Source organism: Oculina patagonica, unplaced genomic scaffold (genome assembly GCF_052425735.1).
Source record: "Oculina patagonica isolate OP01 unplaced genomic scaffold, crgOcupat unplaced6, whole genome shotgun sequence".
In the NCBI taxonomy this organism is placed as follows: Eukaryota; Metazoa; Cnidaria; class Anthozoa; order Scleractinia; family Oculinidae; genus Oculina; species Oculina patagonica.
The window spans coordinates 186,934-296,578 of NW_027558470.1; the positions used below are offsets into that span (position 1 = coordinate 186,934).

Below are 109,645 nucleotides of genomic sequence, written 5' to 3' on the forward strand. Positions count from 1 at the left end.
TAGCCAATCAAATCAACCACAGCAAAATCCCTTACAGCAAAGGAATTTTAAGAGGGCGTCCGTGTTACAGCGGATAAGGCACTTTTCGGACCTTCGCCGATTTCCCTGATTTTTTCAGTGAAAGTCGACAATTATATCCCAGTAACAAATATCACATTTATTTGGATCAATTCGATATTTTATATTTTTTGCGAGGCGATTTTCAAAGTCACCTCAAAACCATTGGAGACTCCGTAAACTTGCTGTAAATGACGGTCGCTGCCAAAACTTTATTACTCAATTCAACGAGCTGATTATTTTACATATTAAAGTTTCATCTTCCCTCGATAGTGTAGAGGTTTTATAATTGAAATCTATTTAAGTTTCGTTAAGTTATGATTTTTTTAATTTGACTCCCAACAAACTCCGGAATGTGCAAAGCGTGACATGCCTGTAGTTGAACGCCATTTTCTCGAATGTGGGACCTGATCTAGAATCGTGTCTATTGTAACTCAAAAGTACTCACACCATTATAGAAAAGTATGAAATAAAATTTGTGGGCACTCTTTACTGCGCGCCGTACAGAGCTCCACGAATTTCCCAAATATTCGCCATTTTGATCCAAAACAAAGAAAACGCTTGAGCGACCGATAAACCAATTCCAGAACCGTGAATGTTTGGAGATGTGTTAAATACTGCTAGAAGTCAGACTGTAAATGGAAAATATTTTTCTTTCGCAGTTCCAACCGTTTTAGCCGATTTCTCGGTATTTTCAACGCTCACAGCAATAAATATATCACTTCGATCAATATGCAAATTTCGGCATAAGCCCGTGTTGTCACGGAACATCTGTATACCGCAACAATTTGCCTAAAAACGTTTTCCAAAGCAATTATTTCCTTCTTACCTGATAAGATTCTTTAGGCTTCTATGTGGAAGCTTTTTTTTTGTTTGTGGCTGTAGAGAAGCTGTTTTCATTTCCCACGCTGCGATGAAACAGTGTTTGTTTTGCCGCAAGACTGACTTGTTCGTTTCAGTCTAATTCAATTAAAACCGGCCAGGCTGCCTAGTTTGTCAAAACCCGAGTTTTTGTTTTCGCTTGGCCTTTTCGAGGGGACTTTTTCAAGAAAATTCACGTTCCAAAAATGCCCTTCTTGTATTGAGTTGAAACTTGCTGATTTGCTGTCGAGGGTGTCGAATATGCTCCTTGTCTTGTCAAGACTCGCAAATTTCATACAGGTTCCTGATAGAGGGAGGCGAGGGGGGGGGGGGTGGGTGGGTGGGGGGAGCGATTAGGGTAAAGCCCTAGCCTATTGTTTTCCCGTATTTTCCAAATCCAAATCCCAGTTCTATCTATTGGTTTTTACTTGTGATTCCCAGTCCCAGTGACCCAAATTTCATTTTCCCAGCAACAATTTGCCCAATCCAATTTCTCATTTTACCCCCTTCTAGCCCTTTCTCATAAACAAACAGTAATAAACAGTTATTTGATGAACATCAAAAGTCTCTGAAGTATTCGAGACATAAAAGTAAAAACACCAACAGTCGGGGCTTTATAATTGGAAGTCATTGTATTAATTTGATTTTAATAAGATGGTGGCCATAAATTTATCTGTCATAATTTAGTGGGCGGGGCATTAAAGTGTCTCTAAAACAAGAAAATAAATATTTAACACAAATGTGCATTTCGTATTCTATTACTATCGGTAATTGAAGGGAGTCGCGAGCCCTGCTACGATATATGTTTTTTCGACAACATGAATATAACAAATATGAAAGAACCCGCATTTTTACATTTGTCCATTAACTCATCAAGTCTTGACTACTAATAGTTCTCACTATAAAGCTGCCCCGCCTTTTTATAATTTGTTTTACAGCAATAATCTAGGATTATAATCATTTCATCGGGCATTGTGGCGTATTTTGCGGGCTAAAATGAAGAATTCAGCGGGCTAAAATATATTTTAGCCCGCTGCCGTGGACCAATCAGAAACAAGAAAATAACGAAGCCAGCCAATCAGAACTGAAAACCATTCAACTGTTCGCGCCGTTTTCTTGCTGGCTGACACAAGCTGGCATCACTTCAAGCTTCGTTTAATTTGAGTCTGCAATTGCAAACTGTTTTTAATTTGAGCTTTAAAACAACAAAATGGTTGAAGGACTGAACGGGAAAGCAAATTCTCAGTTTTCTTAGCTAGATAAAGAGGAATTACAGAAACTCAAAGAAGAATCCAGGCGGCGAAGTGAATGTAAGTTTGTCTTCGTCGAGTGAAACTCGCTCAGTTGAATTTCAAGCATATTCCAAACTGCCAGTTCAGTTAACAGCACAATTAATTTTAACACTTCTAAATGACAACTATTTCTTCGCTGCCGATAGAATTTTGTAATTTCCTTTTCAAGCAAAGATTGTTTTAAGTCCTTTTGCGGTTTTCTGTCGAGTTTTGTAAACTTTACAATCAGAAATAAACGCCGACTCGCAACGGCAGTGTTCAAGATATCGCTTACTGTTTTTGATTCCTTAACTAAATGCCCTCTGAAATGATTATAATAGTAACAGAGTTAATGTTCTTGGGCGTAAATATGTTTTTGGCCCTTCTCAGAGCTCATTTTAGCCCTCGCCTGCGGCTCGGGCTAAAATGAGCCTGAGTCGGGCCAAAAACATATTTACGCCCAAGAACATTAACTCTATTGTTATAACACATTATTATCTCGGGCTTATAACATTCACAATTATTAAACTTACAATGATTTCCAGTTCAAAAATCCTAAAAAATCCACGAGTAACGAAATATGACACATTCAAAGATTCGCGAAAACAATTTTTGATCCTTATTCAGACCACTTTATGGATCAAATAATCTGACAGTTTGTTAGCTAAACGAATTACCCCCGAGAACAAACCTTAACGCTTGAACCAGCACTTGGAACACAAGTTGCCAAGAACACGAAACCGATTGCTCGAAATCTTTCGACCTATTACTCACAACTGCATCAAATATCACTTAACACAATCAAAGCAGAGAAACCGCTCGAACAGATCTGTGAACACGCGTAAGCCAAACATCGGAGTAATCAACGTGTGACAAATGCCAAAACGCGGGTCAGTCTTTTTAATACCGTTCTAACCCAAGATAGGGATTTTTATTTACCGCTACCCCCTGTTATCGTGACATCATAATACCCATAACTTCTTCGGGCATTTTCTGCCTTTACGTCATCATTACGCAGGAATCCCTTGCGGCAAAACATTATCATTACTCAGAGATTCCTTGCGGCCTTGTTCGAGCAAATCGAGGTTTTTTTCTGGTATACATACCGTATATTCGGACTGTAAGTACATTCTCTATATATACGCTCTAATGCCTCCTCGGGCTTTCGTCTCTGGGCGAAAGCCCTGCGGGGGCAATAACAGAAAACTGTTTTTCGTGAAAAGAGGATCGTAATATTAACGTTTAACCTTATGTGCTAATGAATGTTTCTTTGCAAGGTTAGTGACTTGTTTATCCCTTTATATTCATTCTTTTTCAATCTTAAACAACCTTAGTTGTTCAATCAGGTCTTTCTTTTTGTCTTTCGATTTGAATTGGACCTCAAAATGGCGCAAGATTTCTTTGAGCATTGGCGCGTTAAATTTGTCCAGGTTATGTTCTTTCAGCACACACGCACAGGTTGAATGCGTCGTACGACAGTGGGTGCTGCGGCCTCAGTTCGTTCACTACCTCTTCAACAAGTTGTTGTCTATCAACTTCCTCTTCCTCTAGCAATAGCTCCCTGGGACTCAGGTCGATTTTTTCTGGTTCCTCCTTTCTTCGTCTAGCCGCTGCACGGCGGGAAAAGAAGCCCTGCACTTGGCTCTTGGTCAGCCATATTTCTCTGCCAAATAAGCGATCGTTCTGCTCGTCTCTTGCCTTGTTGGTAGTTGCGTTCATAGTTTGATGCTGATGTCTTCAGCGCCATTAGGGTCAACCATGTTGGCATTGTTTGCCTTTTCGATGTCCGAGTCAAGCAAACAAAACAAAAAAGATTGCGTGATGTTACGCTGTGGAGTGTTTCCCTGGTTTATGAGGCGATTCATCTTTTTTTATTTTTTATTTTTTTTTCGGGGGGGGGCGTCTATTAGACACTGGGCGTCTATAGACTTTACACCTCAAGGGAGGTGTTTACTAGATACGAGGTTGTTCGTTTATTTGAGAGTGGACGTTTATTAGACCATATACAAGAAAACGTCGTGTCTTAAGTCTATACCATGTCTTTCAGGTATACGAAAGGGGAACCTTTTTTCAGTAAAAGTTATACAAAAAGGGAACGATTTCTGTCAAAATCGTTTATAAAAGGGCAGGGGTTAGAGCTCGGGCGAAGCCTTCCCGTACAAATTTTTTTAAAGTACTCCCCCCCCCCCACCCCCGGGGGATATATTTCACTCAAATTTAGCGGGATAGTGTTAACGCTTTTTTTGAAAAAAAAAAAAAAAAAAAAATAGCATCGACCACATCTTGTAATGGTCAAGCCCGCACTCAGTCTACTTCACAGCCGCTGGTAACGTCACGCTCTCGCCATGATTAGTTCGGCTTCCGTAACATCGCCGCATTTCGATAAGTGGCAGCTCGACAAATGAGCTGAAATATCCGAGTTTCACTCAGAGAGCAACACATGGCTTTCCTCATTCCTACTAGATCCACACGGAGTCTGTAATTTCTCGTGAAGAGAGCAACTGATTGGATGCAATAGCTGCCATTTCGTGCAGAAAGGACGCGCAAGGATTTTCTCGAAATTAGACAAAATCGCGGACATTAATTGGTCGGTTTAAATTGAATTAGATTGAAACAAACAAGTAAGTTTGCAAAAACAAACATTGAGTTATCCCAACTATTTGTATTTTATGTCTACAATGCTTCAAAGACTTTTAATGTTTATAAGATAATTGTAGAACTTGCTTTGCCTCATTGGAGTCCGATAGTTTTCACAAAACACTGTTCTAATATGCAAACAAAACTTGTGCGACGCAAATCAAGGATTTCCCTTAATTGTTTCCACAAAACCAGACTGGATTGTAATTTTTTCGAATAAATCCCTCCGAAAAAAAGCCAAGCAAATAAAAACCTTTTTGGGTATGAAAAAACATCCTCAGAAGCTTACAATGTTTTTTAAAAGGTTTTGCAAAGAGAAAAACAAAAAAAAGGGCCCGACAGGGGTTTGACAAATAAGGCTTTAATTGAATTAGACTGAAATGAACAAGTCAGTCTTGCGGCAAAACAAACACTGTTTCATCGCAGCGTGGGAAATGAAAACAGCTTCTCTACAGCCACAAACAAAAAGAAAGCTTCTACATAGAAGCCTAAAGAATCTTATCGCCCGGCCAGGTAAGTAGGAAATAATTGCTTTGGAAAACGTTTTTAGGCAAATTGTTGCGGTATACAGATGTTCCGTGACAACACGGGCTTATGCCGAAATTTGCATATTGATCGAAGTGATATATTTATTGCTGTGAGCGTTGAAAATACCGAGAAATCGACTAAAACGGTTGGAACTGCGAAAGAAAAATATTTTCCATTTACAGTCTGACTTCTAGCAGTATTTAACACATCTCCAAACATTCACGGCTCTGGAATTGGTTTATCGGTCGCTCAAGCGTTTTCTTTGTTTTGGATCAAAATGGCGAATATTTGGGAAATTCGTGGAGCTCTGTACGGCGCGCAGTAAAGAGTGCCCACAAATTTTATTTCATACTTTTCTATAATGGTGTTAGTACTTTTGAGTTACAATAGACACGGTTCTAGATCAGGTCCCACATTCGAGAAAATGGCGTTCAACTACAGGCATGTCACGCTTTGCACATTCCGGAGTTTGTTGGGAGTCAAATTAAAAAAATCATAACTTAACGAAACTTAAATAGATTTTAATTATTAAACATCTACACTATCGAGGGAAGATGAAACTTTAATGTGTAAAATAATCAGCTCGTGGAATTGAGTAATAAAGTTTTGGCAGCGACCGTCATTTATAGCAAGTTTACGGAGTCTCCAATGGCGAATTGCATGGTTTTGAGGTGACTTTGAAAATCGCCTCGCAAAAAATATAAAATATCGAATTGATCCAAATAAATGTGATATTTGTTACTGGGATATAATTGTCGACTTTCACTGAAAAAATCAGGGAAATCGGTGAAGGTCCGAAAAGTGCCTTATCCGCTGTAACACGGACGCCCTCTTAAAACCGTTGATTTGATTTACCAAATACAAATTTCCGTTGTTAAAATTCTGGCCAATCAAATCATGTGTCCCCAGAGCCGGCTAAGAGGGACAAGCGGCTCTGGGGACGAGAATAAGTTATCGACCACTAATCAGGCTCCAATGTGTGAAATGCTTGTATCGGACAGAATTAGTTGTCGATAACATTTAATGATCAAAACTAGCTGTTGACAACTACTACGATTTCCAGTTGAGTACGACGCGAACAAAGTTTGGTGACGAAGTTTCAACATAACAACGGCATTGTTGTCAAGGGCAAACTTCTCTGTTTCCATTGGTAACTTGTCGTTACAGGTACTGACCGCCAAAGTTCTTTTATACAAGGAGGACCTCTCGGGAAACAGGGCAATTTTTTGATTGGCTAATTTCGATCCAAGATGGCGTCAGTTTTAATTGAGCAATTTTTTGATTGGCTAATATTTTGAAATTTCGATCCGAAATAGTGTTAGCTTTTGTCAGCTTTACGAAACGCTAAATGTTCTTCATTTCAGTTCGCGAATTATTCATTTTGCACTTGAGAAAGATATATTATTAAAAGCTGAAGGAATTCTTAAAGCTGCTAGAAAATCCCTGGAGTTGGAAAACGATAAAATTTCAGTTGAACAGTAACTCTAACGAGGAAGGTAAAGTGACGCACGTTAAACATAACGTCAACTCTCAACACAGATCTGTTACCGTCGATATAAAACAGCTAAGGCATAATATATTTCGTTATTTGTTTCTTTTATCGTTGTCTCTGTGTATATATTTTTTATTTGAAAGCGTAATAAAGTGTTGCTGACGATATTTGTAGTGTTTTTATTTATTTAAGCATCGAGATTGTCGAGCAAGGCAGTTACAAAAACAAATTTGTTACCAATGGTAACAGAGAAGTTTGCCCTTGACAACAATGCCGTTGTTATGTTGAAACTTCGTCACCAAACTTTGTTCGCGTCGTACTCAACTGGAAATCGTAGTAAATGTTGTAGTGTTTGTTACTTAAGCCTTACCCTCCCTACCCCCCATGTATATATTACCCAGCATGACACTGGAGATGTGATGATTAAATGTACACGAGTGTAATGGCGTCGTTCCCCGGGGGGGGGGGACTCGCATATGAAAGTGACGGGGATGCTCGTCGTCTCGCTTAGGGGTGTAAATTTCGGACTTTTGGTCTCGCTTAGGGTGTTCCGGGAAAAAACGCCCAAAACGCCAATATTTTTAGCCATAATGGTCTCGTTTAGGGTTACACACGAAGAAATATACAAATATAAACTCCATTCTTAGTTTTTTGGTATCTTTTAGGGGTCAAGAAAGGCTTGAGCCACACCCAGATTGGTCTCTTTTAGGGGTTCTTTTCAAAATTTCCGACGAGCATCCCCGTCCGTTTCATATGGGAGTCCCCCCCCCGGGCGTCGTTCTCTTTTACTGTTGGTTAAATCCGGATCATCCACGGTTAAATCCGCACATCCACTACATTTTGGCGACGAGGACGGTCGTTGGTAAAGTTCCTCTGCGATGGCAAGTGTATATTTGAGCGATACACAAGGTTTAAAGCCATTTGACTGTACCGAAACTGCTGGTATTTCTGCACGCTGGGAAAGATGGCTGCGAGCTTTTGAATTGTATGCTGCGGGAAAAGGAGTCAAGAATGTCGATCAGAAGAAGGCTTTATTGCTGCATACTGCTGGTTTAAGTGTTCAAGATATTTATTTCACGTTGAACGAAGAAGGAGGAACAGATAGTTATCAGAAAGTAAAGGCGACCTTGAATAAATATTTCAAACCGCAAGCGAATGTTCCGTATGAAAGGCTTTGTTTTCGTGAGACGAGTCAACTGGCCAACGAAACCATCGAACAGTTTGTGACCAGATTGAGACAAAAAGCCCAAACCTGTGAATTTGGAGACGGCGCTGCTGTGGATGAACAAATTCGTGATCAAGTGATTAGCAAGTGTTTGTCACACGAACTCCGTCGAAAATTACTTCAGAAAGGTCGAGCCTTGACACTACCACAATTAAGAGAAATTGCCCGGTCTATGGAAGAATCTGAGAAACAGGCACGTTCAATCGAAGGAGCAAGTGGCGAGGTCAGTAGTGAGGTGAATAGTGTGAGTGGAAGGTCTGATTACAAAGGAGATACGAGCACAAGGAATGTCAAATGTTTTTGTTGTGGAAATGTGGGACATAAAGCAAATGATCACCGATGCCCAGCGAGAGGGAAACAGTGCAGATGGTGTAAGGGAACTGGACATTTTGAAGCTGTGTGTAAAACTAAGAAGAAGCAAAACACTGGTCGTGGAAGTGGAGGAGCTAGAGGACCACGAAGACCAGATGCAAGAAGAAAGGATGGTCCGCCTCACCATGTAAGGCAAGTAGAAGCTGAAGATAAGCAGAGTGATGACAGTGAATATGCCTTTGGCATTTCAGACGATTGTAATGTTTCAAGTGATGGCAAAATTTCTGTGAAAATAGGAGGTTTGCCAGTAACAATGATTATTGATTCGGGTGCTAGTTGCAATGTCATAGGTCGTAATGTGTGGGAGTATCTGAAAGCAAATAAGGTTGAATGTGTGTCGAGCAAGGTGTCCAAGAAGTTATTTGCATATGGTAGTAATCAGCCATTACAAGTTGCAGGCACATTTACTGCAGAAGTGTCTGTTGGAGAGAGAGTGTTAAGTGGGGTCGAATTTGTTGTTATTGAAAATGAGGGACACGCCCTCCTTGGGCGAGAAACTGCCATTGCCTTAGAAGTTTTGAAGCTGGGTCCTCAAGTTAACTCACTAAAGGTATCTACAGATGAAGCAGAAGGGGTACCAAGCATTTTTGAAAAATTTCCCAGATGTTGTGAAGGTATTGGCAAATTGAAGGATTTTCAGCTAAAAGTCCCAATTGATTCAGAGGTACAACCCATTGCACAACCAACTAGACGAGTTGCATACCACCTTCGCGATAAGCTGAGTGACAAACTGGATGAACTTGTTAAGCTAGACACAATTGAGAAAGTGAGTGGTCCAAGTTCGTGGGTATCACCAGTGGTAGTCGTACCCAAGCCCTCAGGTGACATCCGTTTGTGTGTCGATATGCGTCAAGCCAACATGGCAGTAAAGCGGGAACGTTACCCAATACCCACCATCGATGAAGTTTTACAAGATTTGAATCAGAGCAAGTTTTTCAGCAAATTGGATCTCAACTCTGCCTACCATCAGATAGAGCTGTCACCTGAATCAAGAGATATCACTACATTTTGCACACATAAGGGACTGTACCGATACAAGCGACTCATGTTCGGTATAAGTTGTGCGCCTGAGATGTACCAGAAGGTTCTCCAGCAAGTTCTGCAAGATTGTGATGGCGCCCATAACATCCTTGATGATGTGATCGTGCATGCAGCCACTGAGGAGGAGCATGACAGAAGATTTGAGAATGTGGTCCGAGTATTGAGCAGCAAGGGGTTGACATTGAACCGTGACAAGTGTCAATTAAAGATGTCACATTTGGAATTCATGGGCCATGTGTTGTCAACACGTGGAATTGGTCCAGCGGATGTTAAAGTAAAGGCAGTTGTTGACGCCCGGGAACCAACGAGTGCTGCGGAAGTGAGGAGCTTCCTGGGACTGGTCAATTTTACTGCACGTTTTATTCCTGACCTGGCAACGGTATCTGCACCTCTCCGCCAGCTAACAAAGAATGGTGAACCCTTCGTGTGGGGGCTGGAGCAACAGAAGTCTTTTGAAGAGTTGAAGAAGCGACTGTCCAGTGCAGAGACACTTGGATACTTTGATAAGAATGCCCCAACTAAGGTAATCGCTGACGCAAGCCCTGTAGGATTAGGAGCTGTACTAATCCAACAGCAAGGAGAAGAGCAACGAGTTATTAGCTATGCAAGCCGAAGCTTGTCCGATACAGAACGCCGGTATTCTCAAACGGAGAAAGAGGCTTTGGCAATAGTGTGGTCCTGCGAAAGATTTCATGCCTATTTGTATGGTGCTGAATTTGAACTAATGACTGACCACAAACCTCTGGAATGTATTTTCTCCCCTAAATCCAAGACCTGTGCTAGGATCGAGCGATGGCTTCTCAGAATGCAACCTTACAGATTTACCGTGAAATACGTCCCAGGTCCCCAGAATATTGCAGATTCTTTGTCACGCCTCCTACATCCAGTGACGCCGCCAAGAGACGAAGACCAAACAGAGGAGTATGTGAAGTGGGTAGCTCAAGAATCAACGCCTGTTGCCTTGACAACTCGTGAAATTGAGAGAGCATCAGAACATGATCCAGAGCTGAAAAGTGTACGAGAATGTCTCTTGAATGGAAAGTGGCATGCCATAGAATTCAAAGAGTACCTACCTGTGCGAGGCGAATTAAGTGCAATTGGAAAGCTAGTTCTTCGTGGAACTCGAATTGTGGTACCGAAGCAACTTCGTAGTCAAGTACTGAAGTTGGCACATGAAGGTCATCCTGGAATTGTATCAATGAAGCAACGTTTGCGAACCAAAGTGTGGTGGCCAGGCATCGACAAAGAAGCGGAGAAAGCTTGTAAGACCTGTCATGGCTGTCAGTTTGTTTCACAACCATCTAAACCTGAGCCGATGTCACGTACAGAGTTGCCTTCTGCACCGTGGCAACACCTAGCGGCTGACTTGTTGGGTCCACTGCCTTCCGGTGATTATGTCTTTGTCGTGGTGGACTACTACAGCCGATTCTTCGAGATGGAATTTACCAAATCGACTACCTCTGAGAAGATTGTATCAATGCTGTCCAAGATTTTCGTCACTCACGGTCTTCCTTTGTCCCTAAGGACTGACAATGGACCGCAGTTTGTCAGTGACTATTTCGAGAAATACTTGGAGGAGAACGGAATTGAACACAGGAAAACCACACCCTTATGGCCACAGGCCAACGGTGAAATCGAAAGACAAAACCGCAGTATCCTGAAGCGCCTGCGTATTGCTCAAGCAGAGGGTCGCAACTGGAAATCAGAGATGGACAACTTCTTAGTGATGTATCGTAGTACACCACATTCTACAACGGGGGTTAGCCCAGCAGAATTGTTGTTTGGAAGACGCATCAGAACCAAACTACCCCAACTCCAAGAGTTCAGTATTGAAGATGAAGTCAGAGATCGTGACAGTGAGCGGAAAGAGAAAGGGAAGATGTATGCAGACAGCAGAAGAAATGCATGTGAGAGCGAGATTCAAGAAGGTGATAAGGTGTTACTGAGACAGGAGAAAGAAAACAAACTGTCAACACCATTCAGACAGTCTCCCTTTACAGTTGTTCAGAAGAATGGCAATAGTGTTCTTGTCGAGGCTGATGGTGTACAGTACCGTCGGAATGTGACCCATGTGAAAAAGTATCTCGAGCGTGATAATGATGTATTACCAGCCACCAGTAAGTCATCAGATGTTTCGGAGGCTCAGAGAGCAACACAAACTTCACTAAGCCGAGAGTTTAGTGAACCTGTTCCTTCTGGAACAACAAGCGAAGACAAACCAGTGGAATACAAACATGTCATGGAACAAAGTGATGCTACTACCCTACGCCCGTCAAGAGTCAAGAGAGTACCCTCTAAATTTCAAGATTATGTTCTAGGCTGCGTTCAGTTGGTCCCAGGGTAGAATTTTTAGATCCAGATGTTAACTGGAACTTTGAACTGAACTGGAACTATTAGTTGTTGTGTTACATTTGTACTTATGCCAGTTTTAAAATGTTGAGCCTTTGTTAGTTCAGGAAAAGACATTCAGAGACATTTGCATGCCTATAAAGTTGGTTAGGTTTTATTCTGTTTTTGTTGCCTTCCAACACAACGAGTTATTCGAAGAAGGGAGGAATGTAGTGTTTGTTACTTAAGCCTTACCCTCCCCACCCCCCATGTATATATTACCCAGCATGACACTGGAGATGTGATGATTAAATGTACACGAGTGTAATGGCGTCGTTCTCTTTTACTGTTGGTTAAGTAATATATCAAACACGAGAGGCAGTGTTTCATCGAGATATCCAAACACCGAGAGGAGAGTTGAAAATACGACGCGCAGCGGAGTATTTTTGACGAAATTCGAGGTGTTTGGATAGCCGATGAAACACTGTCTCGAGGGTTTGATATATCTTCTCAATCGAAACAAAAACTACGGAGTAAACGGAGAAATAAAATCGTTAAAATCTATGCTAATTAAGATCGGGTTTCCAAACCACCGTCACGGTTATAATTTTCTTTGTTTTAACTTGATGAATTATTAATGAGTTTGAGAAATCCGGATCATCCACGGTTAAATCCGCACATCCACTACAAATGTGTAGCCTGTGGAGGCCCTTATTCAGCTATGGTACTATAGGCACTACTGACCATACGTTTTCTTTTGCTGCCAAGACTTCTATAGGCATATTTGCTATGAACATCGACAACAAACTGTGTTTCGATAATCATATATCTACCTGCAGCAAGATCAACATTTAGTTCAATGTTATGTTACGGCTCCATAAACTGATTTTAAGTGACAGTATGTTAAAACTGTACAGGGCCTTTATTTTCACTACTGCTCTTTGGCATCATTGTGGTGCACGTAATGCAGAAAAGTTAAGGCTGGTTCTCATATGATCGCCCCGATCGTTTCTATCGCCTCTGTCGCTTCAAAAAAAATTGCTTGCGATCGTGGCGATCATATGAGAACATAACAGAGACGATCGCTAACGTCTGCGACGATCGGAGCGATCGCGATCGCTTCGATCGCCCGTGTTCTATCCGATCGGTCGCAGACCACGGCGATCGCGAATGATTATATGAGAACTACTTTCGCAGAGAGAGACGATCGAAGCGATCCAAACAGTCCCATGGTGCATCAGTGTTACCCAGAACTACGTTTCCGTTTGGCCTCCCTTTTGCTTCTTCGCCGTAAAACGGCAATAATGAGAAGATAGGAGGCCACGTATTTTGTCTATTTTGCCTTTTCATCGAAGGCTGCCATAAGCGATATCGGAGTTTTGAAAAAACACATGTACGTCGATCGGAATAAAATCGAATATTCATATGCGGGAACAAAGAAAAGATCATGAATTATTATCTTGTTTGATTAACCCTATTTTGCATATACCAGACGATCGGGGCGATCATATGAGAACCCCTTGAACGCTTCCAATCGCTTCGATCGCCTACGATCGTCTCAGTATTTGCAAACGATCGATGCGATAGAAACGATCGGGGCGATCATATGAGAACCAGCCTTTAGAGGCTTTCAATAAACGCATACTTAGGTTTATTTTCAAAGATTACAGCTCATCCTACAAACAGTTACTTGGCAGGGTTAACCTTTGAAACCTTACTTCGTTAAGGTCGCGGGGGATACCTACAGCATGAATAAATTCATGAAGGGAAATTTTGCTTGACCTGCATCTTTTAAAACGCTTATTTCTCAGCTGTTATGGGTGCGATTTAGCTCAAATTTTACAGAGACATAAAGAATTGATAAAAGATTGTGAATGTCGTCTTTTATCTGGTAGATTGCATTTAACGTCGATGTTATAGCCTCGTGAGTGCCAAATTGGGAAAAACATGATTTTGTGGCAGAGTTTGCGGAACGAGTAGAAGACAGCACACTGGGATCTTGTCAAAAACTAATCAGTCAATACCTCTAGAGTGTCATAACAGAAGCGGATTTTTAAATTTAAAGTTTGCCAGCAAATTACGGCGGTTTAAGTGCGCAAATTTGAATTTAATGTCTTCTACCTCTTTCTAAAAGCGCTCTTTTAAAATTCTGCTTCTGTTATGACACACTACAGTATTCATAGTTTACCTATCTGCAGTGGCAAGTCATGAAGTTCTGTATCCGTGCTGTATTCTCTGCCACAAAATTGTCGGAAAAGTAGTAGTATAGGAGTTGGGGGTACGAGATCATAAAAATTTTTATGATCTCTTACATCCCCAACTCCTATACTACTCACAGCACTGGATTCAAAAATAGAATCAAAAATAGAATCAAAAAATAGAATCAAACATGGAATCAAAAATGAAATCAAAAATGAAATCAAAAATAGAATCAAAAATGAAACCAAACCTCGAAGCCAAACTGAAAACCAAAATGGAATCAAGTTTGAAAACCAAATTGAAAAAACCAAGCCTGAAAAACCAACCCTAACTCAACCCTAGGTTCAAAATAAAAAAAAACTTCTTATACTCTTTTTCAAAATTTTGGATACAGTGCTTTTAAACAAGCCGAGTTTTTATGCTGTTGTTATTATCATGGTAAATCTCTTGTACTGAATATCTGTTGTGAATTATCTTCTAAAACGATTATGATTTTTGTTATTTTTGAATTCATTTTTTCTTTTTCAAGGTCGGATAATACACTGTTTAAATCATTGTAAATGTTACATAGGTATTTACTTGTTTCATTTTCTTCATTTAATAATTTTGTTAATGGCTTGCAATGTCCATCTTGTTTTAGTTTTTTTTCTAAATATACTAAAGTGTCTAGATTTTCATATACCAAATCTCCGAGTTTTGATAATTCTTTTAATGTTACGATATACTTCAGTGTGTTTATTGCGTCATCAGACATATTTTTGAATGTATCTGCTTTGAAACATATTTTCTTTAAATTTTCCATGTTTATTTTCATGTTGGTCATTTATCTATATATATAGTGTATGTTTTTATTTTTATGCGTTTTTTCATGAATCTCTTATACTCTTTTTTAAAAATCTTGCATCTTAGTGCGTTTAAAACAAACCTCGTTGACATAATGAAAATCAAAAAAAAAATGGAAATCGAAAAATACCTTGGAACAAAACCTAGGATCATAACCTAGGATACAACTATACCCCGCGCTAGACCGTCATGGTACAATTATATCATTGGAAGATAACAGCGCTGATCCTAATACCTATGATCTATTGTCAGTATCCATGTTATGGATAATGCTATTGTTGATATGTTTTTGTGTCAAAAGATGTCTCCATTTACCTGCCAATCTGTAGTCATATCCATCACATATATCACATACCCATGATTTATACCGCATGTAACGAGTCTTGCTTCTTCTAATAGCATCCTGTCTATCTTTTTCACAAAAATATCTTTGAAATCTAACCATTTATACAAATACTTTATATATTTTTATTTTCTTATGTGATTTTATATAGTGCGTTTAAATTTGTTGTAAATCCTTGAATGGAATCCAACTGTTAAAGTCATTACTGTATCCCTTCCATTTGACAAGAGCCTGTTTCTTTTTGTAGTCTCTACGGATCACTTTATCAATTCTGAATACATCCTGTTTTGCTTTTAATAATTCAGGTTCATAAAAGCTACCTTGTATTTCTTCATCTCTGAGATCTTTCAATTTGTATGTAATGGGATTAGTATGTTGGATCTTAGTAATTACGAACATTTCTTCACTCCAATTCGGTGTATAACCCTTATCGAAAACAATTCGTTTATACTTAGATATTCGGACCTTGTCACCAACCTTAAATTTTGGTTTAGCTGATAATGGCTCCATATCACCGTATAGGTTAAAGTAAACAGTTCCTTCATTCTTTTTCTTTGAAGCTTCTGTGGGTGTCATTTTGATAGAGCTATGTTTTGTATTATTATATTCTTTTACTATTTTTGGAAGTATTTCAAGATACTGTGTATTACCTTGAATAGTAAACTGTTTGTAAATTTTATTTTTCAAAGTTCTATTAAATCTCTCAATAACAACAGCTTTACCTTCATTAAAAGTGGAATACATGTTAATATCATTTTGCTTTAGCCATTCCTTGAATGTTTTGTTATAAAATTCAGATCCCTTATCGACCCAGACATATTCAGGTTTACGCTTGTCATTAATGACAATATTGTTGAAAGCGTTAGTTATTGATGCACCTTTCTTATCTTTCAATTGTATAGCCCAAGCAAATTTACTGAATACGTCAATTATAGTCAATAGATATTTATAACCTTTATTCCATTTTGAAAGTTTATCCATAAAAACTAAATCAGCAGACCATATCTCGTCAATTCCATTTGATATTACTCTTCTAGTTTTAAATTTTCGTCTGATTGGTTTATGTAACTCATCGGCTAATTGTTGAGACCAATCATTTTTACTCAACGCCGTTTTCCGTTTTTTGGCTTCTTTTTTTTATACCCAATCCGATTTTTCTTTTACTAGCGATTAAAGCTTGTACCCCTGTTGTTCCCCACGGACGGTCTTTAAATGGTATTTTTGATATTCTCTTAAGCATAAGATCATCTGCCTTATGTTTATCAGCTAGTGATTTTGAATTACTGTAGTCAATATCATGCTGTTGACATATGCTATCAAGATTGTTTATTGGATTTTTACATTTAGGATCGTTAGAAGCTAATCTTTCTTCTAATTTAGTACCAGGTCCACAATAATTATACTTTTTGCCTGTAGGTGTTCTCATGTGTAGTTCTCCAAGTTTTGATAAGTGTTTTTGAATATCAAGACCCTTACCCTTTTTATAGTAATCAACATTGTCTTTTACACCTTTGAGAGCTTGCCCTGCTAAAAGTCTTGCCATTGAAGCAAAGCTAGGTGATGGAGTTATGAAATTAGATGCTACATAGGCTATTTTATCAACAGTAGAAGGGCCTTTTCGTCTTGCAAGAGCTCCACCACTATGACTTTTTATGAATTTACTCTTCTTTTTACCGCAAATATAACAATTTGATTTTTCCATAAGACGGCCATTCTTTGCTTTGACTTTTTTAGAATTCATAGACTCAGTATTCTTTTTACATGAAACACAGTATGACTTACACATATATATATACATTAGATATTTAATCGCAGTATGTGTTTCGCCATTTTTTAGATTTCTTATCCCAAATAGTAGCAGAGCATGACGGATCTTGATGCTCACTTGGGGATGTCCAGAACTTTTTTGAAAATAATCCATTTTTATTGTTAAAAGCCCCTTTAGCAATTTCACCACTCCAGTATTTATCAAACAATTTTTTATCACCTCCGGTAGCGCCCATGATGAAAGATGCTACGTCTTGAGCTTGTTGAAACCCCGGAATCTTATCGCCGATCTTTTTGTTGATGGTTTGACCAACTCCCCGACCTTGTGTCTTTTTTTTATTGCTTACAAAACGGGTTTTAACGCTTTTACATTCAGAGCAAATGCATCTCATCATAAGTCGCCCATTTTTGGTTTGAACATATTTTTCACTTTCTGGTACGCATTCTGTCTGTTTTTTCTGCTTTACGCAATACGATTTAACCATTATATATATAAGTTATATATTTCTGAAATAATGTTGAATGAATTTCTCATTCTTCATTGTGTCATATATGTCAAACACTTCCAACAAATTAGAATACGTATTCCCATGGTTCATCTCATTCAAAAAGTATAAACAGAAGTATCCGCATGTGGTTGTATTTATATTCTGTATCTGATTGTTTTGATGTAGCAATGTTAAATTCTTCTTTTTTGCGTGATCGACTATTTTTTGAAATGGAGGCATACCAAAACTATCAAAATAATTGATTACCTTATCTTTTACATAAGTTGCAACCCAATGACTACCACTCAGATATGACGGTTGGAGATTGTAAATGAATATTCCTAATTTGTGATTATGTGGCACAGTCTCGTCTCTCATTAGTACATTTTTTATCGGTATATTCAAATATAAACACCAGTTTATTAAATCAAAATTACTCATTGGTATATTCTTATGGAATGTTGGCTTTCTTACTTTCTTTTCGGTTTTAAGATCTTTTTTTTTGGAAGCACCAATCCACCTGTTCTAAGAAATTTATCATATTCATCCCAAGAACCAATGAATGGTGGCGGTGTGTAAGCTAATACATCTTTCTTACTTGGTAGTCTAATATTTCCACCATCCTTCTTTGAAGTGTTATCAGTTGTTGATTTGTTAGTTGTTGACCTTCTTGATCTTGTTTTCGTTTTCGGAGCACTAATTCCAATCATTGGAAAACCAATTCGCGGTGCCCCATGACCGATCCTAATGACCTTTCGAATTTGTGTCTTCGAGATGTTTAAATCAGATCCAACACCTAACTTCTTAGCCTTATTCAATTTATTGATTTGTCGTTGAGTTAGCATTAAACTGTCATTGCCAGTCATATCTGAATTGTTTAAGCGAATAGTGATCTCACTTTTATTTCTATAAGCAGTCAAAAGCTTCCTTCGCTGTCCTTCTGACAGATTCACTTTATAAGAGTGATAAGTTGTCATTACTTGTATATATATTATATGTTATATAATTTCTTGTTTATAAAACGTATACAAAATAGAATGGTTTATACATAATATTCAATTGATTGATTTATACAATAACCAGCTCATTCCCCACCTTGTCAATGACGATTGTCTCATCATAAAGAACGATGGCATGGACGTTGAAATGACTATCTCCCGCACTATTAGCGTTTAGTTTATATCTGAATATCAACTGCTTTGGGTCTCTAGTTACTCGCTCTGCTTGATATGATAAATCAAAAAAGATAATAGGATAGAGAGAGTTGTAATTTGCCAAGTTGAGTTGTGTACCGCTGTTGTAATCATTCTTTCTCATACCATAAGACATCAAATCATTGAAGATCCTAACTTTGGACTCACTATCATATTCGGTCTCAGGATAAAACACTCCGTTGCCGTATTCCAATCGGCATGTTGTCAAATAACTACCATTCCCACGGTCAAGATTGATATTGTAGGTATCAAATTCATAGGGATTTTCATCTGCATTGTTTGATTTAGCTCGTTGTAGATATACAAAGATAGCCTTAACATTATCAATACTGGATGATATCTGGAAGAATCCACTGCTATTCGTTGGTGCGGAAACCTCATACATTTCGCGCATATACGTCCAAGTGTTCTTTACCAAGAAGGAACTAACAAACTTATCATATAGGCTGTCCTTTGGAGTCAATTTTGGGACCCATAGAAGGAATCTATTAAGGACCACTCGTCCATCAGCTACATCATCGGCCTTTTTAAGTAATTCGGCGTCATTCTGTAACTGTATATTGAATTGGAGTTGCATTGGGAGTAACATTCGACCTTCCAGCTCTTCAAAGAAACTGTAACGATTTAGAGGTATAACAACATTGACATCATTGAGACCTGTCGTCAAAAGTCGCCTAGCCTCAAACCCTGCATTCTGATTAGCATTTGCTATCCTATGGTCGGTATCTAGATACCAAAGACTATTTTTTGCTACTGAGCGACTAAAATCGTCACTATATTCGAGGAGGTTCTTAACGAAAGTAACTTTATGGAGATTATCGGTATCATAAACGATTTTTCCTGCTGATTTAATCATCATGTGGGCAATCAATGAATGTGCTCCATTAATAACTGTGATACGATTTGCCCCCGTGGTTGCTCCATCAGCTAACATTTGCACCTGAAATTGTACCTCGAAATACGCATTATACCAATCGTAGAATGAACTTCTATCGTTAATCGTGAACTTATAGCCGTTTTTAAGTTGGTGCTGACCGTTAGCTGGGACTCGAATAACATCATCGAGTTGAAATCGAACCAACTCGGACCTCTGTAAGTATTCGCTTGTTCTAAAAGACATATATTATTATGTTACATAATTTTGCAATTATGTACCAATTTTTTTAATCATTTTATTCATTTTACTCAACGCCTTCTTTTTACACCTGATCCTGATATTAATCTATTAATGATCATATCAGTACTTTCATTTTTCTGTTGGTGTCTGACAGGTGAGGCATTTACTTTCTGTAAGATTGGGGATAGTGCCTTTTGCCCAGCATTTCCCTTCCTCATATTCCTAAGCCTTTCCATTATAAGGTCTCCGGCTTTTTCTGATGCCCTTTTACCCAGTTTATCACCTGCATGAGAAATACCTGATTTTATCGCCTTCTTACCTAAGGGCTTGACAATTTTTTTAACAACAGACGACATAACACTCTTCATCGGTTTGAAAATGTTATCAACGATAATACCTGACCCTTTGTGCTTATATACAAATTTACCAAATTTTGGATGGTAAAACCTCTTGAATTCATATGGTTTCATTATATACTATTATGTTATATTATTCTATCCTTTTCAAAATTAATGAAAAAGACGTATCCGCTCCATTCAGGTTAATTAACCGTCTCTTCCCATCTGTGATGTATATTCGAATGCTACTTATCTGTTGCTTATTAACCGGATTAAATGTGACCCTACGAGGCTCGATTGTAAACGAATAACTCGGCTGTAGTACGCTGGTCGAAAAAGTATAAATGATATCCGACTCTTCACCATCGACTAAAGAAGTATTGACTAGATCGCAATGTACATTTAATATATCGGTATCTTGGCTTAGATTTGGGACTCTTGGACCAATATTAACCGCATCCTTTAATACCTTTTTATCAAACCCTATAAGGTCGTTGAAATTGCTATGCGTCAAATCAAGTTGATAATTTTGAGATAAAGTGATTGTGACTCGGAATGTTGTTGAATCAAAATCAATAGAGATGGGATATATAGGGTTATCATCATCTCCCGTCTTGGTAATCTCTTTAATATATTCATCAAATTCAGAATAATTCCAAACACCTTCAGGGAAAGTTATGTCTTCAAATTTATTCCCATTATCAGAACTATATTTAATTTGCTGATTACCATATGAGGGATTTACATTAAACCATGTAAATGACATGTTAATAATACGATTGAGACCTATCATATATTGGTAATTGCTATCCAATGTTATAGGCCTGTTGAATTTAGTTGTAAAATTTTGAGGAGTGTTATTACCTTGATTTTTAACACTATATGATGATAATACTAACTCACGATCCATATATATAATACAGTTACATAAATTAGACTTTAAAGTACAGATTATATATCTGTTTATATTGTTGTTTATTTATAGTAGACCTTTTTAAAAGTGTGTCTAATATAGCGACTCCCATATTTCGCATTTTAACTGATGTGTTTCCTGCGTTTATTGAACCGATGATCAATTCCAATTTTTTGAGAAGCTGTTTTACATCGTTAAAAAATATAACATTTCCACCTTTCTGTTTTTTTCGAATACCAGAACCTTTTATCGTTTTGGCTTTACTTTCGTAATGTTTTATGTAGTCATTTAATGCAACTCTTGCATTGTTTATTCTCTTATTTTTAATCTGTCTTTCCGCTTCAGATATAGTTCCCCTATTATATTCTTTAGTAACATTCGCCTTGAAACCTTTCAATTGTCTCCGTTTATATTTGGCTTTCTCTAAAATCTTATTAAGATAGTTCTTGGTTTTCTTTGGTGTCATTTCAGGCTGATCTAATTTCATTTGCACTACATCATAATCGTCGATACCAACGTCATCTAGTATTTCACTTACTTCATCATCAGCATCTAAAGCATAATCAATTTCATCCTCATCGTATTCAGGAGGTAATTCATCTACATATTCAGGATAATATTGGGGATCAACATAAATCTCCTTATTTCCTTCTAAAAGATCTTTTAAAGATTCTTCATATGTTGGTGGTTTCGGAACAATCTGTTTTTCATTTTGTGGCATTACAGGCTCATCAAATAAATTATCTACGTCCATATCCTCAAAAGGATCAACTTCAGGATAGTAATCTGGAGCTTCCATTTCACCTCTCATCCCCTTTTTGACACGATTTTTGGGTACTTTTGCTATCTGCAAATTACTTTTAATTACATCATCTAATTTACTTGTCACTGGTTTGAATACCTTCGAAAATGACTCTTGGCTTGTCTGCTGACCGATATTATTTTGTGTGATTGCATTTTTAACATAATTGATTTTATCGCCCAAATCAGATTTACTCTTTGCAAGCTCTTTCCATCTAAGTAAACTCATTTTATTTTATATTATTACGTTACATAAAAAATGAAAATTGAATATAAAAATCAACATTTAACATAGCGTTTAACACCTTGATGTACACCGTGTTGAACACCTTGTTGAACTGAAAATAATATACCCATATAATATAATGAGAATACCGAATTATGACACTGAAGACGATATGGCCTCAAACTTTAGACAACTATACGATTTCATGCCAAATCAATGTTTTCGGATGCTGGTTTGCGGTCCAAGCGGTTCGGGGAAAACAAACACACTAATGCATATGATATACAATCTATTATATTTTGATAAAATTTATTTATACGCAAAAAACTTAGAGCAGTCCAAGTTTGTGGATCTTATGGATATGTTCCAGCAAATAAGTAATGAAGCTGGTTATGATGTTATTGAAGCACGCAATGATGAGATTATTACCGTTGGAGACCTTGATGGTGACTCTCAGAAAATAGTCATTTTTGACGATTTTGTATGTGATAAAAACCAAAAACCATTAGTCGACTATTTTATACGAGGAAGGCATAAGAACTGTAGCGTGATATATCTGAGTCAAAGCTACTATAAGACACCAAAAGACATAAGATTAAACTGTTCACATTTCTCTATATACGAATTCCCAAGTGCTAATGAGAGTAGTCTAATATGCCGTGAAAACAGTATTCCAAAAGAGCTATACGAGAAAGCAACTAAAGAGCCATTTAGCTTTATATATATCGATAAGCCACGAAAATTCGTAACTAAGAATTTCAATGAAAAAATATAATATAATATAACTGATTGATATAATATGAGTTACTCAAACGGTTTATTACAATCAAATAACACTAATATTACACCAATTAAAGGCCCTCGAGGTGAAAAGGGTGACCCAGGAGTCGGCTTTGATGTTACGCCTGAAGGTAATTTCAATTTGAACAAAAAGAGAGTAATAGGGCTAAAAACGCCTGATGACGTTGCGATCGATGATTCAATTGAAAATTATTCAAGGGATCTCGAGACGGCCGTAAATAAACGATATCTTAACCAATTCTTCCTTAAAAAGAACAGAAATGAAACAGTGTTTGATTGTGCCGGCCTTTCATTGCAAAATACCGAAGTGTATTATCCAAGTTTATATAACGATCGATCTGTACCAAACGTTGGCTATGTTAGTGTTGAGGATAACAAAGTAAGGACTGAAATTGATACCAAACTTGCTACTAAGGCTGACAAATCGTACGCTGATAATACATATTTAACAAAGAAATCAGGAGGTGTCTTAGCTCAAAGCCTTCAAAACAAAGCAGACAAATCGTACGTTGATAACACTTTTTTAAAGAAGGTCGTAGGACGCGTTTTGACTCAAAAAATTCTAAGCAAGCTTGATATTCACGGTAGTAACATGATGCAGGCAAATCTCCATATGAACGATAATCGCATAACAAATCTAAGCAAACCAATATATGGAACCGATGGTGTAAATAAATTGTATGTTGACAGTTCACATATTACCTCTATTGATAAAGGAAACGTTTTCAATAATATAATGATTGACAGTGATAATCAACTTAGTGAAGAGAATGATATCGAGCTTGGAGATTTAATTCATCATCCAAATCCTGTTCATCAAATCAATAAAAAGGTAATAGATACAAAATTACTTCTCGATAGTTCGAAAAATTACTACTCAAGCAGATTAGGTATCAACATGTACCCTATACCAATTAATTATTATACAATGGCATTTGAACTCTATTTTCCAGTTGAAATAGATGAGAATAGTGTTGATATCAGTGTTGTGTCATTGATTGATACTGTTAATAAAGTAACTACACGAGTTTATAACGGTTATAGTCGAACAATAGCTCAAGTTCATAAGTATCAACAACATAACAACAACTATCTCTATGTCGATATCGTTTTAAAAATGAAGTCAGGACACTCGTATGTACCAAAACTGCAAACTTATATTATAATATATGGGATTAAGAATTATGAAAGTAATGTTGAACCCAGTATATACGATCAGCTATATTATGTTGAAAATGATAGAATAGCTTTCAATGCATCAATTGATATGAAAACACAGGCCATTCATGGTATTGCAGAAGGTACTACTGATGATCAAGCTGTTAATTATAAACAGTTAAAAAATTTTCGGGACGATTTGAAGTCTGATCTTGAATTAAAAATGGCTAAAAAAAGAAACATCAGCTATTACCATAAAATTTTCGAGTATTTTTATGATCTAACGGATCCATCTGAATTCATCATGGCAGATGCAAACGGATCGGTAATCCATGGATTAAATAATGGTCTTGTGTTTTTCCAATCAAAAATGCTAGCAGATTTTGATCCGAAGAATGGTTTTTTTGGTGTTTTCGTAATTAATTTAAATGAAAATATCACTAAATCCAACGACTACACTATATATATATCATTTAAAAATGGCTATAAACACGGTGATAATAAAAGGATTAAAATTGAATTTATCGATGCAAGTAGCTTTGAATACCCATGGTTAAAAGTGGAGCAGAATAAGCTATTCCTCGATTATGGGTTAGATTCATATACAGAGCAAATTAGAGATGGTTATATAGGTAAATATATGAATCTCTGGTATACAAAGATACAGGATCAATTTAGAATCGCTGTTTGCAATAATGTTATGAGTATTGATCAAACATTTTCTGGGTTTAATATCAATACATCTAGCATTAAAATTTCTTCAGATTACTTTGTACAAAGAATCGGTTTTAGTAACACAGCAATGTCAGTAAATAGTCGAGAGTATCACAAAGTCCAATTTTTAGATAAAACAATGGGTATATTCTTCGAATAAATTATCTAACTCACTATTATATGAAAACTGCAGATTTAATACATGAGATGCTGAAAACTATTGAACGGTTGATTAAAAATATCAGAAAATTATACAACAGATTTAAAAATAGAAAGAAAACATTGTCTAATCAATAATATATGACAAAACAACGCAAAAATATATTCGAATGGAACCATATTAGTGACAAGTTAAATCAATCGCAAATTCAAGAATTGAAAGAATACTACAAAGTTTATCATAAAAAGTGTTGGTGTTATAAAAAAGCTACAAAAAGCTTTAGAAGGCTGAAATTAATAGGCAATTCGCTGGCTATTTTATTCGCTTCAGGAGGTATAGTATCGTCAATTTCAACTGGTGGTATCAGCCTGATTGCAATCAGCACGGGAGCTTTATTGATACAAGGCTGGCTTCAGCATCAGAATCTCGATTTAAAAATTCAAAATGGAATTTTTGCTTATCAAAGCTATCAGCATTTGCTTAATACAATAAAATTCATGTTAAGAACGGGGGAATATGAACTATCCAATATCTTTTTAATGATGAAAACTACTGACGACTACATATGCGATACCGGTCCAATAATCGATCGGTATCTGCTCAAATATGATGATAAATTTACCGAATAATCCGTGCGATCTGGGACGATTTTAATGCTAAAATCTCACCCCAATACCGATCATTAAAAGCTCGCGTTTTTTTTGATTTAGTAACACAGATGAAATTGTATGGTATACCGAGCATTTTAAACATCTGTCTTATAATATATTTCGTTGAGATCATCCTCTTTCTTCTTTTATTTATAGATGGAAGAATAGTATCGATCTCATGAAACACTTTGTAAATCTTATCGCGATGATTATGAGACAATTGAACTCCATTTTTAATACATAAATCGTTTAAAACATTCTCAATATGGTATTTACGATGATAGATGCTTTTACGCCATATTTTGTGTCTGTTCTCGTAAAAATCGAAATACTCATTGTAATAAATAGAACCATGAACCAAACCGCAATTAATACAAACATTAATACCGTTTTGATTTGACATATCCTGCTTACTACAGCATGGCTCAACATCCTTGTTACCTTTTATCAATAGTTGATCACAGAAAGGGCATATAGGTTCTTTTAAAATTTTTAATTCATCGTGGATTTCAGAATTACAAACCATTATATATATATAACACACATAACTTCACCAACCATGCCTTTATTCAAAAGTAAAGTCCGAATGACGTCACGCCACAACTGTGGCGGTCATTATAATTCACAAGTGCCACAAGCACAGTCTATGTTATGTGTCCATGGTTCTGCAACCTCTTGGTGACTACTAAAATAATCCACTACAGCACCGCCATTCTTTACAAACCATAAAAATGGTAACTTACACCTTAACACTTTTTTGTAAGGAAAGAAAAGCTTGTAAAACTTTCTAAGCTGTCGTGCTCGTGTTTTTTTAACTCTACATCGCAAATTAACCCAATCGTCAAAGTTACCGAGTACTCGCTTCATACACTTTTCCTGTTGGAACTTTTCAAATGCTTGATTCAGCCACATTCCATAAAAAAAAGCATTCTGAACAACATAATTCTCAATCGTTTTAAAAGAGTTTTCGCAAAGTCTGATACAATCTTCATACTTAGCTAAGGAGACTTCACCTTCTGGGAATGTGTTAGGAACATCAATGTGCACTCTCTCTCCTCTGATATAATTATCTTGCATTTGTTTGATGAGTGAAAAAGCATCACACTCACGTTCCGCCGTTGATAGCTTCTTTCGTTTTGGTTCTGGATGTGTTTCAACTAATAACTGCGGAACATTTGGGGAACCTGTTGTATCAGGCCAATCTTCAAGAACAGTTTTGGCTTCTTCGGGTTTTCCATCGTTTAGCAATGCTACTGCATAGTCTCGTTGTAGACAGCAATTCGAATAAAGTTTCATCCAATACTCAGCAAATAATTGGACCTTATCGTTCATAAAAGCCACATTTTGATGGTAAAAACCATCTATGACCTCCACATCTATATCTTTCTCATAACCTGTGTCAACAACATCTTCTAAATCCATTTCATCCATCAAATCAGTTAAACCAGTTTCACTCCCCGCCATTTCTTTAACTAAACAACTTGTAAAGATATGCTCAGGGAATTTTCGAGATCGTACGAGTGTCTCGTGATTCCCAAACAATAGCTATTAGCAATGACGCATTTCCTGTTTTTCCAGACATGTCTAGACTTGTCAGCGGGTAAGTCGAAAATATGAATGATTCCACTGTATGATGATATAAGCAGATATTATGTAATGTATACTGTAAAAAATCCACAGTATATATTTTTCACATATGCTGTTTATTGTTACCATTTGGTAACCAAAAATGAATTCTGTTTCTGGTTATCTTATATGCATTTTTTGTTATGAATATATTTAGTACTGTTCCTCATTTGCTTTTCACATCGTGGACATATATAGATTCTTTGTAGCCAGCTTTTTGCCTGTTCTTTATTAGCTTCTCTCTTTTCCTCAATTGATGTATATTTACTTGGGCGTTCGTTCAAAGACTTGATAATGTTTTCAGGCATATCATCTTTATTAACATATTCAAATTTATACTGAATATTATCTTTAGTAATGCCTGATTTACAATGGTTTAAGCCTTCGCAAACCATCTTTACAATACCAGCATTAATACCGAGATTCTGTTGAGTAGCATACATACTATTAAAATATAAAACTTCATTTGTAATGCAATTAATAGCTTTAACACATTTTTTGTTTTTATAATTGTTTTTTACAAATCCATAATCACGATCTTTTGCTGATTTTTTACAATTTTCTTGATGTGTTAATAGTTGTAGATTGCATAAACGGTTATCAGATTTGATATTATTGATATGATCAATGACTTTATCATTAGCGATAACACCGTTGAAACACTCATAAATAAAGCGATGTACTTGGTAAGACTTTTGACCTGATTGACCATATTTTCGAACACTACATGCCATATATCCATTGTGAGATTTTTTACCACAACTGATATCTCTTTTAAATATATGAGCAATTTTACCATCTCTACTTGCACAATATAAATCATATATAGGATGAATTTGAAACTTTTCATTATTTATAGTTATTATAACATCAGCCATTTTTTCCATTTTAATTTTAATATGTGTCAAATCTTTAAGCCAAAATATTTTTTTTTAATTTTGACTTAAAGAAATAGTTTTAATATATAATAAATCAAAATGACCCAAAAAAATATCTTAACCAATATTAATACAGAACTTATGAACCAAGATGATCTTCAAAATTTAAGTAAAGATCAGCTTATAAATATAATAATCTCATTAAAAGAAAATCAACCAAGGATATACAAACCACGGCCTCCGAAGCCTACTCCAAGACGAAACGTTAAACAAAGGATTCAAGATTATGAGGAAAATATCATTCAACCACCTCCTGAATTTAGGGATGATTACAAGCCTAAACCCATGCCAAGGACTATAAAAACAGCCCCATTACCAAAGACTAAGATAGAGGAAGTTGCTAAAGCTATGAAAGGCTACACAAAGTCTTTTGAAATTGGTATAAAAAATAATAAAGACCCGTTATTACAGCTTCAAAACACAAGAAAAGCTGTAGAAAATCACATAATAAAAGAGCTATCAGCAATGAAAGGTGTTAAGTTCATTGAAACGCTCAAGGTGAAATTCACTAAAATGTCTGGGGATAGTGTAATATACAAAACCGCTTATTTCAACAGTAAAGCACAGACCATAATTAATAATCTGGCAATCGTTGAATCACTACAAGCATCTAAACAACAGATATTAAATTTCGTAGCTCAATGGATATCTGAAGGCTCAGGATGGACTATTGAATCAGTTGATGGTCATTATATAAATTTAGTTAAATATGAACCAATGAAAGGCGAATCTTATATTCAGCTACCACCAGAACTTAGAAACAGTGCTAAAGGATTAATAAACATGAAAAATGAAGATAATGAATGCTTTCGGTGGTGTCATATCAGATACATAAATCCTCAAGATAAATATCCTCAACGAATTAAAAAATCTGATAAGGCATACATCGAGAGATTAGATTACTCTAAAATTGAATTTCCAGTAACAATAAAACAGTACAATAAAATTGAGAAGCAAAATGAGATTAATATTAATGTTTTCGGTTATGAAAACAAACAACCATATCCCATCTATATATCAAAAGAAAAGTATGACAATCAGATGAATTTATTATTGATAACTGAAAATGAAAACAAGCATTATGTTCTAATAAAAGATTTTAATAAATTCATGTATAACCAAACTAAACACAAAGAGAGGAAGCACTTCTGTATGCACTGTTTACAATGCTTCAGTTCTGAAAAAGTATTAAATAATCACAAAGATAATTGTATTCAAATAAATGGAGTACAAGCAGTAAAAATGCCTGATAAGGATAACAACATACTAAAATTCAACAACTTCCATAAACAGCAACAAGTGCCATTTGTCATTTATGCCGATTTTGAAGCTATAACAGAAAAGATATCCGGCTGTAAGCAAAATAATGATAAATCATATACTGAAGCCTATCAAAAGCATACTGACTGTGGATATGGTTATAAGGTTGTTTGTTGCTATAATGATAAATATTCCAAACCGATACAAATATATAGAGGAGAAAAAGCTGTTTACAAATTCATGGAAAAGATGCTAGAAGAAGTTAAATATTGTAAAAATACAATGAAAAAATACTTCAAGAAACCATTAAAGATGACTAAAGATGATGAAAATGAATTTCAAAAAGCAGAAGCATGTCATATCTGTGATATAAAATACATAGATGAAGATATTCGGGTTAGAGACCATTGTCATATTACTAGCAAATACAGAGGGAGCGCTCATACAGAATGCAATCTGAAATTAAGAATAGAACCCGATAAAATAAAAATTCCAGTAATTTTTCACAACTTAAGAGGTTATGACAGCCATTTCATAATGCAAAAGATAGGAAAAATTGTAAAAAATCATACATACAAAAATAAAAAGGGAGAAATTAAAGAAATGAATATCAATGCTATACCAAATAATATAGAAAAATATATGGCCTTCATGCTCGGTAATCATTTAACCTTTCTAGATAGTTTTCAGTTTATGAGTTCAAGTCTTGAGAAGCTGGTTAGTAATCTACCTAAGGAATCCCTAAAATATACTTCTGAAATATTCGAGAGTAAGCAACTCAATCTGATGTCAAGAAAAGGAATATATCCGTATGACTATATGGATAGCTTTGACAAATTTAATGAAAAACTACCCAAAAAAGAAGACTTTTACAGTATATTAAATGATGAGCATATATCAGATGATGACTATAAGCATGCTAAAAATGTGTGGAAAACGTTTAAGATCAAAAATATGGGTGAATATCACGATTTATATCTTAAAAGCGATGTACTTTTACTTGCTGATGTATTTGAAAGCTTCCGCAAGACCTGTCTTAAGTATTATAAGCTAGATCCATGCCATTATTTTAGCAGTCCCGGCTTGTCTTGGGATTCAATGCTTAAAATGACAGATATCAAACTAGAGCTTATGACAGACATTGATATGTACCAATTCATTGAAAAAGGAATGAGAGGAGGTATTAGTTATATAGCCAATCGATATGGTAAAGCAAACAATAAATATATGAAAGAATATGATGAAAATTCAGCCTCAAAGTATATCATGTATCTTGATGCTAATAATCTCTATGGTTGGGCTATGAGTCAATATTTACCAACAGGTGGATTTAGATGGTTAACACAAAAACAGATAGATGAAACAAACTTAGCTAAGTACAAAGAAGATTCTAATAAGGGTTTAATTTTAGAAGTTGATCTAGAGTATCCTAATGAACTACATAACCTTCATAATGACTATCCATTGGGAGCAGAAAAAGTTAAAGTAACCAAAGACATGCTATCAGATTATTGCAAAACCATTGCTGAAAAATACAATATATCAACAGGATTAGTTCATAAGTTGATTCCAACTTTAAACAACAAAGAAAAATATGTGCTACATTACCGGAATCTTCAATTATATCTAGATCTTGGATTAAAATTAACCAAGGTCCACCGAGTGTTAGAATTTAATCAATCCCCATGGTTGAAGCAATACATTGACTTCAATACTGAAAAGCGTACGAATGCTAAAAATGTTTTTGATAAAGACTTTTTTAAACTAATGAATAACAGTGTATTTGGTAAGACTATGGAAAATCTTCGAAAGCGAGTTGATGTTAGATTGGTGACTAATAAAAAGAAGCTATTAAAGCTAACCAGTAAACCGACTTATGTTAGTAGCAAAATATTTAACGAAAACCTTGTAGCCGTGCATAAGATTAAAGAAACACTCACCCTTAACCGGCCGGCTTATATTGGCATGTGTATCCTAGATCTAAGCAAAACACTAATGTATGATTTCCATTATAACTATATTAAAAAGAAATATGGTAGCGGAGCCAAACTACTATTTACTGATACAGACAGCTTGACCTATGAAATTGAAGCTGATGATGTGTATAAGGACTTTTGGAATGATAAAGATAAATTCGATAACAGTGATTATCCTAAAAAATCACTATTCTTTGATAAAACAAATAAAAAGGTTATAGGTAAATTTAAGGACGAATCTTGTGGTTTGCCTATTTGTGAATTTGTCGGTCTTAGATCAAAAATGTACAGCTATATCAAAGATAATAACAAACAAGAAAGAACAGCTAAAGGTATTAAAAAATACGTTATTAAAAAAGATATGACTCATAAAAACTATAAAGAAACACTATTCAATAAAACACAGATGCACCACATAATGAAAACCATTAGAAGTCAAGGCCATCAACTTGGAAGCTATGAGATTAATAAAATATCACTAAGCTGTTTTGATGATAAACGGTATATACTTGATGATGGATTAACAAGCTATTCTTATGGGCATTATAATATAAAGAAATAATTTTCATCACTTACTATTTGTTTTCATTTATAATTCCAATATTTGTTTTCATATACAATTCCAATATTTGTTTTCATTTTACAATTTCAATATTTGTTTTCATATACAATTCCAATATTTGTTTTCAGTTTATAATTTCAATATTTGTTTTCATTTTACAATTTCAATATTTGTTTTCATATACAATTCCAGGTTTGTTTAAAACGCGCTACTTTCAAAATTTTTAAAAAATAGTATAAGAAGTTTTTTTTATTTTGAACCTAGGGTTGAGTTAGGGTTGGTTTTTCAGGCTTGGTTTCACAGGGCTTGAATTTCAGTTTTGATTCCAATATTTGATTCCAATATTTGAATCCATTTTTGTCCCCATATTTTGGATCCACCACTGGTCCAATATTTGAACCCATTTTTGTCCCCATATTTTGGATCCACCACTGGTCCAATATTTGAATCCATTTTTGTCCCCATATTTTGGATCCACCACTGGTCCAATATTTGAATCCATTTTTGTCCCCATATTTTGGATCCACCACTGGTCCAATATTTGAATCCATTTTTGTCCCCATATTTTGGATCCAGTGCTGTGCAGTAGTATAGGAGTTGGGGATGTAAGAGATTATAAAAATTTTTATGATCTCGTACCCCCAACTCCTATACTACTAAAAGTCAAAACTTTGAGATTTCCGAAGGTGTCCCGACCTAAATACGATCATTTTGCCAAGGAGAGATGTAATTATGGTAATTATATTCCACGCTTTTACGGCGAGAACAATGCGTTTTTTAATAGGACACGATTGTTTATGCCGAATATTTTTGTGATTACTCTGAGTTGCAGAAATATTCAAATTTAAATGAACATAAGCTCAAAGACTTCCTACAATCTATATGAACGTATATCGCTAAGTGTTGTTTAAATTGGTTAAAATATCAAAGAAACAGGAATTTTTTACAAATCACGCGCACGCGCCCATATTCTTATCCAGTCATAAATACTTGGCTTCACACTAGAGCTTAAAGTATAGTCTAAGTGCACTTGGAACCTACTTTGAGTGTGAAGGGGTAAAACGTACTTACTTGAACTTTACCTGGTGACCATGGAAACTTTCGTAGTTCAAAGAAGCCGAAGTACGCCGCCAAGTATGGTCTACACCACACTTGAGAACGCACTTGACCAATAGGAAATGAAAGCCAACTGAAAGCGCGCGCGTGCAGCGTTGTCACGATTCTGAAAAACAACTTGCCAGCTGAAATCAGAAGAAATTCAAAATGGACTGCTAGTGTTCGAAGGAGCAGGAGTCTTTTATGTAAGTTAACAAAGAAAGAAAAGAAAAGTCGATGCATATGGTTAAACTTATAATAAACTTATAATCCTATTTTAACTTCCTTTTTTTCAGAGACAGCTTTAACCATCGGTTTTCATTTCTACCACGAAATGCGGTTCTTCAAAACCAGCCACACGTGCAGCCACTATTTCAACCTGGCCACTTCTTCGCGCCGCAACAAATACACTTTATCCCGCCGACTCCTTCAAACAATGATTTCACAAGCGTGCAATCGTATTTGTGATAATTATGCGTGACTGATTTTACCCCGCGAAAGATGATTGACAGCTTGTACCTAAGTAATATACTTATTCATCAAGTGTGAAGCCAGATTTTGTAAAATACGACTTAAGATTTTTAAGTGCACTTGATTCAAGTGCTGACTTGAAACTAACTTAGCTTCTAGTGTGAAGCCAAGTAATATCTCGTAAAGTTGTCGATGTCAGTCGTTGTACTTCGTGCATACGCTTTAAATAAATGCATAATGATGAGCCTAAGGTGTCCCCCGCGACCTTAAGTAATAGGTGGCTCCAAAATATGCTAATTTTACAATATAAGAGTTTGTTTGTAGAAAATTACCCGAATTATATGAGAGACATGTTTACTTTCCGCTCTGTGAACTATAACCTGCGTGGTAACCACATCCTGTCACTTTTCAAGCCGAGAACTACAACGTATGGTCTGAACTCTTTCAACTATCTAGCTGCAAAACTATGGAATACCGTAACCTGATGTCCTGAGAACTTGTGACGATTTAAATGTATTTAAGAGGAACATTCTTAGTCTTGTCAATTTTAGTATTTGTCCGTCTCAGACGATTTGTCCGTCTTTTGTGTGAAAACGGCCATTAACCCAAGGAATATTGCTTTATTTGCCTTTTAACTTTTCGTTCGTCAATATTTCACTGAATAAAGAAGATCAGGAGGAGATTGTGTGAGGAATATTTTGAACGAAAATTCTGACAGTGTCGCTTTCCTCGCTTCCTCAACTCACACATCGACCGTTTTCACACTTAAACGGATAATCGTGAAAATAATAATATTGCATTCATCTTATCGTGTTAATGCAATAATATCCATTCGTTTTTTTTGTACGCTCTTTCTTTTATGGATCCGTAAGAAATCTCGTGAGCAATTCCTCGGCTGCGAGTGGACCAAGTTTTTGAATGTGTTCCCAACATGCATTGCGCCGATGAACGATAGAAACAAGGCGTGCTAATACATTTTCCGTGTTGTTTACTTGTACAGTGAATAGTTTTTGCCTAATCAGCGCGTATCATTTTAAGTTATTGAATAATAATAAATTAATAATAGAATTCGGCAACAGTTCCCAATTGTTTAAGTCTTTCGTTATGTTCTTGAGAAATCAGTTACTGCCCAATAACATCTGGATAAACTAGAAAGTGTAATACAATAAATAGTTTCCGTTAATCAAACATTTCCCAGAAAGATGCTAAGAGTCATGTTAAAAGTAAATTTAGTTAGCTACTTTGGTTGCTAGTTTGCACGTTATTATCTATTTAAAAATATGAAAATCAGTTCGATCAGAAATCCAGTGGTCTTATTTTCATCTCGGTCCTCTTCAGGGAGTATTGCTGTCGCTTCCAGTGATACCAGTTCAAACCATCACCGTTGGGGGCGGGATTTCCATGACGATAGATTCCATTCAGGTTTGATGCGTGGCAGTCGGAGTACCACCAGGCTCCGTGGTGTAAGATGGCACAGTTGTTCCCCACACGGTCATCGTTGTCCTGATCTTGAGTTGTAAATGGTTGATCACGGTGCCAATCAAGAGAGTCACCAACAATTCCTGACACATTAAATCATGAAATTAGCAACCATTAAACAGCCTGTCTATTCAACAATAATCACTTCGGCGAATAATTGTTAAATGTTTTAATTTCAATTTTCTTATCGTTCAATATAATTTTTCTCGGTAAATAAGCATAATCTTACTAGAGGCCTAATAAGCCTTATCAACCCGAGTTGAAATAAAGTTATCTATCTATCGATTTATCTACCGTTTTAACAAGCAACTACGGTAAACCATTCTTACGGCCTCAGCCAATAAAAACCTTAGATGGCCCTGTTTCCTACGTACGAATTTTTCTTGGAATTTAGGGACCAGTCTTGAATTAGAGAGGGGGGAAGGCTGGTGCAAACATGGGGAGGGCCATTGTTGTCATGCAAGCACAAATGGGAGTGTCATACAATTTGGTGCATGTCATTAAGGGGGTCATTATTTTTTATGCAAAGTTGCTGGGGTAAAGGAGTCAATCTAGAATTCTTCTGAAGACAGTCATTCTTTTGTAAATGTGATATAGAACACATTCTTTATTTGATGACCGTAGAATATTAACATGGGACTTTAATTACACTTCTTGGTCCTATGTCTAGATTCTTTCCTGACTTGAACAAACAGTAAATTGTCAAAATAGAATGTAAATATACATTTTTAACGATTAATAACTGGTTTCTTGAAGTGATGTAAACAAGTTACTGGGGGGGGGGGGGGGGGGGTCATGCTAAATTATGCCAACTATTTTTGAGGGCCAACAGTTTTTCTGCACCTGGAATGGGGAGGGTCTCCCCAAAACTGGAAGGCCAAAATAAAAATAGACCAGCCCTCCCCTCCCCCTCTGATTCATGACCGGTCCCTTATGTCCCATTCGTATTCCACTTTTAAAAATGCATTGCTTTTACAATGCAAAATGAAGAATAAAAAATTCATACCTGAGTAAGATCCGAGGATCAGCTTGTATTTGTCATTCTCACTCATAACACCAAACATGTTGTACTCGGCACAAGCAGTATTCCCTTCGAAGTCTTCCAAATCTACACAGAGCATGTTGGTTTCACCTGACGTCAGGAGGTGAATCTTTTCATTTCCGAGCCAAAGCTCGCCACTCGGATCACCGAATCCATGTTTGTAGTCGCTCCAGTTTAGGTAGAAATCCACCGACCCCGAGATCTTTAAAATATACCGTAATACACCACCTGAATGACCTTGAATAATTTGTGTGTTTTTACATCCCATCGCCCCGGGCAACTGAAAAGTTGAAAATGATGTTATTCATCAGACGCCCCTCAAACTGCTCAAGGCTGCTTAATCGACAGAGTAAAGGGACTACTCGATACTCACCAAGAACTATGTCGGTCAAGCTGGTTATCCTATGCGTAGTTATTCCATAAAAAGCTGGGTAGATAGCCACACATTAGCTTTGGGCAGAGCGCACTGTTCAACTGACTCTAAATCGTTCACATGCTCGTATTACATACAGAAAAGAAACAGACGTCCTGTTTTGCCTCTTCAGTGACAGCAGAATAACCGACGGAAACAATAGAAATAAAGTTAACAATTACTTTTTATTGTTTACAAATACAAGTTAGTCATGTGAACAGCAGACACGTAGTTCCTTTTGAAGCTGGTAGATATTTTAGATCACGCCTCTACCAGCTTTCAACTTAAGATAAAGGAGGCTATCCATATTCAAAAGGAACTACCTTGCCTCAATCAGCAATTACACCATCTTAATCTAAAATTATCCTTCTAATTCACACATTTTCACGTTCTGTTGTTACTACTTGTCTTAATTAGCATTTTTTCTACTTATTATTCAACTCACTGTGCTTTGTAAACCATTCAACTGAAGATGACAGATGCTCTGTCGAAACATGTCTTTGAAACTTAAAAAAATTGTCGTTTTTCTTAAAAACAAGTTAGTCAGTTATTAAATTCTTGTTTATAAATCCGCGCGTCGTTTTCTTCTGTTTCAGTTAGCCAGCAGAAAGTTTTTTGTTCCTTTTCCCCAGGTACAATCGATATTTTATAAAATTCCAGCAAATTTTCTCCAAGGAAAACCGTCCCAGCAAGCGCACGATCTCATTCCTAAATTTGCCAGCCAGCTCAAGTTCAACTTGCTGAGCGGATATTTTGTGGAGCGGTTCCGTTGGGCACTTCTGAACAGTTCGAAACACTTACCGTATTTTCTCAATTAAACGCCCCCGGCGTTTATTTCAAACTTGGCCCCGTGGATCCGGCGTTTATTTGAATGGTGCAGTTTATTTGAGGAAAATGTTTATTAAACAAGGGTTTTTAATCATTATTTGTGACATAAATGTATCTTGCCATCATACCTAAAGCATATTACACCTCAAATAAATGCCTTAAAGGCTTACTTACCACTCTACCTCGGAGACCCGGCGTTTATTCGGGGCCCGGCGTTAAATCGAGAAAATACGGTATCTCCAATAATTGATCATGTACAGAGAATGAGTCAGTGAAAACAAGACTGATTTTAAAATATCTACCCGTTGCAATGAGCATAATTTTCGAAACAAAAAAAGCATACAGGCAAAGATTGAATGTTTCTAGAACTGGAATATAAATAAGGGCACGATCCAGAAGACAATGACACAAACTCCTTGGGTACGTGTTTGCGTATATCTCAACTGGTGACAAGCACTTTGGGCACAAGGGAAGGAATGAAAATGATAACTTCTCGTCTTAGTAGTTAGGTTCTGCGAATTCTTTGTGAATAACAAAACCTTATTGTTAGATGTTTTTCTATGGTGTTTGGGATATATGGCTAAGCGCTTAAAACTCAAATTGAAAGCGAAATTAGCACGAAACGGGCCAAGTAATTTGAAGCTCGACAAGAAATGGCCGCCATCTTTGCTATTATGAAGCTGCGAGAACGCGGTCATTACAAAACTTAAACCAATTCGGATTAAAACCGGATTGTGTGCGAAAGAAAGACGAAAGATAGACTGAAACGCAGACATACATCTTTATTCAAGAAAAAATTCCATAAAAGTACAAACATTAAGTGTTTAACGCGTTGCTCCAAGGGGGCGCGACGAAAGACAAGGTCTCAAAACACCACGGCATAAACACCTCCTTCCTTTCTAATGATTAAAGAAAGCACCCATTTCCACTGAAACAACTATCGCGGTTGCAAAATACCTCAACTGCGCACGAAATGCCACTTTCTACAAGCCTTGCGCATATACTTTTTTCAGCTAGGTCGTCTGTGGGCTCTTTCAGCAACTGTTTGGCCTAGTCACGCAACGAAGACTAGAATGTTCTGGAATGTTCCTTTTTCCGGTTTTGTTGACGCTCGCGAATTCAAGGGTCAATCCTTTCTTCCCTCAAAGATACAGCTATTTTAATTAACGTTGTCAGATCAAAGCTTAAAGCTTAAAGACAAGACCGATTGGTGGTCTGGGTATTCACTGAAATATAAGTCTATAGGAAAGGTACACTTTCGTGTTTTTGCACGTGAAGAGTTTGTTTTCCTCTCAGGAGGCCTTTTTCTGTAGCTTTACTTTCACTGTCGAGTGGCTTTTCGTTTTGAAAAGTCTTCTAAAATTCAGTGCTACTTGAAGTACCTTGTTTCCACGTGTCTGCAGAGAAAGAAAGCGTGCAAGAATTCAACACGTGCAGTTGCTCTCTTCTACCCATACTACCTTTCGGTCTTGCTTTTAAGCTTCGGTCGGTCGACGTTAGGTTATTGAAAAAGCTGTATTTGCGATGGATGAGAAAGAAGGTAGTACAAGTAGTTCAGACGTTCAGCGTGAATACGAAAGTGCAAACAGCCCCAAAGAAGATCACTCTAGCCAGACGTCATCGTCGACAAATTTAAATCCTCAGGGTAAGTAAATTTGTATTTATTGAGTCAGCTCGGCCTATTTTATTTCCGCCTTGGCTTGCCAGGTTAAAAGCGAAAACAACATTTAAGGCCAACGAAGTTAGGTTATCCAAACTATTGCCGAGATGTTTCCGATGTACAATTCAGCTGGATATCGACTAACTCAGATATGGAAGCGCGTCTTCTTCTTCGATCGAGCCTTTAATCGTGAAGTGCGTATTCTCAGTGGCTCAAAAAGCTTAAGTCTCATCTCTAATTTTTCAAGACCAATCGCCACCTACAAGTAAATCGCTGGTTTCTCCTCAAAAACGAAAAAAGAAACTCCTGCTTTTTGTCGTCGTCGCGTTATATTTTCTAATACTTCACTGCAGAACAGTGGCTGTGTTATAATCTTGTGGCCCATATCACCTGATCTGATCTGAGTTTGTTCGTTGATGTCTATCGTGACGCCACGGCTGAACTTGAATTGAACAACACATTTCTCCAAAACCAAAATCCAAGACATCAGTCAATCCCCAGAATTCAACTGCTTAACTCCCGAGGAGAGGTTTGATTTAATGCAACCATAAGGTCTGACCTTTTCTGACAACGTGAAATCCTGCGCTATTTCCTGCTCAAAAGATAAATCCAACTTCTTCCTTTTTAAAATTTCTATTGTATAAATTTAAACACCTGGTTTCCGGTTCTACAAAATCAGCTTATCGTAAGTTGAAGTAAACTACTGAAAAATCTGTCGAATCGAGACAAGAATTCGTGACTACAAAGGTCCCAGACGAGTCAAACTGTGAACCGACTTATTTCAAATAATTGACTATGGTATACAGCTATTTCAGTTAACGTTGTCCGGATCGAAGCTTAAAGACAGAACAACTGTACGTGCTGAATACTAAAATATATAGTGACATGACAAACGCGAATTTGCACGTTTTCTATTTCTTCAGACATGTGAAACAAGGTGCTTTTAGCCACACTGAATTTTAGAAGAATTTTCAAAACTTAGAGCCAAGCGACAGTGAAAGTAAAGCTACAGAAAGGCCTCCTGAGAAGAAAAACAAACTCGTGAAATCTTCACGTGCGAAATACAAATTTGTACATTCAATTAAGCTTATATGCAAATTTGTAGTGAATACTCAGAGCACCATACGGTCTTGCCTTTTAGCTTTAAGCTTTGACCCGACAACGTTTATTGAAATAGCTGTATACGATGAGGCTTTGAAAACAATCGTTATGGTTTTTAATGATGGGCATCCCGGAGGACTCCTCAGTTGTAATTAGTAGTGCGTTTACGAAGCCATTAATGGGACCCAATCTTATAATAATAATAAATCAGTAAATCGAATTCAATGGATGACCGACCATCCGAGGTCAGTCAAGCAAATAATTCTTAGAAAAACAGGTAGTTCAAAGTCGTACCGGATATAATAGGGGCTTCCATTCTGCATTAATTGTGAGTCATGCTATTGTTTAGTTATCATCAGATAATTTTTATTAATAGACTTAGATTTTTGGCGTTGTACATTTTTTTAATATTATTTTTATGGTTCTTTATTTCCAGCACCAGAGATGACTACGACAGATGGTAAGTGTAACGCTAATGTTACAAAAAATTGTTTTCTACTTCTATTCTTAACTTATTTTCACTGTGTTTATCTTGTATTTGGTACCTTTTTTCCCGCACCAGAAATAACTATAGTACAGATGACACTTGTAACGTTGATTGTTTTAGAATTGATTTATATTATTTTGTTGTTGCAAGTTTATTCCTAGTTCATTTCCCTTATCCTTTGTTTCTTTTAATTTCCAGCGGCTGAGATAACTACTACAGATGGTACATGTATGTTCAATTACTAGAAATTGTTCGCTTTTACTTTAAACTTCCTTGTCTTGTCTTTTCTTTTATCGTTAATGTTACAAGAAATTGCTTTATCTCCGTATCATTCAAATTTCAGTGCAATTATTTTAATCGTATATTTTTTCCTTTCTTTTCCAGCACCAGAAGCAACTACTATAGATAGTAAGTCTAACATTGATGTCATTACCATAGTTTTAGATTTTTGTTGTTCTAAGTTTATTGCTCTTTCTTTAAATCTTATCTTTCTTGCTTTTTTATTTCTAGCACCAGAAGTACCTACTACAGATGGTAAGTTTAACATTCATGTTACTGTAACTACCATAGTTTTAGACTTTTGTCCTCTAAGTTTACTGCCATCTCTTAAACCTTATCTTTCTTGCTTTTTGGTTTCCAGCACCAGAAGTAACTCCTACAGATGGTAAGTGCAGTTTTAGATTTTTGTCGTTCTAAGTTTTATTTATTGGTGAACAAATTGTGATTAGTTTCTTGTCATCACAAGTTACTATAGCAACGCCATAACCTATTGAAAACACCGTTTTTGTTTCTCAAATTTATAAAATTAATGTCATATGGATCGAATTAATGTCAATGGATTGTCCGGCGGTTTTTTCTCGCGCAACCGGGCCTATAATTTTCCTAAAAACTGGTTGCCCGAACGCAATTTGCGGCGTCTCAGATTAGTTGATTGATTGTTTAGATTGATTAGCCCTCACATCGGCTGCTCGCTGGTCACATATGCTTGCATTTAACAATTATTCTTCGAATAGGAAGTAAATAACCTCTGCTGTTTACCGGCGCAGAGGTGAATAATTATTTTATTAGGCGCCAAACCATTCGATGGCAGTCAACGTTCGCGCCCGTGTTTTCATATTCTGAGCAAATTTAGGATTTATAGAACATCATCCCTATTAATTAATGTCAGACACATTGCATGAAATATATTTGTCGTGTGATCGAACAAGGCTGCTTGACAATTCGCTGGCAGAAATCTCGACATGTATGTCAATAAAAGCTTACTAATGAACATGTAAATAATCAAGTGCTTTTTTACAAAAAATACATGTTTAAATTCAGTTGTTCTTTGTCAGCTTTGTAATTAGTTAACCTTAATAATTGCTCGTTTCTTTGAAGGTGATGACAACTCTTTGGGACAAAATTTTAAGGTTTGTACAGTAAGCTAAGAAAATACTTTGAGATCAGATAAAATACACTCCGCATTCACATGCAGTAGACGCCGCCATGTTGGCTTCGTATAGCATTGGAATGTCTTTGAAGTGCAATATGTACTTAAACGTGCTAAACTAAAAAATTATGTATAGTAAAATATTTATTTTTTTCGAGCATCAAGCTTGCCAGCCAGGAGCCTTCTAATTCTTTTGCAAGACCCGAGCCTCTCATTGTGAGTTGATCGCACTTTCTTCAGCGAACCTTCTAGTCTCTTTCTTTTCTTTCTTTTACCTTTCTATTTTTGTAAACATCCAAACTAATTTTTCTGTGCGTTTTTAACTTTGTTGCCCTAATACTATAATATTTCGTGGCAGTGTGCTGACCGGCGCTTGCTTTTGATCGGTTTTATACCACGCTACTTGACACCGATACTACGCTCACCATCCTCGGAGACCCAGGGGCAGTAAGTGGGGCGAGGGAAACGCGAAAATGCGGGAAGAAAATAAGTTTAATTTGCACTGTACTGTATACTGAGGTGCTGAAAAATCAGTTAACTATCAATTATTAACTTGGCAAATTGAATATTCAATTCACCCCGCTATAAACTCGAACTGTTTTTCGTTTCCCTTCAGAGTTCAAGTTACCAGGGTTTTACTGTAATTTGCTCTCTTCTTACAAAGTGATAATAATTTGGCATTTATTATTAATTGATATGGCTTGCAAGTTTCAAGATGATTGAAAACATGTAAGAAAATAAAATTGGGCCTCCAATGCACTGATTTTGTCTCGAAGATTTTGTGTTTACAAGTGAGTGTCTTCATTTATTCGCAGGTATTGTTTTTAGGTTTCATATCCACGTGTTTTGTAGAAGACAGCCAAGAAATGTACCAAGAAATGTACTGTTCATCAAACCTTTCGTTTGGCGACGGCCTCATTACTGACGGCCTCCGACATTACTTAGTTTTACCGTGAGAAATAAAAGTTGTGAAAAAAAAGAAAAACTATTGCCCAAAGCATTCGGGTTGGTTTTAAAAGGAAACCGTTCTCGGTGACGTGCTCGTTCACACGGGAGACGTGTCGCTGCAACATGTCCATGGGACATATCCCCGCTACATTTTGTATGTGTGTCCATGCTACATGTCCCCTCAGTGTGAACATTGCATGATTCTGTCGCTGCTACATGTCGCTGCGCCATGTTCCCTCACGTGTGTAGACGACTTAACGCCCGAGTCAAGCGAGAAGAGAGTAGCCGAGAGCCTCGTTTCGCTTGAAACTCTCGTAAGCCGTCTTGAATCTTGTCAACCATCAGCTACTTTCATCGAATTTGAACCTGTTCAAATTTTCATAAGAGTCGACGAGAGTTTTCCCTGGTGCATTGCGTAGTTGGCCGTGCTCATATGATGGTTGATGAGTGTTCAACTCTTGTCAATTCTCGGGGACTCATTATTTCGTTTGGCCTGGGCTTTATATCCCCAAAATGTGGTATGCGAAAGCACAAATCTAAAAGCGAAGAAGCGATGAACTTTTACTAAAATTTTTGTGTATTCAATGTTATCATGGATTAAGAGAATTTGATGTTACCAACTTGATTTTTACCGACCTAATTAGACGTAGATGTAGAAGATTACTTCCTCTGTTTTCTTTAGGTGTTTAATGACAGTGTCCACGGCCACATTGAACTACCCCTTCTGTGTGTAAAGATCATAGACACTCCTCAGTTTCAGAGACTCAGAAATATCAAACAACTGGGTAGGTACAACAATTTTTATGTTCTGTTTTTAGTGTAGTGTTTGTACACTACACTAATGCAGTTAGTTTAGTAGAAAAGCGAACGCTACGCCACATGTTTTTTTTTGTTTTTTTAATACTTTATTTATTTTAACATCACCTCTCGACATTATCAGTATTTCAATTGAGGATTTCGTCAGTTTATACAATAGCGACTGCCCTTGCCACATGCTGACTTTCTCGCCCCGCTCGAGACAGTAAAATGGACAAACCGAAGTCAATAAAGCTGATAGAACGAAAATGGAAGGGTAAAAAATATTACATCACGTAATCAATAACTTTCGGCCTTTTCCATTTTCGTTCCATCAGCTTTATTGAAAAAAAAAGCCCACGAATTTAACATTTAACAGAAAGTGTGTAGATAACCTGGAATTTCCAGAGGTGTTGTGGGGCGAAGTATCAATATTTTCCGGAGCAAAAAAAGTTTAACAAACACTACACTGTCCGTACGGACTGCTCGTCATATTTAGCAATTGTCTCTGTTCACGAGCGAAGCTCCAATTCGCAAAAGCGTGTACAAGTAATTGGATAAGGTGATATTGTAAGGAAACTGAAATATTGTTGAAAAAATAGTTTTCCGAGAAACAGCCAGCATTTTGAGCCCGGCAAGCACCTTAAATAACACTTCCAGTAATTGTTGTACTAAGTGTATTAATATGTCTAGTCGAGGTGTGCCCTCTAAAGGGCCGATTCGTTGACGCACTAGTTTGAAATGTCATGACATTTTTGACAAAAACAAAATTGCCGTGACAAGTCAGAGACATCTTGAAGAGAACAAAAGGTGACATTATCAGTACAATAGCTTTGCACGTGCTTCTGGCATCCCTGTACATTTCTCAGCTTGGCCGTGTTGGGCAAACATCAAATAATTATGCAGTATCACGCGGTAAAAAATTCTAAAACAATTCGCATTTTTAATTAGTCGTCTCAAGATAACTTTTTCTTTTCTTATTCTTACAGTGGGCAACCACTTCGCTTATAAACATGCTTTGTCTATCGCGGAAAGATTTTGCGGCTGAATTATAATAGTGAGAGCCACACCACGGTGCATACTACCGCAACAATTTTTGAGTGCGTGTTGTTTTTAGGTGCAATTTGGGTCAAACACAATAGCCAATCAACAACGTATTGTTATCTGGCATTACAAGGAGCATAAGAATGCGGATTGTCATGCATTATCCTGCCTAGAGGCAGGACAACAGCCTCTTTGAAGTTTTGTTCGTTTTGCCAAAATTTGTCCTTGTCCAGACAAGTTGTTTGCAGTTGATTTTGCGATTGTTTGACAAAATGTATCGCGCGTGCAACGCGGACCAATCATAAGACAACAGCTTCTTTGTTGTTATGAATTGTTAGACAAGTTTTGCGTCTCAAAAAACGTATTCGCACTTGTATTGTTCTCTGCAACAATTGACACATAAATGATGAAATCTACCAATTGTTACAAAACTTGTCCGCTAGTGCGAATCAGCCGTGACCAATCCGGTATAGATTTGTACACGGCACACTATCCCGTTTACACTGAAGCGGCATAACCGGAATAGTTTTGGACAATTTGAAATGGTTTTGAATCCGGGATTGCAAGTGGGATAGTGATTCCGTGATCGCTTGAGCCCGGCATAGTTTGCTAATGCAAACGTTTTATCCCAGATTTCTTTTCAAGAAGAGGTCTTTGAGCATGCTTTGCCAAATTAAACAAGATGGCACCCTCCAGGAGATTGCTTTCGCTGTTGAAAATAAGCTGAGAAAGTGGTATTGCGGCCATGTAATTAAGGGCTTATCGATGTTAGTAAAAACTGTGTTTTATAGTGTAAGGAAAAGGCAGCTTTCATTTGCTAAACCTGAATACAAGCCAGGATAAAGGAAAGGGAATCTGCTGAGCACTGGTGCTTGAAGTGTAAATAGAAAATGGCTGCAAATAGATTTTGTTTTGCAAGGAGTTATGGGATTAGGACATGCGTATAAGTACTGGTCTTTGCAACCAAGATGTAAACGAACGATTGTAAACGGTTGGGAATCCGGAATGTTTATTTTTCACGAATCAGGGATAATAACGAATCCAAAAAAATTGTCTCTAGTGTACACATGGCTTAATGGCTTAATGGTGAAATCTTTGTTTTCTTATACTAAACAGGGGGATGTTACTTTGTTTATCCGAGTGCATCTCACAACAGATTTGAGCACTCCATTGGGTAAGGTTTGTTGTGTAAGCCAAGTTATTCTTAACCCTTTCACTCCTAAACGTGCATTTAGGCGCTGTTTGGAGGCGCGGTCATTGAACCACTTGAGACGTCATCAATTAGCACGTCAGTGGATTTTTGTAATAAGCAGTTGATAGAGCTAGGATTGACCTTTCTACAGGACTGTTCATTTTGAATATCGGTCGCTTCTGACAGAGCTAATCAAAGAAAAACACGATCCGTTTTTGGTCTAAAATCGGTGCTTTAACAGGCCAATACACCTGTAATTGTTCAAGGTCCCCTTTTCAGGGTTTTCCAATGATTATGACAAAATGTTTTCGGCCAGAAGAAAAGATATGAAGAGTAAAAAAGTAACGAGATTAAGAAAGCCGAAAAAAAGAAGGAAAAGTAGCAAGAAAAAAAAAATCGGAACGGTTCAGCCAAAAAAAAAAAAGATAAGTCCAAATTGTGGCTTATGCGCATGCACCAAAGTGAAATATTGCACATTTTTACATGTAATCTTTAACAAAATGTTGCTGCAATGTGAGAAAGTGCTTTTCTAGCAAAGTTTAGGTAAATTCAAGATTGTAGCACCAAAAATTCAGTTTAACGGTTAAGAAAACGCATTTTGGGGGTAAAATTCGGGAGTGAAAGGGTTAAACTTAGATTAAGCACATTTAACGTAAACGATCACCATTTCCTACTTTTGGGAGGTGTCCAGTAGTGGAAGGTTCAGCTTTCAGCCCGAGGTCGTATTCTATAAGCGAATGGAAAACAATGGGAGAACCAATCAGATACGCGGATTTACAATAGAACACGGCTGAGAGTCTACTAAAAGAGAATAAACGTTCGGATGACATCATGTGTGGTAGCAGTGCTTCTATCGGCGGATGCTTGCTTAACTGATTAACTATTTTTTGTCTTTGGTACTGGCAAGACAGTGACAAATTTAAATCTTACCTGAACAGGATTTATATATAACAATTCATGTTTTGAAATGTTAGCTTAATAAATTCAATTGACCCCAAGTTTTGAAGGAAATTAGGGAATTAAATAGGAAAGATCTATTCTACAGTTTTTATAATTATGACTGCTAGGGTCACTAGATCACTGTCCAGAAACTCGGTGATTATATGGACTCACACAAGCAATCATTAGCGGTCACCATCGCTCGACCGCTGAGAAAGGAACCATGCGCAAACATGTTTTCGACAGGCCATTGTTGTAACGGTGTGAGGGAATTCCAAGACTTTGCATATACTTGAACACGATGTCTTCTACATGTACCATGTATAAAAGATGTATAAAAGTGGTTCCAACTTGTAAAACAACAGGAAATACGATCGTATATACAGGGACCGTACATGTAAGAAAACGTCTATTTGAACCGATGTAAAACAAGCACCCCACGAGGTCCACAAATAACAGTTTGTCAGTTGGAACAAATCTCTTCGTTCAGTTAGAACAAATGAGATTAATCGCTGACGATCGCTTGTGTGTTTTAACAGGAACCAGCGAAAGTTTACCGTGACTTTGTTCAGACACTGTTACCGATTTGCTCGTTTTGTTCTTACCACGCTTGATGCCATCTATGCCTTTATGCCTGGTTTACAGATATTTCGCTGGCATACATAAGTACAATAAACGTACGTGTAAACTAGAGCGACGCTAGCACATGTGCAAACATAACGGCAAGCACAAGAAAAGAACATTTTTCTAGACCTTTTTTTTGTGCTTGCGCTTATGCTTGCGGAATAACGCAAGCATAAGCGAACCCGTAAACCACCTTTTTACAAGAGTTAACTCCTTGAATATTGTATTTTGTTTCCTTTATGTTCATCTACATCATAAAGAACTAGCTACCTGGCAGGGAAACTGGTGAAAAAGTTGCAAAAACGACAACCAGACCTAGGGATTACTAAAGAAGATATTCTGTGTGTACAGATTGCTGGACTGTGCCATGACCTGGGTATGTTACTTATTTCCTAGATAGATCTGGAAGGAGATAAGTCAACGGCAGACTATGATGAGCTAGACACAGTACTTGCACTAGGATGTAGACTGTTTAAATGGAAAGACGGTTACTCATCTCAATTTCGTAATGTTAAACTAATTGGAGTTTGGAAGCGTTGGTTTAATTTTGTGAAGGGAGGAAAACAGAGAACCTGTAGGAAATCTTTTAGGGCAAGGAAAGAACCAACAGCAAAGTCAAACTACATACCTAAAATCCCGTTTATAGGCCCTGAAATTAAATGCGGGGTGGGGGGAGGGGGGGGGGGGGGGGGGTTACCAAATAAGATACCAACTTTTGAAAAGCTTCTGGATCCTGTATTAGAGGTCTATTTTAAATGGATACTTAGTGGATTCAATATTTGTAATTGTGTCAAACACCTACTACTTGCTGAAGAGTTGCTTGCTAATCTTGATTGTTTAAGGTCATGGGCCATTCTCTCATATGTTTGATGCGCAGTTTATACCACAAGCAAAACCAGGTTGTGAATGGAAGGTAAATTACAGTGTATCTCTCACAGTTTGGGAAAAATCTGGGGCAATTTACTAAAAAAGATAAACTCTTTAATGCGCACACTGTTTATTGTTTTCGAAGAAAAATATATGGAGTTTGTGCAGGGACCCGGTGAACTGTCCGTAATGTGGAGGTGTCCGTTTGACCTTGCCGAAGGATATTATTGACCGTGAACTTGTCACTTGCTGTGTAAAAATGGCAATGGTACATTCATCGCTGATCCTCAAAAATCAATATGAATCCCTTCACCAACTTTACAATTTTTTCATGTTCTAAACGATTTTTTTCGTTATTAAAAATTAAATCCCCAAATAGGCTCAACTATATATAAGAAAATACATTATTAATAACCTGCAACAAAAAAATCTGCGTATTGTTTTTAAATATTTTAATGAGGATTTTGACCTTTCTTTACGTATACAGCATGAAAATGCTTCAATCCACATGTTTGACCACATGATCGTGGAGAATCCGGACTTACGTTCCAGTTTCGAACACGAAAAGTTGAATGAATCAGACTTGATCTTTATCAAGGGACTTATTGAAGGAAAGGAAAGAAAGGTATTTGCTGAAAAAAGTTAGCAGTATTGATGTTCTCATCTTTTCGCGCCAGTTCCTTACAAGCGCGAGTATAAATGAAAGCCCTGCATCTCATTTCGGCCCAGTTCGCGTAAGAATCCTTCGCTTCTGTTATCTGATGTGTTGTAATTGCGAATGTTCAAACTCCGTTCTGGCCGCTGTCTTTCAAGCTTAAGCATTTCTTCGACGCCTTTAAATTTCTGTAGCTATCCATTCCCTAGTGCGGCACTATCTGGTAAAAGTGGCGTCGTGTATTTACTGTCTTAGCCGTCGTTACTGGCTTGTTTTTTTTCTACCACGTGTTCCCAACTTATGTGTCATATTTACCTCACAATCCGTTCGTTTGTGCTGCGCTTTTTCCTCGGTTCCATCAGAAAATTGCACACTACTTCATCTATGTGTGCCTCGCCTTGCAAGCAACGGGTTTGTGAGTGATTTCCCTCTTCCCCTCACTTTTATTTAGCACGCTTGTTTATTTGTAATGTTTATCTTATGCGTGCTTCGCCTCGCAAACATCGGGTTTGTGTAGTGCTTCCCTTTTGCACACCTTTATTTGTTATGGCAGTGTGCTTCGCCTCGCAAACACCGGGTTTGTGCTGTGCTGTTTCCTTGGCCCCCTTGGAACTGTATGCTTATTTGTACTATACAGTGAATTTTGTGTTGCGTACTTCGCCTTGCAAAGTTCGGGCCTGCATAGTGCTTTCCACTCCTTCCCTTTAATTTCTACGTTTTTGTTTGTTTCGTACCTTACGGTGAAAATTAGGGTTCGTGTATTTTACCTCACAAACAACGGGTTTTGTGTAGTGCTTTTTAATTTACCTGGCTTTCCTTTGCTTCGTGTGCTTTATTAGTTTTGAATGCATGCTTCGCCTCGCAAACAATGGGTTGGTGAAGTGCTTTTCCTCCCTTCCTTTTAAAGCTTGTACGCTCATATTTAATTTTCAAAAACTTTTATGAATTTTTTTTGTTATGCGTATTTTGCCTTGCATACAACGGGTTTGGCTTTCCTTTCCACTTCTTTTTAACCTTCTACGTTTTTATTTGGCTTTGGTGTTTTCTGAAGTTTTTGTTATGCATAATTTGCCTCACAAATTTCGTGTTTATGCAGTATGGGGTGCCGTTTGTAAATTAATATTTATTTAGCCTAATTTTGCCATTTTTTCATTATTTAATAAATAATTTTTTTTATCATACAATAACCCTGATGCTATTTCATATGAAATAGTATCATTTCAAATCATGACTTTATTATTTGATATAATAAATCCTGGTTTCAAATCATGCGTCTATGATTTGAAACCACGAAAAGACTTAATTACAAATAAACTCATTATTTGATATCAGTAAAATGATGATTTGATTTAATAAGTAATAACTAATCGTAGCGTGTACATGTGACCTGGCACGTGGGTTGCAAAGCGCAGGAATAGTCGCAGAGATGTCTTCTACTCAATCGGACGAACTTGCAAGGTCAATCGCCTCTGCAGTCTCGCAGGTTGTAGGACCTTCTCCGGTTATCAGAGATACATACCTCTTGTGCAACTGCCACGGCTTTGTGGTTTTGATGTCCAGGAGCAATACTAGGAACAGAGAAGAGAGCTTGGTCAACCACCCTTTCTACGACCTGCGAGACCGCAGAGGCGATTGAATTTGCAAGTTCGTCCGATATCATATCAAAAATCTTAATTTGTTTAATAATGAAAAAAAATGGCAAAACTAGGCTAAATAATTTTTTTTTACAAACGGCGCCCCATAGTGCAGTGCTATTCCCTCGGCCCCCATTTTAAATTGCATCACGTGTGTTTTCAGTGTTGTTCTCTTTGTGCGTGTCTCGCCTCTCAAACATAGGTTTGTAACATAGGTTTTTCCCAATTTTCTCGTTTTATTTTTGTACGCTTAAGATTTTGTAGCTTCTTAATCTAGGTTGGAATTACATGGTTTCCATTGTCTCCCCTCGTTTTATTACTTTTATTCTGTTGTTGTTTTTCTGTCATGTTTTCTATTTTTGGTCATTTGCATCTAATTTGGTGTCATTGTTAGTTTTCTTTTGTCTGCCAACCCCTTTACAGCTTCTTTTTTTCTTTTCATTGTTATTTCGCCACCCTTTGTTTTACAGTGCGAACACTCGAGCCGGGACAGTTAGAACAAAGTTAATCAATCACAACGTTAATTGAAAACAAAGGATGTCGACCTTTTTCGTTAACGGACCAATGACGTTCAAGAACGCAAACAATAGATTTACAGAAAAATTTGAAAACTCAACAACGTTGCAAAAAGTTGCAGACCTCTGAGGAATCTCGCCTTGTTTTTGATTGTTAGTTTCGATCCTAATTTTCAAGAGTTCGTTGATAGAGTTTGTTATACAAGATGTATATGCGAAAAGTTTACGAATCAAACCACAAACGGTGAATTTTCTTTTCACGGCTAGGAGTTTTTTTTTTAGGTCATTGCCCTGAAATAGAACTGAACACAATTTTTTAACCAAACTTCGCCTACTGGTTTATTTCTTTAAGGGAACTTAAATTTTGAAATAAAAAAGGGGGGTCACCAGATTCGTTTAGGAGCAGGAAGACCTTGTATATTCCATATAATTCCTTTAAAATTCCTCTGCGAGTACCAGCAAAGTACACGTTTTTAGCGATAATTTATTTTTCAAACACAAGAATTGATCTGTTTTCATTTTACAGAAAGAATTTGATCGCTACACCTAAAATATGAGAAAAAATCGATAGGTCACCAGACTCGTTTACGAGAAAGCGAAGATTTACTTCTCTCGCGGACTAAGCCACATAGAAAAAAGCCGCCATTTTGTTTATGTGCGCGCGCTTGCGCGCGCTTATTACGCGTAAACTTCTGCGCAGTAAGGATGCGCAATGCAATACAGGGCAATGACCTTAACAACTTACTTACAACAGTTGATTTTAATTACATAGTTACATTAATTGTTAATAAATATTATTGATTAATAAAGAAAAAAAACTACTGACATACATAAATGTACAAAATTCAGAGACAGCTATACACAGAGTAACCACAGCTTTGAAAAAGATGGGTCTAATATCGAGTTCCTTATATGGGTTTACAATATTGAAAGTTATGAGTTCAGATCAATTTGCTGATATGTAAGCTTGCGTTAAGCAGTTGTCAAGGCAATCAAAGGTTTCCATTTATTTATAAAATCCTTACTGGAGAGTGTTTGTTTCTCCAAACGTGCATGGTGGTATATAATCTTAATAACGGCTGAAAGCTGTGGCAACGTCTGCTGCAATTTGCAAGTGTATAAATAATATCGTGCAATTAAGGAACACAAGTCAAGCAAAATGGAGCAGGATTCTGTGTTAAATCCTAGTGCAAGAAGTTGATTGATCTCTTCATTTTTGTTTAGTAATCCGCGAGAAATAAACCAGGCATTCAGAGCTCGCCAGATATTCTGTGATATAGGGCAGCTCCAAAAAAGATGGTAAAGCGTTTCTTTATCTGACTTGCAAAAGCTGCAGAGGTCATCTTCCGTTATCCTAATCTGTTTTAAGAAAGCGTTTGTTGCTATTCTTCGGTGATTGAATTTAAATTGGAAGTTTCTAAGTTTTGAGCATTTGGTACAAGAGAAAGGCTTGATATAAATCTTTTGCCAGGTACTGGAGTCTATTTCTCTTAAACTACAGTCTGTAGTCCACTTGGCTTGACTTTTATCTGGTTTAGTTTGTACTGTAGCTACCAAGGTTTTGTAAATTGTTCTACTAGCTTTATTACAAGTTGCAATTTTTTCATACCATTCGCTTTCTATGTCCTGGTCATGAATAGGCTGTTGCTGATTAATACCTTTTCGAATTTTACTCAATGCTGTTGTTATACCATAGTACTCAATAAAGGATGTTTTAATATTGTATAGTGCTAGAAAGTCTGTGTATCCTAAAAACAGGTTGTTTTCTGTGATCTGCTTTACTTTGTTAATACCTTTTTGAATCCAGGATTTGTATTTAACCGGTTTGTTTCCTACTCGTATTAAGAATTGTTCCACAAATCCATGTTGAGGTAGTCATTAAACGACGAAGGACTGTTCTTAAAACTGATATCTGACCAAATTTCAAGAAGTTCCTTTAAAAACATATCTTGTATATTCATTTCTCGTATATCCTTTTTATCTAGATTACATTTAAAGGCATTGTGTATACCTAGCTTACGAAATGTGGAACAGAAAAGTTTTTTCCATTTACCATTGTTACTCAAGTCTAGATATTTCTTTATCCACGTTACCTTTAATGATTGGTTAAAGGTCACAATGTCTATCATTCTGGCACCTCCTTCTTTGTAGTCATTTATCATTATTGAGCGTTTAATCTTGTCGCCTTTACCGTCCCATAGAAATTTATAGAACAAAGTGTTGATATCTTTCAAGGCACTATGGTGTGTTGGAAGAGGCGTCAAAATGTAAACAAGTTAAGATACTAAGAACGTTTTGATGATTGTTATTCTACCGAACATAGTTAGGCGCCGCGCTGCCCAGTTTTCAGTAATGTTCCTTATTTTCTCCGTTTTTTCTTTATAGTTTAACGCTAAGGATTTTGTGCTGTTTATAGAGAACCACACACCCAAAGCTTTAACTGAATCTTTGGCCCATTTTAGATTTCTTTCAGAAAACAGAACTTGTTCGTTGTTGCTTAAAGCTCCGATCCAGAGAGCTTCAGTTTTTTCGCTATTCATCTTTAAACCAGAAATGTTATAGAAAGCGTCTAGCATAAGCAACGAGGCCTCTAAGGATTTTTTGGTACCGTTTAGTATCAGAGTACTGTCATCTGCGTATTGACTTATTTTCACCTCTGTATCTTCTACTAAAATTCCTTTTATGTCTTTGTTGTTTCGCATAGCATTGGCAAGTATCTCGGCACAGAGAATAAAAATATATGGAGAGAGAGGACATCCTTGCCTAACCCCTCTACCCAGACTAAAGAATTGAAGATTCCACACTGTGTTCGCTCTTGTTTGAGCTCCGGGAGTGAAAATGAAGACCGTGAAATCAAAATCACGCCGTAATTATTTTCATTTCGCTCTAGCTTTGCTTCATCTGTTGCATGCCTTGAAATCGATGCGAGTCACTTCCTCAGCCAATGCTAACAAATTGCGTTTACACCTTCATATGACTTTGAAATTCACAAAAACAGAATACTTAAATCGTCGGTCAATGCCGTATAACTGTCCACAAGTGGCCACTTTACATTTTTGTCACGATTAATAACGCCATGTGAAATGTAAACATCAGGTCGAATGTTGTTTTCGCTTGTTTGTTCACGGACTCATTTTCTGTTATCTACTGTTGCAACTTTGAGGTTAATTTACGCTTTTCGTGGAAGAGGAATTTGGTCCGTATCTTCAATAAGTCTTCATCTTTCTGTGGTTTTATAAAATTACCGCAGGCTGATGTCACTGAAACTTTTATGGGAGAAAATTCATTTCAAGCGGCGAAAGCAAAATTGCCATTATTAAATAAAATATGCAAGGTCAGTTGTCGCTGTGGCGGCATCCCAAAACTTTCTTACCTTGTCTTTCGTCAGAAACAAAAAATAATCACAACAAACACTGACTTTTCAAACATGAAATGTAGAACGTTTCTATTCATTTTCTGCTCACAACATGCAACATGAGACGGAATGGGCACTTGAGACGTCCTTTGAAAACAATTCCATCCCGTTTGCGCGTTTTCGCATGTCATGAATTGCTGGTTTGCAGCTGCGTCACAGCAGCCATGTTGGATGACAGGAACAAAGCGTTCTCCTCCGTTGAGAACTAAACTTTTTTATTATGCAAATTCAGCAAAAACATGTTTTATTGTTTTGTCATCCAACATGGCCGCCTTGTCACGTGGTTGCAAACCAAGAATAAAAGCGTCCTTAGTTTTTTTGCCTGTGTATGCAGAGTTGCAGACTTTTGATTACGGCTAAAATTAAACGTGCACTAAAATTCGGTACAGTCAGTGAAATTTAGGATCGAAACTAACCAATCAAATACGAGTCAAGTTTCCTAAGAGGTCCGCAACTGTTTCAAACGTTGTTGACTGTTAAAATTTTGTTGTAAATCTATTGTTTGTATTCTTGGACGTCATTGGTCTATTTCTAAAAAAAGGTCGCCATCCTTTGTTCTCGATTAACGTTGTGATTGGTAAACTTTGTTCCAACTGTCCCGGTTCGAGCGTTCGCACTGTAAGGTCGCACAGGACCCTGACAATCATTACGTATGTATTTATTGAGTTATTTTTTCAAAAATAGCTCTTTAGTCGGCGCGATGGACCTGTAATCAGTGGAGTATGTTTGTTTGTCACACCAATCAGATTTCAGGTACTATCAGAACCAATCAAATTGCAGTTTATAAAGGCGAAGCAATCTGACACAGTTGTAGTGAGCGATTTCGTTCGAAGATTTTAGATAATTAGAAGGAGGCGGATTGAATCGGTGAGTTGTGAATTAACCCTGGATTAAAAACATTTTTCGTAACGCTCGCCTGCTTACAACGCACACGCCGTGAGCAAAAGGCCCAACACTAACTTGTTAATAATAATAATAATAATAATCATTTCTATAGCGCTATTTAGCTAATCTTTCATAGTGCTTTACAATCACTATGCTAAAAAATAAAAATAAAATATAAAAATACCTAACTAAATTAATCTATTGAGCTAAAATATCTATACATGCAGAGAGTGAAGTTTTAAAAGTTAAAAATTTAAAAACTAAAAATATCATGATTATTTAACTGGACTTAAAGTAAACATGTCGTCTTATTCGAGCGTACGTTTGGAGAGGCTAGCTTTCCTGACCGTAGTAAAAATTACATAAAACATTTGCTCAAAGCAGATTTCAAAAAATGTTGTCATTACTTTTGCCGCCCGCTTTGCGAAGTTCGTTGGGAAATTGAAAAGTTTGTTACGAAGTTGCCAAATAGGTTGCGAGTTTGCGAATCAAATTGCGAACTTCGATACAAAGTTCCCAACTTCAGCCCGAATTGTTAAAAACATTATGTAATTATGTTATCAAAATGGGCTTTGCTACGCTAAACTGTTGGAAAAAAATGTCATAAAAATAAAAAAACTTTTATGTTCAGCGAGCCGTAAACATGTTGTCTCGAACAAATTAGTCTTCCCTGCCTCGTCGCGTCGCGTCGGCTTAAAATCAATTTTACATAGGGGTAAACCATCCAGACGACAAACGCAGAAGACTTGAAATTGAAGATTATGCCTCACAGAAATCGTTAAATATGTGTTTTCATACAAAAAAGTTAACATTTGAGCAAATTTCTACATGCATAAAATTTATTTATCGGCAAATCACTTGCGTGATCGCTGATGCGAAACGTCTTGCACTTCAAGCTACTTCAACTTTCCTTGACAAGTTCTAAAATCTTCGAGTTCAGAAATCGCCATGACTTTCGAGCAACATGTCTTGTTTCTCCTCAACTACCAAACAGTCGGGCCGAAGTTGGGAACAAAGTTTCCAATTTCCCAACAAACTTCGCAATGCGGGCGGCCAAAGTAAACTGAAATCAACTGTAAAACATCTCGTTCAAACATTTAATGAACCGGTACAAGTATGTACTTTGCTGTTCAAAGCAACTACGATCGATAGCAAAAACAGAATAAGAGCGAGCGTGCCATTCCGTGACAATTTGAAAACTCAATTAGTTCTTGTTTGTTGAATAAAATTTACGTTGTGAATGAACCAAAATCTTTGTTTAACAGTTCTGACAGGAAACAAATTCTCCAGGTGTACTGCGCTTTAAAGAACTTTCCCGAAGAGATTGTTTTTGATTTGATTCGTTTATTACTTCGTTTATTACAGTACTTTTCGTTCAATGACTATATGGAGACGTGGCTTTTTCGAGAAAAACAAGGGTATCGTGTTACGTTCGTTTAAAAGAAAACAAAGGTATCATGTTACAAAAGTGAGAAAAACAACGGTATCATGTTACAGTGTTTGGCAAAAAGCCAAAAGTATTCCCTAACAAACAAAAGTAACACGTTACGGTTGCTACAAAGCTAGTAACAAAATGAACGCTTTAAACAGAATAAGAACGTGCCATTTTGTGACATTTTGATAATTGAATTAGTTTTTTGTTTTTCAATAAATGATGAAAATTTACGTATTGAATAAAACAGTTCTGATGTATCAAAATGCACGTAAATTTTTTTTTGTGCAAAAAAGTGACTACGTGTGCCGCCATACACAAATAGCCCAACCCATGGCATAAACCATCTCAACAGGACAATCACCCAATTTCACCCCAAACCACCCCATAAATCGAAAAAATAACTCCTGCACGCTTAGCGTGCCTATGTTTTAAAGAGTATGCACGAACTGCGACGACTGGAGCTGACAACAAACAAAATGTTCATGAGTAATTACCCAGTATTGTTCTTAGCTTTGTGTCCCGTGCGCTGGAACAAAGCGAATTATCATAATAAGATTCACAGCTTTTAATATAGCACACGTTGTTGTAAACATTGGCTCAGAAGGTCTTCGGAAGCCTCAAAACCTGCAATTTTGTGTCCACGTTTTCTCCGCCGATATAGAATTTCAGGAGTTGATTCGCAAGGAACATAAACTTTGTGTGCTCTATTGTGCTATGACAAGACCAACTGAATTTTAAATGTCCTTCTGAAAATGAAGATAGCACGTTTCGAAAGTTTAGATTTAACATTTTTACTCTCTTAGCAGCCATTAACTTCTAGCAGTTTTTGAAATCGAAAATTTCGTTCTTGTCATAGCACAGAAGAGGTTATGATTTATGACTAGGTTGGATAATCATTTAATTCGGTGCACTGTTCTAGCTGAAAACTTGGGCACAAAATCGCATCTGTAGTTAAACTTTTAAGAGCTTGTAACATCACAGTCAACGGTCATCTTTCAGTAAAAGGACAATCATGATGTAATTCCATCATCCCCTAATATCCTTGATAAATTTTAGAGGAATCGATGTTCAAAATGTAGCGAATTAAAGCTTTACAAGATAGCACCCCGTCAAGAAATTTGGCTAATTAATTTATTTATGAGCAAGGGTCCTGTGCGACCTTAACATGTTCTGCTTTGGCATATTCCTTTTGGGTTTTCTTGACAGTATAGTTCACTGATTTTTACACATTTTTCGATTTGGCTGCCCTGTTATCTGTTTAATTTGCTTAGATAATTGCGCGTCCTGTCCCGCGCCATTTTTTCCTCTTTCTTTCCATGGTAGCCTGAAAGGGTGTCTAATGCCCTTGTCGTATTACTGACGCTCAGGCTGCCATCCCTTGGCTGGGTTATTTCTCGTGCATCTTCAGCGCAAAATCTTTTTTGTCCTATGCCATTTGCATTTATCAGTATTTCTGGTTCTGCCACCCAAGGGAAGGCAGTCTGGCCTCAGTTGCTGTACGATTTGTCTGTGTGGAAAAGTAGTCGACTTTAGGCGGGGGATAGCGAACGTTTTGCTCCTGGAACCCGGCTCAGGCCTTGTCAGCTCGATTGGTTAGTTTCTTGCTAGCCTTTCGTCTTGAGTCATGGGTAGCTGGATAGGATTTTCCTGGTTTGCGTTTTGGGCCTTGTCTTTGAGTATTGGTAATGTCTCGGGTCATCTGGTTTTGGGCCATGTAATGCGCAAACTTCTGGGCGCGGGAGCATATCTCCATCTCTTATTAGCAAGCGTGAACGGGACTGTCGCGATACTACTCGCGCCAGTCCCTTACGAGCACGAGTATAAATAAGAGCCCTGCATCTCATTTCGGCCCAGTTCGCGTAAGAATCCGGGCTGTTGGTAGCCGAGACTTGTTGTTTATTTCTTTCGCGCTTGCCTCCTTATGCTACCGTGCTTTTTCTTTTCCATCCCTCCTTTGCCCTTTCCATTTTGCGCTTCTAACTCACTAAAGTACGGTCGCATATCTCCATCTCTTATTAACGAGCGTGAAAGGGACTGTCGCGAATAGTATGCTATAGTCAGTGATAGGCTGGTGACAGCCTCTCTCTTTTTCACCGCAAAGAAAGAGCGCGAGAGAAACAGAAAGCAAAGCGAGCATGAGCGCGCGCGAAGCTAGGGGGCGGGTGCGGGCAAGATGGGGGCGCCCAGTTGTCTCGCGATTCTTTTTGCGCGTTCAACGATCAAAGAAATAGAAAGAAATACAAGAGAAATACGAAAAAATAAAGGCGTTTGAACAGTCTAGGTCAGTGATAGAATTTAGTATTAATAGACCAACTGTTTTAGGATCCCTTTGTCAGGAACTGTGAAGACAAATTTATAACTGTATTACCCATCAGTTCAACAATGAGGTATTTCGACCAAATTTTACGGTGTGCATTTTGTGGTGTGAAGTTTCGATTTGTTATACATTGTCTTTCAGGAGTCCCCAGGTACAGGCAGAGGTCTAGAAAAGAGCTTCCTGTATGAGGTACACGATACCCGATTATTTGAAAGAAAATATTTCCCTTTCAAACGGTTAAGTCACGGGCTTGTGCTTATGTCTGTTCGGGTGGAATCCACCCCACGGACTTTAAACATTGTTAACTTTAAGCAAAAGTCACAAAACTTTTCGACTTAAACTGAAATTGTCTGGTAACCATCAGTTTCTTATTTTACGGAACTTGATGTCTTAACGACAACCATATTTTCACAGGCAAGTTTCCCCAAATGTTGAATCAGCCCTTGTCTTATTAGTTAGCTTTTTTACCATTTATATATCACACTCTAGTTAGTTTTGGTGGTTTTCTTACATCATGGAAAAAACAAGAAATCCAAGATGGCGGAATCAAGATGGGGGTTGTTTGGAAATCATTAGGAAATTTTCATGCCACATGTCATAATCTTATGTTGTGGATCTCAAACGGAACATCTATGGACGTGCTATGCACCCTTCAAGTTTTATTTTCGTAGTTTCATCACTCAGACCAATACGCGTGTGTGTGTGTGTGTGTGTGTGTGTTTTTTTTTTTTTGGGGGGGGGGGGGCGTAATTTTTCCCGCCCCCGTCCCAAAAGACCGCTGTGTAGAACTTTCGTTTTCTCAAAAAGTAATTTTTACTCTCCTCTCTATGTCGAAAACTGAAACAATAGTATGCAAGTGTGCTACCTGACAGTATGAGGTGAAATAGGTGGCCAACACTGAAATGACTTTACATCGCGAGATCTTTACCTGTTATTTGTTGAGAAATAAAAGCAAAAGTTCTGGAAAACTGCTCATTTTCATTTTTAAGACATTGCAAAACACGACAATTTGTTATTTCACGAAGTTTAAACGGCAGCTCGGATTATTACAAAATACAACAACGTGTTTTTACAATTTGTGATACTGAGGTGCGTTATTAAAAAATGCGATAACTGTTATCCCAATTTATGACGGGGTATTACAATTCACGTCAAATGTATTACAATTAACGACAAGTGTTACAATTTACGACGGTACATTCTTGGCCAAAGGAAATAGAGAATAATACATCGGCGCGCGTAGATATGGAATTTCTCTTCGAGTGTTCAACTCGTATATCGATTTGAGATATATATTGATTTGAACACGAGAAGAGAAATTTACTTCCTCCGATTTTCCGAAGATTTTCTAAATTTTGTCCGAAGGTCATACGAATGTTTCCGAACATTTTCCGAAGATTGCCGAGGAAGGTCCGAAGATGTATCGACTTAATAGCGATTAACTTTGGCACATTTAGCATTGAAACATAGCGAAACGTGTCAGCACGTGATTGGTGATGTCAAACACGTTAAAGAATTATCGTAATTTTACACACGTCGTGATACTGTTTTTCTCGGTGGTCAAGTAAACAACCGCAGTTTATATAATAAGTTCGTTATTTTTTTATGACTTTATAAATGCCCACTTCTACATATCTTGTTAACGAGGTGTCAGGTAAATCGCAGTTGATTGTAGCGTAGCCTGCGTATAGACCTCCAGACATAAAACTGTATCGGGGTTGCACTGGACACTACATTTTAAGCTTTTCTAGTGATGTTTGCCTGTGTTGCGAAATAAATCATCGTAAATATTTTTCCTACATACAGATTGTGGCCAACAAAAGAACTGGCATAGATGTTGATAAGTTTGACTACTTTGCCCGTGACTGCCACGGTCTTGGAATCAACAACAGTTTTGATCACAAGTATGTAGTAGTGCTAAGATTGTTCTGAGTTTTATTTCTTCATTTAGAATACTTTCGCATAAGCAAAGCCCTTACTACTTTGTTTTATTCATTTGCTTCCTCCTTTTTATTCTTGCTTTCTTGTTATTGTTTGTTTGTTTTATTTTTGATCCATAGACCTGTCTGTTTACCACGATACACTTGCTCAACCCACCCGTTGATTTTAACATTTTCTTAGTGTTGTGGGGGAGAGGTTTGGGAAACCTTCAGCCTTCTTAGTGTTGGTTCTTAGAGTACCTAATGTAGTTTTTCATGCTGGTTAATCCTCACCTTACAGGCTGGAGAAGTGACAGCAGGCGTTGATATGGAAAGCTAACAAAATTAACGCAAACATTTCTTCTGAGGTAACGATCGATATAAAGCCGATTCTGTCTACAAACATGTTCTGCTTGATCGTTCGTCTATTTATGAAATGCTCTAATCATTTAAATGCTCTGCAGGTGTCAGCTTTCCATGCTGGTAATCATGGTTAAAAACGCAAATCTACTGTCGGTTGCCTGTTGTCGCTTCACCAGCCTCTAAGGTGAGGTTAACCAGACTGAAAAACTGGCTAAAGCCAACTCTAAGAAGGCTGAAGGTTTCCCGAAAGTTTACTGAAGCCGACATAAAATCGTTTACTCAGGAAAATACTGGCGCAAAGAAGAAAACTTCATGTGACTTTATTAAAACTAATCAAGGAGTTCATTACAACGGAAGAAGGTGCCACCGAGCACCAAGAGTTCGCAATAAAGTTTCTGCTTTCACGGGGGCTTGAAGATATTGATTTTATTTTGCTGTGTTAAAAACAATTATATTTTTCTCATTCGCTGCGCTCATTTGTAAAGCTTTTTTAACACTCGAAAATAAAATTCATATCTTCGCACCTGATAACATAGGTGTAAATATAATCTCGTACCCAGATCTTCTCAACCCTTTGAGCCGAGAACATCTGGTAAAGTCGGATTTTGCTCGCGTCAAATGTGTCAGAAATCTGACACACGACGCGACTACGCATGATCGGCAATTAAGTGGATGAAAAGCTCACTTGGCTGTTATAAATAGGTCATGAACTACTTTCCTATACAGGGAAAGACCAGTAGCACAATCTTGAGATAGAATTGAGAAAGGAAAAAGTCGTCAATCATGTTTTGCTGATAAATAGTGATTACTTCATGGTTAGTGAGTGCGTACGATTTTTATTCACGAGTTGTGAAGAATAACAGAACGAACGAGCGAGCGCAGCGAGTGAGTGAGTTCGTTATTCTTCATCACAACAAGTGAATAAAAATTATACAAGCGAAGTAACCATGAATAAATTTGTGTATTGTATCAGTACTAAGATATAACAAACTTGAGTGAAAGAAAATTGAAATCGCCGTGGGAGGGTCGCAAAGCAAAAATTGTTCACTATAACATTCGGTTTAATTAAATTATCTTAACTGCAAAGAATTCTGTAAGTTTAATTCTACATTATTAGTAATCTACAGAGCAAATAGAGATGCGAATAAACTATAACCTTACTGCAAATAAGGAATAAAAAGTCATTTTGTTTATATTACGGCACGAAAATCAGCACTTGATCCTGTTTTGTAGCGTAGCTGAATGAACGAAAGAAGCAAAGTTGAACTCGTTTTATTTTTCGTCTTTCCGCCAGCCGAAAATAGTAATTAACGTATATTTCATTCACAGAAAGTCGAAAAAACTAACCTGAAGTTAATTGAAATGAAATGTTCCTTTGTCGCTCTTCAGAAACGATCTCAATCCGCCACAAAAGTTTGAGACGACACAGCTTTACGTTCCGATTAATGTTCTGTTTGTTTTTCAAAGTTGAAGCGGGCATCATTCGGCTGCTTCTATTCTTGATGTTGGCGGGAAAATCCGATACGATTTTCTTCACTAGTGAAAAAAATCGTATCGGGCTTGTGATTGGTCATACGATTTTTTTCACAAATGCTGATGTTATTCATCAACCAATCAGAACGGCCAACTGAGCGGACTTGCCCAGATGTCTCACAAAGTGAGTAAACATCTGGGTACGAGATTAGTGTAAACATGGATACTCCTGTATCCATGATGTAAATAATCATATTCTAGAAACGAGTCGAAAACTGCGACTCATTTAAAAACTGCTTTTACGTGCTTTAAATCACCGAAAAAAACACATAAAAACAAAATTTAAACAATACGAAAATATTTCGACTTCATTACAAATACACAATCTTAAATATTTCCACTAGCAATAAGTGAAGAAATTTGTATAATTTTATTGGCAAGCCATGACTACACAAACACAGAATGGTAACCCTGTGGATTAAGGCTCTGAAATGACTCCTGGCTACAGCGGCTCTTGCTCGCCTCCCCCCCCCCCAAAAAAAACAAACAAACAAACAAACAAACAAACAAACAAAAAAAACAAAACAAAAACGAAAACAAACAAAACATTTCTCATGAATATTTTGGGTATCGTCGGCATCAACGTCACGGTTTGCATACTCTAAAATACGTACATAATGCTGAGAATTCGTGACCTTGTGTATTATTTAGCTAGGTATCTTTCTGGGGCGTAACCAAGGCACGAGAAGCAATTTTTGCAACAAGTATGGGTCAAGTATGTCGTTGTTTGTTTCATTTAATGCCTTTGCTTTTTCTATGGCTTTTTCCTCAGGCGCTACATTAAGTTCGCACGGGTGATATTTGTTGAAGAAGGAAAACCACAGATCTGTTTACGGGACAAAGAAATATACAACATTTATGGGTTGTTTCAAACAAGAAACAGTTTGCACAGAGGAGCTTATAAACACAAAACGTGCATTATCATTGAAAAAATGTAAGTGCGACTGATGTCGAAGAACAGTTATTCAAGAACATTTAATCTAAGGGACGGTCATTAAAGGGACTATGTCACGGATTTTAACAGATTTTTGAACAGCCAAAATTTATATTTGCATGTGTCGTAGGAAACTTAAAAATAATGGTCCATCAGTTTTATTAACAATTGCTTTTAGAGCATAATTCTGCTTAAAAGCGCGTTTGGCTGCGGATGGCTCGGATGGAAATGGATTGCTATTTGAAAACGTTAGGCAGCGTTTTCAAGTTGTTTCCGCCCGCCTTAAAAAAACAATCGATATTTATAGTCGAAGTTTGATTTCTATCCCCAAATAAAGGTTATATCTTCAGTTAAATGTTCAAAGATAATGTTTTTCATGGGTAAAGTTGCCTACCGCCTATTTTAGAACAGTTTAGACCAAAAAATCTGCGACATCCCCGTGACATAGACCCTTTAAATACGGAGGGGGAAGGAGGAAGTGGGAGTCTCGAATTTTTCTTTGTTACTAGGGAGATTTCCAAAATAATGGTGGATTAGGGCGTCTTCAAATGTCTATTTTTGGGCGTCTTCTATTTTTGCAGCATTAAAGCATTTTTGTAAGACGTGTCACGCAGTTAATAACTAATCAATGCTTTTTTTCTTATGAACCGGAAATATTTTTGAATGGCTGGCCAAACCCAGTTGAAAGGATTTTCCCTATTGCTGGGTACGTCGTTGCACTTTATAAGCAGCAAGTTTGAAACAAAATGAGATTTCAGTTGTTAAAGTTATGAAGGAGGAGAGGGGCTCTTGACATTTTAATAAGTTTTCAAAAGGGGGACCTTTCGAGACCTTGAAAGTCAATTTCCGTTTAAATGAGGGGAGGGCGGGGGGAAGGGTGCGGGGGTATGGAAATGTTTCTATAAAATTTAAAATCTCCACCAGCCTCATGCCTCCCTCTCCATATTTTATGAACGTTTGCCCTAATAATTGGTTCGGACCCGATAATTTCTATTCTATGGCCCCACAAAAACTTGACTGTTTCTTCACAAAAATTATCGGGTCCGAACCAATTTCTGTAGTGTAAACGGGCTTTGATTGTAATTCTTTTCTTTATTACAGGATCACAGAAGCTTTTCTAAAGGCTGACGAAAGTTCCCTAATGAATGTATTTCAAGGGAAAAACGAGTATGGACAAATATATTGAGCAAGCGGGATATTATTCAGTCAGTGACACAAGCTCTTCGCAAAAAAAGAAATCCGTGTTCTTCTAAAAGGATTCTCAAACTCATTAATAATTCATCAAGTTAAAATAATGAAAATCATAACCGTGAATGAGGTTTGGATACCCGATCTTAATTAACATAGATTTTTACGATTTTATTTCTCCGTTTACTCCTTAGTTTTCGTTTCGATTGAGAAGATATATCAAACACTCGAGACAGTGTTCATTGGCTATCCAAACACCTCGAATTTCGTCAAAAATACTCCGCTGCGTGTCGTATTTTCAACTCTCTTCTCGGTGTTTGGATATCCCGATGAAACACTGTCTCTCGCGTTTGATATATTACGTGGAACTTTTGACCTTGACTGCTGTTGGGAGAACTCGGAACTTTTTTGCAAGTAACTTCTGCCGCTGACTGAATAATATCTTTCTTATTGTGTTTCTACTAGGCTTAACATATACCATCATTTCTGTCACATGTGTACAAATATTACCAAATAGACTTAACCTATAAGAAACACAAGTTGTAGTCAAATATCTGTATTTAACTTACTGCTATTTTAACACAATTATTCATATGGGAAAGCAAAGTAATATGTGAATATGCGTACTAAAGTCTTGCATATGAATTGCAAGTAATTTGCTTATCAGTGTAAACAGAAATGATCAAATTGCAACGAAGAACAAAATTAAAGTAGCTTTTTCGCTTTTGGAATTTTAAACATGGAACATCTAGAAAATAACTGAGGGGCGCAAACATGATAAAATCACTGTCGCATATTAACCATTAGGAATCGGGTATATTTCTTGTTTATGAAATCTTACTTTGTCATGTTCAACGCAACTTTTGGAGGTTTTAGAAGGTTTTCGAGCATCTGATAATGTTTACAGAACTGTTAGATACTTTTTAACAGTTCGCACGATCGTCAATCGGCTAGGCACTGATTTAGCAAGCATTGGAGCGGGGATGCTTCTCACAGAAATTTGGGATCGTGGCTTGTTTCGTCAACGAGCATCAAGTATAGAACATTTCAATATAATGTTAGAGTTTAACTTAGATTACCTTAATATTTTGCACTTCTGCCCCGACGATGTTCCTTGCTGAAACTTGGCTATGGTAGAATGTTCCTTTTCATCGTGGACCATTTTGCCACATAAGAAATGATTATATGTAATACATATATATTTTTTGCTATCACAGAAAGCTGTCAATATCTCAGTCAATTGGTGACATGAAGGCCTACACACGGCTTACAGATCACGTGTATTATCTCATTCTAAACTTTGCGGACGATGACTTGAAAAATGTACCTGAGGAGAAACAACGCTTAATGAAAGAGGTAAGTTTTGTAGGGGCCAATATTTGCGTTCAATAAGGCGGCGGGGCGATCGCAAAGAAACTAATGATGTGCCCCGGGGGGCAGGGTGACCCTGGGTTGAGGGTCACTCGCTTTGAAGGTAGGGTGACCCTGGAGAGCGAGCCAACTTTTTTCCATATAAACAGTTTGGTTATTTTTGCCTCGCCTACAAGGGACAAGTTGACAGATACGGAGCATGCGCAAATGCTGCAATCGGCCAAAACAACACTGCAGATAATTTGAAATCGAAGTCGGCGGTAAATTTTTTAAAAAATCGTCTTCGTCGATGTTTCAGCGTTCCTGATTTTAGAAAAGGCCGCCATAATACATAGTTCAAAATGACTCTCGCCAGTCTTTTGAACCGACAGGGCCAAGTTTTGGCTCGGCCAACAGGGACAACTTTCTCATATAAACGCTCGGCAAAAGATGGCCCGGGGAGAGGGTAATCTTCCTACCAGGGACAACTCTACTCCATACAAACAGGCCCTAAATGCATTGGCAAATATCCTCTGACATGAACATAAACACCAACTTTTAATGAATGGCAAAGATCTTTGGAAAATGCCTAGCTTTAATTTGCAAAAGGCTAGCTGACGAGCGACGCGTGGAATTGGAAAAAATTATAGTCTGTAGTCTCGATAGGCCATCAAAATTGCCTGCCTTGTATCTTTTCTTTTGTTGCGGCTGGAGGCAACCATCGATAAATAGCTTTCCACAGATAACAAACTATCACATCGAGAAAACAGAACAAAACCAACAAAAGGTAAGTCAACTTTATTTATCTTGCTTTCAATACATAACACTACGGGATCGCAAGTGTTGACGCATTCCTATTGAGTGACGTTTTCATCACCCACAGCGAAAAGTATTCCCTTGAGAAATTAAAATATTCCCTTGAGAGTTTACGAAAAACGGTAAGAGAGTGAATTCACTTTCCAGTAGTCTTACTATTTTACTATTTTACGAGCAAAATAGTGGAAAAAAAGAGGAAAACGAAACGTTTTTGGGGTTATAGATATTTTTAAAGCCCGAGCTTAGTCACGCTTGTGTCTTTTTGTTTTTGTCTTTTTATTTACTACACTCTTCCGAACAACCTCTGAAAGCTTTCATTGAGATCAACGGCGTGCTCCGCCATTATGTTCAAATGCTCCGTCGCGGGGGAATCTGGAACGAGTGCTTTAATTGGCCAGACACGGTCAGACGTGGTAAATTTCCTTGTGCTTATGCGGTGTTTCGTTTTCACATGGCATAACGCGAACGCAAGCACAAGAAATGGAAAAATTCTGATCCTCGTGTTTGCGCTTGTGCTTGCGTCTAGGCCGTTTTCATGGTGAAATAATTAACAATTGTTCACCGAAGTGGATATTTACCTAGCCGCGAATGTTTTAGTTTATACCACACAAGTTGAATAACTAGCGGACTAAAACTTCACTTTCGGTAAACAAAGCGACGCGCGAAGGCAGTTTGTTTCCCTTTATCTGCTCGGAGGTGAATAGTACTTTGCTAATCACCTCCGAGTTACCCAATCAGCGCGCGCGAAAAGCACTATTTACGTGTGGTATATACTAAGAGCTGTTATGCTTGCGTTTGTGATTTAGCGCCATTCCATTTTGCTTAAATGAACAAAGGTCATTGAAATTGTCATTAAAGACTGCTGTACTTCTCGTCTTCATCATTTCGATCCTTATTATAATTCCGACTTAGATGTTGTTCCCTCATAAGTCCGCTTTGTTGTTGATCGGCTGGAGTGCTTTTTAATCGTCGGTATCCCAGAATCAGGAATTTTGATCCACTATCTCTATTGATGTTATTAGGATGAAGTCTTATTTGAATAGCCTCTTAGACCTTACGTGTGTATCAGTGAGGGTCACGATCAATAAACTTGACTTCTTTTCAAAAAGGAAGATGCTCAGTTTCGTTTTCAAACTCTGATACTGCGGAGGTTTGTGTACAAGCGAGCCGTATGTCTCCGTCGTGTTCTTTTATTCTCTTCCTGTTCCTCCGATATATACTTCGCCGCATTCACATGGGATCTCATTGACGACATCGCCTGGTTTAGTTAGTTGTAGGGCGTCCTTTGGTCGCACTAAGTGAGGCCTGAGAGTTCTGTCTGACTTGAAAACGGTGCGTACGCCTTGTTGTTGTAGGCAGCGGCGAAGAAATTCTGATACACCTTTAACCCTTAAACTACCAACAACGCATATTTGCGTAGAAAACACCAGCAGTGATTAAAAAATCTGCAGCCTTCACATATCTGGACAAATGATAATAATGATTTCTTGTTATGGCAAAGTGATGATTTTCATAGCTTTAAAAGCTAACTAACTGACTACAGCTCTAGATTTCCGTTGTATATGGTTGTTTTTTCTGCAGCAAATCCGAAAATGCCCGTTTTTACTTCATAGGACAACAACAAAAAACACACAAGAAAATTCTGAATCCAAAAGTGTACATTTGCAGCAAACTTCAAGCCTATTCCTTTCCGTTCACTAAGAAAAATTCTCGTCAATCTTTCAGCAGACTGAGCAATTACCATTAGATTCGAGCAATGCTTGCAAACCTGTAATTTCCTTATTGAGTAACCGAAAGGAATCCTGGGTGAACTACCTTGTCAGCGAAATGGAGGTCCACCTACCTCTATTTCATATGTTTTTTTATAAGTGTCGAGCCACCCAATCCTACCGTCAAAATACTGCACCGACTGCATTCTTTGATAGTCAAAAGTTGCCCAAATTGCCTTGGTAGGTCTCGGAATCCATCCACAGAACGGCCAGAGAGACAATTTCTTTCATGAACCGCCATGTTTCGATACAAATGTTTTTGGCGTTCCAATCATCGTCAAATCATCTCTCACCTCTGGTTTCTTTCAGACGTTTGCCTGTACCCACCATTCTAGCTTAATGATGCTAGCCTGGGGTCCTCTGTAGTGGAAAATGACTCGGAAAAAACACTTATAAACGGAAATTTTGCCAGATTCGAGCCCGTGTGCTCGCTTATCAAGAAAGCAACGGATGAATACTGACAACACAATGAAAATTTGAGCCCTCATTGTTTTGAAACAGCACATATTTTTATTTGAGCTTCTTATATGCAATCACGAAATTCGAAAGATTGCCTTAGCCCAGAAAACTGGGAGAGTTAAGAGTTAGGTCAAATGAACCGAAATTTCAAAATGCCATTTTAACCAACGAAACACTAAAACTAACCATTATTGAGTAAAATTAAAGAAAAATTAAGCTTTCCGAGCCTTAAAGCGCGAATTACAGCAAAAAATACGAAGATTTCCGAAGGCTTCACCAAAACGTTTCTTGAATGACCGCGCACTGAAATGGAAGGAATGGAACGAGTTTGTGACGTTAGAATTGGTGTTTTTGAAGACGACAGTAGACCGATACCGTAGGCCGCACTGGTTGTCAAAGTTCGAGATAATAGAGCGATCTCGCAAACCTCGATTCTTACACGCTAATAAGAATCGTTCAGAATGCTAATGAGAAAGAACAATAGAGACTCCTGATTTGTTTTCATACCAGCGTGCATACTACCTATGTCTCACAATTATATGCAAAACGACAGCAAACAAAACTTGAACTTGCTTGAGCTATTTTTGAGCTTTAGCTATTTTATTTAAAAAAATGCGCGTCTCTGACAACAACCAACAAACGATCAACCGAAAAACGGCCGAACAGCACGAAATAACTGCTTGAAATGTCACTAAACACATTTATTTAAATTCTAAGGTGCGGTCTGCGGAATTTGTCTCCGGTCGTTTTTAAAAACACCAATAATGACGTCACAGGTTTTTATTTCCGACAATTTTTCCGACAATTTTTCCGAGCACTCGACGATTATGAAGGCCTAAAAAAGACTTTTTCAACTTGCAATATCTCTGCAATGCAATGTCCAACTTCGGGATGTGTTTATGTGGCCCTTAACATATAGTCCATGAGCCAGGACCTCAAAAATCTATTTCCGTAGCACCCCCAACCGAAAAAGTTTCATTGGTACCAAATCAAAGCTCATGGTCTAGTGTTTTATATTCTATTTGTTTCCAGCTGTGAAAATGGAGCTTAACGAAGAAAATGAGGTGTTTGTAACAGGGGGTGCCGTGGGTGGGGATAAATTTGAAACATTAGATAGGTGTTATATAACAATGCTGATATCTAAAACTACATTACACCAATATTCATTAAATTTGGAGGCCGGTTAAACAATCGACCATACTCTATAATATGAGATGTTACTTAATCAATTAGCGGACGCCATAGAGGCCGTTGCTAAGGCCTATTTAATGAAACATCGACACTTCAAATCCTGAGTTTCAGAATGAAAGTAAAATGGCTGCGTTTTTTAATAAAAGCTGTATTAGCGCAATAAAGGTTTAAAATAGGAAGCAATGTACAAACTAAACTACTCTACGGGTGAAGAATTTCGGTATAAGCAAGTATTTTCTTGCATTTTGAGGTATTTACCTTAGCAACCATTTGTTTACATGCAGACCTTTGTGTACAGTATGCACACTGAACGGTTATATCCAGCAAGTACAGCGGTTATGAAATAAATGTAGTGAAATATATTGTGCTAGAATGAAATGTGGTCGTTTTTGTACCAGTTATGTCATTATGGCAAAGATTGCTAGGCGAGGTTATTAAAAACGTTGTTTTTTATTACCATTCGCACTGGTGAGTATACTGTACTTCACGAATAGCTGGTATATCAAATTCACAAACCCATCTCAGTTTTGTGTTCATATATGTTCCTAAACTCATTGAAATTCCACGAAACATGAAGAAATAAGGAAAATTTTAAAATATGAAGACACCGCTAACACATTCCTATTCAAACAAAACGACAGCTTCTATTAACAGAAATAATGGTAAATACAAAATGCTATTGATGATGCCTCCAATGGCTCTAATCTTTCTTTTGCACTCAGAACGTAATAATAATAATGATAATGATAACAGTAATAATAATAATAATAATAATAATAACAATAATAATAATAATAATAATAATAATAATAATAATAAAAATAACAATAACAATAACAATATCAATAACAATAACAATAAAAATGATAACAATAATTATAATTAAAACACATTTAAACAAGATTACTGCGTCATTTTAAAGAAAAAACTGCTATCAATGCAGGTCCTGAAAAAAAAAAAAAAAGATCTAACAATATGTATAAAGAATCACAATATTTGAAAAATACTACACAAAAAAGAAAATTTCAAACTTTCCAATGGAGTCGCAAATTCTAAGAAAATGTGTTTTTCTACACATATTAATTCTAGGTATTAACTAGATATTAACTATAGTCAGTATCTTCGGGGTCGCTCTTATCCCCGTCTATGTCCTCCTTGCTTGACCAGTTGGTGCAACTACTGTCCTCGCAAAGACATGCATCTCTGCAAAGCATACCACTTCTTGTCCAGGATCAGCGCCGACTCCGACACTGTACCTTGCAGCCACAACAAACCAGCTCCATCACCGCCTCAGGTGCTAGAACTTGGTCTGTCCAATCAATATTTAGTTCCTGGTTCTTTTATATATCATCCGTTACCAACTGAACTATGGGCTGTCGGGTTTGCCTCCAAAGCATTTCTCCAAATATAAGCCTGTAAGGTTGTTGTATATGATTCTTGAGGGCAGACATTCAGTGGTGGGAGGTGGTGCGACTGTAATTCTTCATTTTGCAGAATAAGTGGTATCTAATTTGATTAACATCTTTCCCTTTCTTTCCATACATACAGCACACAAATTCTTCAACATCTGCTACATGTTTATCCCTCAAAAGTACATTATTGTGGCCAAGGGGAAGAACTAGTTCTCGTAGTTTGTTATTTCCTTAACTAGCTTAAAAGCTTTCATTTTCCGTTTGCCGGAGAAGGCAGTAACCGAATCGCAGCCAGTCAGTACATGAAGGCCCGGAAGCACTTTGCATACTACTTCCCCTAACTGATTGTAAACACTGTTAATGTCCACGATTCGAGAATTATTCTGAGTCCTACTTACGATGGCAATTCTTGCTGGGCTGTTTGTTTGATGATGGCTTGCCAGCACTTCCACGTCGGCATCAGAAGAGTAAATACTCAATTGTCGATGGCCATTGTGAATGCATTCAGTACGTGCAAAAACATCCCAGTTCTTCCTGCTCGGTATAAAGCTCTGGGACTGCCGTTGACAACACACGACCATCGCTTCCCGTAAGCCTCTTATACACTAGGAGCCATCTGTGACGTACACAACACGTCCTTCTAGCTTGTGAGAATACAAATGTCTTGCTCATTCACAAGCAAGGAAATGATTCAGGCAAGTCTTCCCAGTGCTCAGAAATTTCTTCCATTGTCGTGAGCAACGTTGCTGTGAGCTACTTATCTCCACAGTCTGTCCATCCCGACTGCGCTTGCTTCTTTCAGTATTTTTTATTGAAATTACAGGGTACTGATCCCCGACAAAGTCAATTTTTATTGCATCGTTTCCTGCTAATGAAGTGATTCTATCAAGAACTCTTTCAGCTACTAGCACTATATGCACTGAAATTGTCTGGCACATACGTCATTGCCTGAAACACAGCCATGGCATCAATGATAACAAAGATAGAAAGTGGTGAAGAGGGCAACACTGGAACATTTTTATCCAGCAGCTTAGGCAAAACGGCTTTGTTTGTCTTTGCCAGTAGTGATCCATTAAGTGCTGCTAAAGACCAAGGTAGCGCGCCTAGCTGGTGTGCAAAATACACCTTGCAATTCTCATCTGGAGTCTGACAAATAACAAGAATTCTGGCGAAAAGATTGCTGTCTGCCTTGAGAATTACACCCCTGCCTCCTGTCTCCGCGGCTTTTGATTTCGCTGCATTTGTAAACCTTTTCAGCTTCACTTTGGCGAGGGTGTCGAGGATGGCATTTGTCAGGATTTGTTACCAAGATACTAGATTGACAGACGCGCTTTTGCACGGGCTCATTGGTCACTTCCTCGTGTGCTGCTGGTTAAGAGGAGAGTTTCACTTTTTTCTATCAGCTCTTGTTGCGTGGTCTTTATTTTTGCGTGGCCAATAGCACCTCTTGAGATATCCTCCCTTAGGACCTTCGCTGTAACATCCTTCCATTACTCTAAACACTTCATCTTTCCTCATTTGCACAGTTTTCAAATGATCTCTATATATGTCTTATCGTTAAAGACACACAAATTGGCATTAACATTTCTTACGTGGCAAAGGCATTTACCTCAGTTTGGTTTACTACCATTGACTGATCGAGCACGTTTTCTTTGAGGAATATTTAGTTCAGTCATTATTGTGTACAGCAGTAGCGCCACTGTGCAGCAGGCAATATTGTTCAAGTCGCTTCATTGTACATACGAGATATTAAAAGCTTATAAACAACAGAAAAGGCACTCGAAACCCTCGAAACGAAACACACAGTCAAGAAAATGATATTCGAAAATCTTTGCATTCCGCTGTAAACACCGAAGCTGTTAATGAACGCCAGCCTTTCCCTAAAGCTTAGGGACCGTCACAAGTTTTAAACTTTTAAATTTATTCTTTTAGTAATTTCATTCTGGAGAAGGCAACAGAAAGGTTGCCAAAATTTAATTTTAACATTTTAAAGGTAAGATACAACCGTATTTTTAATTTTTATTATGACCACTGATCACCCAAACAGCAATAATTTTTGAAATACTGCTATAATTCAGCTCATCGTAATACTTTTACGTCCCAGCTGTTCAAAAGTCTACATGTAAACAAATGGTTGCTAAGGTACTAAATGTCCCAAAATGCAAGAAAATATTTGTTAACTGAGGGATTTTTAACTCGGAGAGAAGTTACGTTTGTACATTTCTTCCAATTATAGCTTTCATTGCGCGATAACAACTTTTATTAAAAGCGTGACCATTTAACTTCCATTCTGAAACTCAGGATTTGAAGTGTCATTGTTTTATTAAATAGGCCATAGCAACCGTCTCTATGGTGACAGTTAATTAATTAAAAAGCATCTTATGTTAAAGAGTATGATCGATTGTTTAATCCCTCCAAGTTTAGTAAAGTTTGGTGTAATGGGGTGGGAGACATGGGCCTTGTTATAATATAAAGTTTAACGCTGGAAAGTTCACTGTAAAATACTAAACGATTCGGCAGTGCGCAGGACATTTTCGTTTCCTTGTTATAATATACCGACCTGAATGTTCTAAAGTTATCCCCACCCACACCCTGATAAAAAGCTCTCATTTTAAGCTCCATTTTCGCGGCTGGAAACAAGTTGAATAAAAAACACTAGGTCCTTAGCTTTAATTTGGTACCAAGGAAACTTTGTTCGGTTGGGGGTGCTACGAAATTGCTTTTCCAGCCACTTTTTACGAATTGGCTCATGGACTAATACACATGGGCAAAAAATAAAAAAAAAATCGAAATTTCGGTTCATTTGACTTTCAATAAAGAAATAGAAAACATGTTCCGTGTTTCTATCGAGTTATAGAAAAAGGGCGAGTGTGTCCACAGCTTTTTCGGTTTCTTCCTAACTTTTACGAGTGTTTCTATTTACCTACTAGAAGATGGTTTTCCATGTTCTATAAGAAAATAATGCACGCTTGAGGTCTAGAAAAGCTGCTAGTGGATGGGGGCGACTGGGCATTCAGCTGCTTTTCTAGACCTCAAAAGTGCATTATTTTCTTATAGGACATAGGAAAACCATCTTCTAGTGGGTTTAGAATATAGCATTAAAAAGAGCACAGAACTTACAAGACTCGCGGTCGCTTACGGCATTTACAAACGCACGCAACATCGGTAAAGTGAAAGTTCAGTTTATTCTTTTCTTTGGCGGCTTCTTTATAAATAAACCAAGATACCATTTCATTCATATTTCCTATTTATAGTCCTTTTTCGACTACCAAAAGATTCTCACAAAGCCGACAAATCTAGTTGAAATATTTATGCATTCAAGTTTGGTTAAACCTACTTCAATTTCATTCAAATGAAAAATTTTCATGCGTTCGTTTCGCAGCAAGTTTTTCAAATACGCCTCTAATTTCGATTTAGAAAGAACAAAAGTGGAGTGTTCTGTCTTCAGATTGTGGCTAAAAAAGGTTTCTTACCTCAAAGCGTTTCTAGAGTCCGGCTTGTTTTGCTAAATAATTCCCAATCAATTTCGGGCAGTTCACGGCAAAATAGTGGCGTACACAACTCCAAAGAAAAACAACAAATTTCAACAATTCTTTCTTCATCTGTCGCTTCCTTTGGCACTGTCTTACTTCCATTTGAGCAAGTGAAACGTTTCTGATAAAAACTTGCTGCTTTAAAAAGCATCATTTAAACAACAAAACAAGAGAATAGAGGCGAAGTCGTTCAGCGAAATTCGACAAACAATTCGCACATCCGGGGTACCGGGCTTCTATAGATTTCAGCTATGTTCTAAAAAAAATAATGCCCGCTAGAATTCCATCGCGCGTATACACCGGCTATATTCTAAAACTCGATAGAAACACGGAAAACGCACATCAAAGTAATATTTTGCGCCTTATTTAACATCAAAACTTAGATTCTCTTACGTCATAAACATGATCAACCAATCATATATAGTAAGGGAGTCGATCAACAGAAATCAATCAACTGTTCACCATTTGCTTCAAGGCTAAAATTCATCGTTTTCTGGCCAAACAAACAAAGAAAATAGGCCCCAAATTTAACTTAATTATGAGAAATAACTAAGCCGATGGTTTAACTAAAGTCAAGCACTGGAAGGAGTCAAGAATTGTGGTTCTATTTCGCTTCATCGACTTAACCTCATGGTTTGACGACTGACGCTGTCGATCGAACGACTCGAATCTTGGAGGTGAAGGTGCATTTTCTGTTAAAAGAAGTTTGGCTCGGCATTCTGGACGAATATCTTGTCCTGCTGAGGAACTGTGCATAGTTCTGAAGTGCAGCAAAGCCTAGAATGGAGTGAAGTCGCGCCAATTCATATACAGTACTCTTTGACAGGTCAGCCGCTTCGATGATTTCTTTCGCAGACTATTTTTGAATGCGTAGCGGGCTCTGTTAACATCTTACTCGCTTGTTTCCAAGTTTGCAGTTATTTTTTTTTAGCTGTGACATTAAAATTTGACACAATTCTTAGCTGTTATTTTTGCTTTGCTTATTTCAGCGCCGTGACTAATGATTGCCGTGACTACGAAAACTGTGTGTGTCTCCATCGAGTTGTAGAAACACAATTTTTAACCAATCAGCGCACGCATTTACTTTGTACTATTTTCTAATGCAGGGTAGAACCGCAGTAGATTTAAATTCCTGCGTGGGTTCGTTGTTGGGTTTTGGTCTTGAAGTCTTTGTGATCTTTCGTACAAACGAAAAAGGATATCCGTTTGAAACAAGACTGGTGATCAATGTTTGTTTTCTTCAGAGATAACAAATGGTTTTGTTGTGGGGTGTTTGGCTCGGCTCTATCGTATAGACACTTAACAAAACCACGCTTCACTGACTGAGGATGGTGTGAATCACACGCTACAGATATTGGTCAGTGTATGTGGGCTTCCTGTAGTCTGTAGACACTGGTAGTTAGAAAGCCGTCTGAATCCTTTGTAACTGACGTGTCGAGAAATTAAAGGAAGTAGTGCTATCTTCTACCAAGAGAAAATAAGGGTAGTTTACTTAATTAAAAAAAAAAACAGCTATAACTCTTTCGTTGCGTATGCGCATTCAATTCACGAGTTAAAAACGGTACTCAGTGAAGTTTCATTTTGAATAAGCATAGACCTAAGTGCTTTACTTCTCAGACATCTGGTCTGGCATAGTGTGGCAGTTTGTCTTGCTTGCGTTGCTTTTCTTATTTAGTTTTTGCATTGTGACTCACAACTGTTTCGCTTTCACTCGAACTAACTGTTTTTTTATTTTGTTATAAAGGCCCGTGATATTTTGATGCGTGTTGAGAAAAGAGACCTGTACAAGTGCATTGGACAAACAATATTGATGGTACAAAGAGAAAAGGTAATACTGATTATTAAGAAAAAGTTGGTTATGGGAATGATGCTCCTATTTTTTTTTTTTACTAGAGTATAAAAACGGAATGACTCGGAAACATCAGCGTTTGTTTACGAGGAATTCAGCTTTTTCATGCAAATACGACCGACCCAAGAACATAAGCTATTGCTAAAATAATTTAATTAAATTTTTAAATTAAATTTAATTAAGAGTTTCGGACGCTAAATATTTTCAAGTGAGGATTTGCATCGTAGACCGGCCAGCGACCCGTTGTAGTGCAACGTAAGGTGAACTTTGGAAACTTTGTGAAATTGTCGCGACCTTTCCTAAAACAGAATCCAGCGAGTTGTGAAATGCCAGCTAAAACATTTGAGACGAAATTTGCCACACATTCGTCGCCTTCAAATGTAAAAACTGTGATCTTATGAGCTCTCACACGCGCGCGATTTCGCCCTGATTTTCCATCTAACCATAACTATTAGAATTTTTAAATGTGATTGTTAAATAAACTGCTTAATTTATTTTTTTTTCACTAATTAATTTACAAAATTGTAATCGGGAAGTTACATCAGGCAATCAATTTAACTTCTCTCATCTAAATCTACCAATCACAATATTGATTACAACCACTATGGCAATGACAACTTACCCTTAATAGTTTGCTGGGACTTGTTCCAAATGGCGGAATTTTTAACTTTAGATAATGCCGCTACTGAAGATCTTTTCCCTAATATGAATTTTGAATTGTTTCCAGAAAAACGAAATACGACTACTTACGAAATAGAAGATGGTTTTCCATGTTCTAAAAGAAAATAATGTCCGCTTGCGCTTAAGGAAAGGTGCTATTGGATAGGCGATGGCATTCAGTTGCTTTTCAAGACCTCAAAAGTACATTATTTTCTTGTAGGATATAGGAAAACCATCTTCTATTTGGTTTAGAATAAAGCATGAAAAATGTTAATCCAAGAGCACACAAATGACGACAAGACTCGCAGCACGAATGCACGCAGTTTTGGTAAAGTGATGGTTTAGCTATTTTTTCTTTGGTAACTTCTTCATCAATGAACGAAGATACTATTTCATTCATATTTCAGATTCATATTCCTTTCCCCGTCTATAAGAGACTGAAGGCCGACAACGACGACAATACTGGCTGAAATATTTATGCATTCAATTTCTAAATTCGTTGCTAATTTTGATTTTAAAAGAACAAAAGCGAAGTGTTCTGTCTTTTCAGCACAGCGACGATAGTTTGTTATTAGAATTGCCAACTATAAATCCCACGAACGAAAACAAAGTTGTAAGCTTATATGATGAAGTACAACGGCAACATTTTCTTCCAAATGAAAATGTTCCAGATTTATAAACTTAAACATATACTCCAGTCCCGTTTTCCATTTGTGTCGAACGAAGAAATAACAGAGATAAACGAGTCGGCTGCAAGTAAAAACACGAAGCGAGCGACGCAAACATAGCTGACAGCTCGAGTTCAACACAAACGACATGTCTTCAAGCCCAAACCGAGGAAAAGGCGTATAATCATCGACTAAGACTAGCTGGTCAATTACTTTGCTATTTAGACTAAACATCAAGTATTTTAGTTTCTTGAGAAAGTGTTGTAAGGTGTTCACGTCAGAAACACTTTGATTTTTCTTTTGGCGCTGCGCCGCTGCACGGTTTTAATCCGCTAGTTCTATTCATTGATTTGTTAATAGGGTACGATTCCGAACATCCGTGAAGAAATCGCGGGTGGAGATCATTTGGAGCAGGAGGATTTTGTAGTTGATGTAAGTTCATATTTCAGTTAACGACCAAGATAGGAATATCAGACAAGAGTTATTTAATTTCCTTTTGCTTTTTCATTGTATACCATTTAACTGAGTTTTAAGGTGGCTGGCTACAGTTTCCAGCACCTTCCAAGACGGGATTTGATGGGTCATTATAAACACTCTTTATCAGTTGATGCTACAGTCATGGTATCAAACAAATACCCAATGGTTGAGGAACACGTTGTTACCGTTTTGTGACACAATATGTTACCATAGCAACAGCATAACCTTGTAAATACACCCTTTATTATAGCTTTAACTGCTAATAACTCAAAAATGAGTTTGGTGACCCCCATTTTTTGTTATTTAATTTTGATCAGCATGACAAGTTGCAACTTTTCGCAAAGTTTGAACAAAATCTGTACATGGGGTTCAGAACCACCTCAAAATTTATAAAAATTTAAGGTGGCTCTGAACGAACCCCATGTACAGATGTTTTTAAACGTTTGCAGAAAGCTGCACCTCATGCTGTTGATTACAGTTCAATAATAAAAAAAGAGGGTCATCGAACTCGTTTTTGAGTTGTAGGCACTTAAAGCTAAAATTAAGGATGTTTTTAACAGGCTATACCGTTGCTATAATAACTTGTAACAAAAAGAAGATAATCACAACTTGTCCACCAATGATTGGGCATCTGTACCATAATTGCGTCAACTGAAAGAGAGTGGTAGTTTGATCCGTCAAAGTTGAGGTGCTGAAAGCGAAAATCACATGGGGGACTATAATTACAACGAACAGCTTTGTTTCCAGGGGCTAATCGACGTTTTTAAAAACAAAAACAGAAAGACTGGGTTTCTGTGGTAGGTTTCTCATTTCTTTGGTCGAGTGCGGTGCGAGCAGTCTCTTCTTCATCTACCCGGATACTAGTGAAGAACACACGAACATCGTGCGCACCGCCGCTTCCCGCTGGCTAATTGACCTTTGCTTTCACATCTGGGAAAGAAAAAGAGAGACTGTCAGCAGTGTGTGGTTTTAGCAACCAACAACTGATTTGAATGAATACGCCAAATTTCCGCTACTACCAGTTACAAATATGCGGAGACACTCCCTCTAAAAGACAGCTTTGCCTCCTGAAGTAGAGTAAAAATGAAAAATTGACTACATCTAACAAACATTTCCCCCTCCCCCCAATTAAAAGTTGTTAATCTGAATTTTGAAAATGACATTGGTTAGCTGGCACATCTGATAAGGAAGGGGGGGGGGGGGTGGCGAATTCGTCAGATCACGATCATAGAACTAAGGATCCTACAACGTAAATGTAAAATGTCTCATCTGATTTTGCAACTGGTTGTAGTCAAATGACGACTGGCTCTTGTTCTGCTCGAATGAAGTGAACTTATTCTCACTTGTCACAGTAGGGGTCGTTCAACAAATATTCGGAAAACAAAAAAGTACAAACAGAAAACTGCCTTGATAAGCCCGATGTTTTAGAAAGAGCTAGCGCGACTAAAGTATTTTGTTGTTGTTGTTGTGTTTTCTTTCCTATTCAGATAGTCAAGTTTAATTACGGCATGGGTGACAAAAACCCTATCGACGAGCTTCGATTTTATGGGAAGCGTGCGCCAGACAAGGCAATAAAGATACGAAAAGAAGAGGTAGAAATCATATTGTAAATAAATTAAATCTATTGGTCCTTTTGAGACGCGAACCTTCAAACGTACATTTATGGTGAGCAAAGGTTTACCATCAAGGGTGCTCGCAAGATAGGAGTGCTGAGTGAAAGTTGGTTTCTTTGTTTGTGTTGAGGATCCAACTCGCGGCATCCTCGGAGACGCAGGGGCAGTTAGTAGAGGGGAGGGGGATAAGGGGTGGAGTCGAAACGGAGGGGAAAATAAAGACGAAAAGTAGATAAGAAAGCGAGGAGCCACTTCGGATAGAGACCTACCCCGCCAGTTTTTAAAATAATTGGGCAGAAAAAATCCTTTGCATTATTCTTTCCATCAGCTTGATGCAGGTCCACAGTCCATTTCGTGCGTTCTAATAAGAGGCGTATAAGGCAGCAGGCAAAGCTGTCAACCAGTGCTATGACACGTTCGGCAGACGCTAACGACACTTCCGGTTGGCCGAATTAAGAGTATCGGCCTTTCTTGGTACTAAGACACATAAAACATAAAACGGCAAGACAAATGCAAGTCTTGACAAGAGATCTTGTGACTTTCACTTTCGTAGCTAGATTTTTTACGGTTAACATTTTTTACGGCTAACGGTTAAAACGTTTCAAATTTTACGCAAGGCTAACGGCTGACTCCATTAAGACCATCTTATCGTCTTCGGGCGTCCTAGGTGTTTTCGTTCGTTCTAGGTTTTTTTCACGCACTGGTGAGTCGATGGCCCTTCTTTTGTTTGATTCTCTTTTCTGTTTGTTCCTCGTGACCTTTGCTCTACGACAGCTGTTTGCGTTTCAAAAGGACACGTTGCTCTTCTCATTGGTCATTTTTTCTTTATAAGCTTTTTTCAGTTTGTACCTGCAGCTCTCGCAAACCGTCATTGTCACACACTTGACCAAAAACAATTTGAAAATTTTGCTAAATTCGCACAAGCGGAAAAACAATTTATTAAACAGTTCCCATATCTATACATAGTCCTTATTGTTACTTATTTTCGCGGGAACTTATATTAATTTCGCGAAAATGGAACGGGCATATTTTGCGGGACTTTTGGCCAAAAACTATGTTAAAATAGTTAAAAATACATAAAAACGTTACAAAATGTGTTTTCGCAGGTCTTAAATCGCGAAAATTTAGTCCCACGAAAATAAGTAACATATAATAACATTGCATTGAAAGATCGTATAATTTAACATAGAATCACAGGTAAAGGCGGTAGTTTTACAGATAAATAGATCAAAGAACCAAATAAAAAATTCATGTAAGTGGAGATGTTACTTACAACATTCTGGGAGCATTCGTGTCCAAAAGTTAAGACTTCAGAAGATAAAAAAGGGATTGGGAGCGGACCCCTCGGCCCCCGTCTAAATCCGCCTCCGATCAAAATCGATCCTGAAACGGAACTTTCGAGAGTCGCTCGCCAAGTTTCGTCAAGCTATTCGAAATGTTCAAATGAATAATTAAAACTCATTTGGCTGTAACGTGCACTGACTAGACATCAGCTAGAACGTTTTATGCAAATGTAGATGATATCACGCAATTTTGATCGCAAATGCTGTTATGAGGCATCACCATTCAACTAAACTCACTTCGGAAAAGCCATGCGAGAAAGAAAGAACTGTTCTGAATCTTTCGACGCCGTCAGGACGCCGTCAACAAGCAGAGAAACGTCCAAAACCGGAAACGATGCAAAACAATTACACGATCTAAATTTGCATAAACACCAGACATCCCATCCCCGTCACTAGTTTTAAAATGCCTCTATAGCTCTAACCCCAAAAACTTTTTTTGGCCGAATTAAATCATCGTATTATATGGAGCAAAATTCCGCAAAAATCTTTGTTTTTGGTTAAAACCGCTATTTTAATTAATTTTTGAAGTCGTTTAGCACACGACCGAGGCAAACGGAGACTGGAGCTAGTGACGCCATTCCAGGATATTGGTGCCAGTTTTGAACTGAAGATGAGTTGATCTGGCTGGGTAGTTCAGAATTTTTGAACAATGCCAATGCAATAACTTATTTTGGGCGATCTCAAATATCATACGTTTGTTAATATGGAGTCCCCAATTATAATGAGTGCTGTTGATTTGATTCAGATCCCCTTATCATAGGAAATTAGCGCTTGTGTTAAGGTATTAACGCAAATCGAAGGAAAAATTACTTCCCAATAAAAGAAATTAACGCGAAAGAGAGGGTAACATTTCAAAATGAAGGAAATTAACGTGACGTACGCAAAGAAAAACACTTGTTGAGTCAACAGGAACAAGTTTATTTCAACACTAGGCGTATAATCCGAGACGGAAACAATGTTCGTGATACTTTCCTCATACGTATGGGCTAAGCAAAGGAATCTGACCGCTTCGAGCGTTATTCACAGTTTCAGTGATACCGGTAGATTTCCACCCTGATGAAATAATGCTTTTACCTGGGACGTTAGAACGTCTGGACTGTATTGAGAAATTGGGGCCAAAATAATGGAAATTAAGGTCGCGGAAATTAACGCTCCACTTAATAAACGGTGCGGAAATTAACGTTAACAAAAATTAACGCGACTTAAATTAACGCGAATTTTTGAAATTCGCTTTAGCGTCCTTTTACCATGTTTACTGATGCCCTGTCCACATTAACCCGGGTAAATTTGAAAACGATACGCTTTAACGCACGCAGCTGAGTTACAACGCATGCACAGAGCTATTGTTAAGCTACCATGATAAAATGAAGACATTAATTGAAATGGGTCCATATCAACTCCTTAATAAAGACCCCACGGATCGACTCAGCCGTAAGCTTACTGAGAAGCTTCTTATCTTAAAACAAAGTGGAAATCTATCTAAAACTGCTACAACAAGATCAGGCCCAAGCACAAACAGCCACTTAGAATCTACGGTCAGCCTAAGATACACAAACCAAATGTACCATTGAGACCTATTGTATCGTGTTTAAACACCTTTGCTTAAGCTGACATCCTATCCCCATATACATTGACAGGCAAATCAGAGTGCGCAGTTACCAGTCCAGATGAATGTCCACTTTTGGAAACGCGGAAAACAAATAGCGTGACGTAACAACATGGCGGTTGTCAAGTCCTCCCGAGTGGACTCCACTTGAATTTTATATTTGCCTTTTTTCAAGTTTTCCCGGGGTGTGTTTTCGGCCAGTTTGTAACACAACACAAAGAAAGCATTGAAATAGCGTTATGCGTGACAATTGTGTAAAATCACGGCGGATTGTGCGCGGAAGCGAGGATTTACTTTCGATGCGTATGTTTGTTTTCGTTGTCTTTTGGGCCATTTCTTCAGCTTTAATCCAGTGTATCTCCTTTAAAAATTTTTTTTCTGAGCCTTGAAAAAATTCAGGGACGTTCTACAGTCATTCTAGTTGCTCTGTGCGAAATCTGAGCCATGGGCCGCAATTTGGGCGGATGAGCCGCGATTTTTTGCTGGAAGCCATCGTCTACGCAAAGTGAGACTGCTTATAACTCATCTGTTTGGGCTTCTTTTCGTTCGCTTCACTCGATGACTTGATGGATAACTGACGTCAAAGAACATCTTAAATATATCCAGGATCGCCACAGATTATCTACTGGACGTAAAGACACAACAGCTTTGTTTTCTTTCTGTTTTTTCTTTTTTTATTTTTTGGACCGGAGGTCGACGCGCTGAAAAGCGCAAAAGTACATCGACGCGCAAAGGTGCATTGAAATGTATTAAAAATGAAATGTATCTGGCGAAAGCAACCAAGCATGGACTCGCCTGAAGCGAAGGAAATTATTTTCTTGTTTAGCTTTTATTTCTTGATAACCTGGAGTTAGAAAAAGAACATGGAAGGACTGAATTAGAACCCTGGCGAGCTGCTACATTGTGATTGCGCCATGCCAGGGAAGGCGAGGGAGACTTCAATGTATAATTGTTATTTTCAGTGTAGTCAATTAACTTAATTCTAACCAGCTAGAAGTTCTGACGGTCTTATTGATATGTTTATAAGGAGCTTCAAATGCCACGATGTTTTCAATTGACTGAGCTAGCCTTCGACTTGAGGTCGTCGGTCTGTTTGATTTCCTGGTCAGCTATTTTGCCATGCAGAGTTTGACACCTTAATTGGACGCCCATTTGTTGGTGAAATACATGTTAGAAAGTTTTTTTGTGACTCATTTTTAGCGCAAAATAAAACTCAATACAGCTCACTTTATGTTTTCACTGCAAGACCAACATATTATAAGCTGCCGCGAAGGATTTTTCTTTTCTTATATTTTTATTGTGTCACCAAGCCAGGCTGTTTGATTTTACACAGCAATGTAATGTCACTGTAATGTGTCGCTTCCTTCGACGCGTGTTCTATTTTCTTGACTCAACTGCGCCAAATTTTTATGTGACTTCTACGTAGCTATTTACTTTTTCGTTAAATTCATAGAGAGCAAGTTATAAGTTTAACGCAAAAGCTTGGCACGATACCAAATGTAAATGTTTTCATGTCAGTTTATGACATCGCATTTAATTTTTGAATTCTAGACGTCGCTAAAGGATGCTAATTTCCTTAATCGATGTGGCGTAAATTGTGGGAGTATCTTATTTTAAAAACGGAGTTCATAGCTTCTTTTAATCTACCTAAGCCAAGTGCTTAGTGTTACATGTATGTCAGTGGTATGTACATAGCGCGCGACAGAAAACGCTCGTTTCCGCTTTACTCACTCTCGGCCAAGAGAGATCAACGGCCTATTTTTTTTTTCTTTCTGCAAGCTGTGAATAAAGTAAGGCCCACAGGATACTTAACTCCCTTGATTGATGTGGCGAAAACCGCGAGAGTATCTAATTTTAAAAGCAGAGTTCCTAGCTCAGTTCTTTTAATTTACCTATTAAAACCAAGTGCTTAGTGCTATGTGCATAGCGCGCGACAGAAAAGGCTTTAAAATACAAGCGATCGTCTCCGCTTTACTTATTCCTGGCCAGGAGAGGTCAATGGCATATTTTTTCTTTCTGTAAGCTGTGAATTTCCGTTTAGTTAATATAATGAAGCTTGTTTCATTCAAATTCGAGTTCTGTACTGTATTTTTATGTCAACAGACCTCGCATCATGTAACTCCAAATTCGAGCAGTGATTGGATCATAATTGTTTGTTTTGATCTGCGGAGCAAAACATTTCCAAAAGTGGACATTCATCTGGACTGGTTACCAACTCTACTCATTTCGTGAATACCATCAACCATGAAAGAATACAAGAAAAGGAAATCATTGTATCATTTGACATAGAATCTTTATTTACGAACGTGCCAATCGAAGATGCCGTAAAGGCTGCACTTCGCAAACTAGAAAACGATCCCGGTCTTGCCGACCGCACAAACCTAACACCTACGCAAATTGCCGACCTTTTATACTTTGTTTTACGATCCACGTATTTCCAGTACAATGGATCAATTTACGAACAAAAGGACGGAGCCGCTATGGGGAGCCCTGTCTCCGCGGTTATAGCCAACATCTTCATGGAAGATTTTGAGGAGGGTGCGATAGCAAATGCGATCTATAAACCAAAGATCTGAAAGCGATATGTAGATGACACTTTTACTACATTAGATCAAGACCAAGTAGACGGCTTTTTGCAACATCTCAATAACAACAGCCCACTATTCGTTTTACTATGCAAACCGAAAAAGATAACAGCATTCCCTTTCTCGACACGTCAGTTATGACGGACTCAAACGGCCTTCTTACTACCAGTGTGCACAGAAAGCCCACACACACTGATTAATACTTAGCCTATGACTCACACCATCCTCAGTCAGTGAAGCGTGGTATTGTTAAGTGTCTATATGACCCAGCCAAACACCTCATAACAAAACCATCAGTTATCTCTGAAGAAAAGAAACATTTATCGTAGGTACTTGTTTCTAACAGTTTCTAAAAGTAACGTTTTCGGTGACCGAAAACGCCGTTTCAGTGTGGTCGGTTGGCCTATCTGGGTAAAAAAAGATGCGTTTTCAAATTTACCCGGGTCAGTGTGGACAGGCCTAGGGCCTGAGTGAAACTCACGGGAATGTCACTCAACCTCCCGTTATGCCGTTATCCATGAGGTACGGAAAGATTATCATGTAAATTGTTTGATCATCCTAATCTCTGACCATATCTAAAATACAGTTTCCGCGAGCGCTTATGAATACCAGTTCCAATTTCACAGGGAATGACCTCCACACGGCATGCAAACTGAGCTAAATTAAACAACCAGAATCACTTCAAAGGTTTGAGAAAAGTATAACACACTGACTTGGCTTAACTATTTGCATAGCAACTTCGTCGCTAGTCTGGACTCACGTATGAATTGCCGGATGAATTATTTCAAGTGGCTATTCCTTCGGGACTCGTACTGCTATTCATACGGCAATCTTCTGGAGCGTCTTGTTCTAAGTTACGATTCGTTTGGGAATATCTTAGGCCTAGTTCAGACGTCGTGCTTCTGCCGTGCCGAACTAAATTCAGGAATTAAGTTCGACAAAAGCACGGCAGAAGCACGACGTCTGAATTAAACTTTTGAATTGAGTTCGGCAAAGCAATTTAGTTCGACACGCCATGCCGTGCTACACGACTCTGGCACGGCAGCGGTTCAAACGTAGTGCTTTTGCCGCACCAAACCAAATTCATAAATTATATTATTGTATTTTGGCGGGATCACGTTCCCGCGAGGAGTTGCGAGGAGACCCGAAATAATTTTCCTTTACGGAGTATGCGCACTAGGCATAAATAGATTGTGCTCGGCAACTTTTGAGAAACTTTTAGCGTTTTGAGCAACTTTTTGTAGTACCAGCAACCTAAGGCAACTTTTGCCTTCCTTGGCAACTTTTGAGCAACAAATTGATATAAAACCGATCCAAACCATAAAAGGTCGTTTCATTTCGAAGGATTTTATTAAAACTGGTTTTATCAAAACTTATTTTATTAAAACTAAGGATATACAATACAATGACAATAAAACTGAATAACACTTGCTTTACGTCCACGAAATCTGGACAGTGGCTATCTATCTAACGGGCGCTTAAATCCAGCGGTTACTCGCTGCAACATAGAGCCTGCCGCCGGCCATCTTGGTATTTGCTGAAGTGCGAGTCAGTTATGGCAACTGGGGCAACTCTTGGTAAACCTGCAAGCGCTTCAATTTCTAGAAAACGAAAATTTATTCTAGAGAGAAAGCAACTTTTCTAAGTTTTGGTGGCAACTTTTTGATATTTCAGCAACTTTAGAGCAACTTTTGGGTACATTATGAAGCAACTTTTCCTGAATTAACCGGCACAATCTATTCATGCCTAATGCGCACATCCTCGTCCCCAGGGTCTTCTCCGTTTTCAGCCGCCATTTTGAAAACGGAGAAGACCCTGGGGACGAGGTTAAGTATGCGCATTGAATTTTATTCTTGCCAGACGACAAAAACATGGCGGCCAGGCAAAGGAATACAAATGAAATTTTCTCTGCTAAAAAGCACGTCGATGATGTTTCATATATTCAACGAAGTAGATGACACAAACGACAGGGTGCAGGGCGAAGAAGAAGCTATCGGGGCTGAATCTGAAATAAGCAAGTTTTCCCAAACTAGTCGGGCAAATTAACAAACATTCGCCGTACTTGCAAAAGGAAAAGTTTTTTCGGTGGCTTTTCTTTGTGTCTTTTTCTTGAGTCCTACAATGATTTTAAAAGTAGGAGTTTTTGCTGCAATTTGGAAAACGGCGCCATTTTTGTTGGATCACCGCTGACTAATTGTTACGTAGCTTCATCAGTAAATTCTGAATTTGGTACGACTCTGGCACGACGTCTGGATCAGAGTCGTGCTTCTGCCGTGCTACAGCCGATCCTAATTGCAATTTAGTTCGGCACGGCAGAAGCACGACGTCTGAACTAGGCCTTACTTTTCTTTTGATTTCTTAAGCTAATTATCTTTATTAGATATTGCAGAAGCCTAAAGACGCCGAAATTTCTCGCTATGAATCTGCCATCCTTCGCTCGAATCCACCAGATCAGTAAACAAATGCGAAGTGGGGCGAAATGAGTCGACCGTTCAGTAAGTGTAAACAAACTGACCAAATTTAATACTCTGGATCAAATCAACAACGCTCACAGGAATCGCTTATTACATTTAAAGAAAGATAATATTTTAAATCGGTAAGAATCGAAAGAAATACCTTGAATTTAATGCTACGAAAATTCTGGAACCTGTACGATACTGCAGACTCGCTGATCGATCAAACCTAACCATGAAACCTTGTTCACGGGAGTGCATAGTATACACTGCCGCGAACTTGATCGGCTCTCACAATTTAACACACATTGTCGAACTCAGAACGAAGTCACATCAACTTTGATTTACACTGCAAGCGAGCTATAGTGTGCGACTGATAGGCCCAGATCGTTTTGACCGGTTCTTCGACTCGGTCACGGTTTTCACAGTAGCGATTTTTCACGACTTCGAAAATTCATAAAAAATCGCGGTTTCAACCGAAAGCAAAACTTTTTTCGACATTATGGGCAATGTCAATATTTTTCTGGATTAAAACATTTTTGGGGGTTGCCGTGCGTCTGTTCAGATATGGTCGGGACACACTAGGCGACAAGTCGCAGCGACAGGTCTCTGCGACAAGTCGCCCCGTGTTTGCTGCTTCCAAAACAAGTCGCTACGACAAGACGCTTGCTCGGTGCACACGCAGCGAATTTGGAGTAGATTTTTCCCATAGTCTCTGTGATTTTTATCCCACAGGAGTCTATTTTCTTTAAGGAACTGGATTAGCATTTTAGTTGTGGTTACATTCCATGCTGAAGGCGAAAAATCCTCGTATTGCTCAGATTGTTTATCAGCCACATGTCCAGTCGCCATCTTGAATGGGTTTCTGAGGGATCGTGGGAAGATATATGACGCTCTCTCATTGGTTAATTTTATATTTTGTCGCAGCGACTTGTCGCAGAAGTGTACACACGTTGCGACAACGCTGCTTTTGCTCATTTTGTCGCTGCGATTAGTCGCACGAATTCAAGTCAGTTTGAATTCGTGCGACTGATCGCGGCAACAAACTTCTCTCGCAGCGACAAAGATTTTCACATAAATGCACCATGTCACACGTCCCCGCGAACGGTTGCAGCGATTTGTCGCCAGGTGTGTCTCGGCCTTTATAGATCACAGATGACGTCAAAATGTGGAAAGAACAAAAAAGTGGCCCACGAGCCGCTAGGCGAGTGGGTCACTGATGTTCTTATCACATTTTAATGACATCTTCTGTGATCTGTAACTGAACAGACCCAAGGCAAAATGGAATCTATTTGTTTTATACAATAACAGAAGACTTCAGTACACTTCAGTGCTAAAGCAATGCCGCTACCGGTGAGCTAAAGTTGTTTTCATTTCACGATAAAGTTTTCCGTAACCACGAAGCATTGTTAAACCGATTTAATAAACAGAATGAAGGAAAATTTAAACGTCAATGAAAAAACTAACCTTTATTCCATCTGGCCCGGAAAGTTGTTCAAATCTGTAAGCTTTAACCTAAGCGTTCAACCGCTATTCATTTTTTTCCCGTGGCGTCGTCCAACTGTTAAACATCGGACAAACACTTGAAGCTTGTTAAGCCCAGTTAAATATCTCGAAAGGTGAGCGATATTTAGCAGATTGTTTCTCACTGTAGATTTATAATTAAGCTGAACTTTTTCTTTTTGTTGTGGCCCCGCAAGTTTTAAAAAACTTTGTCGACAACACTGATTTGGATTATGAACTCTGATCACACGCGCAAGTCAATCCACGTCATATGTACGTTTGTACCGTAAATGATCTAATAAATGCCCACTCTCAAATAAACGCCTCGTATCTAATTAACGCCTCCCCTGAAGTGTAAAGTTTGTATTAGACGCCCCCCCTCTAATAAACGCCTCATGTCTAATAGACGCCCCCCTCCAAGAATCACCTCAAAAACCAAGGAAATGCTCCATGGAGTAAAATCACGCAATATAGTTAGTTTCTTGCTTGACTCGGACATCGAAGAGGCCAACAACGCGAACATGCCGATTGACCCCGATGATGATGAAAACATCGATATCGAACTATGAACGAGATCGATAGGTTTTGCATTAGCGCGGATTAAATTAGTCTCCTACTCACAAACTCTGTTTTCTATCATACTCCGCGGGCAAACTACGCGTCTTATTTGTTTTGTTGACGTTGTTACGGTTAAAGTGAAATAAACGCCTCTCTCTAATAAACGCCTCATATCTATTTAACGCCTCCCCTAGGACCCCTAAAATTTAATAGACGCCCGGGCGTTTATTAGCTCATTTACGGTACTCTAATAGGTGACAGGCACCAACCAATGACAAAGCGCGCAGTAGCTCGGTTATTGTATAAACAGAGCCAGACAGTTGAACTGCATGTTAAAATTTTCTTGCATAACCGTGACAGATTCACCAATCAAAAGCGTTTTCATTGTTGCAACCGAAAATCAATCAGTGCTGCCTCCGTCTCAGGGTTCCCAAGAGCTCTTTCTTCCCCGGCGCACACGCGCGAAAGAATGCGATCAACCTCGTACCCAGCGGTTTTGCCAGCCTTTAACAGAGTCAAGGTCATTTGTAAAGAAAATCATATGAGAGAACTTTAATTTTTCGAAAAACAAACAAATAAAGAGCTTACTTTCTTGATATGAGCGCTTACGCTGTAAAATGGCGGACACTTTTCACTGCCACTGCAGCAACAAATAACACTCACAAATGCTGGGCCGCTGCATTTTGCAATAATCTTTCGGAAAACAGGAAAGATCGAATGTTTCATGTACTTTCGAAGGTTCCTTGCCGTAGGTTGAGACGGTAATCAAAATGAAACGTTAGGACGGCAAGTTCAAATCGAATAGTCTGAATAGTTCGTTATTTCGCTACGCGGAACACTTTCTAGAGTGGAGATTATTCGCTAAAGCACAGCTAGTATAACTAAAAAAAAGATATTCCTCTTGATTTTAGTGGAAGCAACAGATGTCACGTTGTCAGATAGTAAAAGCCTGGTATGTCGCGAAGATCTTAAGTGGCGATGTCCTTTAAAGCGGACCATCGCATTTCGGGTCGGAAGAAAGTTTTCCTTCAAACTTTGCCCAGTGAACTATCTTGGTTTATAAGTAAATGTAACGGCATTAGTTTTTTGAAATACGTTAAAATGTTTTTTTCAGAGCCTATAACAGCCAAGGCGACTAAAAGGCTAAATTTTGATGGTCGCTACGACGAAAAACTGCACAAGTTGACGAGCTCGGCACACAAAAACCGCCGACCGCAATAGAAAACTATTATAATCCCATGAAACGTGGTCCTTAAAGGGTTGTGAAAACATGTTTGTTTTAATATTTTCTTTAATTTTCAGGTTTGGAAAAATTTATGTCTCAACATCCGTCAGATCACTTTTTATAAACATGCCAATGTACCCTGACTTTGCTGGCTTTTAATTTCCAAGTCCAGACCAGACCATTCTAAATTCGACCTGAATTCTACTAAATAGATGCCAGTGAGCACAGAAATTTAAAAATACCTTGCACTTCTTACTCTCTTTTGTCACAGCGACTTCCAACTTTTCGTGTTTTAAGCGAATTTTTCACACACATTATGCAAATGAGGTTGTAAACCTAACTACGGTTGTTTACAACAAAAACGGTTAAATTGTTAAATTTCGACATTGTAGGTGAAAAATACAGGGAGTTTTAAAGAAAGAAAACTTGCAAATGATATGAGTGGTTAAAATTGACGAATTATGTTGTCTTGAACTTTGCATGATTTCAAGACAAATGTCACAATTGATTTGCAAAATGTGTTGTCTGCTGAACTTTGACCGATGTTTTCAAACAAACCGTTCTAACTTTTTGGAACTCGCTGTTTTTCATTTAAAAAGGGAAGAACAAATAAGGGACCGGTCATTATTTATGTAGAGGGGGGGAGGGAAAAAAAGAAGGGGGGGTCAAGGCTATTTCAGAGTGGCAAGAGGGGGGGCTAAAATTTTTTATAAAGAAGTTTAGGGGGGGATAAGCAGTTTGAGGTGGGTAAAACAGTTAAATAGAACAGTGCAAACACCATATGTGAAACAGTGAGATGCTAAATTGTACAATTTTATGCTATTTCTATTGTTTTCTTTTGTTTAAACTCCACTATTATGTACAACTTTAGTGATTTGTATTTTACAGAAATACTGTTTTCACTCTAAACTCCATTGTTATCTTAAAATTAATTTTAGTTAATAAAGAAACCAGACCTTTATAATCTGCTTTAATATCTGGTTTGACTGAAATTATTTTCTTTTTACAAAATGATTATCACTGCAATAGCCCAAGAAGTAATAAAACATGATATTTATGACAACAAGAATTCAAAGTAATCCCTTTACAACTTTAGGAAAATCATTGGAAAGGAATTATATTTTGCATGGATATTACATTTGTGTTCACCATGAGAGCATAATTTGTAAAAACTACCACTTTTCCAAAGTTAAGGAGTTAATAATAGAGGTATGTTTACTATACACATAACTCATCCAAAAATTTGCCGTATTGCTGGACAAGTATCCATAGCAAAGAAGCCTTGGTTGACCAAGTGTTGATCCAGCCTTTTTGAATTAGAACAAGTGTGCAATTAAGATGTATGTAACATGCATTTAATAATAAATTACTTGAGGCATATAAAGGGAGATATGAGGTTGGGGGGGGGGGTCATCACGTAAATATTGAATAAAGAAGGGGGGGTCACTTGCTACTTACATGGCCTGGAGGGGGGGCCTTACAGAAATTTTGATCTTTCCAACATATTTTTCCCTCCCCCCCTCTACATAAATAATGACCGGTCCCTAAGTTCTTGCTAAATCTGAAAGCGTTCAAGGGTGTAATATTTGAAAATTCCTTCAGTTTTAACTGGTCTAACAAGTTGGAGTTATGTAACTCTTGAAATAAACAATTTGTGACAGCTTGTGACCTTGTATTTCAGTTGACATGTTTTGTTGCCACTTTATAAAGTTGCAGTTTTAGTTAGTTAATCTGCTGTTCAAAGTCACATTCATAAACTTGTTTTGCATAAAGCAGCACTCATTTTTCCTAGCCTGAATTCCAGCGGTCTCTATGGTCGCTTTCTTCCTCAGCGCTTTACAACTTTATTTGCGTGACTTTTCGTGTTTCATGCAAACAAGATTTGCGTGGGCAAAATCCGACGGTTCGTACCGTCAAAATTCTATTGCCACAATTCACGTTACCAGCTGTAAGGATGCACAAAGACATTTGAAATTGTCATTCTGTAACTAGTTTTATTCATAATTTAGTGTATAGTGTTGTATTATGGCACGAATTTTTAAATAAATGTTAGAGACATGCAGTTCTCGGGTAAGTATTGTCACTGTGATAATGTAATTAGTTTGAGCCAAAGTTTTGTAATTGGCTCCAAAAATAAAATTTCAAAACAAGATGTCGTGCTTTGTCGGGAAAGTGTAGCGATTCACGAGGCGTTTCAGGTCTTTTGTTGCTTGCTTCAGTGCGATGAATCGATAGAAATTCACCTCGCTTCTATACATTTATCGCGAGAGGACATCACAGAATGGCAAATTATCCTGGACAGAGCTGGCTTTTTCGATTTAGAGGAGTCGGTTGTCGCAAAAATGACCGTGTGCGCCAAGCATAGGCACACATATGGAAAGTTCTGGCGCCCAAGAACAGCTTTCCTATATCCAGCGCACCAAGGACGTCCACGAAGAAACCAGTAGGGGGCAAAGAGCCGAAGGCTATTCAGAAGATGTACGGTGTTTTTGTTCAAGTCGGATCCGGTGCGTAGAGAATTGCCATACAGTTTCTTTTACATAAAACAGATTATAAAAATATTTTTCTTTTGCTTGAGAAGTTCATGCCGGTTCAATATTTTACTTGAGCTGCTCTTCTAATATTTGTTGAGGAGGGAGAGTTATTTGCGCCCGCTAAATTCTTCTCAAGCCTTTGTCGGTACTTCCAGGTTACGCGGTTGGTTCATATTCTATAATTGCGCACTAAGACGTCATTGTTAGATAGCTTGTTTTGAATGCTGTTCAGACAAATACATGTAAAATAAATTATTTAAGAATTAGGAAGTTAATAAGGGAAGGTTTTTTTATAGCTGTTGAGATCCCTCCGGCCCTTTCTTAGTTTTTTGCCTGTTTTATGGGGGAGGGGGAGGGGGTGTAAATCCCAAAAGAAGGCAAAGGCCACCAAAAAAATATCTTGTTAGGCTGTAAGAAAAAAAAAACGAGCATCCAAAATTCATGCCCCCTCCTTCATCCCCCCACCCTATAAAAAATCTAACAGTCCTTACGCTATCAGCCTTGACTAATCAGACTATTCGGTTCCTATTGTCCCTTATCTCTACTAAGTGTACTTATTACTTAGTATTTCTACTTAGGCCCTGTTTACAAGCAGGTAGGGTAACCCTAGTGCTAGGGTTACCCTAGCAGGAGGGTTACCCTAGCGCTCCCACATTTCTTCTTTTTTTCATCGACGTGTTTACAAGGTAGCTAGGGTTGCCCTAGCACTAGGGTAACCCTAGCTGAGCGCCAGGGTTACCCTAGCGCCTTGTAAACGCTCTGCTAGGGATAACTCACCTACCCGGAACAACTTTATTTTGGCTCCAAGAAGCCAAATTTGTTTAAAAATACCGACAAGCCATAAGGTGCGTTTGTTCGAAATATTTAAACTTGAACCTCCTTTTAAATACCTAAATAACCGATATCCCTACGCTTTCATTTACCTAAACTTGTGAGATTCCTACTCTTATATACCTAAAGCATGAAAAAGGTACCCCTTTCGGACGGAGCCTCCCTGTTTAGGCCATTATGGGGGTAACCCCTCCCCCTGAGGGGGGTAAGAGACGTTCCTGGTTATAAGCTCAGAGGTAGTTGTGCAAACTGAAATTTGTTTAAGGCGTGGTAGCACATCTAAAAATGAAAACTAAATGGATAAGCAAAAAGTCGAAAGAAACTAGGCGAAGAACCAGGCGATTAGTTTTGAACAGATTAGTTATAATTTTTTGGCCGTGTCACGCTAGTTTCCGTTTTGGCCGATTGATCTAAATTTGAGTCAAGAAAACAGACAAGTGCTTTTTTGAGTAGAGATTTTCTATGAAAAGTATTTTATTTGCAATGAGAAAGTGTTTTTTTTTTCTTTTTTTTGGAAAAGAGTGATATAATTTCAAGGTGTAGTAAGTTGTACCGTGTAGTGGCAACAGGGATCAGAGACGTTTCTTGTTATAAGCTTAGAGATAGTTGTGCAAACTGAAATTTGTATAAGGTGTGGTAGCACATCTAAACATGAAAACCAAATGGATAAGCAAAAAAGTCGAACGAACATAGATAAAGAACCACGCGATCGCGATTAGTTCTGGCTGTGTCACGTCAGTTTCCGTTTTGTCACGGTAAAACTCGCCCCAGTGATCTATAAAGTTTGAGTCAAGGAAACAGACTTGAAAGTATTTTTTTCAGTAGAGTATTTCTATGAAAAATATTTCATTTGCAATGAAGCAGCGTTTTTCTTTCCTTTTACGGAGGAGAATATATCTCGAGCAGTGGGATGATGAGTGGACGTCGATATTCACGGGTTTGCGAGTATAAGATGTGTGTAAACAAAATTTTAATTTTGTCAAACTTAAAAGTTCGCACGAGCGAGCATTTGTGTTAAAATAACTTACTGATACACAGAGTAATACTAAAATTTACTGATGTCTGTTTATGTAACAAAGAAGTTAAGGAAGAAAGGCAATTAGGGCCACAAAGTACCGTCCTCAGCTACCTGCTAAGCTACGGTAACAGAATAAATTATTTTTTTTAATTTCGTACATTGATGTCAGTAATTAAATTAAAATGTCACGAATCCTAGATTTCAATGTGTGGTGTTAAAATTGAACTTATTACATACTGAGAAAACGTTCAGATTCCAAAAGTAACAAAACTGTTAACTCAACAATAGAAAGCAGCAAAACCTAAGAGTACACAATCCAACTAGTAAGTTTACCTGACCAAGTTTAGCAGACAGCGAAACTGCATAATTAATTCGTAACAAATTCAAAGTTCCAGGACGAATAATTCGCCGTTTTTAACCGCTTAAAACGTTTGCAAGTGATCGTTCTGTGAAATGACCTGTATTTTTGACTTGCAATGTTGTAAGTCAACGATTAAACCGTTTTTGTTAAAAACAACCGTTGCTCGGTTTACAACCTCATTTGCATAACGTGTATGAAAAATTCGCTTAAAACACGAAAAGTTGGAAGTCGCTGTGACGAAAGAAGGTAAGAAGTGCAAGGTATTTTTAAATTTCTGTGCTCCCTGGCATCCATTTAGTAGAATTCAAGTGGAATTTAGAATGGTCTGGTCTGGACTTGGAAAATAAAAGCCAGCAAAGTCAGGGTACATTGGCATGTTTATAAAAAGTGATCTGACGGATGTTGAGACATAAATTTTTCCAAACCTGAAAATTAAAAAAAAAAATTAAAACAAACATGTTTTCACAACCCTTTAAGGACCACGTTTCATGGGATTATAATAGTTTTCTATTGCGGTCGGCGGTTTTTGTGTGCCGAGCTCGTCAACTTGTGCAGTTTTTCGTTGTAGCGACCATCAAAATTTAGCCTTTTAGTCGCCTTGGCTGTTATAGGCTCTGAAAGAAACATTTTAACGTATTTCAAAAAACTAATGCCGTTACATTTACTTATAAACCAAGATAGTTCACTGGGCAAAGTTTGAAGGAAAACTTTCTTCCGACCCGAAATGCGATGGTCCGCTTTAAAGGACATCGCCACTTAATTGAAGACACGCCGCGGTAATTTCCACAGTATGCATTCACACCCTTTCTCTTTCTAAGAGAAATGCTCAAGCTAATCTCATAGCAGAACTATTTGCAATTCAATAGGGAAACTAATGGAATCGCAATTGGACGTAAATAGGTTTTGTTTTTTTACAAACGATTTTATGGCTGCGCTTGAGAAAGAAATTATTGGGCTATGATACGGAAAAGACTGGGTCTTACACAATATCGCATGACATGCGTACGTAGTCATAGAGCGAAATTATTTTAATCAATATTCTCCTCATTTCCGGTCCACTGCTAGGTCAGTGAGATGTTACCGAAAACGTTTGCTGAACAAGAAATGCGCGTTTACTTCAAAAAGGTTGACGACGATGACCTTCTGAAGAAAGCCGAAGAGTAAGTTCTGATTCGATATTATTAGGAAAAAGAAAGCATTGTAAGTAGTATTTTTCCACAGTTTACATAATGATCAAGTCATTTAGGGATAGGAAAAACAATTAGTTTTAGTTTCGTACTCTCCTCAATAATGTTGTGAAAGAGTTTAATCACATTTATTCGCACTTATTTCATATAATTACAGTTGTTTTTAAATAACTGCAGCTATTTAATTAAGTAGCTGCAGATGCCTTTGTGAGTTTTCATCTTTGCTATTTTGTGTTTGAAATCAAGGTGTTTTAAACAATGGTGCAAAAACCAAGAGGATTGCACACCACCAAAGGTATTTTACACTTTTACTGTTTTACTATGAGGTGATTGTTATATATAATCATAAAAGTTTCTTTAAGAGCTCTTAGTATTGGCTAAGGGGACACGCGGTGGCCTAATTCTTTATTCCGGGCACCGTAGAAAAAGAAAAAGGATACGCATGCTTAGTCAGGCCAAGAAATGTACCTCTAGAACTAAGTTTTTACTGGCGATATTTTTTTAGGGCGGGGATGGTTTGGCGGAGATGACTCCGATGAAGCCTTCTCCGGAGCAAGGCCCAGATGTTCAAAAATGTCAAATGAGTCAATCAGTGAAAAGGTCCCTGAGTTACTCTTAGACGAAATCCTAGAAGTCAAGCTCAAGATGAATGGAATTTTAACCTGACCAATGTATTAAACGTACTTAGTAAATGTTTAAATAAAGGGTACAGTACAACTCCGCTTTACGTAAGGACAGTTTTTTGTATCTGCTCAAAGCTCGTGTACGTTTCCTCTTAAGTTAACATGCTTAATACGGACACCCATTAAGGCTGACAACGTTCACTTTTATTTAGCCCGACTAAGTTGGACTAACGCATTAGTTGACCTCGCCAATACGGTCAACAGGCTCATAAGGAACATCGAAAAATGAGTATGCCTGACGAGCCCCTGACGAGAATGGCAGACTTTCTGAGCTTTGGCTATGACAATCTTCTCCAATCGATCCCAGACAACTTATTAGTGAACTCACTAAATTCCTTAATTTAAATAACAATGATGAACTTTCTGAGCGATGAAATAAATCAAAATTAAATAAGGACAACAGGTCACTACCAAGTAAATCACCATAGTCAGTCATTTGCACAGATGACTTTTTGTGTTTTCAGCTTTCCTGTTTGTCCGGTTTGTCTGCTCAGGCATTCAGGTGCTTATGCATCTGTCTGGCTGTTCATTCTTCCGTTCATTCAGTTTTCCGTTGATGTTACCTCTGTTACTTACACAAACATAACTATAAGGACTTTTCTTTATCACTTTCTTTATCAATCTTGTGGACGGTTCTGTTTTTTTTTTGTGCTCGGTCTGTTTTTTTTTAGACCTTTCATGTGCTTATGCACATATTAGGCTGTTCACTCAGCCGTTCATTCGGATCGTTGTTGGTGCAGTCTTCATCCATTACTTACATAAACAGTAAAAGCCGAAATATTAAAACCTAGGAAGTACCACTAAGCCATTATTTAGTAAATCAGCTGCACGTTTTGACAGTGATCTCTCGCACTTGTTTATAAAACCAGACATTATGACCCAGACATAATGTAATTTATGTCAAGGCATGATGCTCACATGATAATCCGTTGGGTAAGGCTGTACCAGGTACGCCAAATCTAACCAATGAGATTTGAGGGGCGTTGTTTCGAGGGTATAATACTTCTAGTTCTTAAGCTATTCTTCGATGGTAAAGGAGAGAAGGCTTCTCTCCTTTGCCATCGAAAAGGACAGAATCACCTTTGTGTAAAATCTTACCCGCCTCCTTCCCCTTCACCTACCAACGGGTTATCATTGCTTTTTCATTTTTGCATTTTCATACTTGTTGTATTCGTTTAAGTAGTTGGCGGATTTTTGTCGCCCCACTTTTTAGAAGTTACTTATTAATCGCTTTTACATAGATCGCTGTGTTGTGATTCTGTTAAATTTGATGTTATTAAACCTGCCACAATCGTGGCCAGATTTATCCAACACAGTTGATTGTTTTAATGATCTTGTATAACACGGGAATTCAAGCAAAGCTCGCGCTAAGTAAGAGAAGTCGGTTTTCCGGTAGCATGCCTTGATATAAAGGATGATGGGTAGTTGTTCTCGCGCAACACCGACTTCACTCGTTTTGGTTTCTTTGCGTTTCCCTTCCTGTGTTGAAGGAATGTTCCTTGTCACGCCCATGAGTTTTGTGCCACGTTCTATGTCATCCCCTGACTACAGTTACACTACTCAAGATGTTGTGGTGAAGGTATCCTAGACGATAATACAATTGAGTTCGGTCAGGGGCCATAATCAGGGACCGAGACCATTTCTATGTGGGTTGAACCCATGATATGGGGCAATTTTGCTATTTTTAGAAAAAATTGCACCATCGCGCTGCCGCGAGGATGTCGCATGGATGTCGCGCAAAGAACAAAAAACATTATGATGTAATGTACATGAAATGATTCATATATGAACTGCGGATGTATATGAAAGTGATAAATGATCGTCGCAGTGAATTTCCAATTTAAGCAATTGGAATAAAGAAGCCTGAAAAAAAAAATTCAGGGCTTCAACGGGATTCGAACCCGTGACCTCCGCGATACCGGTACGATGCTCTACCAACTGAGCTATTGAAGTCACACATTGGGAGCGAGGTCAATTGTGAGTTCATATTTTCCCGTGAGAGGAGTGAAATGATGTAATGTATATGAAATGATTCATATATGAACTGCGGATGTATATGAAAGTGATAAATGATCGTCGCAGTGAATTTCCACTGCGACGATCATTTATCACTTTTAAAAAACATTATGGCGTTCAAAATTACTCAATTTCTTTTAGCAGCTGCTATTTGAAATTTAAGTCAAGTCCTTGCTAAGAACTCCCTTGACAGTGATTCAGAAAGTGAGAATGATGCAAGTGATTCGGATGTCTGCAGTGGCATTTTTTGGACAAATCCAGTGGCGAAGAACAGCGCGGCAGCGATATAGAGCAGAAATCATATTTGTGCCGAAATACGAGTCCCTTGCCGATCTTTCTTCGATTCTTTTTTGTACTTCAGGCTCGCAAGTTATATGAGAATTTAATATCACAAATGATCACTGAGGAAGGAGAGTAGTACCGGGAATACCTTGACATGTGCCCTTAAATACTTTTCCATTAACTCTATCCAGACCGGACGAGGGGGGGGGGGGGGGGCAGAAAGTGCCCGCGCGGAATCCGCCCCTCTCGGTCTGAAAAGATCAAAAAAAGCCCGGTCTGAATAGGGTTAAAGTCATTATTGTTGCTGTGAAAGATTTCTGTAGTATCATGTATTGCATTTTCAATGCAACAATGACATGGAATAATTAAAAACAATTCCTTAAAAGCTGCAGTTCAGTTTGGCTAGCCACCCAATCCACCCTCCCTGGCTCCGCCCCTACCAACCACATTCAATTAAGTTAAGTAACAGCAGCTTGCCTTCACTTTTTTACTCATTTAATGAAACTTACAATTACCTCTAAAGAACACCTTTTTTAAAATGGCACCATATACCATAACTTTGAATGTTCTATGAATTGAAAAAAAAAAGTAGCCAAAAAAGGACGTCAGTTTTTTGGTTCATGCCCTTTTTTAAATATTAACGCAAACCGAAGAGCCACCGAAGCAGCTGCTACATTCCTGTCTGAAATTGGGTAGGGAAAATCGCAAATTTTGGTCTGAAATAGAATGATGATTTTAACAAGCGCGCCCAACACCAAGGCTACGTTTACACGGGACCGGACTATTGGTTAACCACTCATTTGTGTGCGGTACTTAGGGATAACTAAAGGTAAGTTCAAGAATCACACGCTGGCGTGTACATATTGATTTAGTTGATAGGAGCTTATTTGTGAGTGGGCTTATTTACCCGAGAATGAACTTGTAGAGGAACTACAAACTTTGTGGGAGGCCCGGGGGTACTATACTTTCGGGCGGAGCCTCCCCGTATATGCCATTATAGGAAGTACCCCGCCCCTCCCCCTTTGGGGTGGGAGGTTGAAGAAAAAACGAGAAAAAATAGCGAGTGAGACCAAGTTTTTGAATGTGCTCCCAACAGGCATTGCGCCGATAAACGATAGAAATACGTGCAATGTTACCGTTATATAAAGAACGAATATATTTTTCATGTGGTTCACTTGTACAATAGTAAATAGCTTCTGACCAATCAGCGCGAGTTTCATCTTTAGTTATTGAATAATAATAAATTAACAATAGCATTCGACAACAGTTACCAGTCTTTCGTTATGTTCTAGATAAATCAGTTATTGCACAATAATATCTGGATAAACTAAAATGTATAATACAATATAAATAGTTTCCGTTAATAAAACATTTCCCAGAAAGTTGCTAAGAGTCATGTTAAAAGTGAATTTAGTTGCTATTTTGGTTGCTAAAGCTATTTTATAATTAGTCTATTGGTTAGTCAGTTAATTAGTCAATTAGATAGTTTAGCTTGTCAGTTATTTAGTTACTAAGTTAATTAGTCAAGTTAGTAAGTTAATTAGTTAGTTTTCATTTAACGGTTTTAATGATTCTTAGTTTTTTTTCATCATTACAGCTTAGCTATTTTATTAGTTAGTAAATTTTTTTATCACTGATGCAAATTTTTAATGTAAATTTCATAGTTTTTAATAATCATGTTTTACTGTAAAGCGCCATGAGCCGTGAATATGGCGCTATATAAATCTTTTATTATTATTATTATTATTATTATTATTATTATTATAATTGTTATGTTCCTTACGTAATGTTTGCTTAAAGTCCTTAGCGCCGAGACCAAACCATGGTCCTGGGGCACTAAAGGGTAGCCAGTTTTTAGCTTGACAACACCCTCCTCAAAATATGCGCTGTACCCAGCAAGGTTATCTTCTGTAGTTCACTGATGCTTATTTGGCCGGGGATTCTTCCAATATAACTCTCTAGTCCCTTTTTGATAGCTCCAAGTGCTCCAATGATAACTGGTATCGTTTCCGTTCTCATGCCCCACATTCGGCTTGTTTCGATTTCCAAGTCCTTATATTTAGATAGTTTTTCAATGACTTTCTCTGATGTTCTGTCTTATTATTATTATTATTATTATTATTATTATTATTATTATTATTATTATTATTATTATTATTATTATTATTATTATCATTATTATTATTATTTGCACGTTAAACTCTATTACACTACTTTCAAACAGAAACATGAAAATCAGTTCGATCAAAAATCCACTGGTCTTATTTTCATCTCGGTCCTCTTCAGGGAGTATTCCTGTCCATTCCAATGATACCAGTTTACACCATCAGCCTCGGGGGGGGGGGGGGGGGGGGGATTTCCATGACGATAGATTCCATTCAGGTTAAAGCTGTGACAGTCGGAGTACCACCAGCCCCCGTGGTGTAAGATGGCACAGTTGTTCCCCACACGGTCATCGTTGTCCTGATCTCGAGTTGTAAATGGTTGATCACGGTGCCAATCAAGAGAGTCACCAGCAGTTCCTGACACATTAAATCAAGAAATTAGCAACCATTAACTAGCCTGTGTACAGCAGCCAGCTCAAATTGTAAACTTGATTTACTAGCTAATATATATATATTTTGTAATGTTTTAATTTCAATTTTCTTATCGCTCAATATTATTTTCTCGGTATATTAGCATAATCTTGCTAGAGGCCTAATAAGCCTCATCAACCCGAGTTGAAACAATCTATTAAAATTTTTAACAAGCAACTAAGCCACCCTCACCCAGTAAAAACCTTTGATGGTCCTGTTTCCTATGTAAGAATATTTCTTGGAATTTAGTGACCGGTCTTAAATTAGAGGGGGAGGGGAGGGCTGGTGCAAACATAGGGAGGGCCACTGTTTTTCATGCAAGCACAAAAGGGAAGGTCAAACAATTTGGTGCATGTCATTGATGGGGGATCATTATTTTTTATGCAAAGTTGCTGGGGTCAAGGAGGTCAATCTAGAATTCTTCTGAAGTCACAGTCATTCTTCTGTAAATGTGATATAGAACACATTCTTTATTTGATGACTGTAAAGCATGGGTTTTTAATAACACTTCTTGGTCCTATGTCTAGATTCCCCCACGACTTAAACAAACACTAAATTGTCAAAGTAGAATGTAAATATATCTTTTTAACGATTAATTACTGGTTTCTTGAAGTGACCATTAGGCGCGGTGGCCTAATGGTTAGTGCGCCGGACTCCGGATCGAGCGGTCCGAGTTCGAGCCCCGGCCGGGGTCACTTGTGTTGTGTTCTTGGGCAAGACACTTTACTCTCATAGTGCCTCTCTCCACCCAGGTGTATAAATGGGTACCGGCGTTAAATGCTGGGGGGGGGGGGACCCTGCAATAGACTAGCATCCCATTCAGGGGGGAGTAGAAATATTCCTAGCCGCTTAATGCTACGGAAACCGGGATAAGCTCCGGCAGTGTGGGCCGCTTGACTCGTGGCTTATCCTTTTGAAGTGATGTAAACTAGTTACTGGGGGGAGGGATTATGCTAAATTATGAAAACTAAATTGGAGGGCCAACAGTTTTACTGCACCTGGAATGGGGAGGGTCTTCCCAAAACTGTTAGGCCAAAAAAAAAACACCAGCCCTCCTCCCCTTTAATTTATGACCGGTCCCTTATGTCCCGTTCGTATTCCACTTTAAAAAATGCACTGCTTTTACATTGCAAAATGAAGAATACCTCATACCTGCGTAAGATCCGAGGATCAGCTTGTACTTCTCATTCTCACTCATAACACCAAACTTGTCGTACTCGGCATAACGAGTATTCCCTTCGAAGTCTTTCAAATCCACACGGAGCCTCTTGGTAATACTACCTGAGGTCAGGCAATAAATTGTGTCATTCCCCAGCCAAAACTCGCCACTAAGGTCACCGAATCCATGTTTGTAGTCCCTCCAGTTAATGTAAAAATCTACCGACCCGTCCAGCCTCTTCTGAAACACTGTCCACCCCCCACCGGCTGTTGTTTGGTCACAAAACACATCAAAGGCAGATAAATTGTCAGGTTTGATTGTGTACACACCGTCTCTTTTTTCACCAGATTTGTAGATGTCAGCACAGTTCTTCAAAGCTGTAGGAGAAAATAAACGATCAAGAAAAGCATGCATGTTGGAAATCAAAATAGTCCAAGATACAGTAAAAACCCGCGTGTAAGAACCTACTTTTTTCAGAGTTTGGCAAAACAGGTTCTTATATTATGGGGGTACTTATTGACAGTTTAGGCTGAGTAGGTTCTTAATTAGGTTCTTAATTCTACAGAGTAGACATTGTTGTTGATTATCAGAAAATAGTATAAAATCTGGTCTTGTCTTCATTATAAATATTTATTAATGTACCCATGTTGCCAAAAGTCCAACAACATTAATTGATCAATGATACAGTACTGTATATAAAATTTTTCTTTCCATCAAGAACTGGTTTTGGTAAAAAAATATATAAATTAAATAGTTAAACCCCAAATATAAGAACCTGTTGAAATTTGGTTGGCTAAACAGGTTCTTATATTTTGGGGTATTAAAAAAGCAAATTTCTGCCAAACAGGTTAACACAAACGATATTATTTCCCGACGTTTCGGCGACATCATGACGCCATTATCAAGGGTAAATTGAGAAAAAAGTAATTAAATGCGAGGTTCAAAGAGATAAACATTTGCATAATGTTGGTGGCTATACAAATACTTTAGCACGGATTGAATCCGTTTGCACGTTCAAACTCGGTGTTAATTGCTTGATGTAAAGCATCTCGTTGACAAGACAATCAAATTTGTTCCTGCATTTCTTTAGTACTTTGAAACAACTGAGGAGGTCCTCGGGGACAGCACCCTCGTGGTCGTTGTCATAGTGCTTGCGTACAGAAGATGACGTGCTTTTATGGCCATCCACGCGGGCATGCAAATGCCCGCTCCGTGTAGCCAACATAGCTCCCTGTATCACACAGGTTACACTTAAACTGGTACACTACGCACTGCTGGTTAACAAGCTGTGGTTTGGTCTCACATTCTTGAAGGTCCTGGCCAATTTTCCGACTGACAAATACGGGCTGGACTGTTGTTTGGAGTTTAATGCTAAGGTCTTTTAACTGCGTCTTTACAATGTTTGCAGAAACTTGGTCCTTAAAGGGTATGACTACTCGGGTCACGTCATTTCCCACCATTTTTCCCGAAGCCTGCAATCGCTGCTGGCCAGCAACTCTCGAGTTCACAAAGGTATTGATGGTGGAGTTGATAAGATGATGAGGGTAATCTAGACGTGAGAATAAGGATTTCAAACGTTCACACTCCTCGGAAAAGAAAGGCCATGAGGAAGACAACCGGTACGCGCGATCGAGCATAGTTGTTAGTAAGCTCCGTTTGTAACGGTTGTCAACGCGACTCTGGCAGTGGACAAGTAAACCAGTATTAGCAGGCTTCACGTAAACTTTGGTCTCAATTCTAAGTGCACGGTTTAGGAGCTGGGTGCCGAGAAAGGGGAGCATTCCATCCTTTTCGATTTCCATTGTAAAGCTGACAGCGGGATGGGCGTGGTTCAGGGTGTTTAGGAAGTCCGTAACTGTAGTAATATTGGGCATTACAGTGAGAGTGTCGTCAACATACCTGCGGTAATAATCAGGCAGTTTGCCTTCTAGCTCTAGTTTCTCATCTAGCGAAGACATAAACACGTTAGCTATGTTACGGAACGTTTTTCGGTAAAAAAAAGTAGATTTTGAAACAACAAAATATTCTGTTATCGTAAAGCTAGTATATAGGTGTTTTACACCTGCTCTTAGAACAAAGCCTCCGAATAACAAATGAGCTCCAGGTTTTAAGGGCGTGAAAAGTAATATCTTTAGAATTTTCTATATTTGTATAGCCTACGTAAGTCAAACTGAGTTGTCGAAACGCTATTGGCTACAACTCGTTTATGACAATTGTCCTTTTTGTAATAACTTTGAGTTCTGCCTGTAAGCGAGTGAGTCAAGATCTCCATTAAACGCCATGTTCCTTGATGTTGTTTTGGTCCACTTGATATAAAAGATCCCGGAAGGTGGCAGGGCACTTCCCTCTCAGCCGTAGAGCTAAATCCCCGAAAAAGCCCCTGCTACAGCTAGCAAATGTCCGAGTGCCCAAATGCCCAAATGCCACTCCGTCAATTTGTTCGTACAGGGCACCATTGAACTGGAACAACTGAACCTTGGTGGACACGTTCAGCAGATCAACAAGGTCTTCTTTAGAGATGTTCAGGTCGTATGTAGAGTTAAACCAGTTGTCCCTGAAGGCTTTCTCGGCCAAGATCGCAATTGTTTCGTCTAACGGTACGTTGGTAAATAAAGATGACACGTCGTACGATACCAAAAAATTGCCTTTGCTGATTGTAAGCTCTCGCACTTCATTGACGAAATCGAAGATGTCAGTAACTGTATGTCGATTCAAAGACAGCGGTTTGAGCTTGTTATCAAGCCACTTGGCCAGTGCGTAGTTATAGGTGCTCGTTGCTGATAAAATGGGGCGTACGGCTAACTTCTTCTTATGGGTTTTTGGGAGCCCATATAGGTGCGCAAGTCTTGAGCCCGAAGGACTTACGGAGTCCGCAATGTCCTTTGGCAGGATTCTGCGAACAGTAGATTGTAGGTATTTTCAACAGCGGGTGGTAGATTGAATTTTCTAGAACACTTTCTAGTCCACCATCTCATCTCCGTCTTCACCACAAAGAGAGAAGTTCCTCTGTTTTTTCAAAAGTGCACACCTTTTAGTAAACTGAATTGAGACAACAATTTGAAAAAAATATTGTTTTATATTTTTAGTGTGGTATCTTAGCATGCTGGGCAGGTTCGTTTCATTTCGGCTGAACAAAACGTCCGATTTAAAATTCTGAAAAACTTTTTTTTAAATTGCCCGAGAGTGACTACCTTAGGCTAAACACGTATTATAGTGTCGGGACAGAGCTACCAGCGCAACACGAATTATTCCACACGGAGAGGGTTTTATCACCTTCCAGCTGCTGTGAATTATTTTTTTAGGAAAATAAATTGGTGTTTTAAGTATGAGCGTTATGTTTATGTTGCTTTTTGCATGTGAATTAATTCCATTTAATTGTTACGACGTTCACGCGACATTTGAACGTTGAGCGGTTCCCTGCTGAAGAAGTAGAAAGTGAAAGAAGGAAATAAAAGATTGCTTTCAGACTAAGATTTGTAAGAATTGAACCGCAAAGAGAAAGATTTAAAAACACCTCATCAGATACTCTCCTTGGCAAAATCTTTGATCTTTGTGAGGCGATTAACATTTTTAAAATCATTGGTTTTTGGTTTTCTTTGTCATCCACTCAAACGGCATGAATTTCAGTTTTTCGAAATCTCGCGATTTTAAAAGTGCAACACTTAATTTTCGTAAATTTGAAGAATTTGTGAAACAGTTTTTAGATAAATAACAGAATTTTGGGGCGGCATCAAATTTTAAAGACTTGATGTAATAAAGGTCAAATGAACAGAAATTTCAAAATGCCATTTTAACCAACCAAACGCTAAAACTATCCATTATTGAGTAAAATTAAGAAAAATTTTTGCTTTCCGAGCCTTAAAGCGCGAATTACAGCAAAAAATACGAAGATTTCCGAAGGCTTCACGAAAACGTTTTTGAATGACTGCGCACTGAAATGGAAGGAATGGAACGAGTTTGTGACGTCATAATTGGTGTTTTTGAAGACGACCGCAGACCGATTCCGCAGACCGCACCGACGCCAACGTCAACGACAACGTCTGGTGCAAAATGAATTTATATTTTACTTAAGAATCTCGCAATGCATTCTGTTTATTTATCGCTTTAAGAACTAGCTCCCGCTGAATATTCAAAGAAAGCGTTCAACCCCAAATAGAAAAACCAAAAATTAGCCGTCGTGGCTGACGTTGTCCAAATTACGCAGAATTTCGTCATTTTACGTTGTTGTTCGGCAGAGAACGGCTTTGAAGTGTACCAAAATTTAAAACGCACGTGCATAGTTAACGCGCGTGCAGATAATTCTGCTCATTAACGTTAAATGCTAATGAGAAAGAACAATAGAGATTCCTGATTTGTTTTCATACCAGCGTGCATTCTACCTATGTCTCATCACATGACATGCAAAATGACAGCAAACAAAACTTTAAGCTATTTTTGTGCTTTAGCTATTCTATTTAAAAAAATGAGCCCCTCTAAACAACAACCAACAATCAATCTACTGAAAAACGGCCGAACAGAACGAAATAACTGCTTGAAATGTCACGAAACACATTTATTTAGATTTTAAAGTGCCGTCTGCGGAATCGGTCTGCGGTCGTCTTCAAAAACACCAATTATGACGTCACAAGTTTTTATTTCCGACAATTTTTCCGAGCACTCTACGATTATGACAGCCTAAAAAAAGCATTTTTCATCTTGCAATATCTCTGCGATGTAATGACCGATTGCTTTGAAACTTTGGGATATGCTTATTTGGCTCTTAATAAACACATGGGCAAAAAATAACAAAAATCGAAATTTCTGTTCATTTGACCTT

The 109,645-nt window shown here is 37.9% G+C and overlaps 4 protein-coding genes and 2 pseudogenes across 5 annotated transcripts; 3 read left to right on the forward strand and 3 right to left on the reverse strand.

Moving 5' to 3' along the window:
• The first annotated feature begins 7,724 nt into the window (after positions 1–7,724).
• LOC144640989 (uncharacterized) lies at positions 7,725–9,165 on the forward strand. The gene is made up of 2 exons (XM_078500059.1): positions 7,725–9,017; positions 9,106–9,165. Exons 1-2 carry the CDS (start codon positions 7,725–7,727, stop codon positions 9,163–9,165), a joined length of 1,353 nt encoding a protein of 450 aa, XP_078356185.1.
• Positions 9,166–30,187: 21,022 nt separating this feature from the next.
• Positions 30,188–31,906, forward strand: LOC144640991 (uncharacterized). Its single transcript, XM_078500060.1, has one exon. It carries the CDS (start codon positions 30,188–30,190, stop codon positions 31,904–31,906), a length of 1,719 nt encoding a protein of 572 aa, XP_078356186.1.
• Positions 31,907–34,603: 2,697 nt separating this feature from the next.
• Positions 34,604–36,115, reverse strand: LOC144640974 (ficolin-1-like). Its single transcript, XM_078500030.1, has 2 exons — positions 35,958–36,115; positions 34,604–35,034 (listed from the first exon to the last, which is right to left on the reverse strand). The coding sequence occupies exons 1-2, from the start codon at positions 36,070–36,072 to the stop codon at positions 34,769–34,771; spliced, it is 381 nt and encodes a 126-aa protein (XP_078356156.1). The 5' UTR covers positions 36,073–36,115; the 3' UTR covers positions 34,604–34,768.
• Positions 36,116–38,689: 2,574 nt separating this feature from the next.
• LOC144640977 (deoxynucleoside triphosphate triphosphohydrolase SAMHD1-like) lies at positions 38,690–100,101 on the forward strand. Of its 2 annotated transcripts, XM_078500050.1 has the most exons (24): positions 38,691–38,878; positions 40,431–40,454; positions 40,680–40,703; positions 40,866–40,889; positions 40,992–41,015; positions 41,122–41,145; positions 41,859–41,890; positions 43,541–43,643; positions 45,814–45,871; positions 47,713–47,828; positions 48,295–48,365; positions 48,807–48,944; positions 59,317–59,364; positions 60,982–61,079; positions 63,763–63,924; positions 65,026–65,091; positions 66,330–66,468; positions 77,387–77,470; positions 79,180–79,251; positions 80,784–80,888; positions 97,992–98,086; positions 98,360–98,408; positions 98,619–98,850; positions 98,894–100,101. In XM_078500050.1, exons 1-23 carry the CDS (start codon positions 38,758–38,760, stop codon positions 98,730–98,732), a joined length of 1,791 nt encoding a protein of 596 aa, XP_078356176.1. In that variant the 5' UTR covers positions 38,691–38,757; the 3' UTR covers positions 98,733–98,850; positions 98,894–100,101. The 2 variants fall into 2 exon arrangements, with proteins under 2 accessions (XP_078356175.1, XP_078356176.1); XM_078500049.1 differs by having other exon boundaries at positions 38,690–38,878; positions 40,680–40,709; positions 98,619–100,101.
• Positions 100,102–103,338: 3,237 nt separating this feature from the next.
• On the reverse strand, positions 103,339–105,243 carry LOC144640992 (ryncolin-1 pseudogene; annotated as a pseudogene).
• A 559-nt stretch (positions 105,244–105,802) lies between these two features.
• On the reverse strand, positions 105,803–106,796 carry LOC144640995 (uncharacterized; annotated as a pseudogene).
• Positions 106,797–109,645: the final 2,849 nt, after the last annotated feature.

Coding starts and splice junctions, on each gene's coding strand:
- LOC144640991 (XM_078500060.1), top strand. CDS start 30,188: ATGGATAGCTTTGACAAATTTAATGAAAAACTACCCAAAAAAGAAGAC.
- LOC144640974 (XM_078500030.1), bottom strand. CDS start 36,072: ATGCTCTGTGTAGATTTGGAAGACTTCGAAGGGAATACTGCTTGTGCC. Junction 35,035..35,957: donor GATCCTCGGATCTTACTCAG/GTATGAATTTTT, acceptor TTAATGTGTCAG/GAATTGTTGGTGACTCTCTT.
- LOC144640989 (XM_078500059.1), top strand. CDS start 7,725: ATGGCAAGTGTATATTTGAGCGATACACAAGGTTTAAAGCCATTTGAC. Junction 9,018..9,105: donor CTACAGATGAAGCAGAAGGG/GTACCAAGCATT, acceptor CAATTGATTCAG/AGGTACAACCCATTGCACAA.
- LOC144640977 (XM_078500049.1), top strand. CDS start 38,758: ATGGATGAGAAAGAAGGTAGTACAAGTAGTTCAGACGTTCAGCGTGAA. Junction 41,016..41,121: donor AGAAGTACCTACTACAGATG/GTAAGTTTAACA, acceptor TTTGGTTTCCAG/CACCAGAAGTAACTCCTACA. Junction 45,872..47,712: donor AGATTTGAGCACTCCATTGG/GTAAGGTTTGTT, acceptor TACATCATAAAG/AACTAGCTACCTGGCAGGGA.